This window comes from Oncorhynchus masou, chromosome 14, assembly GCF_036934945.1.
Source record: "Oncorhynchus masou masou isolate Uvic2021 chromosome 14, UVic_Omas_1.1, whole genome shotgun sequence".
NCBI lineage: Eukaryota > Metazoa > Chordata > Actinopteri > Salmoniformes > Salmonidae > Oncorhynchus > Oncorhynchus masou.
Window position 1 is genome coordinate 15,113,010 of NC_088225.1, and position 140,225 is coordinate 15,253,234.

The 140,225-nt window shown below is 43.7% G+C and overlaps 11 protein-coding genes and 1 long non-coding RNA gene across 24 annotated transcripts; 8 read left to right on the top strand and 4 right to left on the bottom strand.

The window, feature by feature from the left end:
- The first annotated feature begins 495 nt into the window (after nt 1-495).
- Nucleotides 496-2,624, top strand: LOC135553737 (protein phosphatase 1 regulatory subunit 27-like). The gene is made up of 4 exons (XM_064985682.1): nt 496-896; nt 969-1,363; nt 1,941-2,091; nt 2,382-2,624. The coding sequence occupies exons 1-4, from the start codon at nt 844-846 to the stop codon at nt 2,500-2,502; spliced, it is 720 nt and encodes a 239-aa protein (XP_064841754.1). The 5' UTR covers nt 496-843; the 3' UTR covers nt 2,503-2,624.
- A 7,503-nt stretch (nt 2,625-10,127) lies between these two features.
- On the top strand, nt 10,128-12,529 carry LOC135554352 (mapk-regulated corepressor-interacting protein 1). 3 transcript variants are annotated; one of them, XM_064986613.1, is made up of 5 exons: nt 10,155-10,237; nt 10,980-11,013; nt 11,191-11,309; nt 11,511-11,615; nt 11,720-12,529. In XM_064986613.1, the coding sequence occupies exons 2-5, from the start codon at nt 11,009-11,011 to the stop codon at nt 11,782-11,784; spliced, it is 294 nt and encodes a 97-aa protein (XP_064842685.1). In that variant the 5' UTR covers nt 10,155-10,237; nt 10,980-11,008; the 3' UTR covers nt 11,785-12,529. The 3 variants fall into 3 exon arrangements, with proteins under 3 accessions (XP_064842686.1, XP_064842685.1, XP_064842687.1); XM_064986614.1 differs by lacking the exon at nt 10,980-11,013 and having other exon boundaries at nt 10,128-10,237; XM_064986615.1 differs by lacking the exon at nt 10,155-10,237 and having other exon boundaries at nt 10,980-11,084.
- Nucleotides 12,530-16,955: 4,426 nt separating this feature from the next.
- On the top strand, nt 16,956-20,420 carry LOC135554353 (THO complex subunit 4-like). Its single transcript, XM_064986616.1, has 6 exons — nt 16,956-17,355; nt 18,786-18,932; nt 19,053-19,200; nt 19,599-19,665; nt 19,757-19,931; nt 20,092-20,420. Exons 1-6 carry the CDS (start codon nt 17,110-17,112, stop codon nt 20,104-20,106), a joined length of 798 nt encoding a protein of 265 aa, XP_064842688.1. The 5' UTR covers nt 16,956-17,109; the 3' UTR covers nt 20,107-20,420.
- A 1,032-nt stretch (nt 20,421-21,452) lies between these two features.
- On the top strand, nt 21,453-37,013 carry LOC135554354 (rho GDP-dissociation inhibitor 1-like). Of its 5 annotated transcripts, XM_064986619.1 has the most exons (7): nt 21,472-21,559; nt 25,821-25,934; nt 32,049-32,244; nt 33,698-33,784; nt 34,485-34,561; nt 34,784-34,847; nt 35,261-37,013. In XM_064986619.1, the coding sequence occupies exons 3-7, from the start codon at nt 32,055-32,057 to the stop codon at nt 35,458-35,460; spliced, it is 618 nt and encodes a 205-aa protein (XP_064842691.1). In that variant the 5' UTR covers nt 21,472-21,559; nt 25,821-25,934; nt 32,049-32,054; the 3' UTR covers nt 35,461-37,013. The 5 variants fall into 5 exon arrangements, with proteins under 5 accessions (XP_064842689.1, XP_064842693.1, XP_064842690.1 ...); XM_064986617.1 differs by lacking the exon at nt 25,821-25,934 and having other exon boundaries at nt 21,453-21,559; XM_064986621.1 differs by lacking the exon at nt 25,821-25,934 and having other exon boundaries at nt 21,453-21,559; nt 33,701-33,784.
- Nucleotides 37,014-38,594: 1,581 nt separating this feature from the next.
- On the bottom strand, nt 38,595-51,616 carry LOC135554356 (cerebellar degeneration-related protein 2-like). The gene is made up of 6 exons (XM_064986622.1): nt 51,088-51,616; nt 41,762-41,874; nt 40,624-40,772; nt 40,138-40,302; nt 38,919-39,955; nt 38,595-38,849 (listed from the first exon to the last, which is right to left on the bottom strand). Exons 1-5 carry the CDS (start codon nt 51,164-51,166, stop codon nt 38,929-38,931), a joined length of 1,533 nt encoding a protein of 510 aa, XP_064842694.1. The 5' UTR covers nt 51,167-51,616; the 3' UTR covers nt 38,595-38,849; nt 38,919-38,928.
- A 17-nt stretch (nt 51,617-51,633) lies between these two features.
- Nucleotides 51,634-56,056, bottom strand: LOC135553806 (ATP-dependent DNA helicase Q5-like). The gene is made up of 11 exons (XM_064985748.1): nt 56,039-56,056; nt 55,678-55,714; nt 55,511-55,569; nt 54,833-54,906; nt 54,624-54,717; nt 54,318-54,494; nt 53,437-54,080; nt 53,302-53,347; nt 52,958-53,182; nt 52,785-52,857; nt 51,634-52,707 (listed from the first exon to the last, which is right to left on the bottom strand). Exons 1-11 carry the CDS (start codon nt 56,054-56,056, stop codon nt 52,526-52,528), a joined length of 1,629 nt encoding a protein of 542 aa, XP_064841820.1. The 3' UTR covers nt 51,634-52,525.
- On the bottom strand, nt 54,891-66,366 carry LOC135554357 (ATP-dependent DNA helicase Q5-like). Of its 2 annotated transcripts, XM_064986623.1 has the most exons (10): nt 66,232-66,366; nt 65,856-65,977; nt 65,183-65,704; nt 64,256-64,352; nt 63,816-64,090; nt 63,567-63,649; nt 56,608-56,828; nt 56,232-56,334; nt 55,511-55,569; nt 54,891-54,906 (listed from the first exon to the last, which is right to left on the bottom strand). In XM_064986623.1, the coding sequence occupies exons 1-8, from the start codon at nt 66,323-66,325 to the stop codon at nt 56,243-56,245; spliced, it is 1,506 nt and encodes a 501-aa protein (XP_064842695.1). In that variant the 5' UTR covers nt 66,326-66,366; the 3' UTR covers nt 54,891-54,906; nt 55,511-55,569; nt 56,232-56,242. The 2 variants fall into 2 exon arrangements, with proteins under 2 accessions (XP_064842695.1, XP_064842696.1); XM_064986624.1 differs by lacking the exons at nt 54,891-54,906; nt 55,511-55,569; nt 56,232-56,334; nt 56,608-56,828 and having other exon boundaries at nt 63,563-63,649.
- LOC135554355 (uncharacterized) lies at nt 58,864-62,888 on the top strand. 2 transcript variants are annotated; one of them, XR_010457684.1, is made up of 3 exons: nt 58,864-59,643; nt 61,319-61,537; nt 61,787-62,888. It is a non-coding gene; the product is annotated as an uncharacterized LOC135554355 (long non-coding RNA). The 2 variants fall into 2 exon arrangements; XR_010457683.1 differs by having other exon boundaries at nt 58,867-59,643; nt 61,345-61,537.
- A 436-nt stretch (nt 66,367-66,802) lies between the features above and the next one.
- Nucleotides 66,803-67,817, top strand: LOC135553738 (nucleoplasmin-like). Its single transcript, XM_064985683.1, has 5 exons — nt 66,803-66,954; nt 67,057-67,139; nt 67,279-67,489; nt 67,640-67,696; nt 67,798-67,817. The coding sequence occupies exons 1-5, from the start codon at nt 66,903-66,905 to the stop codon at nt 67,815-67,817; spliced, it is 423 nt and encodes a 140-aa protein (XP_064841755.1). The 5' UTR covers nt 66,803-66,902.
- A 44-nt stretch (nt 67,818-67,861) lies between these two features.
- LOC135554361 (E3 ubiquitin-protein ligase TRIM58-like) lies at nt 67,862-97,532 on the bottom strand. 2 transcript variants are annotated; one of them, XM_064986626.1, is made up of 10 exons: nt 97,259-97,532; nt 96,274-96,365; nt 93,232-93,318; nt 90,302-90,472; nt 70,750-70,830; nt 70,030-70,128; nt 69,808-69,909; nt 69,424-69,699; nt 69,231-69,309; nt 67,862-68,762 (listed from the first exon to the last, which is right to left on the bottom strand). In XM_064986626.1, the coding sequence occupies exons 1-10, from the start codon at nt 97,329-97,331 to the stop codon at nt 68,176-68,178; spliced, it is 1,647 nt and encodes a 548-aa protein (XP_064842698.1). In that variant the 5' UTR covers nt 97,332-97,532; the 3' UTR covers nt 67,862-68,175. The 2 variants fall into 2 exon arrangements, with proteins under 2 accessions (XP_064842698.1, XP_064842700.1); XM_064986628.1 differs by having other exon boundaries at nt 69,424-69,696; nt 97,259-97,530.
- A 3,932-nt stretch (nt 97,533-101,464) lies between these two features.
- LOC135554360 (xylosyltransferase 2-like) lies at nt 101,465-116,103 on the top strand. The gene is made up of 11 exons (XM_064986625.1): nt 101,465-101,601; nt 105,997-106,528; nt 107,041-107,216; nt 108,536-108,738; nt 109,379-109,459; nt 110,193-110,409; nt 110,729-110,905; nt 111,039-111,295; nt 112,641-112,836; nt 113,108-113,441; nt 113,701-116,103. Exons 1-11 carry the CDS (start codon nt 101,470-101,472, stop codon nt 114,027-114,029), a joined length of 2,634 nt encoding a protein of 877 aa, XP_064842697.1. The 5' UTR covers nt 101,465-101,469; the 3' UTR covers nt 114,030-116,103.
- Nucleotides 116,104-118,376: 2,273 nt separating this feature from the next.
- On the top strand, nt 118,377-138,428 carry LOC135554363 (ras-related protein Rab-37-like). 4 transcript variants are annotated; one of them, XM_064986633.1, is made up of 9 exons: nt 118,377-118,544; nt 125,389-125,499; nt 134,583-134,624; nt 135,518-135,584; nt 135,681-135,733; nt 136,079-136,144; nt 136,698-136,754; nt 137,007-137,083; nt 137,268-138,428. In XM_064986633.1, exons 1-9 carry the CDS (start codon nt 118,380-118,382, stop codon nt 137,374-137,376), a joined length of 747 nt encoding a protein of 248 aa, XP_064842705.1. In that variant the 5' UTR covers nt 118,377-118,379; the 3' UTR covers nt 137,377-138,428. The 4 variants fall into 4 exon arrangements, with proteins under 4 accessions (XP_064842705.1, XP_064842703.1, XP_064842704.1 ...); XM_064986630.1 differs by lacking the exons at nt 118,377-118,544; nt 125,389-125,499 and adding exons at nt 126,792-127,400; nt 130,893-131,003; XM_064986631.1 differs by lacking the exons at nt 118,377-118,544; nt 125,389-125,499; nt 134,583-134,624 and adding exons at nt 126,791-127,400; nt 130,893-131,003.
- Nucleotides 138,429-140,225: the final 1,797 nt, after the last annotated feature.

The window sequence follows — 140,225 nt, forward strand, 5'->3', positions numbered from 1 at the left end:
AAGTAACAAAAACAAAATGTCAAACTAATTCTGAAAATCACATTTAAGCCATGTGACTCGACATGTGACTCTCACACTGTTAACCACCATGACCAGGTGTCAGTGCTGTCGCTTGTGAAATTCCAAAAAAGGCTGCCTGACCTGTACCCAGGGGCCATAAAAACACATCTACACTGAACTGTAAACATTTAATTTCCCTCAACTGTTAATGACAGTTTGTTCCTCTGCTGATGTTGATCATGGACATTTTGATGTGATGTGGTATTAGGCATGTTGGGCAAGCTCCATAAAGACCCAAATGTGTTTGTGCTATGGGGTTAGGGGTGGAGGCAGTGTCAGTGTCAGGGGTCATAGTGGGAGGAGCCTGGCCTGGCAGAGACCACTTCGTTCCAAGCTAAAGTCACTCGATATGAGGGATGACGGGCACCAAAATAGCCCTCCAGAGTGTATATAGGGACCCTCTCCCACCTGCTCCATCAGACCACCAGCCTGTACAAAGCCAGAGGAAACTGTAGTGACATACAAAAGGACTGGAGAAACAAGACAGGAGGCACGAGGGAGAAATCCAGAGAACCAGAAGGAAAGAAAGACATAAAAAGAGGAAGTTTGGCCAGTGAGAATTGACTTTGGGAAGGTTTTGGCACTCTGCAGAGAGAGTAGCTGTGCTACTCTGGTTGGAAACTCAAGGATCAGAAGGAAGTGAAAAAAGTCAAGGAGGATAAGCGTGAAAAGGACAAAGTAATTTGTTTCCACTGACTGGATTGCAAAGTTTTCTTGGATTTCTCCCACCCCTCCTCCTGGGCTGAGCGCATAGGGGGAGGAAGAGCCGTGTTGACCGCAGGGATGAAGTATAGCTACCAGCTACCAGTGTCATCGTACACCACGCGATATAGTCAGTACACACCAATGACGTACACACCAACACACTACACCCCCACCAATTACACACCTACGCATTACACCCCCAGCAATTACACACCTACGCACTACACCCCCACCAATTACACACCGACGCACTACACCCCCACCAAATACACACCCACTTCATACACCCAAACAAAGTACAGCTCAACTCACTATACCCCCACAAGCTACACCCCATCACTTTACACACCTACACACAAAACCAGTTCCAGTTACATCCCTTCGTACAGCAAAGGAACACGCTACAGTGCTGCTGCACGTCACACAGCACACATACCTGCACAGCAGACTCCTGCACCTCTACCACTCAAGCCAGTCCGGGCTGTACACTTCTCCAATGACATTATCTTCCAGGACCTTGTCCGACATGGTGAGATGGAGCAGATTGGACGCTTTATGAGAGCGAAGAAAGTACGTCTGCATACCCTCTTCCCATCCGGTGAGTGAATCTACAAATACATAAAGACAGGGGAAAAGTGTTGAGAGATTGACAGGAGTTACCACAGCAGGCAATGGCACCTACAACTGTTTGCATGAAAATATAGTCACTAACTACAACAGCTTATTTTTCGGAGTGGTATTGTGTTGACAAATATAAAACTACCAAGAAGAAGGGGCGGCAGGGTAGCCTAGTGGTTAGAGCGTTGGACTAGTAACCGGAAGGTTGTGAGTTCAAACCCCCGAGCTGACAAGGTACAAATCTGTCGTTCTGCCCCTGAACAGGCAGTTAACCCACTGTTCCCAGGCCGTCATTGAAAATAACAATGTGTTCTTAACTGACTTGCCTGGTTAAATGAAGGTAAAAAAAAGTTAAAGGGTCTCAAATATTTATTTATATTCTAAACCAGTAAAAGAATAAAAGGCTCAAAATAATTGTTTGACAAATGCATAGTGAAAGTCAGAAAAGTTCTGAAGTTAAAAGCAGGGGTTGAAATGACAGAAAAGCAGTGTAAGGGTATGTACAGTGCAGCTGAGCCCTCTTCTGACTGTGCCCATGTATGGTGCTCTGTGTACAGGTATGGCAGCACTCCATGAGGCCGTACTCACAGGGAACCTGGATTGCGTGAAGCTGCTGGTGAGATATGGAGCTGATGTCCACCAGAGAGATGAGGACGGCTGGACGCCGCTGCACATGGCCTGCAGTGATGGCTTCCCCGAAATCGCCAGGTTGGTGTACAAATGAAACACAAATTCATAAAACGTCCACAGAAATATTTCCCTACAGTACGGAGACCACAAAACACAACATTCAATTGATCTATCATGCAACGTTGCTGCCTCTTTGAGAAATAACTCTTCTGACAAAAGGCAGGTAGTGATTTGCTAACCATACTGACTTCGGTGACCCGATTGAACCAGACATGCAGCATTTCATCGCCAGTGTGAATATAGACAATGAAGACGCCTTGTTTGAATGTGACTTGTGCTGAACAACATTTTATTTTGTCCCTCCTTAGCTACCTGCTCTCTCTTGGTGCCAGTGCATTTGCAGAGAACGAGAACGGGGAGAAGCCAGTGGACCTCATTGACCCAGACTGTAAGGAGCTGGTCAATCTATTTGAGGCAGGCTGTGTGTAACTCACTGGCCACCTACAGAACAGGACCTGAAGGAGCTTGATGTGGACAAATGGATAGTGTACCTTGGTCCTGAGACAAGCTTCTTGGAATGGAAAAGCCCAGCCAGAGAGAAGGAGAAAGACTGGGACAAGGGACCAGGCCACTTTTCCTGCTACAGAGCACTTGCAGACTATTGTTTTCTAAATGCATAATTGTGACTCACAATGCTTTTTAGAGAGGTTTTGTATATCAAGTTGGACAATGCTTTGTAAAGGTTATTATTTTTTGTATCTTTTTCATTCTTTGCTTAAAAGAAGTTGACTACTTTTTGTTTGGTGCTTTTCCACAAAAACATGCAAACCAGTCTTGTCACTTTAGTTGTCACAAACAGCATCTCAGGCTGTTCATAGCACCAGCAGCTTTCAGTTTCCCAGATTATGTAGCACCACATACCAAAAAATATAGTGTGACACACCACAGTAAACAGTTATTTAATCTGTGTAATGAATCAATAGGGTATGTCTTCATTCTGATTACCCAATGAGATCATCCAGCCCAATTCTGTGATCAATCTTATAAAAATCTGACTGTCCATTGCTTGAATTTTCCACAAAACTACGCAGCAGTGAGGATAGTTCCTACATATGGGCAGAGACTATTTTCAACTCACTGCTTCCAAAATACAGATAGAGTACAGACTGTATTTGGCATTGTTCTCTGCATTTAGCCTGTGTGTTTATGGCTTGGGAAAAGTTGTGCCCTCTCTCTGCTGAGCAGAGAGAGGGTGTCAATAACAATTCACATCAAAAATTGCATTTCATTTGGTAGGTCAGAGATCATTGGAAAATAGCTACTATGCCATATACGCACTGGTTGGCATTTTTCCTATTATGCTTGGCAGTTGTTATTTTCTGAAATAGTTAACAGTGTTGCTGAAAGAGTAAGTGGTATTCTGCCCATTTCAACTAATCTAATGAATTTCACCAATGAACGTCTTATTTTTTTACAAAATATTTTCATAAAGGTGCTTTTTATAAATATCGATGAAATTAATTGGTGAGGACGCAACTCTTTTCTATCTCACTGATTGACTCTTGATGGAAAACTCTACGTAGCCTATTATAGGTTATGATAAGGATCACCTAGAGGAAAGGGTAACAAGCTGCTAATTCACATAATTTCATTAAAATAACGTTTCTACGTTTTTTAAACAGTAATTTCATATCAACCTGAGGTTTATGTTTAGGCTTAGTGTGGCGTTCACATGCTGTCAGAGATCTCTGAAGTGTGGAGTTCTGACTTGGAAGTTTCACTTGAACGACCCTCAAGTCGTACGGTGAATCCCAAACTAGGCCCTCGCCCCTACCAACTAACTCATTTTAGAGCCCTCAATTTTATGTGTTACTGATAAAATTCCGAGGGTGACTTCAAAAGTGGCGAGGAGACCCAATAAACCAATCAACTTCGGGACACACTTGTGATGCAATTACACAGGTATATAATAATACAAGCATACAATTTTAATGACAAAATTCTATCATGTTTCTTCCAATGAGAAAACATTTATTTCATTTAGGGTCAAAGTAGTCGGATGGGGTGGTGTGTTTTGGGGGATAGTGTATAGATGTGCAGGTTTAGATGGTGGTGCAATTTAAGATTTTCCCATTCCTTTTCCCTTTTTTGTTTGTGACCAAAATGTGCAATCTGCACTCCGACCTGCGAAAGGCAGCAATACACAACACAGCGTCTACTCTGCAGGAAAACCACATGAAGACAAAGAAAGTTTGAACACGGTAATACACCTTTGTCTGAGGACTGGGCGAGCAAGAGGATGGATGGCGAGAGGAAGCGAGGCAGAAAGAAGGGTGCGAGGTGCAAACCTGAACTGACGGTGAAATACAAGCTGAGGACTTTCTCCTTTAGGTTAAGTACAGTAGAGAAAAATGCATGTTACGCACCTGAAGATCCTGAGCAGTCGACGGATAATGATCTTGAAATAGATCCTGACATACAGTGGGGAGAACAAGTATTTGATACACTGACGATTTTGCAGGTTTTCCTACTTACAAAGCATGATAGGTCTGTAATTTTTATCATAGGTACACTTCAACTGTGAGAGACAGAATCTAAAACAAAAATCCAGAAAATCACATTGTATGATTTTTAAGTAATTAATTTGCATTTTATTGCATGACATAAGTATTTGATACCTCAGAAAAGCAGAACATAATATTTGATACAGAAACCTTTGTTTGTAATTACAAATATCATACGTTTCCTGTAGCTCTTGACGAGGTTTGCACACACTGCAGCAGGGATTTTGGCCCACTCCTCCATACAGACCTTCTCCAGATCCTTCAGGTTTTGGGGCTGTTACTGGGCAATACGGACGTTCAGCTCCCTCCAAAGGTTTTCTTTTGGGTTCAGGTCTGGAGACTGGCTAGGCCACTCCAGGACCTTGAGATGCTTCTTACGGAGCCACACTTAGTTGCCCTGGCTGTGTGTTTCGGGTCATTGTCATGCTGGAAGACCGAGCCACAACCCATCTTCAATGCTCTTACTGAAGGAAGGAGGTTGTTGGCCAAGATCTCACGATACATGGCCCCATCCATCCTCCCCTCAATACGGTGCAGTCGTCCTGTCCCCTTTGCAGAAAAGCATCCCCAAAGAATGATTTCCACCTCCATGCTTCACAGTTGGGATGGTGTTCTTGGGGTTGTACTCGTCCTTCTTCTTCCTCCAAACACGGCGAGTGGAGTTTAGACCAAATTTTTTGTCTCATCAGGCCACATGACCTTCTCCCATTCCTCCTCTGGATCATCCAGATGCTCATTGGCAAACTTCAGATGGGCCTGGACTTGCGCTGGCTTGAGCATGTGGACCTTGCGTGCGCTGCAGGATTTGAATCCATGACGACGTAGTGTGTTTCCATATGTTTGATGCCATTCCAATTTCTCAATTTCTGACATTATTATGAACCAGACTCCTATGCCACATGCACTGCTACTACAGTCTATTATCTATCCTGTTGCCTAGTCACTTTACCCCTACTTATATGTACAGTACATACAGTTGAAGTCGGAAGTTTACATACACTTAGGTTGGAGTCATTGAAACTTGTTTTTCAATCACTCCACAAATTTCTTGTTAAACTTCTTATGGCTGCAATCCCGTTAACGGAAGCGATTTGACAACAGCCAGTCAAAGTGTAGGGCGCCATTTTCAAAACATCAAAAATCTCATAATTAACATTTGTTAATCCCACCACGGTGTCCGATTTCAAATATGCTTTACAGCAAAAGCACCACAAACGATTATGTTAGGTCACCACATAGCCACAGAAAAACACAGCCATTTTTTTCAGCCAAGGAGAGGAGTTTCAAAAAGCAGAAAATAAAGATAAAATTAATCACTAACCTTTGATGATCTTCATCAGATGACACTCATAGGACTTCATGTTACACAATACATGTATGTTTTGTTTGATAAAGTTCATATTTATATAAAAAATCTGAGTTTACATTGGCGCGTTACATTCACTAGTTACAAAATCATTAGGTGAATTTGCAATGCCACATCATTCAACAGAAATACTCATCATAAATGTAGATGATAATACACGTTATACACATTGAATTATAGATATACCTCTCCTTAATGCAACCGCTGTGTCTGATTTCAAAAAAACTTTACGGAATAAGCCAGCCATGCAATAATCTGAGACGGCGCTCAGAAATATTTATCACAATAGCCGCCATGTTGACGTCAACATAAACAAGAAATTACATGATAAATATTTCCTTGCCTTTGATGATCTACATCAGAAAGCACTCCAGGAACCCAGGTCCACAATAAATGTTTGTTTTGTTCGAAAATGTCCGTTATTTATGTCCAAATACCTTCTTTTGTTAGCGTGTTTGGTATACATATCCAAACGCTCATTCTGGTCAGCGTTATATCGGACAAAAACTTCAAAAGATTATATTACCGGTCAAAGAAACATTTCAAACTAAGTACAGAATCAATCATTAGGATGTTTTTGACAAAGAGCTTCAATAAAGTTCCAACCTGAATACTCCTTCTTGTCTTCGTGAGCAATGGAATGCAAGTGACTACCATGAGGAATAAGCATGATCAGAAAATGGCTGATTGCCAGACACCTGACTGATTCTGCTATCATTCACTCCCACAACACCATAGAAGTTTCATTATCATTTCTATTGATGGTTGACATCTAGTGGAATCCCTAGGCAGTGCAACATCATTAATATCTCAAGGGGATTTCATTGGGGACTCTGGTGAATACATACAAAGCTCAGATTTCTGATTTCCTGTTTTGATTTCAACTCCGGATTTTGCCTGCCATATGAGTTCTGTTATACTCACAGACATAATTCAAGCAGTTTTAGAAACTTTAGAGTGTTTTCTATCCAATACTAATAGTATGCATATATTAGCAACTGAGACTGAGGAGCAGGCCGGTTACTTTAGGCACCTTATTCATTCAAGCTACTCAATACTGCCCCCCAGCCATAAGAAGTTAATTAATTAACAAACTATAGTTTTGGCAAGTCGTTTAGGACGTATACCGTGTGCATGACACAAGTAATTTTTCCAACAATTGTTTACAAACAGATTATTTCTCTTATTCACTGTATAACAATTCCAGTGGGTCAGAAGTTTACATACACTAAGTTGACTATGCCTTTAAATAGCTTGGAAAATTCCAGAAAATCATGTCATGGCTTTAGAAGCTTCTGATAGGCTAATTGACATTATTTGAGTCAATTGGGGGTGTACCTGTGGATGTATTTTAAGGCCTACCTTCAAACTCAGTGCCTCTTAGCTTGACATGATGGGAAAATCAAAAGAAATCAGCCAATAACTCACAAAAAAAATTGTAGACCTCCACAAGTCTGGTTCATCCTTGGGAGCAATTTCCAAACGCCTGAAAGTACCACGTTCATCTGTACAAACAATAGTTACCAAGTATAAACACCATGGGACCACTCAGCTGTCATACCGCTCAGGAAGGAGGCACGTTCTGTCTCCTAGAGATGAATGTACTTTGGTGTGAAAAGTGCAAATCAATCCCAGAACAAAAGCAAAGAACCCTGTGAAGATGCTGGAGGTGCTGGAGGAAACAGTTACAAAAGTATCTATATCCACAGTAAAATGAGTCCTATATTGACATAACCTGAAAGGTTGCTCAGCATGGAAGAAGTCACTGCTCCAAAGCCACCACAAAAATGCCAGACTATGGTTTACAACTGCACACGGGGACAAAGATTGTACTTTTTGGAGAAATGTCCTCTGGTCTGATGAAACAAAAATAGAACTGTTTGGCCATAATGACTATCGTTATGTTTGGAGGAAAAAGGGGGTGCTTGCAAACCGAAGAACATCATCCCAACCGTGAAGCACGGGGGTGGCAGCAATCATGTTGTGGGGGTGCTTTGCTGCAGGAGGGCATGATGCACTTTACAAAATAGATGGCATCATGAGGAAGTAAAATGATGTTGCTTCAATATATATCCACATCTCAAGACATCAGTCAGGAAGTTAAAGCTTGGTCACAAATGGGTCTTCCAAATGGACATTGACCCCAAGCATACTTCCAAAGTTGTGGCAAAATGGCTTAAGGACAACAAAGTCGAGGTATTGGAGTGGCCATCACAAAGCCCTGACCTCAATCCCATAAAAAAATTGTGGGCAGAACTAAAAAAAGCGTGCGTGAGCAAGGAGGCCTACAAACCTGACCAGCTCTGTCAGGAGGAATGGGCCATAATTTGCCCAATTTATTGTGGAAAGCTTGTGGAAGGCTACCTGAAACATTTGTTTCAGGTAGCCAAATACTAATTGATGAGTGTTAACTTCTGACCCACTGGGAATGTGATGAAAGACATAAAAGCTTAAATAAATCCTTATCTCTACTATTATTCTGACATTTCACATTCTTAAAATAAAGTGGTGATCTTAACTGACCCAAGGCAGTGGGTCAGGATTAAATGTATTTGGATTAAATGTATTTGGCTAACACGGAACCCAAACCGGCTGCGCGTGTGTGCCATCATGCATACATTTATTTTATCCCCCTACACCAAACGCGATCACGACATGCAGGTTAAAGAGACAAAAAGTGAGTAAAAAACACCCTAAATATGTTTAGAACCACAAATGAACTGCGATTCTTGTTTTTTTTAAACACCCTAAATATGTTTAGAACCACAAATGAACTGCGATTCTTGTTTTTTTTTAACGTCACAATTCCAACCCTCCTTCTTTATCTGGGCTTGGGACTGGCAAAAGTGACCCAAAAGAGACACTCTGGCAGAGTTACTTAGTTTTTTATTTAATTTTTTTGTTTCGTTTTTTACATTTTCATCCCGCCCTGAATGTAAACCAGGGCGGGATCAGCCAGCAGCGATTTCCTGCATGTGCGATTCATTTGCAGTCTGGATGCAGAGGGGTGAACATCTCATGCGCTGACTGCAGCTGGGAGAGACTGCTGCACGAGGACTGGGCTGCCTGTGAGTGCTTTGGGACAGGGGTGGGACCCACGGCAGCACTCGCTGCTCGTTGAGAAGAGTAAGAACAATACGTGCTTTCACGTCAGAGTCTCCAATAACACCAGAAAAAGTCGCTAGATTTGTCGCAAGTCGCTTTTTTGAAAATGTGTCGCTAGAGGGGTCTGAATACTCGCTAAATATAGCGACAACGTCTGCTTAGAGCCCCACAGTGGAGGTGTCATAATACCCATAAAACCTAAGGTCAAACAGGGAAATGGTGTGGGGCTCTATATTGACATGCTATGTTTTACTTGTTATCGTTAACTCTTCATTGTTGGATAAGGACCCATAAGTAAGCAGTTCACTGTTAGTCTACGAAGCATGTGACAAATAATATTTGATTTGAGTAGTAGGCCACTACAGGGTTACATGGCGTCTCATTTTCCTTTTATTGTGAACAAATGTGAAATATACTTTCCAAACTGTGAAAGGCAGCAATACGCAACCACGTGTCTAGTCTTCCGGAAAACCACACGAAGAAGAAGAAAGCAACACACATTTCTCAATCATTTAGAATATATTTTAAACAGGCAAGATGGTGGTGTACACATTCTTTTGATTACTTCATGGAGCCCACAAAAAGTATTTCATTTAATATTGGAGCAATTTCTAAATTCAAACGAACCCCCCTGCAACTAGACATGGACATTTAGATTAAATGCTTTCTTCCATGTCGGGAAACTGAGGAAGCGTCATCAAGTTGGTCGAAAATTATCTGTGCTACCTAACTAATAACGCATATAAGCCAGCCTGAACAGTAATGGTCTGACTAGGGCTTGGTGATATTTTTAATAACTAGGGTGCATTATGATGATTTTTAATTGCTAGGGTGTATTTTTTTAGGGCCTATAAACTCAGGCAATGGTATTTTTAGCCAATGCTTTTTCTAACTTCTTCTCAAGCTGGTCTATGGTCTGTTTCATTTAAACAAGTGCCAAAAAGACCCGATCAGAGAGGGTAAATGTTGGGGAGAAGGCATTCGTTAGAAGCATCACTTTGGGATTTTAACATTATTTTGAAACAACAAATCTATTAAGTTTTGTTGACTTCCGTTTTAAATTACTTGCCCAGAAATGATTGGTTGGCATTGGTAACCGTTTTAGCCGATGGGAGGCCTCGCTCGCTAACGCTAGTTACATATTGTTGGCTGAATAAAGAAAGCGAAAGGAAGCCGGATCTAAAGACAGGTTTGTAAACATAGTTTACATCTTGGTAATTTTTTGATTATTTCAAGATGGCTATAGCGTTCTAAATTACTATGCCACTGCTGTTGGAAACATTTAATTTGTACTATTGTCAGGATATATTCAGCTAGATACAGTTAAATGGCTTAGCTAATAATATTACATGTTGATAACGTGTAGCAAACATTCGCTAGATAGCTTATTCGGTACCATAACGTTAGCTTGATAGTTAGATAACGTTATCCTTTATCTGTCAGCCAGTACTTCAACCGCAAGCTAATTTCTAATCAACAAAAATGTCAAATTAAAATATACGATATTGGGTAACGTTAGTTAGCAAGCTAGGTGCTTAATATTTTACGAGTCGCTGGTCAATATGAGTTGGCTAGTATAATGTATTGCTAGCTATTGTTAGCTGTCTTAGCTAACGTTAGCTAGCTCGCTTATGTAACGTTAAGTGTCAGATACAAACATGTAAACATTGAAGCATAAGTAACATCAATTAGCAAGCTAATGCCGGTAGTGTGGCATCCAATGTAGCTTTCTGGCTGTATAATTAACTGTATTTTGCAGTCTGTTTTAGCTAGCTAGCTTTCAAATGTCAACATTCCTCTATTGTTTGTGATTGGTGTCTTTATTTAGAATGAATCATGTCACGCCTTGTTTCCACCACTAGCTATCCAACAGAGGATAAAGAAGGTTCATACTCTCTCACCCCCCCCCCTCCCCCCCAATTATTCATTAGAAAGGAGCAAGAGACAGACTGCACACAGAATGAGGTTGGAAGAGAGTTGTTTACCTGTTATGGTTGTGTGGTAACTGTATATCAAGCTGTATCTTCTAGAATCAGGTATACTGCATGCATGCCAGAAAAACGTATGTTGTGTTTTCATTCTTTCTTGCTGTTTTGCTGTTTGTTTTATTTGTTTTTTATTTGTATCTTTGCTGCTTTATAGCTCATCTGCTCCCAGGATGGTGAACAACTACAAGCGGACTTCCAGCCCTCGGTCTCCTACGAACAGTGGGGAGCTCTTCACTCCAGCGCATGAGGAGAATGTGCGTTTCATCCACGACAGTGAGTCTGCCTCAGAAGGCCGATTTCTTACTAAGACTAGCCCTTAACGTCACTCACCTGAGTAGGCTTATATGTTGGCCATCAACATGATCCAAAGCTCCTTACAGAGCCCCTGTACCACTGAGCTCAGATGAGCCATTTGGATGGAATGTGGTATGTAAGGAGATGGTTGAAAGCTGGCATGTGTATGCTTCTTTACAGCCTGGCAGTGTGTGCTCAGAGACATCCGGTCACCACAGAGCAGCGAACGCAAAGACCGTGGACCACAGGAGTATGTGGAAAAGAACCCAAATCCCAACTTAAATTGTAAGTGACTTGATGGATCTGAGTATGTTTGTCATTTAAACAGGTTATTTACTAGATTTGTCAAAAAGACAGAGTAGTAATGTTATTTTAATCGTTTCTTGCAGCTTTCACACCAGTTGACCTGAGTGACCTCAAGAAACGTAACACACAGGACTCCAAGAAGTCCTAGTCTTTCTCTTTATAGTCAACAGCTTTTTTTCTGCACCAATTATCCTTGAGAACTTTCTCCTCCTCTGTCAGCCAGCAAGTCAACCTTTTGGCCATTCCTGCCCAGAATTCCAGTTCTCTTTCTGCCCACCTGGACTAACAGCTTGCCCATTCAACAGCAGTGGACTGATGTCCTAACAACCACAACATTTTTGGAGTTCCTTATCCAACCCAGTCCCCCCTCCCCCTCTCTTTCTCTGTCCAGGCTCAATATTTTCTTACCCTACCTCTCATCTGGTTGACGTGGAATGCAAGAAAGCTGGCATTTGAGTTCCAGGGATTCTCTCTTACGGTTCTTGGTTTTACAGCCATGAATTTTCCATTTTCACTCTTTTTTTTTATGTGAATGGGATTGATGCAGAGTTTCAATGAAATATGCTGACATCCTGATGCCGAAGTACAGATGGTGTAAAAATTCTTCATGGGACACTTTAAAGGACTGCAGTCTTAAATATTACGTTTTCTTTTCAATCTACAAAGGATAACACTGAAGGGCTGACATTCTTTTTTTGGAAGATATTTGAATTGTAGATATATTGAAATGGAAACTGATTGTACGGGTGAGTTTTGGAAGACAAAAATTCTTTAGGATAAATGCCAACATTTTTCATATAAATTCATGCCCCTAAAATGGACTTCAAGTAGACATCGCCACATTGACTTCCAAGCCTTGAAAAAAAAATATTGAATAAAATACTTTTACGGTATTTCACTCTCAATGCATTGGTCATAATGTTCTGACCTAAATTTACTTTTTGGATGTGTTACCTATATACTCCCCAATGATGTATGTATAAACATCACAGAACCTACAGTAGGATGGTAATGATTGTTGTCTCATGCTCTTTGTTTTGTTTGTGCATTGTTACTGAAAACAGTGTAATAGGCTACTGAACAAAAATATAATTGCGACATGCAACAATTTCAAAGATTTTACTGAATGCATTTCATATAAGGAAATCAGTCAATTTAAATGAATTCATTAGGCCCTAATCTATGGATTTCACATGACTGGGCAGGAATACAACCATGGATGGGCCTTGGCGGGCATAAGCCCACCCACTGAGTTTTTCCCCACAAAAGGGCTTTTATTACAGACAGAAATACTCCTCAGCAACCTCTCCACACCCCCGTCATACGATCCCGCAGGTGAAGAAGCCGGATGTTGAGGTCCTGGGCTGACGTGGTTACATGTGGTCTGCGGTTGTGAGGCCGGTTGGACGTACTGCCATATTCTCTAAAACAATGTTCGAGGCACCTTGTGGTAGAGAAATTAACATATAATTACCTGGCAGCAGAGCTGGTGGACATTCCTGCAGTCAGCATGACTATTGCACTCTCCCTCAAAGCTTGAGGCATTGTGTTGTGTGACAAATTAGTGGCCTGTGTAATGATCATGCTGTTTAATCAGCTTCATGATATGCCACACCTGTCAGGTGGATGGATTTTCTTGGCAAAGGAGAAATGCTCACTAACAGGGATGTCTAGGTCCTTCATATCACAGAGGGAATCATGAAGTGCTCGGTTATGGTCTGAAAGCAGTTATAACAACAGGGCTCAGCCAGTATTCACAAAAGTTAGCAGAGAGAATTACTCTATAATGGTAAACCTATTAGTAGTGCAAACAAGTACAAGAAGATACAATCATGGCTACATGATATATTGTAACAAAATTTTAGGCTATGTGATTCTGTGCCCCAGATATAGGTGTTGATGCATCTGTGTTGACAAAGTTCACATGTGGATACAGTTGGTGAAGGCCATGGTATTAACACAACACATTTATTTACACATTTGTCTCAGGAATCTTATATAAAATAAAATGTCATTGGTTGCGTACACATTTTGCAGATGTTATCGCATGCTGGTAAAATAAAATTGCAAGTGCAGCTAAGCGCTTATATTTCTAGTTTCAACATTGCAGTATACCTAACAATACAAACAATCCTAAAAATTAAGAAATATCAGAATGAGCAATGTCAGAGTCTGGGATAAAAATATATATTTATAAACTGGGATGTTCGAGCCCTGAATAGTGATTGGTTGACATCCATGGTATATCAGACAGTATACCACGGGTATGACAAAACAATTATTTCTGCTACTCTAATTAAGTTGGTAACCAGTTTATAATAGCAATAAGGTAGCTCAGGTTTGTGGCACACACCCTCGTGCCTTATTGTGTAATATAAGTGTGTGTATAGACAGTATGGCTAGTGTATAGACAGTATGGCTAGTATACTGTATGAACAGGAGTGGTGTGTACAGCGGTAGTTATAGGATGAATACAGTATATACATATGAAGTTGGTAAAACAGTGTGTAAACGTTATTAAAGTGACCAGTGTTCAATGACTATGTATACGTTCGCTGCCTGCACCCGCATGCCTGACTAGCATCACCACCCTGGATGGTTCCGATCCTTGAATATGTGGACATCTATAAGTACCTAGGTGTCTGGCTAGATTGTAAACTCTCCTTCCAAACTCATATCAAACATCTCCAATCGAAAATCAAATCTAGAGTCTGCTTTCTATTCCGCAACAAAGCCTCCTTCACTCACGCCGCCAAACTTACCCTAGTAAAACTGACTATTCTACCGATCCTCGACTTCGGCGATGTCATCTACAAAATTGCTTCCAACACTCTACTCAGCAAACTGGATGCAGTTTATCACAGTGCCATCCGTTTTGTCACTAAAGCACCTTATACCACCCACCACTGCGACCTGTATGCTCTAGTCGGCTGGCCCTCGCTACGTATTCGTCGCCAGTCCCACTGGCTCCAGGTCATCTACAAGTCCATGCTAGGTAAAGCTCCGCCTTACCTCAGTTCACTGGTCACGATGGCAACACCCACCTGTAGCACACGCTCCAGCAGGTGAATCTCACTGATCATCCCTAAAGCCAACACCTCATTTGGCCGCCTTTCGTTCCAGTTCTCTGCTGCCTGTGACTGGAACGAATTGCAAAAATCGCTGAAGTTGGAGACTTTTATCTCCCTCACCAACTTCAAACATCTGCTATCTGAGCAGCTAACCGATCGCTGCAGCTGTACATAGTCTATCGGTAAATAGCCCACCCATTTTTACCTACCTCATCCCCATACTGTTTTTATTTATTTCCTTTTCTGCTCTTTTGCACACCAATATCTCTACCTGTACATGACCATCTGATCATTTATCACTCCAGTGTTAATCTGCAAAACTGTAATTATTCGCCTACCTCCTCATGCCTTTTGCACACAATGTATATAGATTCCATTTTTTTTTCTACTGTGTTATTGACTTGTTAATTGTTTACTCCATGTGTAACTGTGTTGTCTGTTTACACTGCTATGCTTTATCTTGGCCAGGTCGCAGTTGCAAATGAGAACTTGTTCTCAACTAGCCTACCTGGTTAAATAAAGGTGAAATAAAAAATACAAAAATAAATACAGGGCAGCAGTTTTTTTTTTTTTTTATTTCACTTTTATTTAACCAGGTAGGCTAGTTGAGAACAAGTTCTCATTTACAACTGCGACCGGGCCAAGATAAAGCATAGCAGTGTGAACAGACAACAACAGAGTTACACATGGAGTAAACAATAAACAAGTCAATAACACAGTAGAAAAAAGAGTTTATATACATTGTGTGCAAAAGGCATGAGGAGGTAGGCGAATAATTACAATTTAGCAGATTAACACTGGAGTGATAAATGATCAGATGGTCATGTGCAAGTAGAGATACTGGTGTGCAAAAGAGCAGAAAAGTAAATAAGTAAAAACAGTATGGGAATGAGGTAGGTAAATTGGGTGGGCTATATACAGATGGACTATGTACAGCTGCAGCGATCGGTTAGCTGCTCAGATAGCAGATGTATAAAGTGAGGGAAATAAAAGTCTCCAACTTCAGTGATTTTTGCAATTCGTTCCAGTCACAGGCAGCAGAGAACTGGAAGGAAAGGCGGCCAAATGAGGTGTTGGCTTTAGGGATGATCAGTGAGATACACCTGCTGGAGAGTGTGCTACGGGTGGGTGTTGCCATCGTGAACTGAGATAAGGCGGCGCTTTACCTAGCATGGACTTGTAGATGACCTTGGAGCCAGTGAGTCTGACGACGAATATGTAGCGAGGGCCAGCCAACTAGAGCATACAGGTCGCAGTGGTGGGTGGTATAAGGTGCTTTAGTAACAAAACGGATGGCACTGTGATAAACTGCATCTAGTTTGTAGAGTATTGGAAGCTATTTTGTAGATGACATCGCCGAAGTCGAGGATCGGTAGGATAGTCAGTTTTACTAGGGTAAGTTTGGCGGCGTGAGTGAAGGGGGCTTTGTTGCGAAATAGAAAGCCGACTATAGATTTGATTTTGGATTGGATATGTTTGATATGAGTCTGGAAGGAGAGTTTACAGTCTAGCCAGACACCTAGGTACTTATAGATGTTCACATATTCTAGGTCGGAACCATCCAGGGTGGTGATGCTAGTCGGGCGTGTGGATGCAGGCAGTGAACGGTTGAAAAGCATGCATTTGGTTTTACTAGCGTTTAAGAGCAGTCGGAGGCCACGGAAGGAGTGTTGTATGGCATTGACGCTCGTTTGGAGGTTAGATCGCAGTGTCCAAGGAAGGGCCATAAGTATACAGAATGGTGTCGTCTGCGTAGAGGTGGATCAGGGAATCGCCCGCAGCAAGAGCAACATCATTGATCTATACAGAGAAAAGTCGGCCCGAGAATTGAACCCTGTCACTAAGATAGCTGGCTAGTAAAAGTGCCCGAAGTTCAGGGCAGTGTACAAGTCTCTCGGTCCCGGCGTTGATGCATCTGTACCGTCTCGGCCTTCTAGATGGTAGAGGGGTGACCAGGCCATGTCTCGGATGGCTGAGGGGCCAAGCCGAATTGCACCAATTATCGAGGAATATGTCAGATCTATCTATTTTTGTATAACCAGCAGTACAGTAAATTCGAGACCATTGCGCTGCTGCACTGATAATAGCAGCACATGTCTTTGTAGTGATATGACTCAACGGATCAATTTCAAATGGTCCCTTCTTGATTTAGCAGCATAACCTGAGTAAAACTGTGGAAGGGGCGACGCACAACAAGCGGACACTGACAGCGTCATCCGTCCTCACGTAACGAGGGCTCGTGGCTATAAAGACAGCTTGCGCTCCATTTTAGCGTTTTTTTCTCACGCAACTGAGTAGTACCGCCGGGTGATTACCAAGTTTTTTTTTTAATACTTAAGGCAGGGATCAGTCAGGCTAGTTTTTAGTTCGCTAACAGTTCTTAGCGTAATTGAAACTGCATAATGTCCGATAAGATGGATATGTCTCTAGACGACATCATCAAGCAGAACAGGCAGCAGAGAGGGGGCGCAGGAGGCCGTGGTGGTGGAAGAGGCCGTGGCCGGGGAGGCTCTGGCGTGGGCCGAGGTGGTGGTGTTGGCCGTGGAGCAGCTGGCGGAGGCTTTGGGGGCCGAGGTGGAGGATCGGGCCCCATGAGGAACCGACCGAACCTGAGCCGTGGCAGAGCAAGACCTACGCCATACAGCAGGGTATGAGAAATTTAGAGGAATGGGCTGCGAAAAAGGAAAAATGCCTGCGCGACGTCCTAATCTTCAGGCTTGCTAGCTGCTCCCAATGCAATCAATGGCTAGCTTGCTAGTCGAGAGGCACTTAGCTAGCTAATCGAAATTCTCTCGAATTAACCAAGGGAAACCCTTTAAATTGCATGGAGATATAATGCACATAATGTATCCTTGTCCACCCAAACCCATGCCTGTTACCACTTTTTGAGAGTAAGCTTTTGGAGCAGGTTAGCTAGTTGCTAACTCTGGAAAAGCTGCTAACCTACAAGGCCCAGACGGCGCCATTTTGAATTCAGCATCTTCAATCAATGAAATATTGATTTCATGGTCTGTCGCAGTCTCTTTCGATCCAGAAAGTCACTTGTTGGACCACCGAACGGCACTGCATCGAAGAATATCGTTGCATTTGGATGATTATTTTTTTTGTAGCAGAGGCAACTTTTGGCGTTTCACCCTGCACTCCTATCCTTTTGTTTGGGAGTGGCAGGCGGGTTAACACAATCCCCTTTGAGCAGCACCATATCAACACAGAACGGTGTCCTTTATGGATGGAGCAGTGGACTTCCCCCCTCTTATTACATACATATTTTTATCTCCACATTTCTAGTAATGTTCCTCGTCACAGCTCAATCAAAATGGCGTGGTTTCAAAATGGACGCTCAGATGGTTGACATCCATGTTCAGGCCAGGTAGTTGGTCTACTTTATTTTGCAATTGTCTCTTTCAGACAATGGACACTTAACTCATCAAAGCCAACTCATGGCTTTAAAGAACAATTTAAGCTAATAACCACAGCTGGAGTCGACACTGATGCAAAGTACTACAGCGCCATACGGATGGATGACTTTCTTCAGCATACTACTCTCGCTGGAGGATGGCCGCCTGGAGAGCCTTTGGTGGAGGAGCAGATGGCAAGAGAACAGTGGGCCACATTGCTAGCCTAGTTAGCCAACAAGGGGGTGGGAGTGGAGTGCAGATGATAGCGAGTAAACGTGTACAGTTATTAATGACTTGTTCGCTGCTAAATGTTGATGAATATAGCCTCAGACGTTAATGCACACTTCATTATATTATGGGAAATGTTTCATTTTTTAATAGGTCCCATCAGTTTTAGCAAAATGCTTTAAGACCTGTTAACTTGGTCTAGTGTCTAGAATTGATATGTTGCCATGTGTCCTGTTTTTGAACTGGTTTACTTGCTTGTGGTGATTGGGTGGGCACTGGGCAGGGAATGCTGGGATTCTCCATGGGGTAGCAGTGTGCCAACCACCTGGCCCTGTTGGCTGTGTATTCCCTGGTCTCCCCAGCACCTACCCAGCTGTGTGGACTGGACTCTGTGATTGGCAGAGACAGGGGAGCCTGAAGTCAGCAGGTTCGTTCTCTTTCATCTGTTGCAGCCCAAGCAGATTCCTGATAAATGGCAACACGACATGTACGGCAATCATGGCTTCAATGCCAGTGTTGGGGGCGGCGCTGGTGTGGAAACCGGAGGGAAGCTTCTTGTCTCCAATCTCGACTTTGGCGTTTCAGACGCAGATATTCAGGTACATTTTATTTTTGACTTGGTTAACTCTTTAGAAATGGCTTATTTGCCTTTGCTTAGCATTTCCAAAATGGCACTTGAAATCACTTACAATCACAATACATGGTTTCTCTCACTGCAGGAGCTCTTTGCGGAGTTTGGTACACTGAAGAAGGCAGCTGTTCACTATGACCGGTCGGGCAGGAGCTTAGGCACTGCAGATGTCCACTTTGAGAGGAAGGCAGATGCTCTAAAAGCTATGAAACAGTACAACGGTGTACCACTTGATGGTAGGTTTCTCATTTGGCTTTGACAATTGCCACAAATACTATGTCATTTGTACCTTGCTGAAACATTTAATTGTTTTGTGCTTCTGAGGTGTCTTTCACCATGCTGACACTGTATATTCATCCAAACTTCAAGTTGCTGAAGGTTAAAACTTAAAATGTGTGCTCAGATCGTTGCCATCCATGTTCAGGCCATGTAGTTAGCTTGTTTTACTAGTTCTCTTACAGAAAATGGACGTTTAACTCATCAAAGCCAACTCGTGGCGTTTTAAAGAACCTTTTAAACAAATAACCACACCACTGGAGTCGACACTGATGCAAAGCACTACAGCGCCATACGGGTGTTTCTTTCTTCAGCACACTACTCTTGCTGGTGATAACCTGAATACTTTCTCTTGCAGGGCGTCCCATGAACATACAACTTGTCACATCACAGATCGACACACAAAGACGACCGCCCATGCAGGGGTAAGTGTTAAGATTGAGCTGTTTTCCAAAACAACCTGAGCCAATGATAAGTGTCATGAATGGAAAGTGCTAATGTTCAGATGTTCTACAGTATGAACCGAGGAGGTGGTGGCATGAACAGGGGTCGTGGTGGTGGGTTTAGAGGGATGCAGAGAGGACGTGGAGCAGGTCGTGGAGGAGGCAGGGGCCGAGGTGGCCGCGGGGGAAGCACTAAGCCACTTTCCGCTGAAGAGCTGGATGCCCAGCTAGATGCCTACAATGCCAGGGTGAGTCTCGGTTTGAAAATGAGTAAGGGGTTATGAAGTGTTGTAGGAAGTTAAAAAAACACATTTGTCCCACATGTATATAGCGTTGGAAGTGAATGCTGGGACAGGCCTACTATGGTAGCATGCGTTTTATCTGATGCGTTTCCTCCACCCACCCCAGATGGAAACAAGCTAAGAGCCTAGGTGAATCCTCCAGGCTGCATTACTCTCCAGGCTGCATTACTCTCCAGGCTGAACATGAGGACAGTCGCTGTTGTTACAGCATTGAAGATGCAGGACATTTTACACTTGGATGTCTTCTGGTGTGATTTAAATTTGTATCAATCCTTTTAAATTCTCCGATGTGTTTTTTTTTTTACCAATTTGTTTTTTGGAAAAAAATATTGGTTTTGACTGTAGGTTTAAGGGGGTGAGTGGGGCTTTCCTTGCTGCTCTGATTCCTTTCCCCGTAGATCATTGTAATAAACCCTGCAGTACAAATTAACCATACTCTGACTGATTTGTTTTTTTTGTATATATTGTCACGTGCACAAGTACAGAGAAATCCCTTGCATTGTTGGGAGGCCTGCAAGTAAGGGTTTCACATTGTTTACAAAGTATGTGACAATTAAAATACAACTTGATTGCTTGTTCACAACAATGCAGTGATCAATATCGGTAGTACTATAAAGTACAACAAAGATATAAGCACACAAAGGTAAGCTTTTTATAGGGTTAGTGCCAATACTATATTTACAATGTGCAGGGAATGATATTTGTGGTAGAGTTAAGGTGATTAGGCATCAGGGTATATGATAAACAGCAGCAGAAGTGCATGTCGGGTCAGTGTGTGCATGGAGCAAAAATAAGGGGCAATGAAGATGGTCAGTGTATCCATCTTAGCTATTTGACTTGACGTTATGGCTTTAAGGGCCTATGCCAAATAGACTTTTGCAGTGCCGAAAGTCTCTGGTTCCAAACATTTGTGTAACAGCCGGACACAAAGTACTGAGGTTGTCATGCACATCTTAGCTGAAGTACACTGCACACAACGGTGCAATAGGACATGGATAAATGTCTAAAAAAGGTGTCATTTGGCGACGTAAACTATCCTGTCGTTTTACTAGAATTAGACCAAATTTGACGCAACTGCGACCCATTTGATTTGCATGCTGCTGCATGTCGCCCAGATCCAAAGGATGTATAAGTGACTACATTACCTAGGCTAAACCACTAGATGGCCACATTGTCCATTGAGTGTCATTGCTTTGCTAAGGCTACTTTTGTCTGTTTTGCAGTCTGTCCTTTACTGATGTTTAAAAACATGGTCTGTTACTCCCTGTACTTGATAAGGTCATTCCTGTCCCGTCTGGGCTCTCAAATGACGTGAATTTTCATACTGTATGAAGGTAATTGCGATAATTTACTATACATGTATTCTAGTCTACAAATACATTCGCGAGTTTATGGTAACGAGTATTTACCTGACTAGTGCACTTTACACCAGGCTTGTTGCTGAGCGCCCGCCTACGTTCTTACAGCCTTCGTAGTACGAGTCAATATTCCCGGAAGCGTGCTGTGCGTTTGATTTGAGCTGCTCCCTCCTCGCCATTCAGTGCCGCGTACTCCAGTGTAGCAGCAGCATAACGGTAAGGTCCGAGAGTGTTTTATCAACTTTTCAAAAATGTCTATACATTTAAGCTAAAACGCTCATTTGTACTTCCATGTTTGGTAGTACAGAGTCGTAAGTTCTGGTTACTCGTGCAACTTGTTACATGCTAACTAGCAACTTCATGATGTCTAGATTAATTCGACTAGTGTAGATTACTACTTTTAATTGTGACGCAGACCAGGAACTGTTGTCACTGATGTTTGCTCTGTGGTTGCTGCCAGTTTAATTATACAGTGATAAGTAATCTCTTTCCATGGAGGTAGGCTATCCTTGTGAATATCCACTAAATTAATCTGTGATTAGATCCTGTCGACTAAGCAAGTCATTAAATTAATTTCAAAGCAACACTATTCAAGATAAACTAGTTACTTGTTTGTTCAGACCCAATGAATGGGTATCTATAGGCTAACTTTTCATCTCGTGAAAATTGCTCAGGTTCTGTCAGCAGTTGACACTTCCTTAAATGCAAGTTCATTTTCCGCGGTGATTCATCATTGAACATATTTTTCTTAAACTTGATTGAAGGGAATGAGCGAATCCTGTAAATTGCTGCAAATATTATTTATATACACTCAAAGTGAGTATGATAAAGATGTATATTTAAAATAGGCCTAGTGAAGTTCGGATTTGACTGACGGATCCAGAAGGACTCACCAACTGCAACTTTTAAACCCAGTCAGCATATCTGTTAGGACGTTTTTGTGGCATACAAACGTGTGCATCTTTTCTGAAAATTATTAGGCCCAGTAACCCGAAAGACTGGCGGTGACATGCTTGCAAAACTACGAGGGCTGGCTTTTTCCTGAACGTGAAGCCTCCCTTTCCTTCCTGTTTCTGACGAATGGCGCGGTAGAGTTCTAGTTCCTCCTGTTGGAGAGTAGGCCAGGGCGAGTCTTAGGTCTTCACCAAATGTAACCCTTTCCTCTTAGTAATTATCAATTTACAGGTAGTTCACTCACTAAGTAAAACTATTTATAGTATCTGTAAGGTAAAGCAAACATACTAACATTTGAAAAGCCAGGCTGCTCCAATTGTTGCTCTTATCGACCTACATAAGAACACTATAGCATCTGTTCAGCAGTTCAAAGGTCCCCGAGCCTTATTGTTAACTCAACAAGCTTACAATGTTCTATGCAAAAGGAATAAAAACAACATTACATGTCCAGGGACATGTAATGTTGACTTAATTGATATACACTTCAAGCCAAATAGCTTCATATTTTCAGCCTTAGGGCTTCACTAGTCTTATTTAGTTAATGTGACATTTTGTATTACCCTGTCAGTTTGTGGCAGGGGGGGGGGGGTATTGATCCATAGGGATACTTTGGGCTTCTGTCCTCTACCACTATCCAATCAATGGTAGCTCACCACAGCAACTACCATTGTTTTCTCTTCTGGAATGCTGTTTTTCAACAACTTTTTTTTGTTTTGAGTAGGGCTAGAGATTTTAAATCTCTGATGTGATGTTTTTCAGTAAACCCCTTTCAACAATAATTGGTTTCATGTTTTCTATGCTATGTTATTTAATATGACTTTTTTGAGAATTTTCCAGCCTTTGGATTGATATGTAAGTGTTAACTTCTCATTCGACAACCACATGCCTTGGACAATACCCACAGCCATGTAGCTAATCCTGTAATGGAGGTTAGAAATTAGCTAGGAGAGAGATGGAAGCTTGTTCACTTTAAGAAGAAAAATATCTGTGCGTCTTTATCAAAAATCAGGTTAAGATTGGTTCCTGGAATCATGTGGAGTAATCACTACGCTTAAACCTCCTTGTCTCTACTTCCCTGTTACTCTGCATTAAGGGAGGGGATCTGGCTGGGGAAATTGTAGCAAACCAAAGGAGATTAATTTTGGGGCTGAGCACAGCACCATCTGATGGCCTACAATATGTAGCACACAGTGTACATAAAGACAACTCGCCACAATGGAGGTATGGCGATTTAATGACGCCTCCCACACATTCCACCCCCCCCCCCTATAGCCTGTCATGACAAGAACCAGGCCTGATGGTGACCCCTTTTCTCTCAGAGCCAGTTGGCTATCTGTCCTCTTTCTGCCTGTCAGTCCCTTCTGTTTTTGCTGTAACTCGCAAGGGACTAGAAACGAGGACACTGGCCAGCATCTCCACACATACAGCAGTGTTAAAGATTAGCTCTTCTCTTCTGCTGTTCCTCCTCATTGTACTGTGGCTTAGACTGAACAACAGACCACACAACCCCCAAATGTCCCCCACGGGATATGAGCCTTCACATACACCTCATTCAAAAGGAAATGGCTTCCCTTCATGCTGGATATGTCCTTATTTAGTCATTGCTGTCATCCACCAAAGGGCAAACGTTACACTGTGCATACTTTTTGGTTTCTTGTTACAGATGTTGAGATGTTCCTCAGACCACATGACTAGTGCCATCAAGTTTACCACCCATCATCAAGTCATTGCTCTGTCAATGACGCCACATTAAAATGCCCAACTGAATGGAGCCACCATACAACAGTAGGCTTATTGCTGTCCGTAGTGGATGCTGTTGCCTTGTTGTTACCAAGGGAGGCAGACATAATCTGGGCATGTGTCGCTACTCGCTAAGCCCCCCCACCGTGCAGGGAGAGAGCCCTGACCTTTCAGCTGGCACCTTGGCACTTCCGTTCGCTCTCAGCTTCCTGCTGTGTCTATACAGAGTGAATTCTCAGACTGGCTATTTTTAATGCTCAGACCGTATTTGTTCTAGTTTTCCCCCCTTGAGGTAGAATATATTTTTCTCTTTCGTCTGATACTTCCTCAATTTTGACTCCTCTCTGCGCTGTTTATTCATGTCTCACTCTGTGGAAATGAGTGCCTTCTGCATTGCATCATCTCTGCGAGGCACAATCCTCCTTCCTGAAGGCACTGTTCTGCATTTAGTACTGCATCCTCTGCTTTGTGCAGCAGCCCAGCGTGTCTGACATTACATCAAGCCAGTGTTGCTTACCTGAATACCTGCTAACAAATCAAGACTGCAATGGGGTTTACGTCAGGTGGAGAAAAGCTTACAGGGGAAGTCAAGCGGATCATTTAGAAGCCTTTTGCATTACTATGTGTGTTTAAGTGCAGTCCAACATGTGGTTAAACACAGTCCTCTTCTCTAACTGGCGGATGTGAGTCATGTTGTCGGCAGAACATGAAGGAAACATACAATCACAGTTGACAAAAGCGCTGCAGAGCACAAGGAAGTCAAGCACTCTGGTGAATGGCACATAAGTCTAGAAGGGCGTCACAAAGCTACATCACAAGGACACATGAAACGGTGCGTCCTGTGGGGACGAAAGGGAGAAATGCTAAAGTTCACTCTCAGAGCTAGGTCTATGGGAGGGAGAACAGAGAGGATCAAACTAGCCATAGATGTTTTGTGTGTGACATTAGGAGTCAGAGTAAAAAGAGTATCCAGGCTGCTTGCCAAATCTAAGGTTGGTACAGCACAACGTTCCTGGAGGCGGTTGTGTCAGTAATTAGGTAGGTTTATCAGAGACCTGCCTGCCCCCCCCCCCCCGCCGCCGTCTGTGGTTTAAAGCCAATTGTAGCTTTTGGACAATGCCAGCTGTTCTCTATTGCAGAATACACTTGGGCGATCACTTTATTATTATTATTAAAAAAAAAAAAAAATGTTTTACCCTGCCTTAACTGGGACATGACTGAGACACTAGATTGCAGTAAATGCTTCTATTTTAGCATTTGTAATGTATCTTGTCATCCATTAAAATTCCGTTCAAATTGCTGTCAGCCTTGTGCTGTCCTTTTCCTGTACTCTTCCCTGTGAAATGTCAAAGGTGAAGTCCTATGAGAGTACACAGTGAATGGGTTAGTTGGAAAAAATAAATACAAATAAAAGATGTGACCTTTACTACAGAAGAATGATTTATGAGCTGGAAATTTCTTGAGGAACCCTTTGTTTGCCTTTTTTTGGGGGATTAAGATCTGGTTTCTGACACAGAAAGACTAAAGTTACATACATGGGATGATTTAGTGAATTTCAGAATGTCTGTAATAGAAAGGGAAGAACTAAAATAATTCAATAAACATTCTCAGCCAGTCATCCAAAACATAGCTCTATGCAGTCGTTAAATTCTTATAGAATCTTTTACGATTAAACTGAACTAACTTTGAGGGAAAAGAGGGACTTAAGGTTTTGTCTTTGAGTTTCTGTCACTTCCAACTCTGACCTGTGCTGAACTTCTTTATGTTTGTGCCCTGCTTACAGAAAGCCTCCATCAACCACAATGTCTTTAGCCATTTTCATCAACTCGGGAGGCGTGTCTCGCCCTTGTTCAATTTGGTAATGAAGACCCTTGAATCTGTAGAAGACACCAAAGAGGTTTGTCAGTGGAATCGTCTTGATGTGTCATCACTGACACCCCCAAATACTTCCCCTTTGCTATTCCTCAATTGCCTTATTAGCAGTAATCTCTGTCCCAATAATCTTACTGCTCTAATTGTTGCTAAGGAACAGCCCTAATCTTGGTGTCAGCTACTCTAGAAACCAGAGTGCTTGGATGACTATTCCTGGACCTGATCAAATGGGGATAATCCTCCAATTAAAGCTATTGGTATTTATTTAGCAGCCAGTGGTAAGAACCAGTGTGAGGGGTTCAATGTTGACACATAAGCCGATCACTACCTTGTATTTATACCTCAGTTACACCAAAACATGTCACTTAGCAGTGACGAGTGAACAAGGCCTTATTTCCGTAGTCAGTCAGTATTTGTGCCATGTCAGCTGGTGGAAAATTGTGTATTGGGACTTGTGTTATTGTTGAAACTAGGCCTAATATATTTAATTGAGCTCAATGGACCTATAATTGACCCAATCATCAATTTCGTGCTTAGTGAAGATTGCATATGAATCATTATCTTGACGTGGTTGGTCAAGCCAGAAACTGAACGTGCTCCAATAACTTATTCTATGCAAGCCAAACTGTGTTGAGAATGAGATGGCTGCCAACTATTGAACAGTGTTTATAGTCTACTTGTTTGCCTATGGGCATTAGGCAGTCATGCCAAGCAATGGCCACACGGATAAACGTGTGAGACTGAAGTGGGCCACTGCTCGGATGGTGCCTCACATCCGTTGTAACTTTCTACTAAAATATGTATTTCTTTAAGGTTGTCATGATAATTGTTGCATTGTATTATTTTTTTAAACTCTAGCCACTCTGACTCCCATCCTAGTACTCTCAACAGTATGATTTCTGTTTTTCACCCTCTTGTTTGTCACTATTTCCTGTCCCCCACCTCACCCCCTCTTTTTTATCGATCCACTTATTGTGATGCACACACCCCCTCCAGCTGTAGACGCTTGACCCAACAGCAGGCCAGTCATGAGGGGCTGTGTTGTGGTGTGCGTTAGTAGCAGAGAAATATAGCACTTCTGAAGTATTCCCTCTCATTTATCACCACACCAATCGTGGGGGACAACTCGGTATGTAGTGGCAGTCCACCAAGACTCAAGCCTGGATCTAGGCTAGCACATGAGGAGCGACTGCCAAATGAATAGAGATGACGTGAGAAAGATGGCACAGTATCCCTGAATCTGGTACCGTCCTCCCCTCCCACCCCTAACAACATGTCCTTCTCACTATTTCTCCAACTTCACACACATTTGCACAGCTGAGCTACCAAAACACACTACTGCTAACAGAACAGGAATTTCTGCTTTAATGAGAATGTGGAGAGGCCCTGTTTGGGGAAAACGGTGCAACGTGCTCCCTGTTCCTGCTTGGCGCAGGTCCATCTGTGTATGTCAGGCGCTATGCAAAACAGAGAGGGGCAGAGGGAGGGAGAGGATTACAGAGCGAGGAGGGGGGTGGAACTGGTTAGTGTGGTGAGAGGTTTGAGAGCCAGGCAGGAGCCCTTGTTTGCAGTGGTGTGATTTTAATGTACTATTGCTGGGATTGCGTGTTGAGCTGTGGTTTTATGGTGTGTTATGTCACCAAGGTAATACCGGCATCTGTGTTCAACATCTGGAGTCTTGCTCATGGCACAACATCAATGTTGATCTTGTCTTTTTTTCTCTTTGCAGTTGCGTGTTTGTGTGGAGCCCAATAATAAAATCTTTCACACATTGCTCTTCCTCCGAGGCGTTCTACGTGGCTTTTTAGAGCACAAGCCTGTTTTGTGTTTTTCTACTATTGTTATGGGGCTAAGGTTTCTCTTGTTATATTGGAATGTGTGAGCTACTACGGTCCTTGAACAAGTGTGTTTCAAACTCGACTGCTGCATGAGCATGACAGTGTGTGATATATAGCATAGCCTAGGCTTCCTGTCTCGTTGGTGGTTTCCTGTGAACTGACTGACATCCACAAACATACTGGCATTGTTCTGTGTTGTGTCAGTGGAGGTCTGCCAGGGCACTTTGTCAAAGTAGTATTCTTGCTCTTGCCATTTTCTGTTTTACAATTTGCCAGAGATACTCAATGTTGCTCAGTTAATTGATTGTATTACACTAATACACTTGTGTATTACGGTGTAATTACACAGTGCTACAGCACAGGCCAAGTTGATTCGCTTTTTCCCGAGTTGATTTGCTTTGTTGCAATGTAATTGGGGCCAGCTGGTGTCTGTACCCCAGTAACACATTGAGTCAATGGATTTACAGTCTCTCAGTTGAAATTCCACTTAACAAAGTACAGTAAGCTGATAAAAGCACTAGAAGTAGCCTTGACCTGCCCTGTAGGTGCAGAGTTTAAGATTTTTACCCAGAGAAGGAATAGGCCTGTCATTTATTGCTGTGGGGGGGGGAAACTATTGGTCTGTGGTAAAGTGAACCTTTTAAAGTATTAGATGCAGTACTGCAGTAAATCACTAATGCATCAGTAGAAAATGCAGCATGGCATTGGCGCCATCACGCTGAACTGCTACCACTGAAGACTACGCTGCTGACTGTCTGTGGTGTGTACATGGATACAGAGAGGCGCTCTGTGCCAATCACTCACAATACCACAAAGAACAAGGAGGCCAGTCTTCATGAAGGAAGACAGAATGCACAGAGCAGCAGTGTTATGAAATCACCTCGGTGTAACAGAGGTATTACATCAGCTAGACATACAGTGCTTTGCAAAAGTATTCGGCCCCCTTGAACTTTGCGACCTTTTGCCACATTTCAGGCTTCAAACATAAAGATATAAAACTGTATTTTTTTGTGAAGAATCAACAACAAGTGGGACACAATCATGAAGTGGAAAAACTGAAAAATTGGGCGTGCAAAATTAATCAGCCCCCTTAAGTTAATACTTTGTAGCGCCACCTTTTGCTGCGATTACAGCTGTAAGTCGCTTGGGGTATGTCTCTATCAGTTTTGCACATTGAGAGACTGACATTTTTCCCATTCCTCCTTGCAAAACAGCTCGAGCTCAGTGAGGTTGGATGGAGAGCATTTGTGAACAGCAGTTTTCAGTTCTTTCCACAGATTCTCGATTGGATTCAGGTCTGGACTTTGACTTGGCCATTCTAACACCTGGATATGTTTATTTTTGAACCATTCCATTGTAGATTTTGCTTTATGTTTTGGATCATTGTCTTGTTGGAAGACAAATCTCCGTCCCAGTCTCAGGTCTTTTGCAGACTCCATCAAGTTTTCTTCCAGAATGGTCCTGTATTTGGCTCCATCCATCTTCCCATCCATTTTAACCATCTTCCCTGTCCCTGCTGAAGAAAAGCAGGCCCAAACCATGATGCTGCCACCACCATGTTTGACAGTGGGGATGGTGTGTCAGGGTGATGAGCTTTTGCTTTTACGCCAAACATAACGTTTTGCATTGTTTCCAAAAAGTTCAATTTTGGTTTCATCTGACCAGAGCACCTTCTTCCACATGTTTGGTGTGTCTCCCAGGTGGCTTGTGGCAAACTTTAAACAACACTTTTTATGGATATCTTTAAGAAATGGCTTTCTTCTTGCCACTCTTCCATAAAGGCCAGATTTGTGCAATATACGACTGATTGTTGTCCTATGGACAGAGTCTCCCACCTCAGCTGTAGATCTCTGCAGTTCATCCAGAGTGATCATGGGCCTCTTGGCTGCATCTCTGATCAGTCTTCTCCTTGTATGAGCTGAAAGTTTAGAGGGACGGCCAGGTCTTGGTAGATTTGCAGTGGTCTGATACTCCTTCCATTTCAATATTATCGCTTGCACAGTGCTCCTTGGGATGTTTAAAGCTTGGGAAATATTTTTGTATCCAAATCCGGCTTTAAACTTCTTCACAACATTATCTCGGACCTGCCTGGTGTGTTCCTTGTTCTTCATGATGCTCTCTGCGCTTTTAACGGACCTCTGAGACTATCACAGTGCAGGTGCATTTATACGGAGACTTGATTACACACAGGTGGATTGTATTTATCATCATTAGTCATTTAGGTCAACATTGGATCATTCAGAGATCCTCACTGAACTTCTGGAGAGAGTTTGCTGCACTGAAAGTAAAGGGGCTGAATAATTTTGCACGCCCAATTTTTCAGTTTTTGATTTGTTAAAAAAGTTTGAAATATCCAATAAATGTCGTTCCACTTCATGATTGTGTCCCACTTGTTGTTGATTCTTCACAAAAAAATACAGTTTTATATCTTTGTTTGAAACCTGAAATGTGGCAAAAGGTCGCAAAGTTCAAGGGGGCCGAATACTTTCGCAAGGCACTGTATACATTTTGACATGTAGGCTAGACGTAGGCAGTGAACAGTTTGTCATGAATAGTGCTTGTTCCCATAGAAATAGGGGTGGTGCGGGATGTTCCCCAATGTTGGAAGGGGGCCTGAGTAAAAAAGTGAACCCCTGGACTAGTGGTTAAGAGTTTTGGGCCAGTAACCAAAAGGTCGCTGGCAAGGTGGACACATCTGCCGTTCTGCCCTTGAGCTAGGCAGTTAACCCCCAACAACAACTGCTCCTGGACGCCGATGACAGGGTTGTCGATTAAGGCAGCCCTCCCGCACATCTCCGACTCTGAGGGGTTGGGTTAAATGCAGAAGACACATTTCAGTTGAATGCATTCTGTTTTGCAAGTGACTAGGTATCCCCTTTCCCTTCCCCATCTGTGGGGAAAGGTTGATTTCAACCCTCACAGCTCTCTCCTCACGACACCCACCTCTGGCAAGAGGACCCTCCCTCTAATATCATTGTCCTGATTCCTGCGTAGCATCACTCTCCCCAGACCCTAATTGATGTTGACTGGTAATGCAGTGCAGCTGGGTGCTGCTCCCCACATTAGCATGTTATCTGCTTGATCCACAGAAGCTTGACTGTAGCTCACTACAGCGTGGTAGAGGAGGGAGGGAGAGGGTTTGAGTTGAGATGAAGCTCTGCTTTTCGACCAACCAGCCCACTGTGGTCCCCCCCGCGTGTACAGCGCTGGCCCCTCTCTTGTCTGACCTCCATGCTGGGACTGTGTCCAATGTAGTCCAAGCCAGGACGTGTGAGTCAGGCCCAGAGATCTTTATCGCAATAGAAGGCTCTGGTTAGGCTCAGTCACACGCCCTGGCTCTGTGTGTGTGTGATTGGGTATTGTTTCAGAGCAGTAAGGAGGCTGCTGAGGTCAAAATGCAATGAGAGAAGGATGTAAATCTATACTCATCTATCAGGACACCCTATTAACCTGGTACTTGCCTCACAATGCAGGCAAATCAGATTTATTTAAAGGATCCTAATAAGCATCTGGGAAATGGCGTGTTGACTGCTACCACAGAGTTTCTAAACCCAGAGGCCCAATATCGCAAGACTTCTGGTAACCCATGCGAAACAGACTGGAAGCCAGACCAGGGTTTGAGAGTCAATGAGAGAAGTGCAAAATTATTCCTTAGTTTTTTTATTTTTGAGAAACATGTTATTACGCAACAAAGCAACACGTTTTCATTTTTGTCAAAAACAACTTTATATCGAAGGAGTGCCTTTGATTTGATGGCCTGCATATCCGCAGTTCGGCGCGAGACGACTCCTAGACCTGATGACGTATTTCTGCGCATGAGCTTAGCTAGCCAATGTCGCCATGACATCACCTCAAGCGTGATCTGGGATTTTTATTGGTTCATACTAAAATATCTTTGCTGCTACCATCATTCAAACTTTGGCCCTGCTTGAATAGTTTGGAAATACAACATCCTTACCTCCTCCCTCCCTTGTAAAAGTAACCAATCTCACATGATTCATTAGTTGGTAGCATATGAGGTCTCTACTACTCATCTTTTACCAATTCAGTCATTTCAGACCAGTGGTTTACCTGAAGATGAGGTACTGTAGGGAGGACAAATTTTTCACCCTGCTGTTTTTAATCTTGTCCACCTGCGATGTAACTAAATAAAGGCTTTTACATTTTTCGGTAAGACAGTGCCCTGGGGTGTTAAGTGTTTTGTGCTCACTATGCAACAACAGTGTTTTGCCTTGCAGTTTGTTGATCTATTTTCAACGTATTGGACCAAACCTCCTGACCTGTGTCTCTCTCGCTCTCAGTAGACTATGGCAGAGCAGGATCCCACCCCGGAGCAGCTGGCGGCCATCGCAGCGGCCAACGAGGAAGCGGAGGGCGGGGTCAACTACAAGCCCCCCGCTCAGAAGAGTCTGCAGGAGATCCAGGAGCTGGACAAGGACGACGAGAGCCTGCGCAAGTACAAGGAGGCCCTGCTGGGGAACGCCGCCGCGGCTGCAGGTTTGTGTTGCTGCTCCAGTTACACACGTAGAGACACACACACACACACACACACACTCTGCAGACGCACTCATGCAATTTGGACACACCAGCCCTGCAGACTGTTTGTCTCTCTCCCTCTCTCACCATCTTTGTTTATTTTCTTATAATTTCCTCCTACTTTCAAGTCCTTCAGCAGGCTTTCTTTTCAGGGATTTAATTGAATGAGTTTGCAAATACCATAAGAGAGGGTGGGAGAGGGCAACATGCTGGCAGTCTTGGTGCTCAGTGGGTACAGCAGTGACAGAGTTACCCCCTCAGACGGGTCAGTAGCTGACACCTGCAACAGTCTGTGAACTAGATACAGGCTGCTGACTGGAAAGGAGGCCAAGCCGCCTGGGCTTTAGTTAGAGCTGTGGTATAAAAGACTGCGATGAACAACAGATCGCTGGTAGAAATATTTTCACATTGTTTTATGTCTGATACTCATTTCCATCTGTTGCAAATGTCATTATTCACAGTTGAACTGTTCTTCATGAACTGCTGTAGTTCTCTGCTTCAAAATCAGTCAATTTAAGCCAGAGACATGTTTTTTGCATTTGGATGCATCTCAATCCACCACATCCTCCGATGTCATACTTCCGCATCTGAAAGTTGGCACAGCTAGAACAGTGTTTGTCAGACCATGAGACATCCGGAAAATTGGTCTTCTCACGTTAAATGTCTGTAGCGTCGGAACGGTTTGACCTAGAAACTATTATGACCACTCTATTTAAAAAATGTTTTTAACTAGGCAAGTCAGTTAGGAACAAATTCTTATTTACAATGACAGCCTACCCCAGCCAAACCCTAACCCAGACAACGCTGGGCCAATTGTGCACCGCCCTATGGGACTCCCAATCACGGCTGGTTGTGATACAGCCTGGAATCGAACCAAGGTCTGTAGTGACGCTTCTCGCACCGAGATGCAGTGCCTTAGACCGCTGCGCCACTCGGGAGACATTGAAAGGAGAGATTCTCAATTTTGTGTCACAAGTGTCACCGGTTTTAAAAACAAATGGAAGTATGAAGGTAGTTTTGTGCCAACCCAAAAAAAGTGGTTAAATATGTAAATTTCCAGAGTTAAAAAAAAAAATCTCCTAGATCTAGAACTGACACTTTAACCTTATTTCTTATGATTTTGTTTTTGACTGACCTTTTTTCCATTCATTAATGTGTTATTCAATGTGTTTCTATGGGCTTTAGTGTTAAAGGCCAAAATCAATATATATATTTTTTAATTATACCTAAAGGGGTCCTAAAATTCTAAATCAAATAGCTTAAATGATCCATAGTATGAGCATCTTAACCCCCCAATGTCTTAGACTCTAAATAATTAAACATGCACTGCTTATAATAGTCAATGTTTTTTGTGTTTACCATGAACTATTTTTTACATTTTGTACTTTGCTTAGATTTTTTCCCTTTCTCCCAGTAGACCCCAACGCTCCCAATGTCCAGGTGACACGCTTGACCCTGATGTGTGAGACGGCGCCGCTGCCCCTGACCCTTGACCTACAGGGTGAGTAGAGCAGCACTGTGGTTGTAATGATATTTGGAGAGCGTGTTTCTGAATACGCTGAGGTACACTTTTTGAGAAAAGGCTCCATATTGAAAGACTTCTCATGTGTTTTAGTGTGAAAAGAAGCCTTTGTCGTGAGCACATGTAATATTTTCCATATGAATGTGTGAGGGTGGAACTTAAGCTTACCATTGGGGGGGACAAAAGACATTGCCTCATAGCAGCCGCAACACCTGGCCACCTATGGTTTACAAACAAACGTTTTCCAGTAGACATATCAGACAAATTCCATGGGCCATTCCTAATGGATTGGTTTTATTATTCGAGTTAATGAGGATTTCTTCTGCTGGTTTGAGACTCTTCCGCCCTCATATGGCCTGTAGAGCCACCTACAGGGAAGAAACCAGGGCCATAGAGCTGAACTCACATACAGGGAAGCGCCATCTAGTGGACACCATAATAGCAGGCTACAACCCTGTTGGAACACTCCCTGTGTGCTCGCATTTTTAAAGATGCTGAATCACTGATCTGACACCTTTCACCCATCCAGTCTAACACGATTACTTCCAGGGGAGAACTTTGTACATTGCATATATTGGAACACAATTATAGACTCCTCCTGCATTCACTCTGCATGAGGGTCTCTGACATTCTCTTTCTGTGGTCTGGCCGCCTCTTTCTCTCTGCTCAACTGCCTCAGGAGACCTGGAGTCCTTTAAGAAACAGTCCTTTGTCCTGAAGGAAGGCGTGGAGTACAAGATAAAGATCAGCTTCAAGGTGAATGAGTCTGGCCTTTTTCAACGGCGCGTTATGTCTGTTTATCCAATCGAACTAACATGACCAGTGTCAGCTTGGCCACTATCAAGCTATTTTGGACATTTGAAATTCAATTGTAAGCTGAATACACACCATGTCCTATCATGAAAGGGCTGCTGTCTTATCCGAAGGGTGGATGTGGAAAGAGGATGTGACCTCATCACTGATTGTCTCTGTCTGCAGGTCAACAAGGAGATTGTGTCGGGACTGAAGTATGCCCAGCAGACCTACAGGAAAGGAGTCAAGGGTAAGTTCTGCTGTTTCATTTTCTTGCTCTGTCTACTGTGAGGATTTGAGAAGGCCTTATTTAAGCAATATAGTGTACGTTCCATCTGGAGGACAACATGGTGATATGACCATATTGTTTATACTTATCCAAATATCTCAGATATCCACAACAAGTGCATTGGAAATCGGGGTTAGGGATGTATCTGGGATTGGGTGTTGGGAGTGGCTTGGTCAACTCCGGTGACTGTATTCGTCTGTGCACAGTAAATAGGTCAAGTTAGTAGATGAGGCATTTACATTGGCGTTCCGAGACGGTCATTAAATGACTTGTTCATAGTTCCGAGTGGCGCAGAGTGGTGGCCTGTTTTTGTCAAGAGGCAACTTTGGAAAATAAATCTAAGCCCCTCCTCTCTTTCCTCTCTCTCTGTGTAGTTGACAAGTCAGACTACATGGTGGGGAGCTACGGGCCGCGGCCGGCAGAGTATGAGTTCCTGACTCCTCTGGAGGAGGCTCCTAAAGGCATGCTGGCCCGCGGCACCTACAACATCAAGTCCAAGTTCACTGATGATGATAAGCACGACCACCTCTCCTGGGAGTGGAACCTTAACATCAAGAAAGAGTGGAAAGACTGAGTCCCCGTCAACTTAATTTTCCCCCATCTTCTTATTCCCATTCCATTATTTTGCATTCATAATTATGTGATAAGTAATTAAGGCAAATTGCTCTCTCGTCCACCCCAATCCCTGCAGTAGTTTCATTCCAATCACGTTGTCATGCCATTCACCCCCCCCCCCCACACTCCTTGTGATGCTGAGTATTGAATATGTGGAGAAAGCAAATCATGTGCACAATCATGAATTTGTTTTGGTTCGTTTGTATAGAACCTTTTTTTTTTATGAAAAAAATGAAAGATTGATTTGTTAATGCTCTTGATATGGATGTCAATCAACTGTGTGAATTCCATCCTTTCCCCTTCATCCCCCCTTTCTGCTGATTGTTTTATACAACCATGATCTGCCTTGTAAAGGTGTTGCTGTGTGTTAAAGGCTGTGGTAGGTCCACACTCTGTACTCTTTGTTGGGGACGTTGTCCTCTGTCAGTGGAAAGCCTTTGAGTAGATTATATGTACCAGAGTCCACACAATGAGTTTATTCTGGAGCTCGTGTGAATTCCTAACCATTAAGAGGTGGCATGAACAGCACTTACCGGCAGTCCACCAGAGGAACTGTGACCACCTGCTGAAGGTGCAAGTGTGCCTCTTCCTGGTCAGGGTTTTCACCTCTCTACCTAGTTCATTCAGCAGCCATGTGGCCTTAAAGAGGATTCCTGTAGAACTAACGATGGAGGAAATGATCACAGAGCCATTTGCCTTCAGAACAGAACTGTCAGATTGTTACGAGAGCCTCCTACAGGGTTTGAGTAAAAGAGTTTTAGGCTGAGTGCAGGTGTAAACAGATGATCAGACAGACCATTGAGATGCTTGTACCTTTCCAGATTAGCCAGTAGAAGTAGAGCATGAAAGAGAACAGCAGACATCTCTGCTCCCTTCCCTCCTCACCCCATCAGGTGGTCTCAATGTGGACCACCTTTAGTGCTGTTTGCTGATGTGAATGTGTTTACGTTGATATAAAGAACCTGGTTTTGTTGACAACTAAGAAATGAGCTCCTTGTCAAATGCCCTCTAAGCAGACCTTGAGGCCTTCTTCCAGTCACTAACTCCATTACTGTAGCGTCTCATATGGGGCCTTGCTGGTGGCCCTTGTGAGCAGAGAGGAATGTCACACAAGGGTTGTTAATCTGCTCACCTTGAGTATGAATCAACTCCAGGATTACCAAAACTGGCTGTGCCTCTAGCCTTTACAACCACCAGCTGCTCTCTAAGGTCAGACATTCAGAATGGGAACTCAAATAGTTTAACTTTGGGCCTGATGTTTTAGGTCAAGTCTAAGTTGTGCACAGACCCAGAGTTGAGTAGAACGAGAACAGCCAAGACCTCTTAATACAAAACCGTGTTATATTTTTCTACACTCCATTAATCAATGTCATAACTTGTGATGTAGGGTTCGGGCTTTGTTTGGTTTCAATGGTTCAGTATGCTTCACTGGATCATTGTTTCAGTATGGTTTTGATTCTGTGTGCCACCTGGAGAACACTGTTCACCTGTCACATTAAAGTCTTCAGACTGAAGGTCACGGTGTCTTTTTAATCAAAGTCAAGGTTACTTTTTACACTTCTGTTATTGATTCAGCTCTAAAGTACAACGTTCTGTAAACCATCTTCACCCGTCTACCACCCAATCTGCATCTAGAACACACCAGCATAGAAGACCATATCACATGAAGTTTGTACACAAAAGAGCAGAAGAGAGCAAGGAAAATATTCAAATGAAAAGCCAAAGTACTGATAAGAGGGCAGCTAAAACCCCTTGTGTACTTGAAATAAGCAGTCCAGGAAACAAGGAGAGGTACCCATAGTCTGAGTCGGTGCTTAGAGAGCACATAGTTACAGTAGCTTAGTCAAGTGTGGTTGAGTTCCATTTCTACACAGTACAGCATCAGCAGGTCCTCAGTTCTCTAGCTTGGACAACCTAACTCCATTTTTGCAACATTATCATATCCATCTTGAGAATCCTTTTACAAAAAATAAATTCACCAATACACTGATAGTTATACAGTATTTATTTTAGAACAAGTTAGCACTTCCTTGAGTACCATGGGCTCCCTCAATTGAAGTCTACTGGCTTCACCTGATTTCAAAACCAATGTATATGTTGGATAGATGCAGACCTGAAGCCTAAGATGTTAAGGCAACAGTGTTATTCATTGAGAACGTCAGGATTGTTTTTGAAAACACCTTTTATGAATAGCTCTGCACATGTTATTCATTGTCAGTCATCAAAAACATTAAATAGCAATTATTTATGCATTTTAAATAGAACTAGTGCAGTCTCATTATTCACGCTTAGTCATTTAAACATTATACTGGATTGTCTTGACCAAAGATGGGTCTAACAGATTTTTAGTGCAGAACTAGGTTGTCATAATTTATCTTAAATTAGGTCAAGAATCAAGGCATTTCATCTACCCAGATGATGAATGTCGTCAGATGTACAATGAATTGTACATCTGGGTGAAACGTGGCTGTATCCAGAAAGATGAAACAGCTGAGGCGATCATCCACAGTAGATTGTATCATTTCCCCAGTGCAGAAGTACAGGTAACCTGTCATCAAGTGACCACTTTGAACAAACAGGGTCAAACAAAGAGAAACTAATTAAGAAAATAAATCTGTGGCTTTTGTACCCATTGTTTTCAGTGCATGTTTAGTAGTATCAGGAGAGGTCATGTTCAGTAGTATCAGGAGAGGTCATGTTTAGTAGTATCAGGAGAGGTCATGTTTAGTAGTATCAGGAGAGGTCATGTTTAGTAGTATCAGGAGAGGTCATGTTTAGTAGTATCAGGAGAGGTCATGTTTAGTAGTATCAGGAGAGGTCATGTTTAGTAGTATCAGGAGTTTAGGTCATGTTTAGTAGTATCAGGAGAGGTCATGTTTAGTAGTATCAGGAGAGGTCATGTTTAGTAGTATCAGGAGAGGTCATGTTTAGTAGTATCAGGAGAGGTCATGTTTAGTAGTATCAGGAGAGGTCATGTTTAGTAGTATCAGGAGAGGTCATGTTTAGTAGTATCAGGAGAGGTCATGTTTAGTAGTATCAGGAGAGGTCATGTTTAGTAGTATCAGGAGAGGTCATGTTTAGTAGTATCAGTAGTATCAGGAGAGGTCATGTTTAGTAGTATCAGGAGAGGTCATGTTTAGTAGTATCAGGAGAGGTCATGTTTAGTAGTATCAGGAGAGGTCATGTTTAGTAGTATCAGGAGAGGTCATGTTTAGTAGTATCAGGAGAGGTCATGTTCAGTAGTATCAGGAGAGGTCATGTTCAGTAGTATCAGGAGAGGTCATGTTCAGTAGTATCAGGAGAGGTCATGTTCAGTAGTATCAGGAGAGGTCATGTTCACTAGTATCACAAAAGCAGCTCATTTGTCTTTGGACTTTTTAGTAGTATCCCCAGGAGAGGTCATAGGACTTCCTAATCCAAAAGCAGCTCATTTGTCTTTGGACTTTTTCCCCTTAGGACTTCCAACCCTTGGGGACTTCCAACCCTTGGGGACTTCCAACCCTTGGGGACTTCCAACCCTTGGGGACTTCCAACCCTTGGTGGAGTTCACTTCACTCTTGGTCTTCTGCAGGCGGGAGAAGATCTCTTTGAACAGGGCCTTGTACTCTGGGGTGTTCTGGCCCAGCCTCTTGTCCACCTGGTCTACCTGCCGGCTGATGCCCTCCAGGGCCTCTGGGGTGGAGGGGGTCTGGGGGCGGGGTGGGGGTGCAGCAGCCATGGCTGAGGGGCCGGGGGTGGCCATGCCACAGTCCTTCATGGAGGGGTCTCTAGAGACAGGGCGTGACGTCTGCACCCCCGCATGGCACATGCTCTCCTCATGGCGCCGGCACTTCCCCAGCAACTCCTCGTACTTCTCCAGCAGGGCGTGGTACTGCTCGTCCACTTCCCTCAGGATGGACATGCCGCGCTTGCGCACGCCGTTGGCGTGGATTGCGTAGCTGCCCTGTCGCCTGCCAGAGGTGTCGCAGGCTGAGATGGCGTTGAGCGCCGTGTCGCTGCAGCTCTTCCTCACGGGGCCTCCCTGCTGCACCCCTCCTCCTGTTCCCCCGGACTCCCCCGTCCCCTCCCCTCCCTCCTTTTTCCCCGGTCCCTCCTCGGGTGTGTCGGTCTCGGGGGCATTGTTGAGCAGGGTCTGCTCCAGACCCTCATCCAACAGACAGACCCGGGACCTCCTCAGCTGCTGCATCTCCTGAAGCTCCGCCTCCAGCTCCTGCACTCGCAGCTGGCAGCCCTCAGCCCCCAGGAGGCGTTGTTCCATAAGCTCAAACTCCTGCAGCACAGCTGTGCACTCCCTCTCTGCCCCCTCCCTCCGGCCCCGTTCTGCCACCATGGCGGACCTCAGGGAGGAGACCACACCTTTTAGACGCTCGTTCTCCTCGTCCAGCGGCCGGCGCTCACGCTCAGACACCAGGTCCACACTGCCGGGGTTGGCCACCAGGAAGCCATCCTCATACCTGTAGAGCGATACACCACACAGAGGAGCACAAGGATACAGCAGGGAAATTTCATTCTTATGTAATCTGAACACCATTCATTCAGGTCATTTGGCAAATGTACTAAGCATATTAGCATACTTTCACATACAGTACTTTGGACTTTTGAGAGAGACTACATCGAGCATGGCTCTTTACTGTACTTTGGTGCAGTGCAGAGTTCTTTAAGGCAGGGGAAGGAGTGGACAGTCTTGCGTCGCTCCCGCTCCTCTCTGTGGTTCCTCAGCTCCTCTAGTGTACGTAGTTCCTCCACACGAGCTGTCATGGTATCCACCTGAGCCTGCAGTGTCTCCATGGTACCCGTCAACCTGTAAGCGCGCGCACACACACACACACATACACAAATGAAAGTGGACTAAATCTTATTTACATCACAACATAATGTACAATACTGTACCGTGACTATGCTGAGCCTGGGTCACAAAAACAACGGTGAGACGCATTTATTTACTATGAACAGTAGGAACCATTCAAGAACTAAGCTTGTTAACTATTAAACCAAATATTTCTTAGAAATCCTTGGTATAAACACAGTGAAGAAAGAGGTCATGGTACAGTCTTACATAGAGTGAATGCTCATATTGTAGATCATAGCAGCGAGAACAACTCGGGAGAGTATTAACCCTCACCTGTCTATCTTCTGCTGCGAGGCCTTGCTCTCTATAACCAGTTTCTCATTGGTGATCTCCAGCTCTCTGGCCGTCACGTCTAGCTGCTCGTAGACTTTGGCATGCTGCTCGTTCATCTCCCTCAGCATCTCCAGCTGCTTGGACAGGTACTGCAGGGGGAATAGACATGTGAATGTAGACATGGACCTTACAGGGAGACAATCTAAAGAGCCTAAAACGGATATAAAATAACTGGACATCTATGTTACATCAGTGCAGATGGAGAGGAGAGGAAGCTGTTTTAGACTATTGAGATACACCCAATGCCAGACACTGCTGTAAAAAAATACAAATAATTAATATCAGTCACATAGATATGACAGGATTCCATGATGGTTAAGCAAAATAGCGTCACAATTTCCTAATTCCGGTCTACAGAAACAAATGTGGATCAACTTTATTCTTCTTCTTCAACTTTATTCTTCTTCTCCAGCAGCTTTGTTGTTGCCTAATAAGGAGGCCAGTCTTTTTCTTCTAATGAGGTGGCAGATCTAGCTCAGAGTCAGAGGAGTCCGTGGGATCCTCTCTCCCACACAGCCGCACACTAAGTAAACACACACTCTCTCGCTCTCCCACTCTCATGCAGCTGCACTCTGCTCCTCTCCTATCAGAGCTCTGCAGGGTTTAATTGACTTGATGGCGTGTCAAGGAGAATGTAATTGGGCTAGCCTAGAGAGAAGAGCCACTTTGCAGGATCATAAAGTGCACCATCAGTAGTTTAAAACCCAAACACTCTAGCTAACACACCAGTCCGGTGCCATGCATGACAATATGGCCTCTCAGCAATTCAACATTTAATTGTATTTTTACATTTTAGCCATTTAGCAGACGCTCTTATCCAGAGCAACTTAGTTAGCTACCTGAATATGAATGTACTAAGTGGGACAACCACATAGAAAGTACATCTTTCCTCAATAAAGTAGCTCTCAGTAGAGTCAGAAAGGTGGAGGGGGGTGTCAAGGTGATGAGGAGGATTATTTAAAATACTGTTTGAAGAGGTTTCAGATGTTTTCGGAAGATGGGCAGGGCACTTTGCAGGATCATTCATGACATGTACACACGCTCACACACAGTTAGTGAAAGTGGTATGATGCTATACCTCGATCTCCTGCACCTGTTCCTCATTGTTGATGTACATCTGTTGTAGGGAGTCCTCCAGCTCCTTGTTGCGCTCCAAAAGGGTCTTCCCCAGCTCAGCTGCAAGGTGCAGATCTGTGAGGGGAGAGAGAGGAGGTCGAGAGTGCACTGGTCTGGATACAGAAAAACAACTATTTTAACTCTTTCATTCACATTTCATCCATTTAATATTGGTAGTTCCGGCATTAGCCCAGCTCAGTTCAAGTGTTGCGTTGGATCATTAAGGACTCTTTTAACTCCATTAATGCAATACTTTCTGGCTTTCCTTAAAGAACGAGCAACAGAGAGAAAATCCCCTCATTCAATTCCCCTTGCTGGAGTAAAAAACAATGTAATCCTCCATCTTCTCTGACTAAGACCAGCTTCTGTGATCTCTGCCAAGATGAGCTCAAGAAAATGGAGTCTGACTGCAGGGGAAAGGAAGAGGATAAGGGAGAAAATCTAGTTAGCACAGGCTCTGTCTGGATTACACAGGGCAAAACACCAATACACAGGGCAAAACACCAATACACAGGGCAAAACACCAATACACAGGGCAAAACACCAATACACAGGGCAAAACACCAATACACAGGGCAAAACACCAATACAGGTCATCTCAGAACTCGTTTTCCATTACTCCTGGTCAGAATGACAGAAATATCCCTCTCAGTTCGTTATTACTCCACTCCAAAAAGAAGAGCGGCTGTACAGTCTGTACATACAAGCGTAAAGGTTTAAGTTGCACCGATTGGTACACGTACATCTTTATTGTCACAACAAGATTGTTTAACATTTTCCCCAGAAACCAATCAACTCCAGCACATCTCTGCTCTCAATCTGCTTTGACAGACATTTCCACAAAGAAACACACATACAAACATGATCCCATTTTAGACCTGGGAGGGATAAGGGCAGCGAGTCACTTGGTTTCCACCAGCAGCTTGATGGATCCATTATTCATCGGGTGCTGCAGTGACGAGGCCTACTTGGACTGAGCGTAAGGATGTAGAGGGGAGCTGTGCTGGCTCCTGGCTCCAACATGCCTGCCCCACTACTCAGAGCCAATGACAGTACAGTGGGAGGAGAGGGGGTGTTAAAACGGAGAAGAATTGACCTCCAGTACAGTACATGAATGCAGCATTTTAAATCAGCACAGTGCATGGTGTCAGCACTAACAGGAACACAACAGTGGGGAACACCATGCTGCTGCACAGTACACATCTAAGGACCAGGAGTTGAATTATAGTATGGCTGTCTGGAGCAGTAGCTGTGTGTGTGTGCATCAGAGATAATGCAATGAATGGCAACAGGAGCTAACCATTCAAAAGGGAACGAGGCAGAGGACAAGAGGCCCGTCTTCAACATGTACAGTACCAGTCAAAAGTTTGGACACCTACTCATTCAAGGGTTTTTCTTTATTTTTTACTATTTTCTACATTGTAGAATAATAGTGAGGACATCAAAACTATGAAATAACATATGGAATCATGTAGTAACCCAAAAAAAATATATCTTATATTTGAGATTCTTTATTGTAACCACCCTTGATGACAGCTTTACACTCTTGGCATTCCCCCAACCAGCTTCATGAGGTACTCACCTGGAATACATTTCAATTAACAGGTGTCCCTTGTTAAAAGTTAATTTGTGGAATTTCTTTCCTTCTTAATGTGTTTGAGCCAATCAGTTGTGTTGTGAGAAGGTAGGGTGGTATACAGACGATTACCAAGTAGGGCTAAAGACCAAGTCCATATTAAGGCAAGAACAGCTCAAATAAGCAAAGAGAAAATGATAGTCCATCATTAAATTTAAGACATGAAGGTCAGTCAATATGGAAAATGTTCAAGTGCAGTCACAAAAACCATCAAGTGATAGGACCTCCACAGGAAAGGAACCCAAAGCTACCTCTGCTGCAGAGGAGAAGTTCATTAGAGTTAACTGCACACCAGATTGCAGCCCAAATAAATGCTTCACAGGGTTCAAGTAACAGACACATCTCAACATCAACTATTCAGAGCAGACTGCGTGAAATCAGGCCCTCATGTTCAAATTGCTGCAAAGAAAATCACTACTAAAGGACACCAATAAGAATAGACTTGCTTGGGCCAAGAAACACAAACAATGGACATTAGACTGGTGGAAATCTGTCCTTTGGTCTGATGAGTCCAAATTTGAGATTTTTGGTTACAACCGCTGTGTGTCTTTGTGACGCAGAGGAGGTGAACGGATGATCTCCGCATGTGTGGTTCCCACCATGAAGCAGGTGTGATGGTGTGGGTGTGCTTTGCTGGTGACACTGTCAGTGATTTATTTAGAATTCAAGGCACACTTAACCAGCATGACTACAGCAATACACCATTCCATCTGATTTGCACTTAGTGGGACTATCATTTGTTTTTCAACAGGACAATGATCCAAAACACACCTCCAGATGCTACGTGACCAACACAAAAGTGCCTGGTACACATTGTCTAAAGCTTAAAAGTTATGTAATCTTATGGTTGTGGCTTTATCAAAACGCTGCCACACAACAGTTGTTTGTGCTGGCAAACGTATAAGAATCTGAGTTTGCTGAGAGGGCAAGAGATATCCCGGTAAGTAGGACAAATCATGTACCCACTTCATTGAATACAAGTGAATAACATAAGAATTGTAACAGGACAAAGCAATGACACTGTGAAACTGACATCTCCCCATGGCAACCTTGGCACACACACAGCTCATGTGCACTGCAGTCATCTGCACGTGTGGCTATGCATTATCTTTATGCCCTCGGATGTGTGGAACTCATATAGCATCTAGTGAAGCACATCACAACCACACTGCACCAGCTGCTACAACATCATACCCTACCATCTGGACAGACAGGATACACATGTTGAGCTGATGATTATGACCACTGAGGGCAGCCCTGAATACAGATCACTTACATAATAATCACATATTCACTCTGTGAAAGTGAGTGTAAATAGAGCATAGCAAATACAATATGACCCCTTGGTTGGAACAGCATGTTAAAACTGTACTATTACAACTTTATATGCAGGGTCGCACCTGGTTCCCAAACCCTGACCAGTGAAACACTGATGAGACGCAAAGCTGCTTTTATTCTCTGGGTCATCGGTCAATGGGGTGATGTGGAGGACGAGGGCTGGGGAAGGACATATACTGTACATACAGTTGAAGTCAGAGGTTTACATACACCTTAGCCAAATACATTTCAACTCAGTTTTTCACAATTCCTGACATTCAATCAGAGTAAAAAATTCAGTCTTAGGTCAGTTAGGATCAACACGTTATTTTAAGAATGTGAAATGTCAGAAAAATAGGAGAGAATAATTTAATTTGCCGTTTATTTCTTTCACCACATTCCCAGTGGGTCAGAAGTTTACACACACTCAATTAGTATTTGGTAGCATTGCCTTTAAATTGTTTAACTTGGATCAAACGTTTCAGGTATCCTTCCACAAGCTTCCCACTATAAGTTGGGTGAATTTTGGCCCATTCCTCCTGACAGAGCTGATGTAACTGAGTCAGGTTCGTAGGCCTCCTTGCTATCACACATGCTTTTTCAGTTCTGCCCACAAATTTATGGGATTGAGGTCAGGGCTTTGTGATGGCCACTCCAATAATACCTCGACTTTGTTGTCCTTAAACCATTTTGACACAACTTTGGAAGTATGCTTGGGGTCATTGTCCATTTTGGAAGACCCATTTGCGACCAAGCTTTAACTTCCTGACATTTACATTTAAGTCATTTAGCAGACGCTCTTATCCAGAGCGACTTACAAATTGGTGAATTCACCTTCTGACATCCAGTGGAACAGCCACTTTACAATAGTGCATCTAAATCATTTAAGAGGGGGGGTGAGAAGGATTACTTTATCCTATCCTAGGTATTCCTTGAAGAGGTGGGATTTCAGGTGTCTCCGGAAGGTGGTGATTGACTCCGTTGTCCTGGCGTCGTGAGGGAGTTTGTTCCACCATTGGGGGGCCAGAGCAGCGAACAGTTTTGACTGGGCTGAGCGGGAACTGTACTTCCTCAGTGGTAGGGAGGCGAGCAGGCCAGAGGTGGATGAACGCAGTGCCCTTGTTTGGGTGTAGGGCCTTATCAGAGCCTGGAGGTACTGCGGTGCCGTTCCCCTCACAGCTCCGTAGGCAAGCACCATGGTCTTGTAGCGGATGCGAGCTTCAACTGGAAGCCAGTGGAGAGCGGAGGAGCGGGGTGACGTGAGAGAACTTGGGAAGGTTGAACACCAGACGGGCTGCGGCGTTCTGGATGAGTTGTAGGGGTTTAATGGCACAGGCAGGGAGCCCAGCCAACAGCGAGTTGCAGTAATCCAGACGGGAGATGACAAGTGCCTGGATTAGGACTGTGTGAGGCAGGGTCGTACTCTGCGGATGTTGTAGAGCATGAACCTACAGGAACGGGCCACCGCCTTGATGTTGGTTGAGAACGACAGGGTGTTGTCCAGGATCACGCCAAGGTTCTTAGCGCTCTGGGAGGAGGACACAATGGAGTTGTCAACCGTGATGGCGAGATCATGGAACGGGCAGTCCTTCCCCGGGAGGAAGAGCAGCTCCGTCTTGCAGCTTGAGGTGGTGATCCGTCATCCACACTGATATGTCTGCCAGACATGCAGAGATGCGATTCGCCACCTGGTCATCAGAAGGGGGAAAGGAGAAGATTAATTGTGTGTCGTCTGCATAGCAATGATAGGAGAGACCATGTGAGGTTATGACAGAGCCAAGTGACTTGGTGTATAGCGAGAATAGGAGAGGGCCTAGAACAGAGCCCTGGGGGACACCAGTGGTGAGAGCGCGTGGCGAGGAGACAGATTCTCGCCACGCCACCTGGTAGGAGCGACCTGTCAGGTAGGACGCAATCCAGCGTGGGCCGCGCCGGAGATGCCCAACTCGGAGAGGGTGGAGAGGAGGATCTGATGGTTCACAGTATCGAAGGCAGCCGATAGGTCTAGAAGGATGAGAGCAGAGGAGAGAGAGTTAGCTTTAGCAGTGCAGAGCGCCTCCGTGATACAGAGAAGAGCAGTCTCAGTTGAATGACTAGTCTTGAAACCTGACTGATTTGGATCAAGAAGGTCATTCTGAGAGAGATAGCGGGAGAGCTGGCCAAGGACGGCACGTTCAAGAGTTTTGGAGAGAAAAGAAAGAAGGGATACTGGTCTGTAGTTGTTGACATCGGAGGGATCGAGTGTAGGTTTTTTCAGAAGGGTGCAACTCTCGCTCTCTTGAAGACGGAAGGGACGTAGCCAGCGGTCAGGGATGAGTTGATGAGCGAGGTGAGGTAAGGGAGAAGGTCTCCGGAAATGGTCTGGAGAAGAGAGGAGGGGATAGGGTCAAGCGGGCAGGTTGTTGGGCGGCCGGCCGTCACAAGAAGCGAGATTTCATCTGGAGAGAGAGGGGAGAAAGAGGTCAGAGCACAGGGTAGGGCAGTGTGAGCAGAACCAGCGGTGTCGTTTGACTTAGCAAACGAGGATCGGATGTCGTCGACCTTCTTTTCAAAATGGTTGACGAAGTCATCTGCAGAGAGGGAGGAGGGGGGAGGGGGAGGAGGATTCAGGAGGGAGGAGAAGGTGGCAAAGAGCTTCCTAGGGTTAGAGGCAGATGCTTGGAATTTAGAGTGGTAGAAAGTGGCTTTAGCAGCAAAGACAGAGGAGGAAAATGTAGAGAGGAGGGAGTGAAAGGATGCCAGGTCCGCAGGGAGCGGAGTTTTCCTCCATTTCCGCTCGGCTGCCCGGAGCACTGTTCTGTGAGCTCGCAATGAGTCGTCGAGCCACGGAGCGGGAGGGAGGAGGACCGAGCCAGCCTGGAGGATAGGGGACATAGAGAGTCAAAGGATGCAGAAAGGGAAGAGAGGAGGGTTGAGGAGGCAGAATCAGGAGATAGGTTGGAGAAGGTATGAGCAGAGGGAAGAGATGATAGGATGGAAGAGGAGAGAGTAGCGGGGGAGAGAGAGCGAAGGTTGGGACGGCGCGATACCATCCGAGTAGGGGCAGTGTGGGAAGTGTTGGATGAGAGCGAGAGGGAAAAGGATACAAGGTAGTGGTCGGAGACTGATGTCTTGAGATGTTGCTTCAATATATCCACATAATTTTCCTCCATGATGCCATCTATTTTGTGAAGTGCACCAGCCCGTCTTGCAGCAAAGCACCCCCACAACACGATGCTGCCACCCCCGTTCTGCACGGTTGGGATGGTGTACTTTGGCTTGCAAGCCTCCTTTTTCCTCCAAACATAACGATGGTCATTATGGCCAAACAGCTCTGTTTCATCAGACCAGAGGACACTCCTCCAAAAAGTACAATATTTGTCCTCATGTGTCATTTCAAACCGTATTCTGGCTTTTTTAATGGTGGTTTTGGAGCAGTGGCTTCTTCCTTGCTGAGTGGCCTATCAGGTTATGTCGATATAAGACTAGTTTACTGTGGATATAGACATTTTTGCCCGTTTCCTCCAGCATCTTCATAAGGTCCTTTGCTGTTGTTCTGGGATTGATTTGCACTTTTTGCACCAAAGTACGTTCATATCTAGGATACAGAACGTGTCTCCTTCCTGAGCAGTATGATGGCAGCATGGTCCCATGGTGTTAATACTTGTGTACTATTGTTTGTACAGATGAACGTGGTACCTTCAGGCATTTGGAAATTGCTCCCAAGGATGAACCAGACTTGTGGAGGTCTACATTTTTTTATGAGGTCTTGGCTGATTTCTTTAGAATTTCCCACAATGTCAAGCAAAGAGGCACTGAGTTTGAAGGTAGGCTTTGAAATACATCCACAGGTACACCTCCAATTGACTAAAATAATGTCAATTAGCCTATCAGAAGCTTCTAAAGCCATGACATAATTTTCTGTACTTTTCCAAGCTGTTCAAAGGCACAGTCAACTTAGTGTATGTAAATTTCTGACCCACTGGAATTGTGATACAGTGAATTATAAGTGAAATAATCTGTCTGTAAACTATTGTTGGAAAAATGACTTGTGTCATGCACAAAGTAGATGTCCAAACCGACTTGACAAAACTATAGTTTGTTAACAAGAAATGTGTAGAGTGGTTGAAAAACTAACCTAAGTGTATATAAACTTCTGACTTCAACTGTACCTCATCCCACCATCTGGAACTCACACCGCCTACTATCCTAATATACCAAATTTACCCTTTATAATAAATGATTGCTAGGAAACTACGGCTTTGACCTATATCATAACTTGTGGGGACATTTAAAATGCTAAAACAATAGCTTCTTTCCCGTTCTGTTTCAAAATATGGGGATAAGACCAGAGGTGGGAGACACTGCTCTGCCAGATCAATACACAGGGAGTAAGAGCAGAGACTACACAGGTCCTCATCTATGTCTATCTAGCCATTAGTGGAGGAAGAGACAGACAATGGGGTCCAATTGAGTTAACTAAATCAAACAGTTGAGGAAGAGATACAAAGGGGTGTGTCACTCTATAGGAGGGATGTATTATCAGACTAAGCCCAGGGTGAATGGAAAAGGTAAACCCCCCACAACCCCCTTGGGTTGTGCCGTGGCGGAGATCTTTGTGGGCTATACTCGGCCATGTCTCAGGATGGTAAGTTGGTGGTTGAAGATATCCCTCTAGTGGTGTGGGGGCTGTGCTTTGTCAAAGTGGGTGGGTTATATCCTTCCTGTTTGGCCCTGTCCGGGGGTGTCCTCGGATGGAGCCACAGTGACTCCTGACCCCTCCTGTCTCAGCCTCCAGTATTTATGCTGCAGTAGTTTATGTGTCGGGGGGCTAGGGTCAGTTTGTTATATCTGGAGTACTTCTCCTGTCCTATTCGGTGTCCTGTGTGAATTTAAGTGTGCCCTCTCTAATTCTCTCTCTCGGAGGACCTGAGCCCTAGGACCATGCCTCAGGACTACATGACATGATGACTCCTTGCTGTCCCCAGTCCACCTGGCTGTGCTGCTGCTCCAGTTTCAACTGTTCTGCCTTATTATTATTGGACCATGCTGGTCATTTATGAACATTTGAACATCTTGGCCATGTTCTGTTATAATCTCCACCCGGCACAGCCAGAAGAGGACTGGCCACCCCACATGGTTCCTCTCTAGGTTTCTTCCTAGGTTTTGGCCTTTCTAGGGAGTTTTTCCTAGCCACTGTGCTTGTACACCTGCATTGCTTGCTGTCTGGGGTTTTAGGCTGGGTTTCTGTACAGCACTTTGAGATATCAGCTGATGTACGAAGGGCTATATAAATCAATTTGATTTGAAAGGGTTGTGTGTATTATGTGCCTTTTCAAGCATCTCAAAACAGATTCTTTAGGAGCATCTCCATTGTTGATCCCTATTTTTTTTTATCAGAGCACAGACATGAGGTTAGTAAATGTCCTGTGTCTTCAGTCTAACCAGTAATAAATCATTTTTAAAAAGACAGAACGCTGACATTTCCCTCACTCAGTGATTGCAACTGCATAGATTCTTTGTTCAAAATTTCACAGAATCCTGCCAATGTCAACCAGTTGTCTCCCTGAATATCCCACTTGTTTTAAATCATCTCTCGGTCCGTCAGCCTGATGTCAGGCCCCATCACCTAATACCTCACCAGCACAACCACCATTTTGGTGACTTGAGAAAAATATCCGAGGGCAGAGAGTTGGCACGTGACCGTTCATCATACATGATGTGAGAGATGGAGGGGGTGAAGTCAGGGTTATTCTGAGAACACGCACTGACAACATCAGAATAATTGGAAAATAGCTCGATAAAGGGAAGTCTAGAACAATGCCTATACACAGAGAGGTTGAAATGAGAGAAATGGAAGTAGGCCTGTGTGTGTCAGAGAGAGCAACCGAGAGAGCGAGGCAGGAATAACAGAGTATAACATGGTCTGACAGGTGAAACCTGCAGCAGAATTTCGATAGTTCCCACGCCTCGTTCTTAAATGTATGGGACTTGGGGTGATGGGGTCTGTCTTGAAAGTGCATGAGCGCCATCACAATTTCTCAGTTTTATCATATCAAGGATAATATCGACAAGACAGTAGTCCATTCCAGACACGCACGCTTGTATATCGAGCCAAAATTGCAGAACATGTAATGAATTATTCAAATGAAATGTCAATAATATTATCTTTTCTTGAAGGGCCAATTAGCATCCTTTGAGACATCTTCAGGTTGTTGCATTAAATGACAGTGATGAGGTCGGTAGCCAGCACCAGCTGCTTTTTGCTAGGACTGTTTTTATTGTATCGTAATGAAACTTGCAACAAATATAACCACGGTCACAAAGTAACAACAATGGTGTATCAGTCTACTCACCCTGCTCCAAATCCCGTTGGTCGTACCATGGTTCATCTTCCTCCGTAACACACTCCTCCATCCTGCCTGCACGAAGCATCGATGCTCGGTCTATCGTTGTGGATGTTCACTGTGCGCTCTGCTCGAACATCTCTGACCGCTAGCCCGGAAGCGAAAGCATGCCTCGTATGATCAAGAAATCTCGAACTGCGCAGCCTCCCAAAGCGTAACCCTGGCTTTCATCAACCTTTATCATTCACTGTGAAAGCCGCGGGCGCACCTGGCCCCAACATTCTGCAATGAACCATTCGAATGAGACAGATACATCAATTTACCGCACCTGACACTAAATTAATATCTCAAGGCCGACAAAATGCACCCACAAACTGGACACTGTAAGCAAGTCCCTATACGCAACGACAGCACTGTCGGCCAACAAAAATAGAGAACGTACGAAATAAATTGTACAATATTGAGACGTGTACGTTCACTGAACAAATGTGTGACACTGGCAAATGCCACTCATAATTCCCCCCGCCAGCTGTTGTTACAAGCCACCACTCACTCGTGCTTTGCACCGATATCTCCCCAGATCCATTCTGTAACGATCCCCAACCCCCTTCCCTATACAGGGGAAGATTATGCTCCATAAAACAGTCTTTCCACTTAATCTAATTGTATATAGCCTACGAGCCAATTAGTCACAACCACTAGACATTCAGTGTTAAGAGATTTTATTGTACAGGTCTCACCTGGAGCAATAGTGTGTGAAGGCTGGGTTTAGTTTAGATACATTTCTGTGAATGCTGGGTGTTTTCCCCCATTGGTGCATACAGTGCTCTTTGGATTCCATCATGTTTGAAATGACTGACTGTTTGAAAAGTCACCCACCCTGTCACCAACCAGCACAGGCAGACGTGGCCAGCTCTGATCTTTTAAGAACTTTGTACCAGATAACCATAAGGAAAAAAAGAAAAAAACTAATTAATATTTTTGGGGATTCCTCAGCATAAACAAAAGTTCTCATTTAGAATCTCATGAAAACAACAAACTAACAACAACAAAAAGATATTAAATTATATCTCTAAAATCAATCAAGGATAGAGTGTGGTTGTTACACATCCAGCCGTTTGTCCTCTTTAGTCAGGCAGAATGACAGACCAGGTAGCAGCAGGGTTTGGCCTGGTATAGCTATAGCATCCATGTCCTAGTCACACGGTGCTAACATCAAACAAAGAGCCACCTCTGTTCGGCGTTGAGCAGGGATGACTACTTGTTCCATAGCAGCAGCAGCATATGTTTAATAGCCGCCATGACAGCGGCTCTCCACGCCACGACAGCATGAGCCTGGAGTTGACACAGCATAGCAGCATATCATCTCTGAAACAGCTCAGTATCTTGGCCTGGGAGAGATGTGAGGGAGGGAATCAGTTGGAGAGAGCGAGAGTGGATGAAGGGATCAGACCCCCAGGTTGTTATCCTCCTCCACCTTTCTGTTCATAGTCCCGCCTCCTCCCATCCCTCTGTGTTCAGAGGTCTCAGTGCTGTGTGGTCCCTTCAGGTGCTTCCAGTCTGCTTCACTCTCACAGCGCTTCACACTGCTGAAGAACTTCTTTATCAGATTCCTGGCCTGCATTTTCACTGTGGAAACAAATATAGTTCATTATTAGAAAAGGCAGCTTGCGCTAGTGCGCACACACAATGTTTATCTTCCTCACCTTGACCTCTTCCCCTACTCCTCCCCTCTGCTAGTAGATGAGACAAGTAGCGGGCAAATGACTTGAACAGCTCCTACAACAAGGAAGATTTGGAATACTACGATTTGAAAAAGTGACAGATGAAGAACCAAATATCTTCATCACAGCTTATGCCCCTTCCCTCTCTCCCTCACCTTGGTGGCAAACTTGCCCTGCGTATAGAAGGGGTCTAGACAGCGCACCACGATGTCAGCCACCTCCTTCAGAGACACAGGCTTGGGGGCTTTGCTTGGGCTCCCTGGCTCCAGTACAGTCTCCTGGACTTTGGGGTTAAAGGTCACCTTCTTCCTGCTGTCCTGTAGGGGGCAGCTGCGCTTGGCTGGAGGGAGGGCCTCCATCTCTTCACTGTCCTCACATAGCTGACACACACACACAGAGAACAGTAGCTGTTAACAATGATGTCATCATTACATTACTGTTAAAAGACCATGGACGACACAATAAGACTGTTGCGGCAATATAATATTGATCTCCATACCCTTAGTTTCAGCAACGATTTAGCCTTGTTTTCATGTGCATTTTGCCTGTGAAGACAAAGGAGTTTAGAGAGAGAGGCGCAAAACGGAATAAACCAGTCAAAGACTTTATCTACAACTTCCGAGGGACATCTTACACTGTGATAGAGTCCAAGTCCAGTTTAGCTTCCTCATCATCATTATCCAAGTTGTTGATTTCTGTGGGGATGGTGTCCATAGGAATAGTTTCAATGGGGATGGTTTCCGTGGGGATGATTTCCATGGGACTAGTGTCCATAGGGATGGTATCCATAGAGACAGTAGCAGGTGTGAATTCCTGAGTGGGGAGTGACTGGGGTGGTAATGAAAAGGCCTGAGATGCATCATTGGTTCTTATCTCCACCTCTGGACTCTTTTCAATCGGTTTCTTCCCAAAGTACTGGGTAATGTTGCGGGAGTTCTTAGCAGCCTCTGCTAGCTTCTGCTTCTTGCTCAGGGCCTTGCCTCCTGTCTTGGTGGGACTGTTCAGGAAGGCAGAGACTGCACTGGCTTTAGCTCTGATGGAGGAGCTGATGGTTGGTGCTGTATCTCCAGTATTTGTCTCCTTCCTCTTCCCCCTCTCCTCCTCACCGGCTGACTCTCCAGACCCAGCCAGGCAGTCAGGGCCCCCGCTCCCCGTCCCACTGTTGGCCCCTGGACCTGTAGTGGAGCCCTCACAGTTAGAGGCCCTCAGCAGCTCACTGGCAGTCTGGAAGGGGTTGGAGGAGCCCCTCAGACCTGCTCCTATTCTCTTCCGCTTTAGCTGGTGGAGAGAAGGAGACACAGAAGGAAGGATGCTTAGTTACTAATAGAACCCAGTATGAGGCTGACTCACAATAACACTGACTGCATCCTTTTACTAAATGGGCTGAGACAGTCTCAATGCATTAGCCAGTAGATACAGATTTAGTCATTACTGCTGCTTATAAAGGAGCACTACAGTATTTTCTTAGGCAAAGTAAAAGCAGAGTTCTCTGTGTGCTGTGGTGTTGGGCCTTACTGAGTAGATCTGTGAGGCAGGTGTGAAGCCCTGTTGCTCCTCAGTCAAGGAGGAAGAGGAGGAGGCTGCTTCGTCTTTGGATTCAGTCTTTATCTCTGTGGATTCCCCAGAGCCGCTGGTCCCTTCTCTTCCTCCTCCTCCTGCAGAGGCAGCCCCTCCCTTCTTCATCTCTGATACCTTTAGGAACAAGAGATAAGTTAGATGAGTGAAAGAATAACTTTTAAAAAAATAGCTTCCATAGGACTCAATACATAAAGTGACTTTACAGTTGTACAATAAACCAGACAGTAGTCAGGAGCTACTTACTCTCTTCAGGACAGCTGCTTTGTACAGGTTGGAAGACTTGGTGATCTTGAAGACCTCATGTTCAATATCCACTGCCAAGGAGAGTGTGTCAGATCTGGGTGAGGGGTGGAGGAAAAAGGCAAAGAAAGAAATCCAAGTGTCAGTTCAGTTGTCCCAGTGGCATCAGTGACTTGGTATTTTAGGTGCATGTGGTTAGTAGTGACTGGTACCTGTGTGTGTGCGCTGCTGCCACCTGGTGGTTGTTCAGAGCCTCCTGTAACAGGGCCACACAGTGCTCCCGGGCCTAGAATTGATGCACACATTTGGCACACACTCTCATCAAAACTATTTTTTTAAAGGTAAGTGAAGATGTATTCATTTTATTTCCTTCCTCTATTCAAAGGGAAAGTGTCATTGAGATTTAAAGCATGTCTTTACAAGGGAGAACTGGTCAGTAGCAGCTCCAGAATAAAATCAACACTATACATACATTTATTTAAACTTTTTTAAATCATGACATACAATCAGTCAGACACCGCTAAAATAAATACAAATGGGGCTAAGTTTTTCCTTGAAAATGTCTATTCTTGTAATACATGTATGAACCACAGTGGTAGTACGATCCCCTTTCTGTTCCCTCGATCTGCAAACATAGATGTTCAGTGCTCTGTGCATTTGATCACAAATGGAGAGTGGGACCTGGGATAAGCCAGCATCTTATTGGGTGAACGATTTACAGCAGAATTTAATTATGGATGAATAAATAGTTTCTAACGAGCTCATGATGGTGGAGACGCTGAATACACAAGGACGTGTGCAATAAACATCAAAAACATGCGAATGTACATATTGCTTTGCAAGTACGTGAGCATGCGTGTGTGTGAGACGTTTCCATACTAGAGCTGTACCTTGACAGTGAGCCTGGGGATTTTCTGGCTGCTGGCCTCCCTGAGTGGGCAGTTATCATCTGCAGACACAGTTGAACACAATATCCAAACCCATTCAGTCACACAACAGTATTATTAGCCAGTCACTTTGCTTGCCTACACTGATATTACAACAGTAGAGAACCCACCTGGAGGGATAAATGAATCTTTGTGTCCCTCAGACACCTACAGAGGAAAGAGAGAGAAGTAAACAAAGGGAAATAAGACACCCCCCTCACACTTCTATTGTCAGTTAGAGCAGAGAACCTACGGAGGGCCCCTCAAATTCCTCACTCCAGCACTAGACCGCTGCCTCTCTCACCTAGTTTCTAGTGCTTCAGTGTTCCAAGCCCCATGCCGTTGCTGGCAGCATCTCAAACCAACAGTCTCAAAGTAATGGCTCAACTCAACACGTCTTTTGTTTGTCAGGATTAATAGTATGGATTTGAATAGCCTTGTTGTGCCGATTTGACTCCACATATGGGAGAGATTTACCACATGGTGCCTTACAGGGGCCCCTAGCCCCATAGACTCCTTGCCTGGCTGACTGGCTGGCCACAGCTGGAACACAGATGTGGAGAGAGAGGAAGCTGCTACAGTGTATGAAGGTTTGTTTACTGAAGCAATGGAATGCTTATGAGTCAGATGTTGTGTATAACAGTATGACAGCAGGGCTGTACACAGTACATGAATGAGGTTTCACCTTGCGCAGGTTCATTTGTTTCTTGAAGAGATCTCCAAACTCCTTCCTCCGATGCTCGGAGCCATCATCATCACCACCACTCTCCCAGCCCTCCTCATCATGCCTGAGGATATGACATCACCACAGACCTAAGCATTCCTACTGTACTGTCTATGAGTGACAGCTAGAAAACACATTTTAAAATCAACAATACATTTTGAAAATAATCCTAATCCAACCAATTACTGCAACTAAAACAGGACTAGCGAGTCAGAAGGAAATCCCCCCCCCATCTTGCCCAGTTAGCAACTAAAAGCTACAACAAATTTTAGCCTGGATGCCAGTCTATTTCTGCTTTAGACTGGCCTCCAGGCTACTAGACCATTGCATTTCTGACCTCTCAAAGCCGTAGCCCTTCCTCCCCCCGGCGTAGAGGTCACGGTCAAACCCAAACGGGCCCCTGGGCTGTGTGCTCCAAGCTGCTCCAGTCTTGGTGCACAAAGTGGCCCCTTCTCCAGCTGGGCCCGCACAGCCTTGGGGTCACGACAGTAGTCACAGGCCCCCGCACAGTCCGGCTTCTGGTCCCCAAAGAACTTGGAGATGGTGGCATGGCGGCAGCTGAGAGAGCCCAGAAATATGGGTGTGAGAGAGACAAACATATTGCAGACATGCTCGAGGTCAAAACCCTTGGAGGCCTTGCATTCACAGAGTAGCTCAGTGGAGCCCAGTGTCTCAAAATGCTCAGAGCTAAGATATTGTGCATTCCTCATTAAGACTCCCAATACAGAAGAATGCACATGACACAGTATAATATCAGAAAGGTAGCTAATGCTGCTGATAGGAGGAATTATGCAATGATTGTGTCATGGAGAAATGACGAAGAGGATTGTCATTGATCAATAGCTACCACTGTGTAATAGATTCCCCATTACTGTGTATGATCAATGTGTATGTGTGTGCGCATGATGTGTGATCAAACAAGGTCACACACACAACTGGCCATCATGTGGCCAAATAAGGCTGTGACCCGACCCGTCACTAGATGTTATTCCCACTTGAGCAGAGAGGGGTCGTTCCATTTGATTTGAATGCCTGTTTGACCACACCCCTTTTGATTTGAACAAAGCTTACCATACATATTTGCCCATGGCAGAAGTGGTCAAAAAGTGACTTTTTAGCAGTGGTGGAAAAAGTACCCAATTGTCATACTTGAGTAAAAGTAGTTGGTTTTAAATATACTTAAGTATCAAAAGTAAATGCAATTGCTTAATCTAAGGAATTTAAAATTATTTAAAGTTTGATACTTAAGTATATTTTAGCATCAAACTTTAAATAATTTTAAATTCCTTAGATTAAGCAAACCAGACAGCACAATTATCATTGTTTTTTACATTTACGGGTAGCCAGGGACATGCTCCAACACTCAGACATAATTTACAAACTAAGCATTTGTGTTTCGGGAGTCCACCAGATAAGAGGCAGTAGGGATGACCAGGGGTGTTCTCTTGATTAATGCGTGAATTGGACAATTTTCCTGTCCCGCTAAGCATTAAAAATGTAAGGAGTACATTCGGGTGTCAGAGAAAATGTAAATATTAAAAAGTACATCATTTTCTTTAGGAATGTAGTGAAGTAAAAGTTGTCGAAAATATAAAATAGTAAAGACACCGAAAAAAAACTACTTAAGTAGTACTTTAAAGTATTTGTACTTAGGTACTTAGGTATTTTCAATGACGGCCTAGGAACAGTGGGAACAGTGGGTTAACTACCTGTTCAGGGGCAGAACGACAGATTTGTACCTTGTCAGCTCGGGGGTTTGAACTCGCAACCTTCCGGTTACTAGTCCAACGCTCTAACCACGAGGCTACCCTGCCGCCCCGGATAGGTCCATTCTATGAATTATATTTCTATGTTTGAAATGACACCCACCCTGTACTCAAGAGCATGTTGTGTCTCAACTGAAAGAATGTATCAAATATGTTGACAACTCTTTTTGAAAGCTTTTAAATGATTTCAAATCTAACTGTTTATCTTTTCCAGTGATGAAGACATTGTGGGGTATGCAAAACTGGTCCACTTTGAGTAATGGGTCAACTTTGAGCTAGAATGTTTTGGCATTCAGGTCAACAACAAAAAAAAGACACTTTCTGACCACTTCTACCATGGGCAAATATGTATGGAAAGTTTCATTCAAATCAAAATGGGTGCGGTCAAACAGTTATGGAAATCAAATGCAGTGACTCTGCAGGAGTGTGAAGTGTATTCTCCAGTAAAAGAACACCCGTTTATCGATACGTCTGTGAACTGGATGCGTTTTCTGATCACTCAGACACACCACTCCCTTCTATTCTGACAAACTCAACTGATGAGGAGAAAAAGGGGTTGTGGGTGTGGAAAGACTCCTGAGTGAATAATGTGAAACAGAGACGAGGTTCTATAAAAAAACTGCTTCCCTAGAGTCTAGTCTGAATAGCAAACCAAAATGATCTACTTTTAGGAGACTTTTAGGTGAGTGAGATTGGCCACGGGTTGTGGTTGGTGAGGATGTTACTGTTCTAAATGACCGTTAAATAGATTTCAACATCTGAATGTCTATTCACTCTTTAGAGTACGGCTGTTCCGCTTCTTTGTATAACAGCTTGCTCTTTCACTCAATATTAGGTAATGTGTACACACACACACACACACACACACACGCTAGTGTCTCTTGGAGGAATACTGGTCAAGACACCTCCATAACACACAAAGCAAGACTTCCTCGGATGGAAACCCAGTCTCCACAGCTTTCAAAGAGGGGGGAAAAAGGCAGTCTCACCAAGGGAGGAGGGGAGAGTAAGAGACAGACAGTGAGAGAGACAGAGAGAGTGAGAGAGAAAGAGAGCGAGAAAGAGCTCATGAAGCAACAGAGTCTTTCCAGAGGAGGAGTGAAGGGAGAAGAAAATGACCCACAGCAGAAGGAGGAGATGATGAACTAGCCTATATTAATACAACAGGCAGAGAGCACAAAAACACAGCAGGAGTCCTTTGTAAGTGGAGATAAACAGCGTTGCTATTGCACAACCGCTGCCTTTTCCACTGGCACCAAGAGACGACAACAGCTACTACAAACTGGGAGAGAAGCAAGAATAAAAGGAGAGAGTAAGAGTGGAGCGAGAGACGGTGGAAAGCAAACCAATGACAGCTGGCTCACTTCGAGCCCGATTTGTTTCCTTTCTTAAAACCAGAACAGACTGTACAGAGGACAGCAGTGCAGCGGGTGGGGTTTTGGTCATCTCTTGGCTTCGATGCTAATCGCTACTTGAGGACTTATCTCTGCTAACCCTAATCCTGAAAAGACCGCTGGGTCGAGGAGGCGAGGTCACCACCTCTGTCTCACTGCTGGCTCCAACTCACCCAGCAACACACAGGGAACTCGCTCTCCACACTCACTCAGGTAGGTGTTGGTTCTTGTGTTACATCACTAACTGATTCGCTTCGTTAGACAAGCACAGTTTAGCACCTTTATTTACTCTGTTGCATATCTGCAAACCCATACAGTTCAGGTGAGTGTATGATGGTTGTGAGTGTGTACATGTAGGCTATATACATGCAAATACAGGCCAGAATAACAGTGTTAGCATACTTTATAGCCTAACCAAAAGAATGTGAAGAGTGTAATTTAGCTGTATGGGTAGTGTATTCTGTATTTAGTGTATTAATAGGGAGGCTATTTACATGTGAACACAGTATGGACCAGAGTTGGAACAGCTCTAGAAGGAGAGCACTCTTCCTGTATGTCATTATCATAATGACATTTCTAACAGCTAAATATTTAGCTACACTTTACTACTGTGGGAAGACTTGCTCCCATACCCCCCGGCCTAGCCATGAAACCGGAGACTGGTGAAAGCCCAGTCTGACTGGGATCTATCACTACACCAGCTGGTAGTAGTCTACCTGGGAGAGAGAGACAGAGAAGCTGTGGGAAACAGCACTAAAGTAAAAAACTATTGTCAGCGGAATTCATACAAAATACATTGGCCAGTACACATTCCACCACGATGGACTCGGTCTGGTCCAGCAACACAACAGAAACTCTTTAAAGGGACACAGACAACAGTACAAAGAGACTGAGCCAACAGTCTGGTATCTGTTTTACATGCCACACCTATAGTCAATAAAGCATTTTACTATCAAATGAATTGAAGCACTATTCTATTTGTCTAAAGACTTCCCCTTTAATAGAATCAATACATTAAACTCTATCCTAATCCAAGTCAATCTAGTGTTGTGATGAAGAGAACGGACATGTAATGTAATCAAGTAGCCTACAGTGTGGTGTAGTGGTGTAGCTGCATAACTAGAGAGAAGAAGATAAAGAGAGTGTGATGAGGAGGAGAACTGTGAAGGGATGATCATGAGATAGTTCATATGAGCAGGATCCTGTCTTGGCATCAATTGTCACACCCAGCTGCTATTCACAGTTTATGGGGAACATACTTTCCCATAGCAACAGCAACATATGTCCTACTCCTAAGTGCATAATGAATAGACAGAAACTTATATTCTAACACACAACAAGGCAAATATCAGTGTCTGCCCTTGAAATAACATAGATAAAAGTCCTCCCTTTATACAGTCAGCCAGTGGGACCCTCCTCTCGGTATCATGAGTCACTGTGGTGTGTCAGTCCACAGCTATGCTGCTGGGAGAGCCCTAGAATTACTCTAGTAAGCCTGGAACAGACACAATCCCACTGGCCCAGAAAACCTCAATCCTTCACACACCAACATATTATCAGATTATAACACACTTTCTAGATCCTCCTCTTTCTTATAGGAGGAGCTGGAATCCGTTGATTTCGCTCTGTCCTACCTACTCATCAGAAACACATGCACTAGCAGCTCGTCTATATATTCAAGGATGAACACAATGGTTTGTCAACATTCCATTGGTGTCAGGTCATCTACAGAGTTAGACAGTAACATACAGCATCTCTGACTTTTAGACTCACAGTCCATTATGGGTGAAGAATAAGGAATGAAACAAATGCCTAGATTCTAATAATTCTAACAATATATTGTAATAATTATCCATTATTAATAATCAATAATCCATCTTTCATCCAGTTTTATCCCTTTATTTGTGGCTTCAGCAAAGTGGTCACATCACACAAGCTGCACCCAGATACTACAGAGTTGTACCCACCACCCTCAGTGTGAGGGACATGATGGATGCCAGAGAGGAGATGCTGACCCTGCTACAGAAGCTCTGGGCCAAACTGCAGGGTCTCCCCACTGCCAGCCCTCTGGAGATGGGGGCCTTCGCTGTCCTCGTCCTCTTTATCGGTAATCTACACCTCTCATACATCATATATACATAGATATAACACACACACACACCTCTCAGTGGAGATATAGTCCATACACCTAACCATGTGCTTCAGAACATGTCAGAACATGTCTTGCAAAGGATGAAACTCCAACATCTTTAATATCACTTTAGATAGTGTGAAATCAATCATCTTGTCTGGACCAAATTCAAATAGGTAGGCTAGTTACTATAAAAGGTGTTGTCAATCGTGTGTTCTTTCCTAGTGGTCTTCCTGCTCATGCTGCTGATGACCTGTTTGACGTGCTGCTGCTGTCACAGAACCAGAACCAAGGGCCCACATAGTCAGCTAACCTGAGACAATCCCCACTTCCCCCAATAATGAGGAGAGACATTATAAACAGGCACTCTATGGAGTGCCATTGTATCACCAGGAGAGAAATTCTGGAGAGGCACTCTATGGGCCTCTTAACCCCGGAGGAATGATGAGGACCCGTGGGGAGGGTGTGGAGCCCATCTATAAAGGAGCCCGGCCCTTGAACAACACACCTCCATACAAAACACACACAGAGCCTCCCTGAGAAGCAGTCAAACAGGCCAGGCTTTCAGGAGTATCAACATTCCATGGGGCATCCCTGGGCTCTGCTGGCTAACAAAGCAGTCTTTGACGTGAGAGATGGACAAGACTAGACCTCTAGGACTGCTTCAACTGATCCACACAACACAAAGACACACACACGTAGCTAAAAGATCCCAATAGAAGCACAGGAGATTGCTTGGGGAGATGAATGTCTGTCAGTTCTAGGATGTATGGGTGTCAACTCAACCTCTGCCACTGGCTCAGAGACTCTAAGAAAGAGCCCTCTGCAGATTCCATCAACAACTCACTTAAATGGAGGCATCTTGCCAAACCCCTTGTAAGAGTGTTGCCATATGTCTTCTATCTAAGGGACTTGCTTTGCTTTATTTCCTTGTTCAAGTGCTAGATGGAACAAGGAAACGCAGAAATGTCCGACTTGCAAACTGGTTGAACGCGGCACGTGTATAACTACAACCAGTTAGCAAGTCGAAAAAGTCTGTTTCCTAGTTCCGACTAGAATGTGAACACAGCATTAGTTCAGCAAAAACAAGCAATTATGTCATTCCTCAGGCGATTCAGAGGACCATGCCTGCCCTCTGCTGCCTTGTAATATGCTTCACAGTTATACACAAAAACAGAAAAAGAGTAATGCTGTCATTTCCATATAGTTGTTGCATAGGTTAAAAATGGAATCTCTTCCTTCTGAAAAAACATTTTCTTAGCCTGCCTAAAATAGTGCAATACACTTTTGTATCTCTCTTACATGAAATAAAACAAAATGCAGATGATTGTGGTGAGTTATATCAGGTGTTCCCAAACTGTTGGCGGCTGCTGTGTCCCCCCCCCCCCCACACACACACACACTTAAATAATAGAATGCACAAGTTGCAATTTCAAAATGATGTAGTGCATCATCAGTTTCTCAGTCATTGCAGACCTTAGAGAGCCATTTATAACTTGTCTGAAATGTCCAGATCAACTAGCCCGTTGATTTTTTTGTCATGTTAGAGTCACTCAAATATCACATGACAAAACATATAGAATTGCAAGAAAATTTGCTTTAAAACTGCAAAAGTTTCTCCGCACACCATGACAAAATGTGTAGATTTGCAGGAAATATTGTATGCTTTTAAACTTGCAAAATCTTCTCTCCTCCAACAAAAAGGGTGTGTCATCAACAGTAATAATAATAATATAATAATAATATATCCCATTTAGCAGACGCTTTTGTCCAAAGCGACTTACAAGTCGGCTGGGGCCACTACTTTTACATATGGGTAGCCCCAGCGGGAATCGAACCCACGACGCTTGGCATTACAAGCGCCATGCTCTACCGACTGAGCCACACAGGACCCAGTGATTGTGGTCACAGAAATAGATGTGGCGCGCGAGCGTAGGGGGAGCGAGAAATGTTCCCCAATGCTGGAAGAGGGGGCCTGAGTGTAAAGGTGTTATATAACACTCACCCTTCTTGCTCACAGAATGACACCATGGCCTCGAAGTCTGTGATGGAAGCCTTGTCCTGATCTTTCTCGGAGCCACGCTTTGCCTGCAGAGAAGTCACACAATCATTCGCTCAAAGTTAAATAAACAAACATAAAACGATTTGAACACTCTACACACCAATTACAATCCCCATGCATTTACAGCACCATCATATTGCTTTACTAATAACAAGCCCGTGAGGCAGGTTGACAGTGTAGTCTAGACGTAACCTGTTTGCGGGCCACCTCCTTGCGGATGAGGAAGTTCAACTGCTCCCTGTCCTTGGGGGAGTAGTACGTCCTGCAGGAAGAGGGCAGCCCGTCTCGCCCCGCACGCCCAGATTCCTGGTAGTAACTGGCTAATGACTTGGCAAGGTTCCAATGGGCCACAAACCTGACATTAGATTTGTCCACCCCCATGCCAAAGCTGATGGTGGCCACAATGACAAGCACCTTACCCTGCATCCAATCAGTCTGAGCCTCTGTGCGATCTCCTGCCTTCAACCCTACACAAGCAGGAGTTAAAGGTCAAGAGTCATGCCGCCCACTTTGTTATGTCTCGTCTCTCCAGCAATAAAATAATCTGCTTGATTCTTATCTTTATTAAACTTTAACATTGCCATTTACTATCCTACCTTACAATGTTTGTAAGCCCTTGAGGAATGTCTCACCTGCATGGTAAGGCTTGGCCAGGACTCCCAGCTTAGTCAGTTGGTAAGCCAACGTCTCACAGCCATCTCTGGTCCGACAGTACACAATTCCACAACCCTGAAGACGTACAGATACATATCCCAAGCTAAGTACCATGCACTGATTATAAGGCTGGATGACATATTGAATTCATGTTTAACGCAATATTCCAAATGCCTGTATCACAACAATCACTTTTTGTATTTTATGACCGTTTGTCTGCATTTGCTCATGTCTTTTTGGTCTTGTCTCCTTTGCACCTTCCCATTCTCTCTCACACACACAGGCCCCTCCCCCTTCCACTCACAACAACAAAGATGACACATCACTTCCTCCCTGATAAGTGGTTCAACTCACTATTTGCATTTAAGGTTTGTTCCAACAGAATCGGTCATAGGGACACCGAAACACATTACTCTGATTACACCATCCATTATTTTACTGTAATAGAGGAGAAGTTAACCTTTCAACTCATCAAATTGCATGAATAGCAGGCACTAATAAAACCAGAGAATCAATTAACACTGATTCTGATAAATTTATGTTCAGTTTGTTGCAAACCGGGCATTTTCAGCCAGATCGCTGAATATTGCAAAAAAGCAGGTTAAACTATTTTGATAAAATAATTACATTATTAGTGGGTTTTATGGTTGTGGAAGGCTTATATATTTACCCTAGGTATAATTTCACAAGCCCTGAATTCATTAGGTTATTGCTGACTGTTTGAAATGCAGTGTATTTGACCTTTAAATCTAGATATATAGTGTGAATGGCCCATAATTAAAAAAATAGACTTATGATTTTTAGGCCACAACGCCCAGCCCTAACTGATTACACCATCCATTAGATAGAGTAGGAAGAGATACTGCATATAAGGAGAGAGTCAGAGGGGAATCTAGTCCACCAACCTGTCCTTTGGGGCCTTCCCCCAGGGTCAGGGCCTCCCTGATGAAGGCATGCAGGTGCTTGTAGGGGTCCTCTAGTAGCTCCCTGTACACCACCTCATAATGCAGGTTACTGCGAAACACAGGTGTGGCAAAGGACAGCGGTGATCGCAGCCTCAGGGACTTTGCTATGTCCTCCTGCACCTTCTGGGGTGCCGTGGCCGTCAGCGCCACGCAGGGTATCCCGGGCAGACGGGCACGCAGACTGCCCAGTTTGAGGTAGTCTGGTCTGAAGTCATGCCCCCACTGGGAGACACAGTGAGCCTCGTCCACAGCCAGGTAGGAGAGGAGGCTCCGGGAGAGCAGGCCTGTAAGGCAAGGCTGGAAGGCAGAGGAGGCCACCATCTCTGGGGTGATGTAAAGCAGCTTCAACCTGGGGCTCTCACTCTCCAGATCGGCCAGGATCAGACGGCGCTCCCCTGCAGGGAGCTTGGAGTTGATGGAGCATGCAGGAATGTTCAGGTCCCTTAGGTGGTCCACTTGGTCCTGTTATGGTGGATACAGAGAAAGGGATCATCATTGAAGAAACCTACAGCTAGCTATGCAGTTAAGGATAGCTCAGTCTATATCAGAATCAATCACGTATAATCAGGACAAATTACACAACAGAAGAAAATGCTAAAGAAGAGAGACTGACCTGGATGAGAGCGATAAGAGGGGATATGACCAAGGTAATACCCTTAGCCAACACTGCGGGAAGCTGGTAGCAGAGGGACTTCCCTGCCCCGGTGGGCATGCACACAAAAACATCCCGGTCACCTGCACACAACAGGGGCAGTAATTTACAATTTTCCATCGACAGTCCGATTTGGGCAACGGCATTACTCAGATATGTTTAATAACAATAGCTGATCATGCTAGCTAGTAGTAGGTAACAGTCAATGAACTGGTTGAAGAATTGGCTAATTAGCTACCTAGCTAGTTAGATAGCCCGCGGCTGGCTAAGATTAGCTAAAACTAGAAGAGCCGTTCCTAGGTAAATTATTGTCCAACATGTCTATTGTGGTTCTCACCTTTAACAACTGCTTGAACAACGTCCTCCTGCTTCTGAGATCGGAACTTATCGAACCCAAAATGGGTTTTTAACGCCTTTTTAATGGAAGTCATCTCTTATCCAGAAAAACGTCCAACTTGACAACAAACTTCATTCTCTAGTCGTCGCGTATCGATGACATCAAGCCAGTCGGCACATAATAAAGAAAGCCATATTTTAACTAGTGAATCTCTTTAAGCATATTTTATCTACGGTTCTCTTTTAAATATACATTTTTATGTAATGTCAAATGACCGAAACAGATGTGTTTATATTTTGTACAAAAAAAAACATTAAACGCACACAACTGATTAGATTCATCATCCATGGGTACACGCCTTTGTTTTCCTGGCCAATGAGAGTCGAATGCGCTGTGATTAGCACCTGATTAGCACCTGATTATCACGACCCAGACCAGGACAGATTTTAATGCTAGAATTTGTTGTCTCGATCTGTGAGGTGAGTCTCCGTCTCCGTTTACGTTTGAGTTCTGGTTGAATTTGGTGACCTCCATAGACCACTTTATCAACACCCAAACCAAAACACTGACACAATCGAAACCCCTGATTTATGTATCAATAAAGCAGGGAGAGAAGAGGCATAGGATTGCAGAATATTAAAAGGAGGTTACCTCCACTCCACTTCATCTCCATGGATCTCTCCCTTTCACCCTCTGTTTCTGACACTGTCTGTGTGCTCTGGGGTATGTACTGAGGTTAATGCCACTTTGAGATGGCTTGAAATTGGTGACCTAGATGCACAACAATGTATTGTAAACCCAGGGTCTCCTCTCTTCTCTGACTAGGCTGTGAGCTGAATGACACCCAGAGAAAGGCAGTGTTTGAAATAGCGGAGGATTTGTTGGAGCATCAGTTCTTCATCCGAACGGTCAGTTTAAGTCTTTAGTCCATCTCCAGCCCTCTCCACACACCCCATTAGCAGAGATCACTTGACTTAGTCAGTGACACAGCAATTAACATAGTCCAATGACAGCCCAACCCCTAATCTCTGCTCCCCTTGTTAATAGATGTGTCTGAGTGCAGAGGCCAGTAAGGAGATGCATGTTGTGGAGGTACAGGACAGAGTTGGGGAATGCTGCAAGCCAGTGCCCATTGCCACACTTCAACCTATGTGCCAACCTATGGTCAGTTTCAGTGGGTTTGAGCTCATCTCACCTGTCATCTTCAACCTTCGCTCTGGGCAGGGCCCCCTCTTCATTTCTGGACAGCATTTGACGTCTAAGTAATTGAGATAGGAGAAAATTATGTTATTGTCTAGAGAATGGCATAAAAATGAATATTAATCAAACTATTTGTCAATTCTGGGACTCTGTTCTTTATTTGGCTTTAAGTTCAATTCAAATGATACCTGGTATTTTTGTGCTGTCATAGTGGTCTATGAGGAGGAGAAGGAGAAGAAGGTCTTCTCATCAACACCCCTACTTGGTAAGTAAACAAATCTAGAACTTCATAACATGATTACCTATTTTGATCCCTTATGACATTGTACAGTTCAGTATGAAATAGTTATTGTGTTTTTATTTCAGATCACAGTGGTCTTCAATAACATGATCAAATTTGAAGGACTTCAATAAAACACAGCACAAAAAGTAGAACCTTTGTGTTTCGTATATTTATTTATCACGGAAAGTGCATTGTTATTACAGGATTAATATTTCACAATAGATTAAGATAATACTATGGTATTCTTTAAAATGTATGAAAATACAGAGCATATGAGTGCATAGCATAACTGGAGTAAGGAAGAGGCAGAAAGAATCACATAGAAGCAGCAGCATCAGTGGTCACATAGCTATCCAATGTCATGATGGTCTAGTTCTTTACAGTAACGAAGGTTCTGATTACTCTACAGGAGTGGTGAGAGGGTAATCATAGGGTGGAGGGATTGTGTTAAGAGGGAAAGTTCAGCCCCACAGGCACAAGGAGGGACAGAGGCAATAGGCCTTGCTCCCAGGGGACTTGATCACCAGGTCCTTAATGATCTCTGTCGTGCCGAACAGAGGGAACAGCTTCTCGTTGAAGCTCTCATTGTAGGTGTAGATGTGGGAGCGGCTGTCTACGTCGTAGAAGGACAGCTGGCCCTGGTCATAGTCCAGGTAGACGGCCACCTTGCGGGGGATGAGACCAGGCGGCAGGGCAGTGAAGGGCACAGTCAGGGCCTTGAGCTCCGTGCCCCTCTCCAGGCGCAGGGTCAAGTAGCCCGTGTCTGTGTTCAGGGACTTGAAGCCCTTCCTCAGGGCTGACTCCTTGGCCACACCCAGCCGAAAGTCCCGCTCCCCCACCTCCACCTCCCAGTAGTGGCGGCCAGAGTTGAAACCCTCCACCCCTGTGGCGCACCACCAGCCATCGAAGCGCTGGTGGTAGTTTGGCACATCCTTTCTATCGAAGCCGCAGCGCATCTTCTTCTCGTCATTGGAGATCAGCAGGTCAGGGTTGGCCGTGTCCAGGTCAAGGGAAATCTCCACTGCTGCATTAGAGATCCAGTCCCATACTGGAATATACAGTGGGGTAAAAAAAGTATGTAGTCAGCCACCAGTTGTGCAAGTTCTCCCACTTAAAAAGATGAGGCCTGTCATTTTCATCATAGGTACACTTCAACGATGACAGACAATTTGAAAAAAAAATCCAGAAAATCACATTGTAGGATTTTTAATGATTTTATTTGCAAATTATGGTGGAAAATAAGTATATGGTCACCTACAAACAAGCAAGATTTCTGGCTCTCACAGACCTGTAACTTCTTCTTTAAGAGGCTCCTCTGTCCTCCACTCATTGCCAACAAAGGGTATATAACAAAGTATTGAGATAAACTTTGTTATTGACCAAATACTTATTTTAAAATACTAAATACTTTTTTGCCCCACTGTACATAACAGATTAGTAACAAATATTAGTCAAACAATACGTTCTGTGAACATCAAATCTGGCTCTGTCAATGCCTATCCAGGGCATCACATACCTGAGTGAGGAATGTAGCGGGCAGCACCAATCTTCTGAGTCCTCTGCTTCCATATGAGCCACTGTTGAGGGATGGCTTCCTGCAAGCACAAAGATGGAGAGGGAGAAAAGCGGCTTTGGTAAATATCAGGGCTGTTATCATGAATATACATTTATTTTAAAGGGAGACAATTGATATTTAAGGAGGCCCCCACCTTGTCCAGGCCCTGTGTCAGTAAGACCCACATGAGCAGTTCCATGGCTGTCAGGAGGTTGGGCATGTGGCGACTCCTCCATGCAGCCTGGAGGTCCTCCAGAACTTGAGCCACAGCCTCCCCAGGCCACACACTTTGCTCAGGTTGGGCTCTCAGGTCCTTGGTCCAGTTGATGATGGTCCTCTTAGCGTTCTCCATTTCATTCTCACTGAACAGGTCCTGCTTCCTCCACTCGCTTTCCTCTGGCCAGCCATCCGACTGCATGGGCCTCTTCTGCTGACAACAGGTGAAGACTCATTCAACACGTGTTTGGAGAATGTCACCTGCAAGCTATACAGTATATATTAATAGCTGTTACAGTATATTGGCTCCTGCTCTCCATACCTTGCTCTCCAGCAGAGATGCCCACTCCAGGATGAAGGCCCTGCAAAGAGGAGTGGGCCAGATGTCCTCTAGTTTCCAGATGTTCTCCAGCACCTCAGACCTCTGCAGAGAGGGCATAGGCAAGTGGGGGATTTAGTAGACTTGTTTATCCTCCAAACTAGACCTGACAATGGATACTTGTATAATGGATGTTACAAAAGGTGTGTATATATTTCAGTGTACCTGGCACACTCGATTGAGATCTCTAGCCAGCTCCACTATAAACAGCTGATTCTCTTCCAGTGGCTCTCTCTTCTCATTCTTCGCCCTCTTGCGAGATTCCTGACAGACAAAAAAAAGAGTGTAAAGATTTAGCCCTAGAACACATAGAAAGTAGCAATAAAAAATAAATATTAGGAAAAGAGGAAAGGAAACAGATTTAGGACAGAAATTGGTGTTTTACTAGTGCATTAGGAAGTAATAAGGTTAACCCAGAAAAGGACACACTTGGCCTTATCAAAATGCACACCAAGCTCTTCTCCTTTCAGCAGGAAAGAAAGAGATCTCCTCTCTCCCATTACCCCCCTTGACAGCATCTATTTTTAAACTAAATCAAATCAACAGTCTGTGCAGGTTACTTGGCCCTGCATGCTCACTGCTGCTGTCTCATCTGCCAGCAGTAATCTGTTTTCCCTGGGGTTTTCCATACCACACACACACACACGTCAACTTTGATTTGTAATAGGTAATCAAATCTACAGAAACAATTAAAACCTATCTACTTGAGTAAGCATGTGACTGGTGACGCTACCATGACAACCCCTTCACAGCCGTTTCAAGGTCACTTTCCTTTACGATAAAATCTTTGACCGAAGCAAAAAAGATTTGAACAAAAAAACATTTAATGGTGTTTTTGTTGTTTGGAGGATTTGTAATGCATGACAGGAGTTTGACCTACTGTACCTTAAGCTTGGCTGTGATGTTCTTGACCGGCTCGACTATAAAGTGGAAACACTGCATCATCTTGGAAACTGTGCTGAGACTCTACAAAGAAAAAGACAGATAAAATAGCATTTTAAATGTACCTTGACAGACAGGGAACCTCTACTTGACAGAATATACACTATCTGTGTAAGGATTTCAGATTGACAGGTGCGACTGCTGAACTAAAACCACACCACTGATCTGATTCAGTGGTAGCAGGACCACCTACATTCTCTAAGGGGACTCAAATGGTTTGAAATCTAAAACTACCCCTGCCCTACTTTCATTAGAAATGTGTCAGCTGTTCCACCCTATTGCCCTATATTCTGTCCCGAGTCAAGATAAAAGACATTGGCATCATGGCCAAAGGAGTAACGCAGCTCCACTGTTAAGAAGATTGCTTTAAATCGTTAATCATAGTGCGGAGGACAGGCAACACATGGCTAATCGTACTGGACCAAAACCTAACAGCAACACCTCTGTGGTCATCATAACATGAAGAATACCTCCCCTTTGGTATCTTTAATGATACTCTGACCTAGTTATTGTGTGGACGTTATTCAAGTCATATTATCATTGTGAGGTAAGCACAGGATCCTACCCACTTTTAGAGCCTGGGGCATCAACTGATCAGGTTAGGATCAGTGATGAGTCAGAGCAGAGGTTACTTGGCCCTCTGTAACGTGACTGGCCCTGCATGCTCTTTGCTGCTGTCTCATCTGCCAGCAGTACAGTGTTTGGCCTTTGTTTTTCCATAACACAGGCACAGCAGGGTAAATGTGGCACGTGAGTTAGGTCAGTGTGCCACTGAAGCCCTTAGCACAATGACTGGTGCAAAATAATAATATTGATAAATGAAATGCATATTCATCGGCTCACATTGTGGAGAGCAGAACCAGATGGCATTTGTTATAAAATTCATGGTAAACTCATGTCAAGATTTAGTAATAGAATACAAATAAATACAATAAAAATGAAATGGAATACAATGCAACAAAAATGTGAGTAGGCAAATTAAATCATGAAAACAAAAACAGGAAACATTGTTCAGGTATTCAGAGTAGGCCTATGTGTATTACATCTTTTGTTTGAGTGACAGTGACCCAGTTACAGACCAGTCTAGACACACGCAGTCTGCGCACAAAGCAGGGTCGTGTGACTTTGCTGCACTGCCAGAGTGCTTGATCCTATATATCCTTGGTTGACATTGCAACATGTCGAATTTTACACTATGCAGGATAGTTAAGTTATTTTTGCGACACTAAACAATGCCATGCTGTTATGTGACGTCTGTGGACTTTCATGCAATCGAAATGAATGTATTATATTTGATAGAAGATTAGACACAATCATGCAGTTGAGTCGTACAAACTTGTTAGACATACCTGTCACAATGTTGTAATGTAAGCCGATTGGTGTCTTCTATACACAGGAGTAATTATATTAGAGAACAAGTTGACTGTATGCTGCAGTATGACTGACCTTGTTTACATACAATATTTTCCTAGGAACGAAGATGGTTCGGCTCTCTCCGTTTTCTCAATCCGAAGGCAGACAAACAGCGCCGCCATGATTGTTGTGGTACATCAGTTGTCCACAAAGTGGAACGGAGGGCTGTCTAGCTCCCGCCTATCCTTTCTTTGGATTGGTGGATACATAGCATTATTGTAATCCCGTTTTGAATATTCGATTAGGTTCGTTGACGTGAACCGCGTGTATTCAATGGAGAGCGATACTATGCTACTAAAAAAATAAAAAAGATACTATGCTACTTGCCTAATTTCATGAATATGCATAGCCATCTCGAGACAAATCTGATGTAAAGTGTTTTTTCTTAAAGTTTGCGGGATGTCACCGTGTCCTACTTATATCAGTAGAGGAGAACGAAGGTGTCTGTAATATAATAAACGTGGTAAAAAAAGTAGACTTTTAATAAATGCATTTCTATAGCTTCCAATATACTCTTACTCCGTTGGGGGAGTGCCAAGATGGAGGCACAGTGGCATCAAAACAGCCCTGAAATCATCTACTGTGTATATATAAAGCGTTGACTTAACCTGAAGATGCTTTTGGGAAAGGCTAAGTTCATCTAACCATTTTAATGATTAACTTAGCCTTAAGATGCTTTCGGGAATCCGGGCCCTGTTCAGTACATTGTAAAGGCATTCTCTCTGTAGTATGAACCAGTGTTCACTACTTGACATGAGCATCTGAGTTTCAGAAGCTCAACTGTGATATATTTCAGGTTACTTCAAAAGCAAGTTCCATTACAACATGGCTAAAGAGAGAATCTCTTTATCCATTAGTTTCAAGTTTTAATGTCTCATGCAATTAAATGCCTTTCTTGCAAGCTCCAAACCCAACAATGCAGTAATCAATAACAGTGTAGCACTAAAAATAACATAAGGTAAAACAAAAACACACAAGATATAAAAACAACTACATGAGAAAGTAAGAAGCTATATAAAGGGTCAGTTCCAATATCATATTTACAATGTACTAGAGGTGTGTGTGTGTTTTTGTGTGTGTGTGTGTGTGTGTGTGTGTGTGTGTGTGTGTGTGTGTGTGTACTGAACAAAAATATAAACGCAACAATTTCAATGATTTTACTGAGTTACAGTTCACATAAGGAAATCAGTCAATTGAAATAAATTCCTGAGGAACCTAATCTATGGATTTTACATAACTGGGAAGGGGTGCAGCCATGGGTGGGTCTGGGAGGGCATAGGCCCACCCACTGGGGAGCCAGGCCCAGCCAATCAGAATGAGTTTTTCCCCCCAAAAAGGGCTTTTACATACAGAAATACTCCTCAGTTTCATCAGTGCAACAAAACTGTACATTTTAGAGTGGCCATTTATTGTTTTTAGCACAAGGTGCACCTGTGTAATGATCATGCTGTTTAATCAACTTCTTGATATGCCACAACTGTCAGGTGGATGGATTATCTTGGCAAAGGAGAAGTGCAACTGACAGGGATGTAAACAAATTTGTGCACAACATTTGAGAGAAACAGGTTTTTGTGTGTATTAACATTTATCACAGCTCATTAAACATGTGTCGTGTCTTTGGCTATGCCGGATTAAGCTATATGACATGCTATTCTATAAAATAATTTCTCCATAATTAATATTACCTGATTGAGCTAATCATGTAAATGTATTTAACTAGAGAGTTGGGCACCACAAAATAATATTTATACAGCTGTTATCTGCCGAATAAACTCTTAAAGACCTAGTAATATTTTACATCAATAGCAGTCAAAATTAATCGCCATCTTAATTCAGTCTCATCTGAAAGTTGTAAATTCTTGGTTATCTGCACGTACCCTGGCTAACAAGTTGAACCAGTAATACAAGTATACGAGTATACTCTGTGCATCAATGTTTTTCTTGCTGAGACGCTGCAGTGCTTGCGGAAGTGTCCGAAGGGCAAGAGAAGTTCATCTCAACTACCGTATTGCATGACTGCAAGGAGGAGGGAAGTTGCTCATTCACAGAGACAGCTGGCTCAAAATCATGACAAGAATTGTCAATCAGATTGGCTGATGGAATGTGTCGAGATATCGTAATATCTCCTTGGATCGGATTCTGCCCCAAAAGGTTTCTAAACATCTTTTTCCCAAGGGGTGCTTTTAAGAGATACCCCTCGTGAAAGACTGCGTTGGAGCTAGCGTTAGGGGAGGACAGTGTGGTCGGTGGAGAAGGCACTGTGGCCTGTGACCATACCTGGTTGGTTTTCCAATCCATCAATGGGAGTAACCGATCCATCAAGTCTGCTCCAAGTAGCAGGGGTACAGTTTCGAGGCTGGTAACATACACAGGGTGGACGAGCGATACGTCCTGGAAGTGTAGTTTCAGCATGACTCTCAATGTGAGAGGAGAGGTAGTCTGGGTGACCCCTCGAAGTGTAGTGTCGCATCGTTCCAATTTTAACCAACGTTTAGTTGGCTTCAAAGCCCTTTTTAGATCATCAAACAATGTTTGAGAGATGAGTGATATTGTCGCACCCGAATCAATTAGCGCATGACAAGTTAAGCAGTCCTCCAGGACTGTTTCCAGGTATGGGTGTTTCGATTCGTGTTTAGTGGACATATTCCCCACAAAGTGGGGTGGTCGTTCGCAACGACGTGATGTGTCAATTCTGTTCAAGGTAGAAGCAGATTGACTTTTCAGATTTTGAGTGGGCTTGGCTTTAACGAAGCGTTTGACCTTATTCTTTGCAACCTTTGTATCAGAGTCTATAGACAAAGCCCATGGGCTTGTTTCTTGATCAAGCGGGCCCTGGATAGGGTCTTGAATGAGAGTTGGAGAAATTCTAACTTTAACGTCCTTGCAAGGGTGTTAATTCCTGCGGACCTGGTGTCCGGTAATTCCCCGTATAGTCCTTGTGACTTATCTTTTACCCTTTTCTCAAATATTTCTTGCTTTAGTTTTTACCGTAGTGTAGCTTCAGGAGAACACTGGTCTACATTTTGATCATCCTTCAACCCCTTTGTTACCCTTGTGCTCTGACACTTTGTGTGGGTTGGGTGCAGGAACGTAGTGAACAGGTCGATTGTAGCGGTAGTCGTTTTGATTGCGACGTACTTTACAGTTATTTAGACCGCAGAGGTTATTGGAATCATGGTTTTGTGGTAGAAACTGTTGTTGTGCTTCATCTCTCAAAACTCCAATATCTGATAATGCACCTTCTAACTGGAGTGAGTGCTCCTGGTCAAACTTCAAAACCGAGTGGTCAGTGCTCTTAACGTTGCAAGCTTTTGATGCCTCAAAAGCTGTGCTTGCAAGCTCTCTGAGTTGTAAGATAGGCAAGCCAACGTGGGCTGCAGGACCCAAGTAGGTAATGAAGGTAGGATACATGTTTGACAGGAACATTTGTTTAAATGATAACAGGTCTTCCATGCCTGTTTCAGTGAGTAGGCCAAAGTAAGCTGAACGAAGCCTATGATAGTAAGCTTGTGGGTGTTCGTTCCGAGCTTGTTTGACGGTGTTAGCCAGTGAGCTATCGTGTTTGCGAGTCGCAGAACCACTGAATTCTTATTTCAAAGCTGTGGCAAGTTTAGCTTAGTCATTTAGCACATGTTGCTGTTGTAGGCGAATGAACCTTGTCACGTGCCTATTCGACGTTCGCTTCAACAGGTAAACTCTGTCAGAACCCGTAGCCCTCTATGTCAGCTAGGAACGTCTCAGTATCGTTTGGCTGACCTGGAACGGGGTCAAAAGTGGGGAAATTCTTGACGAGTTTGTCAAGGTATTCCGAGTCAAGCGGGCGGAGAGGGTTGGCTTCATCCTGTGGGGAAAGTGGGGCCAAAAGAACAAGAGGAGAAGCCAAGCTTTGGCTTTTTTGGCCAAGAGGCGCCATATTACTCAGTGCCGAATTGTCAAGAGGAGACGACTGAGGGACACTTACTGGGGGCAATGTCTGAAACCTATCATCTTCACTCCTTTGAGTGCAGGGCTCCGGTTGCTTGGATGGGTAGTCACGCTGTGGAGAGTGACCATTCTGGATTTCCTCCATGTGGTACCTAAAGGTGGTATTCTGCTGCATTGCAGAGTCTACTTGAGCGCTTAGAGTACTGATTTTGGACACGTGAGTGTCATACTTGCTCCTTTCGGTCTCAAACTTATCTGTCATGGTTTGCAGATAGAGGTCTTGAGTATGGAGCGAGAGATTCAGTGAGGATATTTCTTCCACTTGCTTAGAAGTCAAGATTTCCATCTTTATCACCTGAGTTCTCTCATCATTCATTTGGTTAGCGACTTCAATGAGTTCTGCTGATTTGTCATCCAACTTAGCCATTGTGTTCAACAATTGATTGTCTTTGGTCTGCAGAAATTTGAGTAGAACTGTGTTACTCTGAGTAATGTTCAACAAAACTGCCTGCATGTTATCAAATTGTGCGCTCCTGTTTGTAGATAACTCAACAGATTTATCTAGTTTGGAGTGGACTACCTCCTATTTAGTTTTGGCTAAATTGAGTTGTTCCTGGAGACAACGATTTTGTTGAAGAGTTTGTGCTCATTCATCGTCATAATTATTTGCAATTACTTTTAATTGTTCAGATTTCAATCGCAGTTCCTCGACTGCTTTTGTCAATAGTTGCTCAGTTCTCTCCACCTGTCCCCTCATGTTAGCCATGATTTTGGAGAGCGTTCGCAATTTCGGCTGTTTTTTCGCTGCTGATGTCAGAGATCAATCCTTTATGGGTGGAGGTTCACTAATTAGCGGAGGAGTGGTGACCACCTCATTTGATAGCTTGCACATTATTAGAAAAATTTAAAGGAAAAATGTTCCTATTTTCTTTCAAAGTTTGGGTTTGGAATTCATTGGAAGCTGCAAAGACAAGTTTAATCTATTTATAGATGTTGATGAACTATCAGTACTGTACCAGTAATGTGGAAGTTGGACGTGAATGAATTTGCAAAAGCAAATTGAATTAATGAGTCAATGCCAATGATTAAACCTACCTGGGTAGGCTATCTGGGTATTAAACTTTAATTAACCTGAGATGTTGCTTCATCCAGGTTAATATGAGAAGTTTTAAAGTGTCTCATTTGATTGGAAGAACATTAAGGTATGTTCAACAATTTAACTTATTAATTTGAATGACACGATAATCCATACAATCTCCATTGATTGGATATCATAAGTGTAAACAGTAAATCAAATGTTGGGAACATTCAACACTGGTGCACTTCTCCTTAAGGCCAAAACCACATGTGATTCCCGCTGGGGCGGGTCTTCTGTCAGTACTGGATCACTGAATGGTTTTGCAAAAACCAAATTTTACTGATTGATAAATTTAATGATAAATCAGACCTGTATAGGTTATTTGGGAATTAAACTTTAATTCACCTGGGAAGTTCCTTCATCTAGGTTAGTTTGGAAAAAGTTTACAATGTCTTCTTTAGAAAACTCATCAATTTGGATATTATTTAAAATATCTATTTCAGAATGTAAATTGCCAGATTTACACTTATTAGTTCAATTGGATAAGACATTGATATCCGTCTGGATATCATAAGTGATGACTTGAGTGTGACCTGAATAATTCGTCATGAACGAAAATCCTGGGCACACGTCAGCGGTCAATGATTTCACACGCTGAAATCAAACGGAACTACCCGGGTGGGACTTCCGTAACGCAAGGTGGAGGAATTTCAACGAAGCACAAGAAAACAAAATGGCTATTTTCCCTTGTTAGCTTTAGCATGCAAGCTAAACCCTGCTTTGTGCCTGAAAATGCAGCACATAGGATTCCCTTGGCAAGGGAAAGATTTTACTTATAACGTATTATGTTCAAACCCTTTTCAGCGTTTTTTTAATGATGTTTTAACCGGAACACGCGGCAAACAACGAAATGAAACTTGGTCTACTCGTGAGAGAGACAGAGATATATATCGCCGGTCAAGCTTATATCTCCTGAATTTCAATCGGCTGGCTCTCTGTCCTCGCTTGAGAAATTAATAATGACCGAGCCTACCCGCGTCTGAAACGCGCCAGGCAGAAACAGCCCTGCGTTCTAATGTTCTAATGTTGACTTAACCTAGACGTGCGACCTAGTTCCATAAATGTTCAAATGCTTTCCGGGTCATCGAACAATGGTAAATTCTTAGATTACAGAGTATTCTCTTGGCTAGCAAGTTGAACCAGCAAAACAAAATTGGGTTTAATTATTTATTTACTAAATACCTAATCACACAGAATTACACATACACATAATTAAATCATAACTTGATTACAAATGACGTCATAAAGGAAAACGTCCCTAGCGGGTGGAACAGATATGACAGCTTGTTACACAAAAGAAAAGGGGCTGGGTTTGAGTGAAAGAGCGGGAAGACTGAGGAACAAAGGGTGAAGCTGTGCTATCGTAAATACAGTATCTTATGCATTCTAAATTACCACCCATTTGGAAAAGGAAAATGCAAAAAATATTTACTCTGAGCTCACTTCAGTAGGTTGGTGGTAGATGGAAGGCAGTGTTGCCCAACAGAGTCCTTTGTTCTTTTGAAGAATGTCTCTGCTGGTAAATTGAATACGTTGTAGTAACGTCATTGTGTGGTAGACGGGATACTCTATCTGTTCCTTCCTAACCCTCGTTTGCAGTGGCTGTTGCTAACTCAACGGCTAGGAGGTATCACTTCTGTAGTGAATAAGAGTTCAAAGTTCATACCGTTCGCAACCAAAACTCACGCTGATGTTGGCTTCGTTCTGTAGTTATTATCTGAACCATTCTGACATTGGACCGTCGTCCTCACGTCCTCGGAACATTGTCGTCAAGGGCTTATATAGGAAGGGAGAGGAGGGCGTGTTTGAAAAGTTTTATAGCCCATGTCCCTTCACAGGGGCGGGCCACTGATTGAGCAGAGCCCTATCTTATGAAAACCCAAATTTCACATTTTAGAAGCTAAAATCACATTTCATCCCATCACAAATAATTTCATATTCAAACATTTAAATTGAACAACAATTCCATGTGAATCCGATAACTCTGATGTGTAGACTTTCCACGGTAGAGTTTATGTCATCTTATCATTGATGAGAATGTCTCAGATGACAACCGAACTGACATCATATTCATTAAGTACCACCGCATACGTTCCATTGGTCGGATTACCAGAATATACACTACCCAAAAAAATAAAGGGAACACAAAAATAACACATCCTAGATCTGAATGAATGAAATATTCTTATTAAATACTTTTTTCTTTACATAGTTGAATGTGCTGACAACAAAATCACACAAAAATGATCAGTTGAAATTACATTTATCAACCCATGGAGGTCTGGATTTGGAGTCACACTCAAAATTAAAGTGGAAAACCACACTACAGGCTGATCCAACTTTGATGTAATGTCCTTAAAACAAGTAAAAATGAGGCTCAGTAGTGTGTGTGGCCTCCACGTGCCTGTATGGCCTCCCTACAACGCCTGGGCATGCTCCTGATGAGGTGGCGGATGGTCTCCTGAGAGATCTCCTCCCAGACCTGGACTAAAGCATCCGCAAACTCCTGGACAGTCTGTGGTGCAACGTGGCGTTGGTGGATGGAGCGAGACATGATGTCCCAGATGTGCTCAATTGGATTCAGGTCTGGGGGAACGGGCGGGCCAGTCCATAGCATGAATTCCTCTTGTAGGAACTGCTGACACACTCCAGCCACATGAGATCTTGCATTGTCTTGCATTAGGAGGAACCCAGGGACAACCGCACCAGCATATGGTCTCACAAGGGGTCGGAGGATCTCATCTCGGTACCTAATGGCAGTCAGGCTAACTCTGGCGAGCACATGGAGAGGTGTGTGGCCCCCCAAAGAAATGCCACACCACACCATGACTGACCCACTGCCAAACCGGTCATGCTGGAGGATGTTTCAGGCAGCAGAACGTTCTCCACGGCGTCTGCAGACTCTGTCACGTCTGTCACATGTGCTCAGTGTGAACCTTCTTTCATCTGTGAAGAACACAGGGCGCCAGTGGCAAATTTGCCAATCTTGGTGTTCTCTGGCAAATGCCAAACGTCCTGCACGGTGTTGGGCTGTAAGCACAACCCCCACCTGTGGACGTCGGGCCCTCATACCACCCTCATGGAGCCTGTTCCTGACCGTTTGAGCGTTTGAGCAGACACATGCACATTTGTGGCCTGCTGGAGGTCATTTTGCTGGAGGTCAATTGACTATAATTTCCACCTGTTGTCTATTCCATTTGCACAACAGCATGTGAAATGTATTGTCAATCAGTGTTGCTTCCTAAGTGGACAGTTTGATTTCACAGAAGTGTGATTGACAGAATTGGAGTTACATTGTGTTGTTTAAGTGTTCCCTTTATTTTTTTGAGCAGTGTAGTTCATTTCCCCCCACCTTCTGATGTTCCCAGAATCTCTATGTTAACCAAAGGTTTTGCAAATGTAACATCAGTAGGGTAGAGAGAGGAAAAAAGGGGGAAGAGGTATTTATGACTGTCATAAACCTACCCCCCAGGCCAACGTCATGACACATGGGACCAACACATGTTGCGTATATATTTCTGTTCAGTATATGTATAGGGTAGGTGACTAGACATCAGGATACCGGTGCCCCCTGTATATAGCCTCGTTATTGTTATTCTTATTGTGTTACTTTTTAGTCAGTATAAATGTATGTGCATGTTATGTGTGTGTTGGAGTGTCAGTGTGTGTGAGTGTGTAGAGTCCTGTGAGTGTGCATAGAGACAGAGAAGAAAAAAAAATATATAGTCTATGCAGCAATTCTGTTAGATATTTAGCATTCTTATGGCTTGGAGATACAAGCTGTTCAGGAGTCTGTTGTTGTCTTTATGCACCAATACTGCTTGCCGTGTGGCAGCAGAGAGAATAGTCCATGGCTTCAGTGGATGGAGTCTTTTTAACAATTTTCTTGGCTTTCCTATCACACCACCTGATATAGTGGTCCTGTATGACAAGGAGCTCAGCCCCAGTGACGTACTTGGCTGTCTGCAACACCCTCTGTAGTGCTATGCGATCAAGGGGGTGCAGTTGCCATACCAAGCTGTGGTGCAGCCAGTCAAGATGTTCTCAATGGTGCAACTGTAGAACATTTAGAGAATTTGATGGCCCATGCCAAACCTTTTCAACTTCCTGAGGGGGAAGAGGCGCTGTCGCTCCTGTGCACATGTAAGTGGACCAGTGACAGTGTATGTCAGAGAAAAAAACAGGCCATGAGGTCGAAGGAATGTCCGTAGAGCCCCGAGACAGGAATGTGTCGAGACACAGATCTGGGGAAGGGTACCAAAAACATTCTGCAGCATTGAAGGTCCCCAAGAACACAGTGGCCTCCATCATTCTTAAATAGAAGAAGTTTGGAACCACTAAGACTCTTCCTAGAGCTGGCCGCCCAGCCAAACTGAGCAATCGGGGCAGATGGACCTTGGTCAGGGAGGTGACCAAGAACCCGATGGTCACTCTGACAGAGCTTCAGAGTTCCTCTGTGGAGATGGGAGAACCTTCCAGAAGAACAACCATCTCTGCAGCACTCCACCAATCAGGCCTTTATGGTAGAGTGGCCAGGCAGAAGCCACTCCTCGGTAAGCAACATGACAGCCCGTTTGGAGTTTGCCAAAAGGCACCTAAAGCCTCTCAGACCATGAGAAACAAGATTCTCTGGTCTGATGAAACCAAGATTGAACTCTTTGGCCTGAATGCCAATCATCACATCTGGAGGAAGCCTGGCACCATCCCTACGGTGAAGCATGGTGGTGGCATCATTATACTGTGGGAATATTTTTCAGCGGTAGGGACTGGGAGACTAGTCGGGATCGAGGCAAAAATAAACAGAGAAAAGTACAGAAATCCTTGATGAAAACCTGCTCCAGAGTGCTCAGGACCTCAGACTGGGGCGAAGGTTCACCTTCCAACAGGACAACGACCCTAAGCACGCAGCCAAGACAACGCTGGAGTGGCTTCGGGACAAGTCTCTTAATGTCCTTGAGTGGCCCAGCCAGAGCCTGGACTTGAACCTGATCGAACATCTCTGGAGAGACCTGAAAATAGCTGTGCAGCAACGCTCCCCAGGCAACATGACAGAGCTTGAGGGGATCTGCAGAGAAGAATGGGAGAAACCCCCTAAATACAGGTGTGCCAAGTTTGTCGCGTCATACCCAAGAAGACTCAATGCTGTAATCGCTGTCAAATGTGCTTCAACAAAGTGCTGAGTAAAGAGACTGAATACTTTAAAAACATTTCTAAAACCTGTTTTTGTTTTTGTAACAGTATAAATTTAGACCGTCCCCTCGCTCATACCTGGGCGCGAACCAGGGACCCTCTGCACACGTCAACAACATTCACCCACGAAGCATCGTATCCATAACCATGGTAGCAATTGAAAGGGAGATGATGGGAAGATGATTGGAGATGATGGGAAAATTATTAGATCAAAGGTGAGGACGCAACAGTTCACCTGACACTCCGAATCCAAACATTACCCTGTTTATTTTCTGTGCATTTGACATTTACTGTACTTTTTGACACATTTCTTGATAACAAAATCTAAAACTACTCTGGATACATTCTGTAACATGATAAGACTATTCCTGGAGAATATGGGGTAGGTGTAACATAAGACCCCAAAAAATGACAAGGGTCTGAGTGAGTAGGTTCGAGAGGACTAACTGTTCTCTCCAAGTGGCCACACACCTCTCCAAAGTGTGCACAGTTCCGAAGCATTTTCAATGCACTTCTTTGAGTCAAAGAAGAGTCTTCAACTATAAGGATTTTTTTAGCTCTCCTAGCTGTGTTGTTGAGGAACTAGAGCAAGCACACTTATAGTTGTTTCGTTTGGAACACAACCCTGCATTCCAGCCATCACACAATCACTGTTGTTGTTTACGCAATCCAAAAACGGTCCATTATAAATCGCAATCTGGATCAGGTGGGCATGATTTGAAAGCTTGTTCTATTGCCAATAAGACTAGTTAAGTTATAAGATAACATATTACAGTGTTAGGCTTTCACAAGACAATTCAGAGAAACGGATTGTAATCTTGGTGCGCACAGAAAATAGTCATGAGTGCATTCAGGTGTGTGTACTGCAGCAAATATTCTTCCCAATAAACAAATTGTCTCTTTCTGTTAAAAAAACAAACAGGGTATGATGCCATGTCATCTGGTAACTGTACATCAAACATAGTGATCATAAACACTGACACTGTATATGACATGAGTTTTATGATTTGGAAATGTGAAGTTCACATTTGGTCTCATGGATGTTTGTGTTGCTCGTATGACATCAAAGCTGTATTTATTATATTCCTCAACATCTCGTCTTTCAGAATACATTGATTCATCTTAATTTACATCATTTCCCTCACTCAGACAACAAAATATTGTCCGAGTGACTGGGAGTGATTGAGGAAACCTCTGTCACGCGAGGTGCTCAAGTTCAGAACAGCTGTCAGTCAATACCCATACAGCACTGTGAAGTTCAGAGCCAGAGCTCTGATGTCATGTATAGCATGTTACTGTGCAGTAACTGCATTCCAATTTAGGCACTTATTAGTGCCCAAATCTGTCATTTTCAATCCATACACAGGTACGAGTGTAAAGGGCTACGAAGATTAGGACATTTATTGAAGAAAAAAATCCACTGCTATTTGCTTTCCTTCATTGAAATCTGAAGGTAATTGTACATTTAACAAAGCCCGTCTTTCAATATAGCATTTGCTAATCCCCTAAATGCCAAATCTGTATGCTTAAATAGCTGTTGAGATGTCAATGATGAAGAGAGCACCCCATGTCACCTCTTTTTGTGGTCTGTATTTTAAGGGATCAAATGACCATAAGACCTCATTAACTATATGGGGCTCATCTTTTACGACAAGAGCTCAAGGGGATTACCAAACAGTTGCACTTTGTGTCTGTCAGCCAGAAGACAGTGATGGAAGTTGTTCATCCCGTAGTGTCTTCTCATTCTGCCCCTAGGCTGTTTCCAGCTGTGCTGCCCAACTGTGAGGAGCTTAATGACCTCTGAGTTCCTCTGTTTGTTCTCTTTCTCTCGCTCTCATTACACACCCAACAGCAGGACAATGGAACCCTTGTGGACACTTCATCTAATGAGTTAAATATATTACTAACTGTGACATTTTGTTTATGTGAGAGTATTGTCTCAAAATGGTGTAATCTTCAAGACTGCAATTCTATAGCTGGCCACCAGATGTCAGAGGTCAAGCTTTTGAGTGACAATGGATGGAGAAGAACTTTGACAAGGCACAGAGGTAACATATGTTCATTAATACAGAAACAGATGCATCCATTTTCCTCCTTAGACTGTCATTATGACTTTTATGCAAGTAACAATTTCCATGATTAAGAAAATATAGATTACCCCCCTGTATATAGTCTCTCTATTGTTATTTTACTGTTGCTCTTGAATTACTTGTTACTTTTATTTCTTATCCGTAATCTTATCCATATATCCAACTGCATTGTTGGTTAGGGGCTCGTAAGTAAGCATTTCACTGTAAGGTCTACTGTTGTATTCGGCGAATGTGGCTAGTACAATTTCATTTAATAACAGTTTATTATTTACATACATACAGTGCCTTGCGAAAGTATTCGGCCCCCTTGAACTTTGCGACCTTTTGCCACATTTCAGGCTTCAAACATAAAGATATAAAACTGTATTTTTTGTGAAGAATTAACAACAAGTGGGACACAATCATGAAGTGGAATGACATTTATTGGATATTTCAAACTTTTTTAACAAATCAAAAACTGAAAGATTGGGCGTGCAAAATTATTCAGCCCCCTTAAGTTAATACTTAGTAGCGCCACCTTTTGCTGCGATTACAGCTGTAAGTCGCTTGGGGTATGTCTCTATCAGTTTTGCACATCGAGAGACTGAAATTTTTTCCCATTCCTCCTTGCAAAACAGCTCGAGCTCAGTGAGGTTGGATGGAGAGCATTTGAACAGCAGTTTTCAGTTCTTTCCACAGATTCTCGATTGGATTCAGGTCTGGACTTTGACTTGGCCATTCTAACACCTGGATATGTTTATTTTTGAACCATTCCATTGTAGATTTTGCTTTATGTTTTGGATCATTGTCTTGTTGGAAGACAAATCTCCGTCCCAGTCTCAGGTCTTTTGCAGACTCCATCAGGTTTCCTTCCAGAATGGTCCTGTATTTGGCTCCATCCATCTTCCCATCAATTTTAACCATCTTCCCTGTCCCTGCTGAAGAAAAGCAGGCCCAAACCATGATGCTGCCACCACCATGTTTGACAGTGGGGTGATGGGCTGGGTGATGAGCTGTGTTGCTTTTACGCCAAACATAACGATTTGCATTGTTGCCAAAAAGTTCAATTTTGGTTTCATCTGACCAGAGCACCTTCTTCCACATGTTTGGTGTGTCTCCCAGGTGGCTTGTGGCAAACTTTAAACGACACTTTTTATGGATAATGGCTTTCTTCTTGCCACTCTTCCATAAAGGCCAGATTTGTGCAATATACGACTGATTGTTGTCCTATGGACAGAGTCTCCCACCTCAGCTGTAGATCTCTGCAGTTCATCCAGAGTGATCATGGGCCTCTTGGCTGCATCTCTGATCAGTCTTCTCCTTGTATGAGCTGAAAGTTTAGAGGGACGGCTAGGTCTTGGTAGATTTGCAGTGGTCTGATACTCCTTCCATTTCAATATTATCACTTGCACAGTGCTCCTTGGGATGTTTAAAGCTTGGGAAATCTTTTTGTATCCAAATCCGGCTTTAAACTTCTTCACAACAGTATCTCGGACCTGCCTGGTGTGTTCCTTGTTCTTCATGATGCTCTCTGCGCTTTTAACGGACCTCTGAGACTATCACAGTGCAGGTGCATTTATACGGAGACTTGATTACACACAGGTGGATTGTATTTATCATCATGAGTCATTTAGGTCAACATTGGATCATTCAGAGATCCTCACTGAACTTCTGGAGAGAGTTTGCTGCACGGAAAATAAAGGGGCTGAATAATTTTGCACGCCCAATTTTTCAGTTTTTGATTTGTTAAAAAAGTTTGAAATATCCAATAAATGTCGTTCCACTTCATGATTGTGTCCCACTTGTTGTTGATTCTTCACAAAAAAATACAGTTTTATATCTTTATGTTTGAAGCCTGAAATGTGGCAAAAGGTTGCAAAGTTCAAGGGGGCCGAATACTTTCGCAAGGCACTGTATGTTCAATGTGTGTGCACAGGTCAGATGTAACTTGGTGGTGGGCTCAAAGTAAACCTACAGGTCATTAATTCACTTGTATAAAAGTTAGGTTCCAAGGTCATTCAAAATGCACAAAAACACTGCTCCCACCAATGTAAAGTGCATTTTAGAGGGTTCGGAAAGTGAAAGGTAGACGTCCTCCAGTGATTTTGTTTTACTTTTCCTGTTCAAATATCCCAAGTATAAATACATACAATAAAAGGGTTAAAAAAATATATGTTTTGAGCAAAATAGTGTTTTAGAGACAACCGCAAACTTTAAGTTAACTTCAAGGATTTTGGAGTGGCAGGTTAATGGCGGCAAGTAGCCTAGTGGTTAGAGCGTTGGGCCTGTAAACGAAAGGTTGCTAGATCGAATCCCCGAGCTGACAAGGTAAAAGGCAGTTAACCCACTGTTCTTAACTGCCTAGTTAAATAAATCAAATACAAGGAGATGGTCAGATGTGATGTCATCAGCCTCCTCCTTGTTTGAGGAACAATAGAGAACAAAAGAGGAAAGTACCACCTGCCTCTCCCCCAGCTTGTTCCATGTCATGTCATACCTGGACCACCTATTGAGATGTGCCTTTTGTTAAGTAAATCATGTGTTAAATGAGATGAAAAGGAAACTAGTGGACATTAAGGCCAGACAGAGACAGCACACAGGCGCTATGCTAAACATGTCTTTATCTAGAAGCCACCACCATCTCAATTAGTTTACGTGACAGACAGGTCTATAAATTATCATCAACTCCAATTCTCACTCTTACACTTGTATAAACATACAAGTATTTCCCAATTGCGGTCTTTTGAGTAGACTTGTCTCTACTTGCTAACGGCTGCTGAAACCTCATACTTTTGTTTCAGACATGATGTGAGGGAAATATTACATACTTTTTCTTGTCATTCATACTGGTTTCTTCTCAAGCTTGTGCAGGGACTGTTAAGGCAGGCAGCCCAGTTAACCAACAAAAAAAAGCTTTTTACACAGCTATTCTCATTCACTGTTCACAGAGCTCTTGAATAAACAAAGCTAGCTACTTAGTTAACGCTTCCCACAATCCCAATGCTGAATTGTATCTTAAAGGCCCCGTGTAGTCAAAATTCAGTTTTCTGTGTTTTGCATCATATTGTACAACAGCTGAGGAAACTAACACGATTTGATCAGTATTATTTCCTGGCTGAAAATACATTCTACATAGGACCTTCTAAACAGCAGGTTTTGCATGGTGAAGTTTCGGCATGCCTGGTGACATCACCAGGTGGTAAATTAGTTAAAATATTAATAACAAACAGTTCCAAACCTCTCTAACAATAACAACTAGTTTTCCCTTTTCTCCTCCCCACTCGGACCACACGTCTTGCTTGTTAAAAGATTTAACGATTAAAAAGCTTAAAAGCAACAAAAAACAATTTTATAATTTTAATAGAAAACCATCACAGTAAGGTACATTATTGTTACCCATAAATGATTTGATATAAAAACGGCTGCATTGGGCATTTAAGACCCGTTACCAGAGCCAACACATGTTTGGTGTTGTTGACTCACTCTTCACAGGTTCCACACAAGTTGTAGCTGGCTCAGCTGTACAACCCAAGCTCAGCAGGGTAGGACATATGAGCATTTTACATCTCACGCTTATACGTTTTTGGCTCGTACATTGCACTAAAAGAGGAGAGTGATTTTATTCAGAAAAGGACTTGCTACAACACAGTTCCCCAAATAAAAAATAATCCAGATTACTTTAATCCATTAAATGATCAAAAGGGGTTACCATGATCAAATGTAGAAAATATGAGAAACATTTTTTTTTTAAATCTAAAGATCGTTCTTCCCTTTTTGGTGCTTTTTCTGTTCACAGCAAAATAGTCTTTGTTTTTCAGCAGCACATTTGTCATGGAGTGTCATTCTACCTGGCCTGTCTCCTCTTACAGTTAACTTTGGCATGAGACCCTGCCACCTCAGACACATATAGTCATGGTATTGGTCATCTACAGGACAGTTTCCCTTTTCACTGAAGAATGGTAATCCAAGTCTTGCCAGTTCACCAATCTTATTTAGGCTCCAGTTTAAAATCACAACTGACAAGAGGTGTTTAGACATTCAAGTTTGTCAGTATGGAGTAACCCGCAATGTAGAATTTCACCATCTTTGGTCACTATCTTCCAGCATACTGTCACTGCAGGATGTTCCTACAGTACAGTCAACCCATTGGCTGCTGGATCTGATTCAACCTATTGAGAATGTGTGCATTTCCACTGTCTGTTATCCTCTGACCAGTTTGGCACATCAAGGTGGATAAAAAGCATCAATACTCCAGTCGTCCTTGTCATAGTGTGTCAGTAGCGAGTCTGAGGATTCAGACTGGTAGGGTGGCACTGTTGGCATCCTGAGTGGATGGGCACTGAGTGGTTACCTCTGACTGAGTGGTAAAGTCTGTGCCAGGGTGCGGAGGGGAAATGTTCTGGGGATGAGGGGCGTCTATTACAGACCCCAGGATGTCAAAGGGCACTTCAATGGAGTGGCGGATGCTTTCCTCATACGTTGGAGGGGGCTGTGGGAGAGGAAGAGTAAGCTTTGGTTAACACTGCTTTAGAACCTAAGGTAGGTGGGTACGTGTCAAATGGGTGAGTGGATGGCTTGATTTGTGTGTGTCGCGGCTCATCATATCAAGCTATACTTTGTGGCAAAGTGAGCCACTTAGAATGAGTCACCCTCCTAAAATAAAGGTTAAATAAAGAATAAATAAATAAATGTTAACACTCATAATTGAGAGGCTATAAAATGTACTGAAAATGTTAAACGCTATATATTCCACACACACAACAAAATAACCCATGACCTTCTAAAAATACATCCCATCTAAGATTACATACCCCATTTCCCAGGTGTAGGTGTTTCCTAGCGTGTATTGGCTGATACATGATCTCTAACATCAAACCTAATGGCATCATGTTAGCGTTTACATGACAGATTAGGTTGGCAGCACCCGGGCTGCCTTTAGCATCACTCCTCCAGTACAGAGCCCATCTCCGTCATCAGCCAGCTCCTCACTCCCTGACTAACCCCTTATCTTTTAATTGCTTGGGGCCCCAGCGGGCGGCAAGGACAGCCCTGCACGCCTATAAAAACACCACACACGTAAAACGCAACAAAGTTTCACTCCAGCCCGTACGGGCCACAGCACAGACAGAGCAATTATGGGCCATCAGAACCCCTCTAAAGTCTGACAGGGGCCACTTTGAGCTACCGGTGACAGGATGGGGGACTGATGGGAGGGCACGTATTCACTGGGACGTTTACTAAAGAAAAAGAGGGGCAAAAAAGACGAGTAAAGGAGGAAAAAAGCACAAAGCTGCATTCTCTGCCACTGTTTACACTGAGGACACAAGCTTTAATTATGTTTGATTTGCCTTTTTCTCATTACTTTGTTTGCTCGAGCATTACGCAAGTCAAAGCCCCGCCGAAAGATCAACACAGTAAAACCTGGGAATGCGCAGTCTGTGCATCACTACAGCAGGAGATGAGATGATAGGGCTCCCTATTTATGGCGTTCTGAATAGTGTTTCATCTTAGAACAAGCTCCAGTTATCCTGTGACAGCACATTCATAATGAACTAAACCTCTAATTTATTCTCTTTTATAGGTCACTGCACTTTGGAGTAAACAACAGATTATATATGTGAGGCTCTTTAATAATGGACTAAAGATGAACTTTGGTAACGTTCAATAACCTACACTTTCAGGCGGCTGAGGCAGCGTTCAATACTTATGAGGACACATGCCACTTATCTCAATGGTACCCGTCCACCCCCTGGTATCTTACCTCAGTCAGCATGGCGCCGTTGAGGCCGAAACGGTCAGCGATCATAATGTGTATCTGTCTCTGGCGGTCCTTCTTCCTGACACTCTCGTAGGAGGGCAGCCTGGGGAGGGGCGCCTCCAGGGAGGGCAGGCGGTAGCTGGAGGGCAGGCCGATAAGGAACAGCTGCCCTGACTGATGGAGAGAAGAAGCAGACAGCCGGGGAACACAATGGAACAGTTAGAGAGATGTCACAAACACTTTGATGGAAGATACTGCTGGTGTCTGTTTGGTCATGGAGAATCCTTGTCAGTGCATCACTGCTGACTATGCGCATCAGAGCAATAAACCTATCCACACACAGCAGTAGTGGGGCCTCCTGTTCCTGGAGATTTTTTACAAGAAAAACATTGTACCAAAAAACAAATAAAATAAATATTATTTAACACTATAAAACATGACAAATGTATATATAATATGATATACTGTATAATATGATTTGATTAAATCTTGGAATTGGTCTGAGCCGGTATTGCTTATTTTATAAAGCAATGTACATGTGTGTCGCTGTACCCCCTTGAGGGGCCCCCTGGCCTGAGACTGGCGCTGCGCTGCTGGTTAGCTGCTGGTGATTATGGATATATGAAATTGCATTGGCATAGCCTTGTTTGTTAATTTAGTATAAAATACACGTTTATATTCCTGTGCCTTTATCACAGTCAAGACACCTCTATTTTATTAGTAAAATATTATGGAATATATAACAAAATAAATAGAAAATAATATTTTTGAAAAGCAAAGAATTGCAAGTGCGAAGAGAGATGCACATCTCATGACTGGAATGGTTACTATTTAAAAAGAGTGACAATTTGAGCAGGGTCTCAGGAGCTCAATTTTAAGTTGAAAGAGAATTTATTCAGGGATATAAACTGTATAACTTCTCATTTTCGACAATATATATAGATGTTAGTTCAGATTAGGTTCTGCCTGTTCGTTGGACTTTTCAAAATGTATTTACAATTTTACATTGCATGATTACGCATGAATGATCTTTTACCCCATCACACGACACATACAGTGCCTTGCGAAAGTATTCGGCCCCTTGAACTTTGCGACCTTTTGCCACATTTCAGGCTTCAAACATAAAGATATAAAACTGTATTTTTTGTGAAGAATCAACAACAAGTGGGACACAATACTGTTGTGAAGAAGTTTAAAGCCGGATTTGGATACAAAAAGATTTCCCAAGCTTTAAACATCCCAAGGAGCACTGTGCAAGCGATAATATTGAAATGGAAGGTGTATCAGACCACTGCAAATCTACCAAGACCTGGCCGTCCCTCTAAACTTTCAGCTCATACAAGGAGAAGACTGATCAGAGATGCAGCCAAGAGGCCCATGATCACTCTGGATGAACTGCAGATATCTACAGCTGAGGTGGGAGACTCTGTCCATAGGACAACAATCAGTCGTATATTGCACAAATCTGGCCTTTATGGAAGAGTGGCAAGAAGAAAGCCATTTCTTAAAGATATCCATAAAAAGTGTTGTTTAAAGTTTGCCACAAGCCACCTGGGAGACACACCAAACATGTGGAAGAAGGTGCTCTGGTCAGATGAAACCAAAATTGAACTTTTTGGCAACAATGCAAAACGTTATGTTTGGCGTAAAAGCAACACAGCTCATCACTCTGAACACACCATCCCCACTGTCAAACATGGTGGTGGCAGCATCATGGTTTGGGCCTGCTTTTCTTCAGCAGGGACAGGGAAGATGGTTAAAATTGATGGGAAGATGGATGGAGCCAAATACAGGACCATTCTGGAAGGAAACCTGATGGAGTCTGCAAAAGACCTGAAACTGGGACGGAGATTTGTCTTCCAACAAGACAATGATCCAAAACATAAAGCAAAATCTACAATGGAATGGTTCAAAAATAAACATATCCAGGTGTTAGAATGGCCAAGTCAAAGTCCAGACCTGAATCCAATCGAGAATCTGTGGAAAGAACTGAAAACTGCTGTTCACAAATGCTCTCCATCCAACCTTACTGAGCTCGAGCTGTTTTGCAAGGAGGAATGGGAAAAAAATTCAGTCTCTCGATGTGCAAAACTGATAGAGACATACCCCAAGCGACTTACAGCTGTAATCGCAGCAAAAGGTGGCGCTACAAAGTATTAACTTAAGGGGGCTAATAATTTTGCACGCCCAATTTTTCAGTTTTTGATTTGTTAAAAAAGTTTGAAATATCTAATAAATGTCGTTCCACTTCATGATTGTGTCCCACTTGTTGTTGATTCTTCACAAAAAAATACAGTTTTATATCTTTATGTTTGAAGCCTGAAATGTGGCAAAAAGTCGCAAAGTTCAAGGGGGCCGAATACTTTCGCAAGGCACTGTATGTTTGGTGAGTAGGTTTACTATAATGTTCTCCCGTGTAACTTATTTTTAAATGGCATATGAACGCAAAAGTAGTCTATTCTATATTACATAATAAGGTTGAACTATAGCACAGTAGTAGACACATGGGATTCAGTTCCTTGTGCTTGACTACAGAGAGCAATAGCCTATCAAATTGATGTGGATGTGTTTGCTGCTTATGTTGTAGACTGCAGTCTACCTGACCTTGCATGATTGATGTTATTTAGTTTACTGTCTGACTTATCTAAAGAGCAAGGTGTAGCCTAGGCCTAATTCTTTCTCCATGGTTCTGACTTGTCTGCTCGTTGCACATTGTCTTGTATCAATCTGTGCGCTTAATAATCCCGGTGCAGGTATAAGCTATTTAATGATGATTGATGACGACCATTCAAATATGAATGCATTTATGATTACAGCAACTGTGCATAGCCCCCCCCCCCCCACACACACACACACACACACACAGGTATCACTGGGCCTGACAACGTATTGACTGAAAACGTATTGACCCACCCAGTGCTGGGCCTTCTTACCTGTGAGTGTGTGATGTCGTGAGTCTGTTCCAGACAGGGGTTTCCCACCAGTGTCTGTCTGCTGCTGTAGTACTGAGGAGGGGCATCCTGCAGGAGGACAGAGGGAACCGTGATTCATGTGAGTTAGACTATAGTATGATGAACCCTCCATTAGCACATTAACTACAGAGATGACTGAACAACTTCTAACAACCCTACATTTAAATTTGAGATTCAACGAGAATCTAATTAAAATAGAGACTGAATGTCGACAATCTGCTCAACGTTAACCTTGTACAACATTCCGAAAGTCTTGCGAGCTTACATTTTGTTTTGATAACGCAGTGGTAATCAGCCTGGTAATTACAAGGCTAGCCCAACGTCCCAATTAGGAAGGCATTCCCCAATTTCAGCCTCATTGACCAATTGTCATGCCTTGTTTCATTCGTTTTGGTCCTGACTGTTTTAGCAATACCATAGATGATCTAGCCTATAAGATGACCACCCTATGATTTCCGTGCCTCCTCCCAGTCCCACCCATTTCAAACAAGATTAGACAGGCTCACACTGTATGAGGTGCTGGAATTCTTCAAAAGCCCTGCCAGAAAACTAGGTGATTACCCTGGGCTTAAATGAGTCTCTTTGTATTGGGGACAATACAGTGTCCTACTGCGTCACCAGGGTCCCTAGCAAGAAACCACACAGTGTGACCTTTTCAGCATCGCTCTTTTCCCTTGTAACTGTAGCAGGTTCCTCTTAACAAGCATGCTCAAATACACATTATGGCCCCCATAGTTACTTTGGACAACATTACACAGCATTACAACGAAGGATTTTTTTGCCTGACAGAGTTCAATCCAGCATCACAACCGGCCGTGCTTGGTAGTCCCAATTGGCCCAGCGTCGTCCGGGTTAGGGTTTGGTCGTCGCTGTAAATAATAATTTGTTCTTAACTGACTTGCCTAGTTAAATAAAGGTTAAATTAAATAAATTAAAATGAGGATGCGTGATGAGTAGGAGAACGGTTGTAGCAATTTACATAGGAAAATTGCCCCACTGCGAATCACGCATAGGGAAGAAGGCTTGTTCATATTGACAAAATGGTCACCTTCAAAACATCAGGGCCAGTTTGATGCCTGCCTGAACAGGGACATCACTCACGTTCCCAGTGATGCAGTTTGACCTTTGTCACCACCCCTCCAGCATGTGACAGAAAGAGACGCCACAGAAACATTGATGTCAGAGGTCACTTTCCCTCACTAGTTTTCACTTTCAAGGGGCGAAAAAAAGTCTTCAGGATAAAAAAGGGAGATGTCCTTTTGTTTACTGCCTCTGATTCACCCAGCGTGAAAAAGCACAACCGTGTAAAATCAGAGCTGAAGTGGGGGGAGGACCCCATCGGCAGTGTGCCTTTTTCAGTGCCGCGACCTGAAGGAGAGCCATTGTCCCCAACACCCACAGGAGGGTCTGGCCATTATTCATGGGGCAAACTGAAGCAGGGAAAGGTATGTGGCAACAACACATATAGAGGAACGTAAACGTTCCATAGAAAACAATAATAAAGGCTTTTTTCCATGTGAGCCTGGCTTGCCTTCAGGTTGGTGTCCTTGTAATGATCTTGTAACAAAACCACCCTCTTCTGCAACATGCCTCAGTTAACCAGTCACTATGACTATATGGGTGACTGGATAGGATTTCAGGGAATGTGTAAACGACATAACAGGGACACCAAAAACAACAAACTGATTTCAACAAATCAGTTTCTATATAAAAAAAACAACTTAAATCGTCAGGAAACTTGATTTTTTACTTTGCTCACACCACCAGCTAGCTGTGTAATTCTTTCACCCAGTACATCCCAGAGGTCATCTCCATACCCACCAAGATCTTTCCATATTTACACCCTGTCGCCCACTGTTTACTATATAGACTAGACTCCACTCCCCACACTGACAATATGTTAGGAAATAGTGACGAGCAATGTTGTCTGATGTGTCATGTGTGGGTTATTCTAGCTGACAGCAGGTCAAAATGGCTGACATGTACAAGAGGACAAGCCTGTCTATTCCTGACAAGAGACAGCAAAACTTTTCTCTAATCTGTTCAGGCCAGAGCCAAACATAGCAGAGACAAAGGAGATGTTGGTGTTTCCTGTCTGTCTGAGAAAGGGAACGAGTTGGAAGGTATGAGTAGTGTCCCTGTTCTCCAGAGATAACATACTAACCCTACCCCAGGGAAGCAGGTCAGGAAGAGGAAACATGGAGGATGGGCAGAAACTGAAAACTGACCTCCATGGAGAGTTTATACGTCCTGTTCCCTATTTCCTGTACCAGGTTAGGGACTTGAATATTGGTCATAGTTTGAAGTTGTTAAATAGTATTGATATGTTTGAACCTCCATACTTTGGGCATCCATCATGGTACCATTCATAAAAGATACTGCCTTCATATAAGACACTGTCTGCTACGTTCTATTCTCTGGGAGGGAGGGGAAAGGAGGTCAACAATGATACTGAAGACTCCTCCTCTGTGCCAGTGTTTGTGTTCCTCACTCAGGGGAACACTGAATGTTGTATCCAGTTTCTGGGTGAGATTTGCCAGTAGGCTGTGCAGGATATGCTTGTTTGCAGTCAAGATCAGATTTTCCTCCGCCCTGTGTTAGCCATTCATATGTTTTCATACAACATGTTTTGAGTCAAATGTTTAGCGAAACAATCTGTTGTAATATTCTCATTGTAGTGGTGTTGACACATCACAAGATTGGCGCAAGTATCAATAGCATTTGTCAATGCTGCCTCGCCAAACACTATGACTCATGATTCCATTGGCACTCAAGGATAGTTATGGAAGCCAAAGTTCATAGCCAGAGCCTGTTCCCATAGCCATGCAAATTAAACGTGACACCTCTTAATGGCGCTACATTTACTTTGCATGGTACATTTGGCCTCAGTCACATCGAATCTGTATCTGTGCCTAACTTCAATTTATGGTTTGTTTACAAGTGACACTTTCTCAGTAATTGTATCTTTCAATAAAATATAGTGAGTGAGCTCAAGGTCCTTACCATGTCTCCATGGGTGTCCTTGCAGCAGTGAGGTTCTTTCCGGTATATGGACAGCAGCACCACGATCACCACAAAGAACACCAGACCTGAAACTAGTAAAAGGAGAGGAGAAGAGAAAACTCACTCGCTGTTAACAATGCATCAAAATGATAATGGACATGCACTTGTACAAAAGGTACATTACGTAATGCCCCAGTCTAATTAATGTAAAGTCATATTTACTATAGTGTTCCGAACACTGTAATATGCTGTTGCTAGGGGACAGAGCTTTTCCTGCTCAGGTCACAGGTAATTAAGTTGAAACGCTGTGTGGACATACTGTGTGTAGACTATTTAATGGAACGCTGTTCACAATATGTTTTTCAATCTGTGGACAGGAATAATTGGCTATTGTAATGTTAGTCGCAGTCGATTTTCCACACTTCGAATTAATTTACTATCAAATATAAAATGTGAAGTCAACCATGTAATTCATCTTCGGTTACAAAACAAGTCCAAGAGGAACACTAGGAGCTTCAAGATAATACCGATAGGTTCTAGAAATAGAAAGCTTCATATCTGACGTGGCAGGCGAATAGGCTGCTATCTACAGTGATGGCAGCTGGCGAACAGTGTATTCAACATATTCCTTATCACACCACCACAGCAGTGATTTTATGAAGTAAAAGGATCCATTACTGGTGTGAACAACCTGCTGAGGCAACAGACTCCCCATCCAGATCTATTGCATAGGTCAGTGGTCCACATAGGCTACACTGTTGCAGTTTTCTACAACTTTACAATAGTTGTGTTTTGTCCAAAGAAAACGAATGAACACTTACAACTGTTATTCATGTAACAGGCAAAAGTGACATGCCAGATATCATAACAGATGGGTTAATTACAAAAATATGCCTAAGATTATATCTGATTCTGATCTATGCTCAAATGCCACCATCAGTTTCATGGAAAATTTGACATTTTGAGAGATTAAAATCTTACTTACATGCTGCCACAATGACCGTGAGTTGATCCGATGTTAACTGAGAGGGGGTGGTTGGAGTTGCAGCGGTGGACATCTCTGGCGAATAGACTGTCTATACCCAATTGGATCATGAAGTCAGAGGGTAAAATGGGACTGTTTTCATCAAAGGGACCGAGTTCATAGATTCTGATTATTTTCCTTATCCCTTGTACTATTCCAATGCAAGAGAGACGAGCTCCAAACAAGAGTCGGATAAGGAAAACTCACGTCGGTAAACTTGCCACAGTATTTGAGTCCTCGGGCGCACTGTCGCGCTCTCAAATTCCGTGACGTCGCCGGGCACCGGACAACAAACAGTCCTTGTACGATGTTGATAGACACGCGCGCGCAGTCGCCAAGGAGGCAACTTGGCTGAAACTGGTTAATTAGGTAGCCACTGAACTCATAGCAGCACACCGAAGCCTTTTTTTATAATGTTGAGACAATGTAATAAAGGTTTTTCTGTTGCATTTTCTTGACAGATCATAGGCTAAATCCAACTTTACTCGATCAATCATTCAGAAATGCACTAGTTTGTATTCTTCATGACAGACTAGATAGGTTTAACCATCAACCAGACTATAACACACTAAAGCAAATAGTTTATGTATTTGATTAAATGTAACTTGTTGACTACGTTCACACAACATCACGCTTTACAATAATATCTTAAAGTTTACAAAGTAAGAGAGTAAGGTTGGGAATCCCAATATTAGGGTCCAAATCAGCCAGGAGGACATCACATTCCAGCGTTGTAGTTACAGTTTACCGTGGAGATGCCTGTGATGGGATAGTGTGCAATGAGAGGGAGCAGCCTGTTGGTGGAGTCCAAAACGCATCTCTGCTACATGTACAGTTCCTTCGGAAAGTATTCAGACCCCTTTGACTTTTTCCACAGCCTTATTCTAAAATGTATTAAATAGTTTCCCCCTCATCAATCTACACATAATACCCCAAAATGACAAAGCAAAAACAGGTTATTAGAAATGTTAGCTAATTTATTTTAAAAAATGAAAAACGAAATATCACATTTACATAAGTTGCCACGCCTGCTCACACTCCTCCTCTCTGGCTGCCTATCATTTTGTTTAAAAAAAATGGTAATATTTAAAAAATATATATATACTTTGACCCCTTTTTTGTGTTATCCAATTAGAGGTTACAGTCTTGTCTCATTGCGGCAACTCCCATACGGACTTGGGAGAGGCGAAGGTCAAGAAACATGACCCAACCAAGTCACACTGCTTCTTGACACAATGCCCACTTAACCCAGAAGCCAGCCACACCAATGTGTAGGAACAAACACTGTAGACCTGGCGACCGTGTCAGCGTGCATGCGCATGGCCCTCCACGCTGGGGCGCGATGGGGCAGGGACATCCTTGCCGACTAGGCCCTCCCATAACCCGGACACTGCTACAGAGCCTGGACTCGAACTAGGGCCACAGCTAGCACCTGTGATACAGTGCCTTAGACCACTGTGCCACTCGGGAGGCCCAGGCTCCCCATCATTACCACACCTGTCACCATCATTATGCACATCAGCGCTCATTGGACTCCATTGCCTTGTTGATTGATCCTCCTATCTGTTTGTTCCTCGGTCAGATCCCCATGTCAGCATTGATGTCTTTATTTTCCCCTGTCCAGACGCTGTTCCTGTTCTGTTTCATGTCTGTTGTTTATTAAATGTTCACCCCCTGTACCTGCTGACACCAATATGTGAAGTATCAGGGAGTTCTTGTTTTTGTTGGCAACGTCGGGTCCGGGTGCCGTCGCCGATGAAACCGGGGATGCCTCGCTGGCTTGTCGGGCTTCCACACCTTAGCTAGCTCGAGAGATTTTCTTGCCTTGGTTGGCTCGGCAGACGTCATGCCTCAGCCGGCTCATCGGGCTCCCACGCCTCAGCCCGCTCGTCGGGCTCCCACGCCTAAGCCGGCACCTCAGGCTCACCCAGGTGGCACCCCTGGGGGGGGGGGTACTGTCACTCCTGCTCCTGCTCCTCCTCTCTGGAGCTAGAGGGCGCCAGGCTGTCCATCATTACGCACACCTGTCACCATCACGCGCATTAGCGCTCATTGGACTCACCTGGACTCCATTACCTTGTTGATTGCCCTTGTTCCTAGGTCAGATCCCCGTGTCAGCATTGATGTCGTTATTTTCCCCTGTCCAGACGCTGTTCCTGTTCTGTTTCATGTCTGTTGTTTATTCGTCTCCAGCGTCAATCCTCACATAAGTATTCAGACCCTTTACTCAGTACTTTGTTGAAGCACCTTTGGCAGCGATTACAGCCTCGAGTCTTCTTGGGTATGACGCTACAAGCTTGGCACACCTGTATTTGGGGAATTTCTCCCATTCTTCTCTCAAGCTCTGTCAGGTTGGATGGGGAGTGTTGCTGCACAGCTATTTTCAGGTCTCTCCAGAGATCAGTTTCAATCAGGTTCAAGTCCGGGCTCTGGCTGGGCCACTCAAGGACATTGAGAGACTTGTCCCGAAGCCACTCCTGTGTTGTCTTGGCTGTGTGCTTAGGGTCGTTGTCCTGTTGGAAGGTGAACCTTTGCCCACAGTCTGAGGTCCTGAGCTCTCTGGAGTAGGTTTTCATCAAGGATCTCTCTGTACTTTGCTCTGTTCATATTTGCCTCGATCCTGTCTTGTCACCCTGCTGCTGAAAAACATCCCCACAGCATAATGATGCCACCACCATGCTTCACTGTAGGGATGGTGCCAGGTTTCTTCCAGATGTGATGCTTGGCATTCAGGCCAAAAAGTTCAATCTTTGATTTGATCAGACCAAATAATCTTGTTTCTCATGGTCTGAGAGGCTTTAGGTGCCTTTTGGCAAACTCCAAGAGGGCTGTCATGTGCCTTTTTACTGTGAAGTGGCTTCCGTCTGGCCACTCTACCATAAAGGCCTGATTGGTGGAGTGCTGCAGAGATGGTTGTCCTTCTGGAAGGTTCTCCCATCTCCACAGAGGAACTCCGAAGCTCTGCTAGAGTGACCATCGGGTTCTTGGTTAGCCCCCTGACCAAGGCCCGTCTCCCCCGATTGCTCAGTTTGGCTGGGCGGCCAGCTCTAGAAAGAGTCTTAGTGGTTCTAAACTTCTTCCATTTAAGAATGATGGAGGCCACTGTGTTCTTGGGGACCTTCAATGCTGCAGAATGTTTTTGGTACCCTTCCCCAGATCTGTGTCTCGACACAATCCTGTCTCGGAGCTCTATGGACAATTCCTTCGACTTCATGGCTTGGTTTTTGCTCTGACATGCACTGTCAACTGTGGGACCTTTATATAGACAGGTGTGTGCCTTTCCAAATCATGTCCAATCAATTGAAATTGCCACAAGTGGACTCCAATCGAGTTGTAGAAACATCTCAAGGATGATCAATGGAAACAGGATGCACTGAGCTCAATTTCGAGTCTCATAGCAAAGGGTCTGAATACTTATGTAATAAGGCATTTCTGTTTTTTATTTTTAATACATTTGCAAAAATGTCTAAACCTGTTTTCACTTCGTCATTATGGGGTATTGTGTGTAGTTTGCTGAGGAACACGTTTTATTTAATCAATTTTAGAATAAGGCTGTAATGTAACAAAATGTGGAAAAAGTCAAGGGTTCTGAATACTTTCCGAAGGCACTGTAGCTAAAGATATGGCACTGAGCTGCTACAAGCTATAACAAAATTATAGAATCTGATTATCATTATAATTGAAAAAGGATCCATAATGATCATACTTGTTTATTATCTAATAAACCATAAGAGGATTGACAAAGCGTTTGTAGAAAGGGCTGCAATTGTCATCCTTAAATGTAATTAGGAACACGCAAATAGCATTTTGTATTAACATTTAAATACATTCAATGCAATGTTATTACTAATTATGATATGCTTTAATTGTATTTGTTATTTTTCACACAGGGTCTCTGATTATGTTCATCATATAAATGACACATTTTCTATAGATCTATCTAGCTGTAAACCTATAACATTATTGAAAACAAAAAAACAACAATTCCTTGAAACCATAATCAAACGTATTTTATAAGACTTAAACTGCGAATTAACCCAAAAATGTGCACTCAGTAGCCTGCCTACAACTTCTATCCTGAGGAAATGTAAGTCTATGACGTTGCGTGCGCGTTGCTCAGATTTTCTTCTCTCCTCCCCTAGCAAACGCTCATGAACACTAGAATTGGAAAAATGGTGGCCAGCGTCAGAGTGCAGAAGCTCCTCCGACGATACAAACTAGCGATTGCCGCCGCGTTAACGATTCTTCTGATTCAAGGGCTAGTAGTATGGAGTCTGAGAAGTCTCGAAGAGGGCGAGGCGGAGGTAAGAAAGCTTAATTTGACTTTATTTAGCTGGTTAAAATACGATTTCGTCTCTGTAAAGCTGGTAGCGGTAGTTAGCAAGCTAGCGTACAGTACTATGCTAACGTAAACGTTAGCTAGCTGTTTCTAGTACTCTGTAGCTAACCAAAGCTAGTTTATAGTAAGCTTGTCCCGCTTATTATAGCTAGAATTGCACATTTAAACCAATTCGCTAGATAAACCACACCATTGTAGTGAACCACTTCTTTGGCCAACCTGTCTTCAGAATTCAGGTTAGACGTTTCCTGAGTGTACTCATAAGAACTTGTGTATGAGGTCATTGTGTTGTAAACTGTAATCTGCCAACCAGCTAGCAAGCAAATATTTAAAAACAGGTCGCATTGTTTAGGCTCTCATTTCATTCTGTTGTGACTTGTCATGTCCTTGGATGAATGTTGATTGGTTCTGCGACTGTCACTTCAATTAGTATTGTGTGACTGTCGTGTAGTGATGAAGAGAACGGAAATACATGGCGAAGTTGATTATCGGGCTTGCCAACTGGGTTAATAGATTCGGTGATTATTCAAAGTAGGTGTCAAGACTAGCCAGTATAATGTAAATGTGGGACATGAAACGAGTTGGAGCGAGCGTATGGAATGTGCGGTCGTGCTTCCATTTGGCTCGTCTTTACTTATCATCCTTGGACCAAGTTATTTGAGTTGGCTCATGGGTCCACTTCGTACCATATTCATCTTAGTAATTTACTCTCATAGTTTGATTCATAATTTATTGGTCTTGATATAAGCATAGTAATTGACATTTAACCAATTTGGTCTATATTTTCTAAAGTGCATTGAAGTAGAGCGTCTGAACAGACCTGTAACATACTTATCCATGGCAAACTTTGCTCTCCAATCTCACATTCACACATGGAACAGTACTCTAGAGGCCTGGAACCTCCAATTTCTTCTTCAAATAAAGTCATTGTGAGATGTCAACAGATATCCCCGGGAACTTGCATTTAGTTATCATTTGAGGCATTGATACAGATTCCGCTTCAGGAATGTGTGCTGAAAGAGTCGGAAGTCCCGCTCTGCCTTTCATGATGTTACTTGTGTGTGCGTAACCCTCCAGACTGATCAAATCAAATGTTATTGGTCACATAAACATATTTAGCAGATGTTATTGCGTGTGTAGTGAAATGCTTGTGTTCCTAGCTCCAACAGTGCAGTAGTATCTAACAATTCACAGCAATACACATCTAAAAGAATGGAATTAAGAAATATATAAATATTAGGATGAGCAATGTCTTAGTGGCATTGACTAAAATACAGCATAATACAATATATACATATGTGATTAGTAAAACAGTATGTAAACGTTATTAAAGTGACTAGTGTTCCATTATTAAAGTGACCAGTGATTCCATGTGCATGTATATAGGGCAGCAGCCTCTAAGGTGCAGGGTTGAATAACTGGGTGGTAACCGGCTAGTGATTGCTATTTAACAGTCTGATGGCCTTGAGATAGAAGCTGTTTTTCAGTCTCTCGGTCCCAGCTTTGATGCACCTGTACTGACATCGCGCTGGATGGTAGCGTGGTGAACAGCCCGTGGCTCGGGTGGTCACACAGAGCTGTCTCACTGAGCTGTGCATACCTGGAGGGAGAGGGAGCATCTAAGGAGGGCCCCAGAAGAGGTACTCTGCATAGGGTGGGTAGGTTTGCTCTGGGACTCTGTGTCTGAACTCTGTGTTTCACTGGTGATGGTTTAAATCTATGTTATTTCATGGAGCAAACCCACTATTAGCTATTTTTTTATTGTGTTTCTATGTTACGTCCTTTCTCGCAATCAAGAAGATGTTATTACTTGGACCAGTAGGACATTACATAATCTGTCTGAATCAATAACAGCCAAGATGCAATGAATGCATTTCCCTTTGGATGGACACAGTGTAAACAGGAAATGTGACATGACATGAGATCCCTCTGAGAGCAGGATGTTCCCATTGTGACCTCTAGTAGATTGCTTTAAAACATGTTACTCTCCATGTTCACTCCATGAGGATGCATCCAGCTCTTGCTATCACTTCAGTCCTGAGTCAGCCAGCCTAAACAAAGGCACATGTATACGCCCCCACCGCCCAATGGTGAAACATCATTTTGAACCTTATACCTACTGCTGACATACTTTTTTGTTAGGTAAATCATGTGATAAATGAGGTAATTGGCAGGCTGGAGGAGGCATTTTTACAGTTCCCATGTGGCTCAGTTGGTAGAACATGGTGCTTGGAACATCATGGTTGTGGGTTTGATTCCCATGGGGGAACAGTATGAAAAATGTATGCACTCGCTACTGTAAGTCCCCCTGGATATGAGTGTTTGCTAAATGACTGAAATGGGGGAAAAAATGATTTAACACAATGGCAGTGGCCCTCCCTTTTTTGAGTGAGTGGGTATAGAGCTGGGGCCTATGTAGGGCTGAGTGATTGGACTGAATCCCTCTCTGCTCAGTGGCCTCGATGTAACTCACATCTGCTCTAATCAGAAGCTGGCTGCTTGCTGTGCATGTGTGAACACAACCACATGCATCCTATTATAGCCCCCACAGAAAAGGACTTGAGAAGAAGTGAAGAAAACCGCACACTCAGTTCAGTCGTCCCCAGTCAGTGACTTCATAAAGAGCTGCTGGGGCGTGCTGGTCCGCTCTCCTCACATGGTGGTGATGGCAGTGATATGGCTTCAACTAATTAGAACAAAAAAAATAAAAGGAAAAACCCGCCTTTGGGTTGAAGCATTTCTGACGTGAGGGCGTTAATTAAAACGTGTGAAAAATAGGGAAAAGTTTAATTGAAATAGCTGTGCTTTTCTTCAATATAACATAACATTGCCCAGATAAGTCCACTTACAATTTGGTAGCAGTCTTGAACCAGTAGAGTAACAGTCTTTTAAAATATGAACTTTTCTCTCCAAACGCAACTCTTTTTTTGGGGGGCCTTATGTGATGCTTTTCAATAGACCCCATGACGCAAAACACATTCAATGGGGCTGGGCTGTAATATCATTGTCGACAAATGCTTTTTTAAACTGGAACACCATTTGTGGTGCACTGGGCGATCAGGAGCTGTGTTGTTTGGATTGGCTACCGGCTGGCTGACTGGCACTGGTCTGGCTGACTGGCACTGGTCTGGCTCCCGGTGTTGTCTGCCCCAGGCCATAGCCTCTTTTCCCACAGTCTGCTCTGGTCTGTGTCTGTGCCAGCGGCGTGTGGCGAGGTCCCACTCAGGGTCATGCCGTCTGACAGGGGCAGGAAACGCACGGCCCACTCCCTGTTTTTCTATCCCCCCTCCGGGTGCATATTTTGGGGCCTTTCTGTACAATTCCAATAAGCTGTGATATTTTCCTGCCAGAAGTGTAAATAGCTGGGGGTTTGATGCTTTTGACGCATCCATTTGTGGAGGACCCATTTTTTTTTGCATTCCAATAAGAGTGTGGTGAGCAGTGTCGTCCCCCCCCCCCCCTTAAAAAAAAAATCTCTACTAACCTCCAGAAACACCCTTAGAGCAAGAAGTCATGATGTTTTTTTGTGTTGTGATTTGCTGGAGTTGCTCCGAATGAATGTGTCCCAGCCCACCCCCCATAACACACACACACACATCCCCACATACATACATCCCCTCCTCCCCAGGGGGTCCTAGTGATGGTGGAGGGCCATTGCTGCGCACTGTACAGTTGAAGCGGCACGGGCTCAGGGCTGGGTGCCGAAGTGGGCAGCGCTGAGCGCTCCTGGGACTGCAGGGGTGGCTGCTGATAAGGCCACTTGGCCCCTGGCCGACAGTGATCTTATTGGGCAGCTCAGAGTGTGGTAACCCTCCAGCTCCCCCTGCCTGCTTGCCTGTCGTTGCCCATTTACAAGCCTCACTAATTACATGTCAGAAGACTTCTCTGTCTGTCTGACACACACACACTCCCCTTAGTGGTCTAAGGACTCTCATTGTAGATGTCAGCATATGTCCAATTTCATGTGGTGTGACTGAATGTGTACGGTCCATGCATGCGCTGTGTGCTCTGTACTGTGCCCAGGGTCTGACTGAGGTTTATTGAGGTCAATGCGGTGAATCACTGCCTTCATTACCCATCTGTATGTTGTGCCTTTTCTGAACTCTGTCTTTTCCTGATTACTTCAACAAAAGGCAGAGGCTAAAAATAACCCAGAGCAGAAACAACACTCACTGTAAACACATCTCGCCTCTGGTGCTCCTGCTCTGTTATCGACTTGTTTTTTTGTTCGTTCTTAGAGGGTGAATCATCTCCTCGTTTCAAACACTATTCCTAATAATTTGATTGGTCCCAGTATGTTGTGTAGTGTATAGACAGGAAAGAAGGATAATGAGAATCTTCTCTGTGCTAATCCCCCCAGAGGAAAACGCGGCGGTCTAAGCTACCTGACCACAACAGCCAGGACCCCAAAAGGGAGGTGGTGGCCTGGGAGAGACAGAACGTCTTGTCTGGGAGGAGCGGGGCCCGATGGAACAGCAGGCTGGAGAGGACGGGGGCCACGGCTGCCAGCGCCCTCCGGAGGGGCACCAAGCGCCGGGGGAAGCACACCATCAGGGTGAAGGTGCCCCTGGGCCAAGGGGTAGCAGTTGATGGCATTCCCCCCCATGACCCCTCCAGCAGCCGTAACTTCACTGATACCCGGGGTGGAGGGGAGGGGGCGGCCAGACTACCCCCTCCAGTCATGCCAGGGGAACCGGGCAGCGTGGAGGGGGCGCCCCAAGCCCCCAGCAGCGATTTTGTGCCCAAGTGTGACATCATGGGCAAGGACGCCCTGTCAGCCCTGCACCGCGCCGGCTCGCGGCAGTGCCGGCAGGAGATCGCCAACATTGTGTGCCAGCATCAGGCCGGGCAGCTCATGCCAAGGGCTCTGCCTCAGTTCTGCCCGCTGCACGGTGAGACACACCCCTACCTAGCCATCATTCCTCTAGAGATCAGAGACTAACAGCACATCCAGACAGACCACACACTGCAGACTCTTAATGATCTATGGGATATTTTTCATTTGTGTCTTGAAGTGTCTCCCAAGACTAAATTTGTGCATGAGTATTACATTTGCAATTCCATTTCTTGTTGTAATGTAAAAAGATGTCCTCAACCCCCCCCTCCCCCAGATAGCATATTTTCACGCCACGCCATCCACCTATAACACAGGGGTTTGAGGACAATATATTTTCCATTTTTAGACAGTTAATCAGTCCCATGTGTATCATCCCAAAGAATCTGTATCCGGAGACTCATTCCCATGATCCTCTCTCTCATGCTGTATCCAGGCTATATCACACAATTGGCCCAGCATTGTCAGGGTTTGGCCGGTGTAGGCCATCATTATAAATAAGAATTTGTTCTTAACTGACTTGCCTAGTTAAATAAAGTTTACATTTAAAAAATGGTGTCCTCCTCCCAGGTTTTTCCAGCCCGGTCCAGACAGCTGATGAGCTGGACAATGACCTGACCAAGGTGGAGAATCCGGTCAGGGTGGCCTTCGTCCTTGTGGTCCACGGCCGGGCCATCAGGCAGCTAAAACGCCTCATCAAAGCCATATACCACCGAGACCACTTCTACTACATCCACGTGGACAAGGTAACTACTGGCAGACACACTACTGTGATGGCTTCAAGAAGGATTTCATCTTGAATAACAACATCCAATAAAAGGAATTTCACAAAAAAGCATTACTTAGTTTGAACTTCTCTAGATGCACCATAAAGTCTCTTATGGCTGTAAATGGTATTTTGTCATTGGGATGATCTGGTTTGGCTGGCTCAGTTGAGGGTTGAATTCAAGCAACTTTTACACAAAGGAGATACAGAGGAGGTAAGATGAAGCTTATGCTTTATCGTACTCCGCACGTTCCTTGTTAGCTTATGAGGACGCCATGTTATGTGGAATTGCTTCTCTGGTTCTCATATGCTGGCAGGGGCTCTAACCTGGAGGGTGTCGCTGACTCGTTCATGCTTGATAAGGTCACTGTTTTTCATGTGTAGTAGAGTCTAAAATAACAAGTAAGGAAGTGTTTGGAGGATTTGACAGGATAGAGGGGTTTGTCTGGTTACTGTGGGAGCTTTAAGAGGTGACTGTCTACACAGCTGCAGAGCCATAGAGCTCAGAGCAACAGTTGAACACTGCAGAAGGGAAGGGAAAGCACTGATAAATGAGGAGTCAATGGGCTCCCACTGTCGAGACTACGCTAGACACTAAAGGCCCACCACCTTATCGTTCCTCTCACTGGGACGGGTAGGCAGGCGCCTTGAGGAATGAGACAGGAGGAAAAGCAAGTCAGGCTGTTCTGGAGTCCTTCCACCAGGCAGCTCTCCTCTCGCTCTGTCTCTGTACCAGCACAGCACGGCCACTCTCTCCCTGTGTTAGCCTGGAGCTGTCACAATACTTTCTACCTGCTCCTCTTCTCAACGTAAGAATCTGATCTCTCAGGCCTGTTGTCACCAACCCTGCTGCAGTCCCCCCCCCATCCATCTTTCCCTCTGAGTGATTAATCCTCTTCTTTATGTTTTGGAAGTAGCCTCTTAGCTGAGTTCTTCTTATTCTTTCTTCATGTCCTTCTGCCAGAACAACCTAAAGCTATTTCATACCAGGAGATTTCTATGCATGTGCATGTTTTTGATTTAATGAGTATGTTTACATGCACACTAATATTTCAATATGAAACTGATTATGGCAGTAGGCAGATTGTTACCTTAAGGTGTTTACATGTCCTAATAATTTGAAAGATTGATCAGAAAACCAGGTGTTTTAATCGGCACATGCTTACTTTGATTTTGACCTTATGCTGATAAGTAAGGTGTTTACGTGACTAATGCATAATCAGCCAACTTCCATAATCAGCTTAATATCAGATTATTACTGCGATTGTAAACGTTCTGTCTCCTAACCCCACCCCCCAGCGTTCCAACTACCTGCATCGGGAGGTGCAGCAGATTGCCCAGCAGTACCCCAATGTGCGTGCCACGCCCTGGCGCATGGTGACCATCTGGGGCGGTGCCAGCCTGCTGAAGGCCTACCTGCACAGCATGCAGGACCTGATCTCCATGCTGGACTGGAATTGGGACTTCTTCATCAACCTCAGTGCCACTGACTTCCCCACCAGGTCAGTGACCACAACACCACTGTCTTATGATGGGCTTTGAAACAATTTTTAATGTTTATGATGGTTAATTGACATGTGTGTAATGAAGACTGTATTCCTCCTACCACACAACTCTGTCTGTTTTAGAAGAAACATGCTCTGGATTTATAGTTTTTCATCTGTGCTGGAGCTTTTTGGTTTCACTCACTCTGCGATTTTTGATTCAATTATTCCATTGACCTGCATTGACTTTGACTCCTATAGCTACAAGATAAAGGAGAGCCACGGTTCCTTCTAGATGAAAGCCCATGCTGTCATGGACTGTTTTGGTCACTGATGCACAGAGACAGACTGCTAAATCGCCTCTTTCTTGTCAATCAGTTCTGGGGTGGATTTCTGAGGCCCTTCTGAGCTGCTTCCAGAGCAGTGGCCAATCCTCCTGAACCATCCCAGGGTTTAAAGGGGGGAATAAATGCACACAGAGGAGCCGCCACTGCCTCCCAAATCCTGCCGGCAGTGGCTAATTCCACCCATGGAAAGTCATCGTCCCCCTTCTCTGCTCCTCGCGCCACGCTCCAGTCAGCGTTTTATTCCCAACCTAATCCTCTCTTCTTTCCTTCACTCCTTTCTGTCTTCTCCACGGCCTATCGCCTTCCGGCAGGACCAACGATGAACTGGTGGCTTTTCTGTCACAGCACAGAGACCAGAACTTCCTCAAGTCACATGGGCGGGAGAATGCGAGGTAGGGAGCTTAGTTAGGAAACCTCTGACTCACAGCCTCGTCAGTCTGTCTGACACACTTGGCTCTCACTGTTAGTGTCTGACACGGCTCACATCGGATGAGATTTTGCTCCACTGCTCTTCTCATCGAGCTTAGCTTCACTCAGTATGATGTACTGTTTAAGCTTTCATATTGGAAGACAGGACTAAGATGTTGGAAGGGAAAATGAAAGGAATGATGATTATAATGTAAAGCTTCTGTTTGATGTTTATTTCCCATATAGTCAAGGACACCTCTCTGACAAACTATTTAAGATCAGTTATTATTGCGGAAGTTGGGCAACAAGGCAACTGGTTGCCAATGAACTTGCCTTGTAAACTAGAGGTTAGATAAATAACTCTTAATCACTGTCCTTCCCTGTGCTGTGTTAAGTTTGGCAGCTATTTTAGATTGTCTTTTGACTAAAATAACTTTAATTATTACTAAAATTACCAATTTGAGTAATTTCATCCTTCCTAGTTTTAGTTATGAAATAAAACTCTAGACTGACGTGGCCGCCTGGTAGCTGTGTGTGTGGGAGAGCCAGGCAGAACAGCTCAATCAGAATGCGCAACTGAAAGACCAATGAGGATATTGCACTATATTGTGCAAAGGCATGCATATTTATGATTGGACAAAACAGATAAGAAGGAAAAATAGTATATCTTCTGTCATAGTTATTGTTGATGAAACGAACACTGCCTACGACCTCCAGGTTCATAAAGAAGCAGGGTCTGGACCGGCTGTTCCATGAGTGTGACAACCACATGTGGCGGCTGGGTGAGCGGACCATCCCAGAGGGCCTGGAGGTGTCTGGGGGCTCTGACTGGTTCTCCCTCACCAGGCGCTTCGTAGAGTATGTCATCAACTCCCAGGATGAGCTGGTGGTGGGCCTGAAACAGTTCTACACCTACGCCCTGCTCCCCGCTGAGGTAATGGACAGGGAAAATGACGATGGTGAAGATGACACTGTGACTGCTTAAGTCACAGCCTCTGTGAGCAGTAGGTGCTAGACTGAATAGGGGGTCACAGAGAGTTTAGCTGCCAGTTAAAGTGGGTTGGTTGAGGTCATATCTTAAAATTGAATGTTGTACACTAGAGTCAAAAGTATTGATTTTATGTTTTGAAACATGTCTGGATTGTCTTCATTGTTCAGGAATCCCTGTGGAGATGGTGAAATGTTGCAATTCTATTTCCAGTAATGTCACATCCCGGTGTTTGAAATATGAATATAATCCCTCTTTGTTCCAGTCCTTCTTCCACACAGTGCTGGGGAACAGTCCCATGTGTGACTCTCTGGTGGACAACAACCTGCGTGTTACCAACTGGAACAGGAAGCTGGGCTGTAAGTGCCAGTACAAACACATAGTGGACTGGTGCGGCTGCTCTCCCAACGACTTCAAACCACAGGACCTCGTCAGGATACAGGTCAGCCAGCCAGCAGAGGGCACTGTTGTACCTATCATGAGAGTTCAAATTGAGTGTCCTTAACTGCTGCACTCCTCCTCAGCCAACAAGTGTAGTATTTAACCTTGATTCTCATGTGTTCATTCCCCCACAGCAACTGACCCGGCCCACGTTCTTTGCCCGAAAGTTTGAGTCCACGGTGAACCAAGAGGCTATACACATCCTGGACACCCACCTGTATGGACACTACGCCCCAGGGACAGTGGCCATCAAGGCCTACTGGGAGAGCCTGTTTGAGCTGCCGGACGGGGTGGGCTCCCTCAGTGACGTGGCCCTCACGGCCTACTCTTCCTTCTTCCGCCTGGGCCTCAGGAGCCTGGAGAGCAGCCAGACCAGCCTGGAGACCTGCAGGTGAGGCCCTGCCCTGAATACTACAATTCTTCCAAATGGTAGATTGACTGGAAGATTTCACTATTACTTAGACTAGTTGAGACTCAATAGATTGATTTCTTCAAAAGAAGGATAACTTAAGTCTGGGTTTAATTACTGTAATTTCTGGACTATTAAGCGCACCTGAATATAAGCCGCACCCACTGAATTAAAAAAAAATATGTATTTTGTACATAACTAAAACACACGTCTATAAGCCGCAGGTGCCTACCGGTACATTGAAACAAATTAATTTTACACAGCCTTTAAACGAAACACGGCTTGTTACAAAAATAAGTAGGCTTTTAAACAAAACACGGCTTGTAACAAAATAAATAGGCTTTTAAAAGAAACACGGCTTGTAACAAAAATAAATACGCTTTTAAAAGAAACACGGCTTGTAACAAAAATAAATAGGCTTTTAAACGAAACACGGCTTGTAACACAAATTTAAAACAATAGCAGTAAACAGTAGCCTACCAAGAAAGTCATTGGTCACTATCTTCCTCCTCCTGTGCACTGAAACCGCTGAAGTCATCTCCTTTGGTGTCGGAGTTGAATAGCCTCAGAATGTCAGAGGAACCTCATCTATATTTATGATGTCGTGCGGGTCGATGGAATGCTGCGCTATCTTTGCATCGGTGAGTTTGCGGTAGTTTGAAACTTTTTCCTCGTAGTCGGGGTTGAGCTGCTGACACAGACTCGTCTGTACCCTGATGGACAGGCCTTTACGTCTCGTAAATCTTAGACACCACGATGGTCCACCTCTAAAATCCTCAAACTTCATTGCGGTGGCGATTGTTTTGGCTTTCAGTCGGATCTGCACAGTTGAAACACCTCGTCCGTCTGCTCTCTGTGTGTTGACCCAGTCTTCAAGCTCATTTTCTAGTTCGGGCCATCTGCTTTTCTTCCCTCTGAAAGAATTTTGTTGTCTTTTTGCACTGAGTCAGTTCCTCACGCTGCTGTTTCCAACGTCTTATCATCGACTCATTAAGGCCAAGCTCCCGTGCAGCAGCTCTATTTCCTTTTCCAACAGCCAGATCGATCGCCTTCAACTTGAAAGCTGCATCATATGCATTTCTCCTTCTCTTTGCCATGATGAGGGTGACAAAATGACTACTGTAATCAGAAGGATGGGAAGTTTGAGCGGGCTCGATTTACGTCACATTATGTGACGGTGCTCAGTTTTTTTTGGCGGCATGAATCTTGTGAAAGCCCCACGGCTTATAGTCTGGAAATTACGGTATTGATGAACACACAAAAAAATATCTCAATTTATTTGACCATCTCATATTGTCTGTTCAAATCTCTTCCTCCTTTTGTGCAGGTATGAGCCAATAGGCTACCCGGTGTCGGTGCACCTGTATTTCTACGACGAGCGTTTCCAGGGCTACTTGGTCCGTCAGGAGGTGCAGAAGGTGGGGTCAAGGGTCAGGGAAACAGTGGAGGTGTGGGCCGTGCCTCAGGCCACCATGCAGCTGGAGAACAACCTCCGGGAGTTTGAGAGGCTCAAGAACCTGGAGGTGGGTGGGACCTGAGATGCATATGTCTATCTGTATTTCTATGGGTATTGTGTACAGTCGAGGCTGATTCTGTTTAGATAGTGGTGTATGACAAGGGCTGAGACTACAGGTGAACAAGTTTGTGGAGCTAGTTTGATGATGAAATACCAGTACATACTGTAGACTAATGTTGGATACAAAGGAGCAGGTTAGAATACCAATAGGACAACCAGGATACATGACTGCCCTACCACGTTGATGTGAAATGTCTGTGCTTATGTTTCCCCCTTAGGTGGGCACAGAGTGGGACCCCAAGGAGAGAATATTCCGGAACTTCGGCGGTGTGATCGGGCCGCTGGACGAGCCGGTGGCGGTACAGAAGTGGGTTCGGGGGCCCAACCTCACTGCCACCATTGTGTGGATCGACCCCGCCCAGACGGTGGCGGCGTCTTATGACATCAGTGTGGATGTGGACGCAGAGTACACACAGTACAAGCCCCCGCTGCAGCGGCCGCTCCGCCCCGGGGCCTGGACAGTCAGGGTGCTGAGGCTGTGGGAGCGTGTGGCTGAGGCTCGCTTCCTCGTCATGCCCCTGGCCTTCAAAGGACGAGAGCCACTACGCCAAGGTGAGCCTGGTGGTTTGAGGGTCTGGTAGTTCATTACTTTTTACCAGGAAGTGGAGTGGTTCCAAGGGGAGTGTAGTTCAGGGCAGTTTTCCCCTTTTGGTGTTCTGTTTGATTCAGTGTGGCCATTCAGCCTCTGTATTCAAGTCACTGGAAGACTATCAGTATGTATTTATGTATCAGATGAGGATGTTGCGAACTGATCCCTAACAGTCCTCTCTCCTTCCCTTTCCTCCTCTCTCTGCCACCCTGCCTGATCCAGAGGAGGACAGCTGGCTGCACGCGGGGCCACCAGGCAACCTGTACCTGGAACATGGCTTCCAGCAGCTGAGATCTGTTCTGAAGCTGCCCCCACAGGAGCCCGCCCTGCAGGAGGCCCAGCAGAGGGCCCAGCTGGTGGGCAAGCCCCTGGAAGCCTGGGTGGACCGCACAGTGGGGGCCTTCTGGGTGACCGGGGACCTGTGCTCCACCCTGCCTTCCCCGGGCCCCTGCCCTTCCCTGGGCCCCTGTACCAAGTCCACCTGGAGCTCCCTCGCCCCAGACCCTAAGTCAGAACTTGGCCCTGTCAAAGGTGATGGCCGGATCAGGTAGCCCCCCGGACAGGAGGCATGCTGGACTACAGTAGAGGGAGAGGGGATTATATGTGAGCCCTGAGTAGAGAGAGAAGGATGTGTGAGCCCTGAGAAGAGGGGAGGATGTATGAGTCCTGAGGGGAGAGTGGGGTCTTGTCTCATAAGGCACATAAATAGACACGGCTTCTCCCTACATACGCTGAGGAGTGGCTATGCTCCCAGTTTAGAGGCTACATGCCCTTTTCAGAGGAGATGCGTGCTGGAAATTTGCACACGAAGACTGCAAGACACAGTTTTTTTTTGTGTTTGAACTTCATTGCTCGTTACATGGACAATTTGTGTTATCTGTCTGCATATAAGTCTTCATTCAGGGTCTGTCTGGATAGAACTTTGGAAAGAGCAGAACCCCACCTGCATATGTTTGAACTTCAATGCACAGTTTTCTTCTGCTTTAAGGAATTTAAAGCAGTGGCCAACATTTTGACAGTGGCTAAATGCTGTGTTGTATTGTTGTCAGAGGGCAGGGGTCCTCTGGACTAGTATCTTTGTGCTTATTTTCAAGCATTATTATCAGAACAGCAGCAGCAGATTGGGGAAGTGCACTTTACTGTAAGACTAAGGTTACACAGGACAGGGTCGATCAGTAGTTGGAGAATGACAACGAGGAGGATTAGAAGCTTAAAAGGTCAAGGTGGAGGTCGTCACAATGGTGACATGGCATCCTCTTCACTTACTTACATGTCTTTTGTATAAAAGTGCTGCTAGAACGTTGTGGCGTCACTATCACATATCTGACTCAACTAGCTCACCTGGAGGAGGAACAATAATAATAATAATAATCTGAGTTACCAGCTGGGAGACAAGTTAAAGTTGGGAGAGAGTCCTCTTCCCCCATGAGTTCTGTTTACTGTGACATATGTTTTTAAATGTTTGTTTTGTTTGTTTCTTTAACATTGAGATGTGAAATATCTTTGTTGTCCATGATCACTGCAAAGCAAAGCTACCGGGGGTTTTGTGTGTCAGAGGAAGTGCCTAACTGATGTAGGTAATATACTAGGCTACAGTGGCCTGGCTCTCCAGTGTGGCATCATCATTTTCACAGTGGACTACATCGCTTCTCAATGGGTCTAGTCATAGTTATGGTATATAGGCCTAGCTAGAGCCATATATTTAGAGTTAGGCAAACTTTTAGAATATTGAATATTGTTCTAATACTAGACAGTCATGAAAATACATCATAATGCAGAAACTTCATTGGCCAAACTCTCGAAGTACATGGTTTTGGACTAGCTGCCTCTTCTGTATCAGTGTATATGCAGTGCAGTACTGTCCATGTGGTCTATGCTCTGTATGCCAACGAAGTGAAGACTCTTCTGTCATTTACCTACCACTTTAATGTTACTGGTTGTCCATAAGCATTTCTACAACTATGAAACTCCCATCCAAGAGGGGTCAACATGACTATTTCCCGGTCTGGTTAAAAAAATCGAAGCTGCCTTTACTTTGTTAATATGAACTTTTATAATGGGAGAATAGCTTCAAGACGTGCACTTATTTCCCTTTTAGACAATTCTGAAACCCTACCCTATACCTTTTGTTTTTAGTTGTAATGTTTTAAAACTAGACTGGCTGAAACTCCTACTTTTCTTTTTTTTCCAGTCTCTGCCACTGAGTTTACAAGTGACCTTGTTTCCCTTGCACACTTGCTTCAGTGATGCTTCCATTTAACAGAAAGAATAGTAGAGCACCGTTTAGTGTAAATGGAATAGGTTATTCATATTTTAGTCTTTGAGAAATATTTGTCCATCCATTCAATATCAACTCTCTGTCAAACTATTGAGAACCACTTCTTGTATTTTTTTTGGACACATCACATTCAATGTCACTTCTGTCCACGCTTCCGTCCACAGCCCACTCATGACTCACTCTGATGATGATGACATAGTGGCACTGGCTCCCTGACTGAGGCATGACAGTGCATGACTGAAGAGGGGACTGCTGGCCAATCACAGAATGCCTCTGGTAAAACATGGCAACAGGTTGACTGGTGGCACAATAACAAAAAACAAATGAATAAAAAAAATCCATTCTTGTCCAGTCTTGCTTTTTTGGGGTATTTTGTTTTTGACTAGTTGATTGTTTTCAAATAGCAGAATGAAATGTATTCTGCTAGTGAGTAATATCAGTGCTTTATGTGATTATTTTAACATGTTCCCAAGGCTCTCAGAGAGGCTGGATAGTATCAATAATCATTAAGGGGTCATGTGTGTTCACGTGTGAAATTAGTTATTGACATACAATATATTATTTCGGCCACAATTACTAGTTTAAAAGCAGGTTTAGGATATGACTCAATATGCCTCATCCATCTCAAAGTACACTGCTCAAAAAAATAAAGGGAACACTAAAATAACACATCCTAGATCTGAATGAATGAAATATTCTTATTAAATACTTTTTTCTTTACATAGTTGAATGTGCTGACAACAAAATCACAAGTTATCAATGGAAATAAATTTATCAAACCATGGAGGTCTGGATTTGGAGTCACACTCAAAATTAAAGTGGAAATCAACACTACAGGCTGATCCAACTTTGTAATGTCCTTAAAACAAGAAAAATGAGGCTCGGTAGTGTGTGTGGCCTCCACGTGCCTGTATGACCTCCCTACAACGTCTGGGCATGCTCTTGATGAGGTGGCGGATGGTCTCCTGAGGGATCTCCTCCCAGACCTGGACTAAAGCATCGACCAACTCCTGGACAGTCTGTGGTGCAACGTGGCGTTGGTGGATGGAGCGAGACATGATGTCCCAGATGTGCTCAATTGGATTCAGGTCTGGGGAACGGGTGGGCCAGTTCATAACATCAATGACTTCTTCTTGCAGGAACTGCTGACACACACCAGCCACATGAGGTCTTGCATTAGGAGGAACCCAGGGCCAACCGCACCAGCATATGGTCTCACAAGGGGTCTGAGGATCTCATCTCGGTACCTAATGGCAGTCAGGCTAACTCTGGCGAGCACATGGAGGGCTGTGCGGCCCCCCCAAAAAATGCCACCCCACACCATGACTGACCCACTGCCAAACCGGTCATGCTGGAGGATGTTGCAGTCATCAGAACGTTCTCCACGGCGTCTCCAGACTCTGTCACGTGCTCAGTGTGAACCTGCTTTCATCTGTGAAGAGCACAGGGCGCCAGTGGCGAATTTGCCAATCTTGGTGTTCTCTGGCAAATGCCAAACGTCCTGCACGGTGTTGGGCTGTAAGCACAACCCCCACCTGTGGATGTCGGGCCCTCATACCACCCTCATGGAGTCTGTTTCTGACCGTTTGAGCAGACACATGCACATTTGTGGCCTGCTGGAGGTCATTTTTCAGAGCTCTGGCAGTGCTCCTCCTGCTCCTCCTTGCACAAAGGCGGAGGTAGCGGTCCTGCTGCTGGGTTGTTGCCCTCCTACAGCCTCCTCCACTTCTCCTGATGTACTGGCCTGTCTCCTGGTAGCGCCTCCATGCTCTGGACACTACGCTGACAGACACAGCAAACCTTCTTGCCACAGCTCGCATTGATGTGCCATCCTGGATGAGCTGCACTACCTGAGACACTTGTGTGGGTTGTAGACTCCGTCTCATGCTACCACTAGAGTGAAAGCACCGCCAGCATTCAAAAGTGACCAAAACATCAGCCAGGAAGTATAGGAACTAAGAGGTGGTCTGTGGTCACCACCTGCAGAACCACTCTTTTATTGGGGGTGTCTTGCTAATTGCCTATAATTTCCACCTGTTGTCTATTCCATTTGCACAGTATCATGGGAAATTTATTGTCAATCAGTGTTGCTTCCTAAATGGACAGTTTGATTTCACAGAAGTGTGATTGACTTGGAGTTACATTGTGTTGTTTAAGTGTTCCCTTTATTTTTTTGAGCAGTGTGTAAAGCTAATTCGCAGTAATCCCAAAGAGAAGACACGTGATGATTTGCGTTTGAAGAAAGGCGCTCACCATGGTGCTGAACACGATGCACGTCCTCCACTTCAACGCACACGGTTGACATGGTTTCATAAATACTATAGTACACCTCTGTGTCCACTTCCAGTAGGAGCGCTTTGCTTTAAATTTTTATTCGACTCTGCGGAAATGATCCCCCTAGGTGGCTATAGTTCTTGCCAGGAGCATCAGTATCAAACCTGCAAGTGCAAGGGATTTAGACAAGGAGGGGGCGGTGAGTGTAGAGAAGAGAGACAGCAAACGAGAGAGAGCGGGGAAGGGAGATTAAGTTATAGCGGCGACGTGTCTTAAAGCTCTGCTTATTAAAAAAATAAAGCTTCTCAACTCGTGCCTTGACAAAAGGATTCTATAGGAACAAAAAAAGATGTATATCATTATGGAGAATACCCCTGAAATGGAATGTGTTGACCAGGGCGAGGGGCTTCACTCGGACAGTGCCTATGGGTCATCTGCGGTGGACACGGATACAGAGGACTGCCTGACTCCCCTCGAGATCACTTTCCCCTATAACGAGGACCTAATGCACAAGGTGATTAGGCTATTGTTTCATAACTTCACTTAACTTAGGCTAATTTAAAATCACCAAAGCGGCTGAGCTCACATAAGATGTGCTAAATTGGCCAATTCTACTGGGGTAGCCTATCTCTATATACAGAATCTACCTTTTAAATTGTACTCTTTTATAAATATATATTTTAATATTTAAGTGTGTCTGTAATAGTATAAAAGTAAACTTTTCCGTCTGCGTGAACAATTCCTTCATTATGTGACATGGGAGGTCCTACAAGCGTCAGCATTCTACTTGAGTGTATATTTCAGTTGTATGTGTAATGTAGAGGTAATAATATCAAAGTTGGACTATGTAGGTAAGCAATTTAGAATGGTTGCGCATTGCAGGGACATCTCAGTGTAGGTTGACTGCTTGTGGAGAACCCATTCCCTTTGCCAGCTTCCATGACTTCATTCATCTCTCTCACCTGAATCAGCACCTGTCAGGTTTCAGGGGCCCTGGACAGCCAGCTTTTTTTTGTCCAATGGGACAAAAAAAGATAGAACATTGTCCTCCGGGTTACATCATGAAAATGTAACCTGACTATCACTTTCTATAGTTGAATGTATGGTTGAACTGCTCCCCTTTTTGTTTTTGTGAGCCACAGCAACACGCATACATCAGCAAGTGGCTACTCATAGGATGTATACTTTGTCATTATTGACTGCATTTTTATTTGTACTTCATGTGAGGACACTTGGAAATTGAAGGGATATGTATCAGGGTTTGGGTCAATCCCATTTACATTCCAGTCAATTCAGGAAGTACACATAAATACACATTCCAATTCTCTTCAATGAGAAAAATGTGGTATTAGAATTGGAATTTGGTTTACTTTCTGAATTGACTGGAATTAAAATGAAATTGACCCCAACCCTGATATGTATGCTTCCTGTACGTTCTCTGTTCCTTCCTATGTGTAATCTCATAGCCTTGATAGAACATCTTCCTGTTAAAGACCAAGGCTGCTTTTTAGGACATTAGCACTGATGCCAACGTTAAGTTATTCTAGAGACATTTGCATTTTTAATGACTTTTTTTTACCTCGGGAAATATGTGGGTGTGTGGAGGAAGTAGATGGGCGGAAATGTCATGAAAGAAAGATGAGACTTGGGGCATGTTATTCCTTTACAGTTGGAGACCAAATTCCAAATTTTTAGGGCAAGTATTTAAATTCATAGAAAGTATATATTATTTATCCATAGGCATTGAGTGTTATGCTAATAATTTGATCATTCTATAACAACTCCATTCCCCAAAGCAGCTTGATAAATCCAGCCCTAACGCCAACTGACTGAGAATATTCCAGTGTAGGAACAGATAGAGCTTATGTTGAATGTTTCCATTTACCCTCTGTGTTACTTTCACAAACAATGCAGCTTAATGGCTCAGTGGGGGTATGAGGACATCCCCAGAGGTAGATTCTCATTAACTGAAGGAAAACAACAAGCTTTTGCTATATTAGAAAGAGAGATGTGCAGGGAGATGGGTGTTTCCTCTAGGTTGACAGAATCACATAGCCTTATAGGTTGATTTTGACTTAGTTAATTGTGAGGCATCTGTGGGGGTTATTAGTCTGGGTACCAGTCTGTTTAGATATCATTCCACTCCTTGCCACTCCTGTCAGTTAAATAAAGGTTAAATAATAAATAAAGTTTTGCCACAGAGATTGGCCTGTCAGCAATCTCAAGGTTCAATATGCAGCTGGAATTACGGCTGAGTTGCTCATTGGTTGTTGAAAGAAACGGAGTACACGGACAGGTACCCGGGTTAGGGGGTCATGCCTGATTAACTAAAACAACTCAGGGGGGAGTTGGTACTCTCTTACTACGAGAGCTTGTGTGTTGCTATGGTAAAATCATCTCTCCCCTGCCCCCTGTGGTAGGCTACACCCCCACTTCCTCTCCATTTTCCCCAAACTCTCCCAACCCCCTGTTGCCCCCCCCCCACATACAGACATTAAAGTTGGATGAGGATGACAAGAAATAGTAATGTAGTTGGTTGACAGTGGCTTCTGGTTGCTCAGGCCTTCACACAGGGTACACCCACTGTGTGTGTTTCTGCTCCATGCGTCATCAGACGAAGCTGCAAGTCTGCGTCAGACTGTTGTTGGGGTTGTGACCATGTATTCACGAATGCTATCCTGTCCTAAGCATCCACCCCCACAATGAACCTTAATAAAATATAAATAAAAAAGGCAAATACAAAGAAATGTTATGGCACGTTATGTATTCCAAAGCTTTCTATAAGTGAATGTTAAAGTCGCTTCAAAAGGTCAGTGTCTATTGGTTGATTTGAGATTTTAAATTGATCTGAGATTTTCAATCCCAGATTTGAAAAGGTCAACACTAATGTCAGCACTTATATCTAGTCCAGTCCCCAGACACTCTCCACTTTGTATTCTGTAGGAAGAGAAAGAGTTCATCTGGGTGAAGACTAGAAATAATCTATTTTAGCTAAATCTACCATATCTGGTGAGACAGTAATGAAGTAATGAACATTTTCTTTCTGAGGCCTAAAAAATGAGAAAGTTGAGAAAGGGATGTGAGTGATTAGAGTGTTGGGGAGCTGAGTGGGCTGTGAGGCTCTATGAGCCAGCAGATAAGAGGCAGTAGAGCCGCCTGCTGGGAGGTGATAAATGTCAACAAAAGAGGCGAAGAGCGTCTGCTGACTGCTGCCACGGAGCCCCAGGCTAGCCACACAACGCCAGCCACCAACCTGATAACCATGGCAACAGGGTCTTATTGATGCCCACGTGCAACGCTCCCCTCTCAAATCAACAGCAGATCCCCGTTGGGATGATGCATGACCCACAGCAATAGGAAATCATTCCTATTGTATAAGAGGACCCTTGACTAAGTGTTCTCTCTCTCTCTCTCTCTCTCTCTCTCTCTCTCTCTCTCTCTTTTTTTGAGAATCAAAATTGTCAACGGTACAACAGTTACAACAATAACCAAGTCTCAAAATAACTATACATTCAACAATAACAGTAGGCATACAGTAGAGTACATGTGCAGGTTGATTGGTCTGTCAGACACTGTCCCTCAACTCATGGCAAGCAGCAATGTAGTGCGTTGCCAACCCACAGCTCTCTGCGTCCTCCCCCAACAGGACGGGTAGCCTACTCTCATGAGAGAGGTCTTTGAAACCTTGAATAAGGGTTTCAAATTTGGGGAAATGGCACTCTAATTGTTTTATATTTTTGACATTTTGTCAGGAAATGCAGCTCCGTCTCAGGTTCTGCTGTTGTTCAGTGGTTGCACAGCCTTTCCTCTACAGGGAGACAGGTTTTCTTGTGTCTACTGTTCTCAATGGCAAGGCTGTGCTCACTGAGCCTGTACTTTGTCAAGGTTTTTCTAAGGTTTTGATCAGTAACCATGGTCAAATATTTAGCCACAGTGTACTGTCGATTTAGGGCCAGATAGCACCTGCATTTTGCTTTGTGTTTGTGCTTGTGTTTCCCAATAAGCAATATAGTTTTGTTTTGACTGTGTTGTAATTTGTTTTATTCTGATTGATTGGATGTTCTGGTCCTGAGACTTCAGTGTGTTAGTAGAACAGGTTTGTGAACTCAGCCCCAGGACCAGCTGGATGAGGGGACTCTTTTCTTTGCTCAGCTCTTGGCATTGCAGGGCTTGGTAATGATATGAGAGGGGGTCACTGTATTTGAGACGTTTCCAAAACTTAATTGCTCTTTTTTGAGTTTTTATTATTAGTGAATATTGGCCTAATTCTGCCCTGCATGCATTGTTGGTAGCTTTCCTCTGGACATGTAGGATAATCTTACAGAACTCTGCATGCAGGGTTTCAATTGGGTGTTTGTCCCATTTGATGAAATCTTGTTTTGCAAGTGGACCCCACACCTCGCTGCCATAAAGTGCAATTGGTTCAATGACATATTCAATTAGTTTTAGCCAAATTTTAATAGGTGCTTTCTCTCTCAGTTCATTCACGGCCTCATTAAGGTGTCCAGTTGAGCTTGTTTTTAAACCTAAGTAATTGTAGTGTGTGCAGTACTCTATATATTTTGTACCAATTGAGAACTTTGGTTTTATTTCCCTGAGATCTCGATCTTCTCTGGAAAATCATTATTTTAGTCTTTTTGGGGTTTACTGCCAGGGCCCAGGTCTGGCAGTACTGCTCTAGCAGGTCCAGGCGCTGCTGTAGGCCATGTGCTCTGGGGGACAGCAGGCATAGGTCATCTGCGAAGAGTAGGCATTTAACTTCTGAATTGTGGAGACTAACACAAGGGGCTGAGGATTTTTCTAGAATAGTAACCAATTCGTTGATGTAAATATTGAAGAGTGCAGGGCTCAGATTGTAACCCTGGCGAAGGCCCCGCCCCTGGTTCAAGAATTATGTTCTTTTCTCGCCAATTTTAATGCTGCACGTATTGCCAGTATACATTGATTTAATTATGTCATACGTTTTACCCCCTACACCACATTCAATAACTTTGAAGAACTGTATGCCAAATAGAATCAAATGCTTTTTGGAAGTCGATAAAGCAAGCGTATATTTTGGTATTATTTTGGTGGACATGTTGATCTATCAGGGTGTAAATATGATCAGTTGTGCAATGTTTTGGTATAAATCCAATTTGGCTTCTCTCTGTCTCTGTCTCTGTCTCTGTCTCTGTGTGTGTGTGTGCAGAGGTGCCTGGAGAAGTGGGTATACTCTAATTTTGCCAAACATTTCCCAAACGGCCTGGCCGGCGAAGGAAAGGCACCCTGTGTGAAAAATTATATGAGAAACAGTGACATACACTCTGACTGACATAAAATGATCAATCCCATATTGGTCTTTCACAGTCAGGTACCCAATCTGTACTGTGCAAGTAGGCTAATAGTAGGCCTACTATTGAAAGATAAATGAGGATGTCAACCGAGTAAGACATTAGATTTGTTTGTGTAGATAACCTTTAATTCAAGTGTGCAGGCACCTAGCACTGCTGTTTGGTTAGTTGTGTTTCTGTAGCACATATAGCACAATATGGAGATTGCAAAACAAATGGCAATAATTGATGCAAATAATCATGATATCATTCTGATATCACTTTATATTATGAGGCATGTCTTACCTGGCTTCAAAGTAGCCTATATAGCCAAAATCCCACCATAGAAACCTGGAGGTAATTCTTTTCTAAAGACGTCCTCTTATGCGTACTCCTGTTCTATTGGTTTTCTTTAAGCTTTCTTTCATTGTCTAGCAGCCAAGGGTATTATCCTAGTCATATTAGCAACCCATGATAGTTGTTACATCTTTAGATCTCCCCTCTTTCTAAATATAGGCCTACCGCCGTGTGCACATTGCTGCGGCTAAAATGTGAAGAAATAATAGTTTATCAACATTTTAAGCGAAACATTCTGATCTGTTCCATCAGACTGATTTATTGATACAGCATATACCTCCACTACACTACTTTGATATGCATCATGGGGATTAAGAAGGGAGTGTACACAAGGCCCACTGAAAAATAAGTGGTATACACCGTATACCTGCGTATACTCTCCACTACACCACTGTGTGCATGTGTGTGTGTGCGTGTGTGTGTGCGTGTGTGTGTTTGTGTAGCCTGCTGATTTGTGTTTGTCTGTGCTGTGTGTCATTGTGCAAGAGGTTTTACAGTTGAGTGTGCAAGGAGAGATCTCTTAATGCTTCCTTTGGGGCACAGAGAGCATCGTCTTGAATCCAAGTAGCCATGGCTGACATGATGCTCAGGCTGCAGCTGCCTTATATCCATGGTACATCCAGACTCATCCACTGCCATTTCCCTCCTCCCACCGGGTATATACCCAACTGACCTTCATGCATCACATTATATTACACATATTATATGGCATCAGGCAAGAACATGTTCCGCACTGTAAGCAACAGATGCACACATATATAGTAGGGTACGCTACACCCACTCATGGTACAGGCCTATAGATGAGCAGTGTGCTGTGCTGTTCTGTACTGTACACTCTTAGAAAAAAAGGTGCTATCTATAAAGTCAAATTGTTTTTCGGCTGTCCCCATAGGAGAACCATTTGAAGAACCCTTTTTGGTTCCAGGTAGAACCCTTTTGGGGTCCATGTAGGACCCTTTCCATGGAGGGTTCTACATGGAACCTAAAATGGTTCTTCGTGGAACCAAAAAGGGTTCTCCCTGGAACCAAAAAGGGTTATGCTATGGGGGCAGCCGAAGAACCCTTTTTTTATGAGTGCACTCTGCTGTTCTGTGTAGTGCTGTGCTGTTCTGTGTAGTGCTGTGCTGTGCTGTGTAGTGCTGTGGTGTGTAGTGCTGTGCTGTGCTGTGTAGTGCTGTGCTGTGTGTGCTGTGCTGTGTGTGCTGTGTAGTGCTGTGCTGTGTAGTGCTGTGCTGTGCTGTGTAGTGCTGTGCTGTGCTGTGCTGTGTAGTGCTGTGTTGTGCTGTGTAGTGCTGTGCTGTGCTGTGTAGTGCTGTGATGTGCTGTGTTGTGCTGTGTAGTGCTGTGTTGTGCTGTGATGTGCTGTGCTGTGTTGTGCTGTGTAGTGCTGTGCTGTGCTGTGTAGTGCTGTGCTGTGTAGTGCTGTGCTGTGCTGTGCTGTGTAGTGCTGTGCTGTGTAGTGCTGTGCTGTGCTGTGTAGTGCTGTGCTGTGCTGTGTAGTGCTGTGTTGTGCTGTGTAGTGATGTGCTGTGCTGTGTAGTGCTGTGCTGTGCTGTGCTGTGCTGTGTAGTGCTGTGCTGTGCTGTGCTGTGTTGTGCTGTGTAGTGCTGTGGTGTGTAAGGCTGTGTAGTGCTGTGCTGTGTAGTGCTGTGATGTGGCTAACCTGCTCTCTGTTCTTCCTGCTATCCACAGACCATCATGGTGGGAGACAGCGGCGTGGGGAAGACCTCTCTGCTGGTCCAGTATGACCAAGGCAAGTTCATACCCGGCTCCTTCTCTGCCACTGTGGGCATCGGCTTCACGGTGAGTCTCTGCGTTATTGTCTGCCATAAGCCATAGGGGACAAGTGACCATGAAGGGACCAGATCAATTTGTTACTGGGATTGATGGGACAACAAGTGTCTTCCCTTCCAGGGTCCCTAAATGCTGTTGTCTGAGGTGCCAATCATCTTCCTCTTTCTGCAATCATAATGATCTTTAGCACACAGTTGGGTGTTGCTAGAAAGCGGGTGTATGATTACAGTTAATGTTGCACCAGTTGGTCTGTTCCCTGATGGATAGCTGTGTTTCACAGATGTATCACTCACTGTTGTGAATGTGAACTGGAGTGATTGATTGTCTGCATATACAGTCTACATTATCACTGTGGTGATTTATGGTGGGCTTCCATTCACAAAGAGAAAGAAAGAAAGAAAGAAAGAAAGAAAGAAAGAAAGAAAGAAAGAAAGAAAGAAAGAAAGAAAGAAAGAAAGAAAGAAAGAAAGAAAGAAAGGGACTGTAAAAGATATAAAGCTCAGGTTGATGCTATTTTCAGAAATAGACCTGACTGTTTTGTGATGTGACAGACAGTGATGACGAAGGCTTTGTTTGTCTGAAGACATATAAGCCACACAAAAGCAATGCAGAAAACGGACACACAAAGCTGCTTACCTTGGAGACACGAAAAATGCTTTGTCATACAGTAAGAGGTTGTGACGAAAATGCAGTGGGTATAAAAAGGTTTGGTTGCACTTACAGAAACCTTTGTTGCAATAGGTGGATAGAACATTAACCAAGGTTCTCCAGTCTTTCTGTCTGCTTGTTTGTCTGTCTGTCTGTCTGAGCCCACAACTGCCTGTAATGTGAAGTGATGGAGCTCGAGAGAGATACACCCACAGACATCTCTTTTTATCGTCTCTCTCTTTTGAACACTGGGGGGTGACAAACTCTTAGTCAAAGATTTAGCTGGTATCCATCCACATGATCATACATGGCTTGGCAATTAGGAGAACATTTTTGACATTATGTCATGTCAATTAAGTGAAAGAAAATGAGATTCTCATTTGAACACTGTCTGTTTATAGTGTATTTCCTCAAGGCTACATACATCCTATGAACATTAGACATTGGTGAGGAAAGACCACCGAGCTGGCATGTTGTAGATTAAATTGTAGGAATGTGTAGGGAATTCTGAAATCACTGGAATAGCATTAATTTAGGATTGAAACTGAAAAGTGTATTTTTCATTGGCAACACGTTGACAGCCGTTTAAATGGTTTTTATTTTATTTGATTTCGTTCGCTGAACTCCTCCTCTTTCATGATCAACGAGTTCAGTACCACCTGTGACTAAATAACTCGTGCCATCACTGCCTGTTGCGTCCGTGGCTCGGTTGAAGACCTAGTTGTTTTCATTTATGAAAATGACAAAACACTGCCTCATTTCATAGGCCTTAAATAGCATTATCTTCATTGGACAAATGACAATAGCAACGTCGTTTCATCTGCCAACGCGTAAAGAATGATGCAAATCGGTTCTAACGTTCTGCATAACTGAGAAATGTTTCCGCATATTGATCATTTTTTCTTCGCGAATGTAGCCACGTTCTCAAGAGAATCCCCCTTTAAGTTTTAACCACGACTCTATGATTGGCATTAGTTGATTCAGCGTCAAGAAATTGTTCTTAGAAAGCGCTGGGTGGTTTTGGACAACGCTAAGTGTCTGCCGATGGACTCATTGCTCGTGTTAACTGGTTTTGAGTCACTGGCATCTCGGGAGGAACATCGCGCGGCGCGCTGACAGATCTCGGTGATACTGTGGTGATAGTCATTGCGATGTCCACAAAGAAGGCATCGTTGAAGGATAAAGAGACTAAAAACGGAACATCAAAATATGTGTTGGAGAGATGCGCCTCGGTTTGCGAGTATTTTGATATTGCTTTCAAGGTCTGTATTAGGCTATTCTTATTATTGGGATGTATATTATTATGCTATGTTTATGTGCTTATAACAGTATTATGCTTATGATCATGTTATGGCGCTGCCTGCTGGTATTAATATTGACTAGCCTAATTGAGAAGCTTCACTGGTGGTACAGGTGTCCATCTCAAACAAATGAAGGAAAATCTATTAAAATGCAGTAGCCTGCCTACTCTGCACACCAGTACACTCTTATAAAAAAGGGTTGCAAAGGGGTTCCAGGTAGAACCCTCTGTGGAAAAGGTTCTAAACTCAGCAAAAAAATAAACGTCCTCTCACTGTCAACTGCATTTATTTTCAGCAAACTTAACATGTGTAAATATTTGTATTAACATAAGATTCAACAACTGAGACATAAACTGAACAAATTACACAGACCTGTGACTAACATAAATTAAATTGTGTCCCTGAACAAAGTGGGGGTCAAAAGTAACAGTCAGTATCTGATGTGGCCACCAGCTGCATTAAGTACTGCAGTGCATGTCCTCCTAATGGACAGAGCCAGATTTGCCAGTTGTTACTGTGAGATGTTACCCCACTCTTCCACCAAAGCACCTGGAAGTTCCGGACATTTCTGGGGGGAATTGCCCTAGCCCTCACCCTCCGATCCAACAGGTTCCAGATGTGCTCAATGGGATTGGGATCCGGGCTCTTCGCTGGCCATGGCAGAACACTGACATTCCTGTCTTGCAGGAAATCACGCACAGAACAAGCAGTATGGCTGGTGGCATTGTCATGGTGGAGGGTCATTTCAGGATGAGCCTGCAGGAAGAGTACCACATGAGGGAGGAGGATGTCTTCCCTGTAAAGCACAGCGTTGAGATTGCCTGCAATGAAAACAAGCTCAGTCTGAAGATGCTGTGACACACCGCCCCAGACCATGATGGACCCTCCACCTCCAAATCGATCCCGCTCCAGAGTACAGGTCTCGGTGTAACGCTCATTCCTTCGATGTTAAACGTGAATCCGACCCTCACCCCTGGTGAGACAAACCGCAACTCGTCAGTGAAGAGCATTTTTTGCCAGTCCTGTCTGGTCCAGCGATGGTGGGTTTGTGCCCATAGGAGACGTTGTTGCCAGTGATGTCTGGTGAGGACCTGCCTTACAACAGGCCTACAAGCCCTCAGTCCAGCCTCTCTAAGCCTATTGCGGACAGTTTGTGCACTGATGGAGGGATTGTGCGTTCCTGGTGTAACTCGGGCAGTTGTTGTTGCCATCCTGTACTTGTCCAGCAGGTGTGATGTTCGGATGTACCGATCCTGTGCAGGTGTTGTTACATGTGGTCTGCCACTGCGAGGACAATCAGCTGTCCAACCTGTCTCCCTGTAGTGCTGTCTTAGGCGTCTCACAGTACGGACATTGCAATTTATTGCCCTGGCCTCATCTGCAGTCCTCATGCCTCCTTGTAGCATGCCTAAGGCACGTTCACCCAGATGAGCAGGGACCCTGAGCATCTTTCTTTTGGTGTTTTTCAGAGTCAGTGGGTAGGCCTCTTTAGTGTCCTACGTTTTCATAACTGTGACCTTAATTGCTCGCCGTCTGTAAGCTGTTAGTGTCTTAACGACCGTTCCACAGGTGCATGTTCATTAATTGTTTATGGTTCATTGAACAAGCATGGGAAACAGTGTTTAAACCCTTTACAATGAAGATCTGTGAAGTTATTTGGATTTTTACTAATTGTTTTTGAAAGACAGGGTCCTGAGAAGGGACATTTCTTTTTTTGCTGAGTTTATATGGAACCCAAAACGGGTCTACTTGGAACCAAAAGGGTTTTACCTGGAACCAACATGGGTTCATCATAGGGTTCTCCAATCGGGACAGCCAAAGAACCCTTTTAGGTTCTAGATAGAAAAAAAGGTGCTAACAGGATGGCCCTTGCTTTTGTGAAGTTTCCCCTTAATGCAGCACAATATACCACTATGGAATAAGAACAGCTGTTATCATTGTGGCAAGCTCCTATTCTGTTTACATTACTCTTAATTACCACACCACTATCAATTATGTGCCTTACCACACACACCAGTGCACACCAATTTCACCCCTCCCTTATGGATAATGTCAGTGGTGGAAAAAGTACTCAACAGTCATACTTGAGTAAAAGTAAAGATACCTTAATAGAAAATGACTCAAGTTGAAGGGAAAGTCACCCAGTAAAATACTTCTTAAGTAAAAGTCTAAAAGTATTTGTTTTTAAATATACTTAAGTACATTTGAGCAATTCCATTTACTTTTGATTCTTAAGTATCAAAAGTATAAACCAGAGGACACAATTAAATGTTATTTTTTATTGACGGATAGCCAGGGGCAAACCAACACTCAGACATAATTTACAAACAAAGTGTTTGTGTTTAGTGAGTCCTACAGATCAGAGGCAGTAGGGATGACCAGGGATGTTCTCTTGATAAGTGTGTGAATTTGACCATTTTACTTGTCAAAATGTAACAAGTACTTTTGGGTGTCGGAAAATGTATGAAGTAGAAAGTACATTATCTTTAGGAATGTAGTGAAGTAAAAATGGGCAAAAATATAAATAGTAAAGTACAGATGCCCCCAAAAACTACTTGAGTAGTACTTTACACCACTGGATAATGTATCCAATGTGACACAGGTTTATTTTATATGAATCACAGTATTCAGTCCTCCCATTCTTAGTGATATCTAAATATTGGCTCCAGGAAGAATGTAGCACTTGGTAATACAGGTTAATTGCATACCACGTAATAGTACATTTCTCTACAAATTTAAGGGGAAAAGTCCATGTTACTGTATTTAAAATGTAATTCCAGGAAAGGTGCATATTGTTACATCTAATCATGAGCGTTTGGGGATTGATCAGAATCAGGAGTTGGTTAATGGACTAGACCAGAAGTACAACAGGTCATTCACATAGTCAAGTAGTTTCACATCAGTCCCATGATGGTTTGTGCAAATATGATCTCTCATACATATCCACTCAGCTGTTTTACTGCAGAACATTACTCATGTTGAAATATGAATTATCAAATTAATAAGGGTAAGACCCACACATCAACCACAATTTAGTCTACAACCTTTATAAAGATGAAATCGACGGATGGATAAAATATCCAAACTAAATCAGGTGCCCAATAAATAACCAGGAAGTTCAGATGATGCGAAAACAACAAGAACATTTTGCAATAGGATCATGAGTCAGTGCTTTGACACTTAACAACACTAGTCATCATGATGTCGTGAAATTCTAGTTTTATAATTTTCACTTCTCATGGATGCACAGCATCATGAAATAATCAACAGATGACTTTCAGAAAGTCATTTGCATATGAACCAGTTGAACTCTACGATTCATCTCTTAACACCAAACATTGTTCAGTGAAAGCTTGTTTGGAGTTATTACCATTCTTCTGGTCATGTGAGGGTTGATGTCAGTGTGTTGGGCCCAGGTATGACCCCTAACCCCTCTCTCTGACGCCTCTCTAGGTGATGCTACTGGGAGACTCTGCGGTGGGGAAGACATGTGTGCTGGTGCGCTTTAAAGACGGGGCCTTTTTGGGAGGCAACTTCATAGCCACCGTGGGAATAGACTTTAGGGTGAGAGAGATGTCAGTAGACTCAGAGTGGGGTCAACTCAGGGTTGGAAGGTTCTTTGTGTCTATACATTCATAATGTATACATTATGTCTGCTGTTTTTATCTGTTCTTTCTCATTTCTAAATGGTCTATTTACAAGATAAACGCTAGAATGTTGTTGAAGAATCCATATTTCAGTTAAGTCTGTAAATCCAATAACCACTTTAAAGTGTTGTCATGCAGTGATGATGGCTCAAAATGTACAAACCCTTTGACAAATCAGTCAAGTCCATAGAGTACTTCTGCTACTGTGCTGCATATGGCTCCAGAATGCTTATTTCCAGCCTGGAGGAAATGTACGTTACGTTACCCCCACAAACAATGCTCTGCCCTGGCTGGGGTCAAATAAACAAGCAGCTCTCATGTGGAGGACAGATTGGTGGGGGACAGATTTCCATAGCTACCAACCAGCTGGAGAGACAGAGAGAAAAATATAGAGAAAATGAGTGAGAGATGGAAAAAGAGAGAGACTATGGACAGAGAGACTCTTGCACCAGTGGATTTGGTCCCGCTCCCCCTCCAAAGAAAACACTCTATCTAATGGCTGGTAAAATGGTGGATTTGGAGGAAATGATGTTGCATTAAGGCAGAGTACTGTGTTACCACTCAGTGTTGATGGTGTAGACATTAGGACTGCCTGGGATGGGAGTAAAACATGGATAGGGATGTGTGGACCGTTTATGTTTTCCAAATGGAGATGATTTTCTTCATGCTTGTGCAACAGGTAACTAACTATTCATGAGATTCATAAATAAGTGCATTATAACAATGAGTTGTGTGTAGTGACCACCCACGGCTACTTGCATTGCATCTGTATGGAACAGAAGATTATAAGGCGAGATGATTTTGAGACTGATACAGGATCAGTCAATATGTTCCTTGCTGAGCCTCCAGCTATACCAGTCAATACCCTGTGTGGATGGGAAGACTGCTGTGACTAGCTCTAACGTGGCAGGGCTATTTTGGCCCTGCTTCCTTGTAGCAGTTGCTCAGCATGCGGGCTTGTCAACGCGAAGCCGTGTGTGGCCAATCTGCGTTAATAATTGGAGGGAAAAACGGAAACCCATGGCAACTAATGCAGGGGTTGGACCATGTCTGTTCTGCCAAGGTGGAAGTCTCAATGGGTGGTGACTCCCATTAAGAGGGGCCATTTTAGAAGATTGGACTCACTTCAGAGAGAGTGTATGTCTGTCACAGTGTGCTCACAGGAAAGGCAGGGGCTGACTGTACCCGGGTACTGATAGTGGAGTAATGAGGTTAGCTTAGAGGAAGTGATATGTACCAGTTGAATCGTTCACTTCCTTCATTTCAACATTGTTGCTTGTGTCATGTTTTCACTTAGTGACTTTCCTCCTGTTTTCCGCTGAAATACAAACAGGAAGTTTAAAAGGCCAGGTTGAGGTTAACTGGTTCAGTTACCTGCATAATAATGACACCTACACAGCAGACTGACCTTACAACAAGCTGTTATTGGTTGACCTCTACAATGTGTGCCATTGGATTTGTTTGTGAGTGTGTGTGGGTGGGTGGGTGTATGTATTTGGGACTTAGATTTGAAGGGACACATCATTTCACATGACTTGGGCATCGAATTCCTTCTCAATTTTCCATTTTCTTTCTTTACTCTCTCGAAGAGCATTTTTCACAAGATATGTTTTTCATTTGGAAGCATCTTATTAAGCATCTTGTTTTTCACTAATCCATATCTGTAGCTAATATTCTTTTTTTCACTCATGACTATTTTAGAATCCTGCCTATACAGGAAATCACATGGCGTCCCTGACAGCCACAGGAAATTAGCGGGGGAGTGGGTTGTTATTTTGCCAGTCTTCGTTCTCACTATTGTGCAATTAAGTCCAATTCCAGGACCTCTGTAGTGTGGGTGTAGCAATTGGCTTTCTTTGCCGGCCTCTGAAGCTCCTCTTAGTTTTCATGTTGTCTGTATGAGTCTATATAGCAGTGGCGATTTTAGCATGGAAATCTTGGTGCCACCCCCCCCCCAAAAAGTGGGATGCATGCCATCAAAGCCACAACACAATACTAAACAATACATGAATTGCACTATAACAGTGACAAACGGTGCCCACAAACTGTTAGGTCCTACGTAAAGCTGTCCTAACACCTTACCACTGCTAAACCTGGCTTTCAGCGGAGCCTTGCCTGGCAGCGAAACAGTTCATTCAGCCTCATTTACTGCCTTTTAAAAAACATAGCGGACATGGCAGACTTGCTTAAACAAATGTGTTTCCTACTGACAAATGAGATGTATAAACTATGGCATAAGGGGACGACAAGCGAATAAGAGGCAATCCGTAATTCCGACTAAGATGTTAATGGGCAAGCCACGACGGACGTCGTCAATATATCTATTTGTTCAGCACTTTTGAAATGTATAGCGACAGAATTCAGAACATGGGCCGTTCTTACAGTGTACTCCCTGTACAAATCAGAACCTGTCACGACTTCTACTGAAGGTAGCTCCTCTCCCTGTTCGGGCGGCGGTCGCGGCGTCGCAGGTCTACTAGTCATCACCGATCCCTTTTTCCTTTTGTTTGTTTTGTCTTTGGTTCTTTTTCACACCTGGTTTAATTTGCGTTAATTTCTGTGTATAATTGTAACCTGTTGCCTGCCTAAGTTTGTGCGGGATTAGTCGTTTATTGTGAGGTGCTCGGTTAGGTATTACCGTTATTTGTTTTCACGGGTTCTGAAGTAAATGAGTGTCGGAACTTTGTTTGTTCCTCCGTGCACTTTGTACGGGTTTTCGGTTGTCGAGGGCGTTGTATCTTTTGATTGTGCCATTCCTGTGTTGGTGGACTTTCTTATTAAAACACACTTCTCAGACATCCCTGCTCTCCTGCGCCTGACTCCTACACCTACCACCTAGACGCACGTTGTCACAGAACCGTACGATTAAAAAAAGGGGACATATAAACAGACGACGAGAACTTTTACAACATTCGATGATTACAGTTCTCCAAAACAGGTTATAGGCTATATGTGCACCACCAAGTTAGAACAGTAGGTGAAATTAAGAGGTGAAGTAGACCAAATTATTAGGGTGAGGCACATTGAACGCCGTTTGGGTGAAAGCTGTACAAAACAGTAGTCAAACAAGCACTGAGCCAAATAAAGCAATGAGCTAGGCTGAAACGACTTCCTGTTTATTTGCAGCTTTATTAACTCAATTATATATATTTTTTTACATTGTTTGCAAACTGATATGTGACACATATTAATGCCAAAATAACATGTAAAACAGGCAAGCCCACCCAAAAACTAATATATATATATATATATATATATATATATATTATTTTATGAAAAAAGGTTGGGGCTCACAGGCCCACCTGCCCTGAATGACGGGTCGCCACTGCTATACAGCATGCTGTGCCATTTCCGGTCTGTTTGTTCTTTAGAATATTCTTGCTTTCTGAAGGTTCTTAATATTTAAATACCTGTGATGTGTTTTGTCTGAGTCTGTCTCTATTATGCAAAAAGGCCCCCATAGACAGTCCTGTGGTTAACTGTTTCCTCTCCTCAGAATAAAGTTGTGACGGTGGACAACGCGAAGGTCAAGCTCCAGGTGAGAGAGCAGGGACCTCTACACCCAACATTGATGCCACTCTTCCTGTGGTCCTATCCCTACCAGTCTAATTCATTAAACCACAGTCACTATCATAATATTACACAGTGGGCAGTGGCGTATGTGGTCAACACGCAAGTGTCCCTATGTAACCACAGCGTATCTATTGCAAATATGTTATCATATCCTGTTCTATTGACAATTCTGGCTGAGAGGTGCCAAACATTTAAATGCCTTTGGTGGGTTTTGTCTGAGCAGCACACCACACTGCATCCCATTCCTAGCTTGCCTCTGAAGCTAAGCAGGGTTGGGTCCTGGTTGGTACCTGGATGGGAGACCAGATGTTGCTGGAAGTGGTGTTGGAGGGCCAGTAGGAGGCACTCTTTCCTATGGTTTAAAATGATATATCAAATTGCCCCAGGGTAGTGATTGGGGACATTGCCCTGTGTAGGGTGCCGTCTTTCGGATGGGATGTTGAACAGGTGTCCTGACTCTGGTCACTAAATATCACATGCCACTTATCGTAGGATTAGGGATATTAACCTTGTTATCCTGGTTAAATTCTCAATCTGGCTGTCGTACCATCATGGCTACCTAATCATCCCCAGCTTCCAATTGGTTCATTCATCCCCCTCCTCTTCCCTGTAACTATTCCTCAGGTCATTTCTGTAAATGAGAATGTGTTCTCAATCAACTTACATGGTAAAAAATAAATAAGCCAAGTGACTCTTCTAATGTATTACACTGTAAAATATATTGATAATTAATGTCACGAATTTCCCATTATGACGTGCATACCATTGCATGCTCATTGGTTGCTGCTGGTTGGGATATTGTCCTGTTTTCTTGGTTTATTACATTGTTCTAATTAATTTTTCACCTCTTTCTCCCAGATCTGGGATACTGCAGGACAGGAGAGATTCCGCAGTGTCACGCACGCCTACTACAGAGACGCACAGGGTAATCTCTGCTATATTGAAACACTTCCTGGTTGTGTGTGTGGAAGAATGCTAAGAACACGTGGCGGTGTGAGACTCTCTGCCTTTCTCTCCTCAGCCCTCCTCCTGCTCTATGACATCACCAGCAAGTCATCCTTTGACAACATCAGGGTGAGAAACATATCATGTCACTCTTCACCCCTTCCTTATCTCCTTACATCTTCTCATAAGCCCCCTTTTAGAGGAAGAATCCAGAATTCATTTTACATGCCAAGTAATATATAGCCTCCACATTACATTACTGAAGTGACCTCCACAATGACATTTCATGACATTTCCAAGAAGCCATTTTTAAAAGTTTTTGAAGGTTTGGGGATACGGGGAAGTACAGCGCAGAATGGAGAATAGTAACCAAAGCAGCAGAGCAGAGAAATTAATTCTGTTTTTGTAGAGAGTGTCTCCTTTAGCACTGGCATACTGACTAATCTCCTTTTAATCTCCCCCCCTCCCATATAGGCCTGGCTGACTGAAATTCATGAGTATGCTCAGAAGGATGTGGTCATCATGTTGCTGGGCAACAAGGTGTGAGCTATACATCCTTTTGGTTTTGTAGAGTGTATCAAGAGAAGTCGTCATACCAAAAGTAACAATAAGAACACAACACACACAGAAACATATTTGTCTCTGCTATTGACTTTGTAGCCTAATTACACACACAGTGTCTCAGCCTCAGAGTTTATATTGAAGCTGCATTTTTTAATTTTTTAATTTCACCTTTATTTGACCCGGTAGGCAAGTTGAGAACAAGTTGTCATTTACAATTGCGACCTGGCCAAGGTAAAGCAAAGCCGGTTGACACGTGAATACATGTGTTGTGGTGATTTCAAATAGAACTGAGACACTGGGTCATTGCTGTCACGTTCCACAGACATAATTTATTTCCAGAGCTGGGGAGAGCAGCAGGACAGGGCACATTTCTCTCTCTGAGCAATGTTTGTCCTGTGGTCAGAGACTCAGAGGCAGCCTGGAGAATGCCCTGGGAACTGCTGTGGCTTGTGTGGGCTGATGTAGTGGTGCCTCTCTGGATCTAATGGACTAGTTGTGTCCATGACTCTCCTCTGCTCTGTCCAAACAGACGGACATGGCCGGAGAGAGGGTCATCAAGCGTGAGGAGGGAGAGAAGCTGGCCAAGGTAAGAGACAAGGCTCACTTAAGGGTTTGCTCCACTCTCCTACCGCAAAACACTAAGTAGCCTCTTCAAAAGCAACTGCACAGCACTGTGAAATGAAAACAAGCTTGAAATGTTGATTTATATACTGTACTTGTGAACTGATGTTCCCTGAAGTGTTGGAGAGCTGTATCACTCTGAGTGCTTGGTAGTGAGTCCATTCATACGATGTGGTGTACTTGAGTAGTGCCATTAAAAGCCCTGGATGCTTCTCAGGAATATGGAGTCCCTTTCATGGAGACCAGTGCCAAGACTGGAGTCAACGTAGAGCTGGCCTTCCTGGCTGTAGCAAAGTAAGTCACGACTCATGTTATTTCTAAATGAAAGTTGCACTGTATGTGAAAGGGCAAAGACATATTGCCCAATTATGTTCCTCATCTCTCCTTTTCTTTCCCTTATGTTTTCAATTTCTCTGCTCTGCACTGCTCCATTCCACACACTCTCCTTCCTCTCTCTCTCTCGCGCTCTCTCTGCCAGGGAGTTGAAGCACAGAGCTGCCCAGCAGCCCAACGAGCCCAAGTTCCAAATCCACGACTACATTGCGTCTGAGAAGCATAAGTCTGGCTGCTGTGGTGGCTACATGTAGCTGAACCTCTCACCAACTGTTACACCACACCAGGCCACAGTGAGAGAGGAGCGAGAGAGATACAGACAGAGCAGTAGAGAGACAGTCCCCCTAAAATAGCATCATCCGATAGCGAGTCGTCAAAAAGAGCAGAGCAACCACATTGTGAAAAAGAGAGCACCTGGTCTGCTCACCACCTACTTGGAAAGCCTATGGCAACTAGACAACCCTCATTCTGCCCCTATTAGGAGAAAAACCATGTCAGTGTTTTCAGTTGGATAGAAATCCTTTAGCAGTGTATTAAAATGTGAATTTATCTTTGAAACATGCTCAGATCATTTAGTTCATGTGTATCACATGCTGCAGCCTGTCAGCCTTACTCATTATTGCCATAAGGAAGGATTGGAAATGCAAATGGAATTTCTTGCCCCAATATTGCCATATTTATGAAGAAATGATCCGATCACTTTATGTAAAGATGTTAGCTGGAATAAAATACAGATTTTTTTGGGGCTCATGGCTTCATATTTTTCACCACATTCTATTCAGGACTAAATGCCATTATACATGTTGTATGAGGAGTACCCTCTACTACTGTGGTGTCATACACAGCTTGTTCCAGATGCGGCCTCTACCGGCTAAAAATATGTCTAATGACAGTCATTTTTTAATTATACTCCAAATTAAAAGTATTTTTCTGAAATGTTGTGGTCAAATGTTAATTGAGGTGGTGGTCAGAAGTTCCAGCATGAGTTTTGATTTGCTTTTAAATGTGCCATCCACCACGTGCCATCCACCAATGAGAGAGCTCCCTCAGACACTGTTGTTGTGGAGCCTCTATCAGTCATCATTAATGGATGTTATTGTTGTGTCTCTACTGTACATGGGTTGTTCATGGGTTGCATTGTGTAAAATGTTCATTTGTATTTGGTTCATTATGAATGTTTGCTTATTGAATTTGCTTGATGTCACAATTATTGTCACTCTCTATGGAGGTGTCACAGTGATCACAAAGTGCCCTGGAAAAGTGCTTTGTTATCGTACAGTATATAAAAACTATTTTTTGTAATGAAGATGGTGTTTTCTTGCAGTGTGTGTTTATATATCTGTTCTTTGAGTCTCTGGGGAGGAGGAAATAGGTCTGGGTTTCCCCACTGACGGCCACTGGTGGTTTTATTTTATTCTGAGCAACAAAAATAATACATACAGTACCAGTCAAATGTTTGGACACAACTACTCAAGGGGTCTTCTATATTTTTACTATTTTCTACATTGCAGAATAATAGTGAAGACATCAAAACTTTAAATAACACATGGAAGAAACCAAAATTTTCTTAAACAAATATATTTTATTCAAAGTAGCCACCGTTTACCTTGACAGCTTTACACACTCTTGGCATTCTCTCAACCAGCTTCACCTGGAAGGCTTCTCCAAAAGTGTTGAAGGAGTTCCCACATATGCTGAGCACTTATTGGCTGCTTTTTCTTCACTCTGATTCCAACGCACACCAAACCATCTCAATTGGGTTGAGGTTGGGAGATTGTGGAGGCCAGGTCATCTGATGCAGCACTCCATCATTCTCCTTCCTGGTCAAATAGCCCTTGCACAGCCGGGAGGTGTGTTGGGTCATTGTTCTGTTGAAAAACCTATGATTGTCCCACTAAGCGCAAACCAGATGGGATGGCGTATTGCTGCAGAAAGCTGTGGTAGCCATGTTGGTTAAGTGTGCCTTGAATTCAAAGTAAATCACTGACAGTGTCACCAGCAAAGCACCCCCACATCATCACACCTCCATGCTTCACGATGGGAACCACACATGTGGAGATCATCTGTTCACCTAATCTGCGTCACAAAGATACAGCGGTTGGAAACAAAAGTCTCAAAGGACAGATTTCCACCAGTATAATGTCCATTGCTTGTGTTTCTTGGCCCAAGCAAGTCTCTTGTTATTGGTGTCCTTTAGTAGTGGTTTCTTTGCTGCAATTCGACCATGAAGGCCTGATTCACGCAGTCTCCTCTGAACAGTTTATGTTGAGATGTGTCTGTTACTTGAACCCTGTGAAGCATTTATTTGGGCTGCAATTTCTAAGGCTGGTAAATCTAATGAACTTATCCTCTGCAGCAGAGGTAACTCTGAGTCTTCCTTTCGTGTGGCGGTCCTCATGAGAGACAGTTTCCTTACAGTGCTTGATGGGTTTAGCGACTGCACTTGAAGAAACTTTCAAAGTTCTTGGAATTTTCCGCATTGACTGAGCTTCATGTCTTAAAATAATGATGCAATGTTATTTCTCCATGCTTATTTGAGTTGTTCTTGCCATAATATAACCTTGGTCTTTTACCAAATAGGGCTATCTTCTGTATACTACTCCACTTTGTCACAACACAACTGATTGGCTCAAACGCATTAAGAAGGAAAGGAATTCAACAAATTAACTTTTAACAAGGCACACCTGTTAATTGAAATGCATTCCAGGAGTCTACCTCATGAAGGTGGTTGAGATTCTTCCGTTGGCATTGAGGAGTACACCACAATAAGTGCATCGATGACGTCGTCCCCACAGTGACCGTACGTACATTCCCCAACCAGAAGTAATTGATTACAGGCAACATCCACACTGAACTAAAGGGTAGAGCTGCCACTTTCAAGGAGTAGGACTCTAACCCAGACGCTTATAATAAACCCTGCTATGCCCTCCGATGAACCATCAAACAGGCAAGGTGTCAATACAGGACTAAGATTGAATCATACTACACCGGCTCTGATGCTCATCGGATGTGGTAGGGCTTGCAAATTATTACAGACTACAAAGGGAAGCACAGTCGCGAGCTGCCCAGTGACACGAGCCTACCAGATGAGCTAAATTATTTA

Coding starts and splice junctions, on each gene's coding strand:
- LOC135554360 (XM_064986625.1), top strand. CDS start 101,470: ATGGTGGCCAGCGTCAGAGTGCAGAAGCTCCTCCGACGATACAAACTA. Junction 110,906..111,038: donor AGGACCTCGTCAGGATACAG/GTCAGCCAGCCA, acceptor ATTCCCCCACAG/CAACTGACCCGGCCCACGTT. Junction 112,837..113,107: donor AGAGGCTCAAGAACCTGGAG/GTGGGTGGGACC, acceptor TTTCCCCCTTAG/GTGGGCACAGAGTGGGACCC.
- LOC135554357 (XM_064986623.1), bottom strand. CDS start 66,325: ATGACTTCCATTAAAAAGGCGTTAAAAACCCATTTTGGGTTCGATAAG. Junction 65,978..66,231: donor TGTTCAAGCAGTTGTTAAAG/GTGAGAACCACA, acceptor TGTTGTGTGCAG/GTGACCGGGATGTTTTTGTG. Junction 64,091..64,255: donor GGCCAAGCCTTACCATGCAG/GTGAGACATTCC, acceptor CTGCTTGTGTAG/GGTTGAAGGCAGGAGATCGC.
- LOC135553738 (XM_064985683.1), top strand. CDS start 66,903: ATGGATCTCTCCCTTTCACCCTCTGTTTCTGACACTGTCTGTGTGCTC. Junction 66,955..67,056: donor CACTGTCTGTGTGCTCTGGG/GTATGTACTGAG, acceptor TTCTCTGACTAG/GCTGTGAGCTGAATGACACC. Junction 67,490..67,639: donor TTCTGGACAGCATTTGACGT/CTAAGTAATTGA, acceptor TTTGTGCTGTCA/TAGTGGTCTATGAGGAGGAG.
- LOC135554354 (XM_064986617.1), top strand. CDS start 32,055: ATGGCAGAGCAGGATCCCACCCCGGAGCAGCTGGCGGCCATCGCAGCG. Junction 32,245..33,697: donor GAACGCCGCCGCGGCTGCAG/GTTTGTGTTGCT, acceptor CCTTTCTCCCAG/TAGACCCCAACGCTCCCAAT. Junction 34,848..35,260: donor CTACAGGAAAGGAGTCAAGG/GTAAGTTCTGCT, acceptor CTCTCTGTGTAG/TTGACAAGTCAGACTACATG.
- LOC135553737 (XM_064985682.1), top strand. CDS start 844: ATGAAGTATAGCTACCAGCTACCAGTGTCATCGTACACCACGCGATAT. Junction 897..968: donor TACACCACGCGATATAGTCA/GTACACACCAAT, acceptor TTACACCCCCAG/CAATTACACACCTACGCACT. Junction 2,092..2,381: donor GGCTTCCCCGAAATCGCCAG/GTTGGTGTACAA, acceptor GTCCCTCCTTAG/CTACCTGCTCTCTCTTGGTG.
- LOC135554361 (XM_064986626.1), bottom strand. CDS start 97,331: ATGTCCACCGCTGCAACTCCAACCACCCCCTCTCAGTTAACATCGGAT. Junction 69,700..69,807: donor CATCTCTGCTGGAGAGCAAG/GTATGGAGAGCA, acceptor ACCTGTTGTCAG/CAGAAGAGGCCCATGCAGTC. Junction 68,763..69,230: donor CCGCTACATTCCTCACTCAG/GTATGTGATGCC, acceptor TGTATATTCCAG/TATGGGACTGGATCTCTAAT.
- LOC135553806 (XM_064985748.1), bottom strand. Junction 54,907..55,510: donor TCCCCAGGCTCACTGTCAAG/GTACAGCTCTAG, acceptor CATCAATTCTAG/GCCCGGGAGCACTGTGTGGC. Junction 52,708..52,784: donor GAGTAGGGGAAGAGGTCAAG/GTGAGGAAGATA, acceptor TTGTTTCCACAG/TGAAAATGCAGGCCAGGAAT.
- LOC135554356 (XM_064986622.1), bottom strand. CDS start 51,166: ATGCTTCGTGCAGGCAGGATGGAGGAGTGTGTTACGGAGGAAGATGAA. Junction 41,875..51,087: donor CCAACGGGATTTGGAGCAGG/GTGAGTAGACTG, acceptor CTCCCCTCACAG/ATCTGCACCTTGCAGCTGAG. Junction 40,303..40,623: donor TCGCAGCAGAAGATAGACAG/GTGAGGGTTAAT, acceptor GCGCGCTTACAG/GTTGACGGGTACCATGGAGA.
- LOC135554363 (XM_064986633.1), top strand. CDS start 118,380: ATGTATATCATTATGGAGAATACCCCTGAAATGGAATGTGTTGACCAG. Junction 125,500..134,582: donor CTGTGGGCATCGGCTTCACG/GTGAGTCTCTGC, acceptor TCCTCTCCTCAG/AATAAAGTTGTGACGGTGGA. Junction 135,585..135,680: donor CTACTACAGAGACGCACAGG/GTAATCTCTGCT, acceptor TTCTCTCCTCAG/CCCTCCTCCTGCTCTATGAC.
- LOC135554352 (XM_064986613.1), top strand. Junction 11,310..11,510: donor TGTGCGTTTCATCCACGACA/GTGAGTCTGCCT, acceptor GCTTCTTTACAG/CCTGGCAGTGTGTGCTCAGA. Junction 11,616..11,719: donor CCCAAATCCCAACTTAAATT/GTAAGTGACTTG, acceptor CGTTTCTTGCAG/CTTTCACACCAGTTGACCTG.
- LOC135554353 (XM_064986616.1), top strand. CDS start 17,110: ATGTCCGATAAGATGGATATGTCTCTAGACGACATCATCAAGCAGAAC. Junction 17,356..18,785: donor GACCTACGCCATACAGCAGG/GTATGAGAAATT, acceptor CATCTGTTGCAG/CCCAAGCAGATTCCTGATAA. Junction 19,201..19,598: donor CAACGGTGTACCACTTGATG/GTAGGTTTCTCA, acceptor TTTCTCTTGCAG/GGCGTCCCATGAACATACAA.